The sequence below is a fragment of the Thunnus thynnus genome, chromosome 3 (genome assembly GCF_963924715.1).
Source record: "Thunnus thynnus chromosome 3, fThuThy2.1, whole genome shotgun sequence".
Classification (NCBI taxonomy): Eukaryota; Metazoa; Chordata; class Actinopteri; order Scombriformes; family Scombridae; genus Thunnus; species Thunnus thynnus.
This window is the reverse complement of record NC_089519.1, coordinates 30,989,402-31,100,278: the sequence shown is the minus strand read 5'-3', so window position 1 is coordinate 31,100,278 and position 110,877 is coordinate 30,989,402. Positions and strand designations below refer to the sequence as shown.

The window sequence follows — 110,877 nt, the reverse complement described above, 5'->3', positions numbered from 1 at the left end:
CAAATGAAGGGGAGTCATAGCCCCGAGACCTGGATGGCTTTTCACCAGATAAAGCTCATTGAGCTGCCTGGGGGGAGAATAGCTGCATACTGTAGCTGTATGTGAACTTTTTGTCCTTTCACATACACTGTGTGGATTAATGCATTCATTAAATAGAAATTTGAACATTGACTGACAATCATATGACAATGACAGTTGATAAAACGTTTATTATTATCATAGGTCAGGAGTCAAACTCTGGTCTCCTGTATGAAAATCTGATGCTCTACTTGCCCATCCTCCATCCAGACATCCACACTACTAAATGGACCTTGTGGTGATAATGTTTTCTCAACAACTGTTTCTAAGGTCAAAAATGGACGTGACCCGATTGGCCTGTATTTTAAATACAGCGTTCGCAACTTCTGGTTGAATTGTCTACTTTCTGAGTAGTTTATTATAAGCCTTTTTTGCGGTTGACTTTTACATGAGGACTTGACATGATTTAAGAATTTACCCTACACAGCTGTGATTTATACATCACATTTGTGGGACAAACAAAAGCATATGTGTACTAATTCATTGATTTAAGCTAGAGTGAAGAGCTCCACAAGTACAACTGCTGCTTCCTCCTGCTGAAAGGAGCCTGTTGTGGTGTTTCACTCATTTGATCATAATGCCCCCTGGATGCCTCCATGTGGAGGTAATCAGGTCACGTTCAACTGAGAGGAGACCTGAGGCAGACTCAGAGCATGCTGGAGGGGTTATATATCCCATCTGACCTGGGATGCCCCAGGACGAATAAAAAGATATGATTGTGGAGAAGGGCTTCTGGGTAACCAAGTTTAGCATGTTGGCACAGTGACCCAGAGCTGGATAGGTGATGGAAAATGGATGTGTTTTCATGCCGTGTGCCTGGATGAGCCTTGTGAATTTCCACTGCAGCTACTATTATGCTCGATCTGAAATTTTAAGAAGAAATCAGGACCCTCAACAGAGTACTTCAGGTAGGTAATTTGCTGTGGAACTTTCATTTTACAGGTTACAGAGACACCAGATTCACACAAGATTAAAAGCAAAAATTAGTTTTTCAAGTAATTCAAATCACAGGACACTGTGTAAGAACATCCTGAGCAAAATAGTCTTTTGGAGTTTGACAAATGAGACTCTAGTTTGTTCACGCATAAATTACACTCATATTATCTGCATATACTGTAGCACTTTGGCAGCTCACACATACACCCCTGCATGCAGACTCCGATATACAAAATGTCTTCAGGTATCGACCAGAGAATCAGCTTACTCCTTCCCAGCTCGACACCGCACACTGTGCAGGGAGCTGATAAGAGCTCTGACCTGGGGCGTGTGTTTTAGGAGTCGGCATTTGTTCTTCAGCCCACAGAGAGCATCGGGGCAGATCAGGGCCTGGATCAGAAGAGAAACCTTATCCGTCTCCTCGAGGATTGCCCTGTCAGCTGCCTCCTCTGGCTCAGAAAACCAAACGACTGAATTAGCCTCTGATAGAGAGATAAGCGTTTTTTTTCTGGCTGTACATCTGCCAATGTATGTCCTCCAGAAAACCTTGGCCTTGCTTTCACTGCAGTTTAAAAAGGGATTTTACAGAAATACTGGCAGTGCAATGTTGTACAGTAGATGCAACAGGTCAATCAGTTATGATTTAATCATGGTACACCAATGGCAGGATCAGACTACACAACATTTATGTCTCTTCAGATGGTCACTATGTCAGATACGGTGATGGTCCTGATGCGACCCTGACGGAGAATTTGCTTGCAGCCTTTCAAAAAACTGCATGACATGCTTATATGATTGCAGAGGAAAGGCCAATTTTCTGGGATCAGGAATGTTAACAACCATAGAAAAATTTTGTAGATGTAGTCAGACTCTGCAAGATAAAGTAAAAACATTCTGACATGCAAGTCCTCCTATCTGGGCCTCAGGACACAGAGTCGACTGTCTTCCACTATGACACACTACACGGAAGAAAACAACAATTTCTGTGTTGTTATTTACATTCCTTATGCCACTTGTGAGTTAGATTGTGCCATTTTGTGCAGACAACATGCAGTCTAATGCCTGTATAAGTCAGCATTTCAAGTATCAACACTATCGCCAGACAAGAATGCCACTATTGGACGATTCTGCAAAACTGCACCATTCAGTAACAACATTGAAAATTCCTGCTTTCTACCATATCTGTGCAAAGCAAATGAATTATGGTTAAGATTTGGTGGGGTTAGACAACTAAACACTTATATAAACCACTGCACTATTCGCATATATGAACTCAAAAACTATGACTGGGACCTTGCATTGCAGCCTGGCACCCTAAAGACTTACAAGGTGCCCAGTTACTACAAGAGGGGAGTTGAGAAAGGCTCAATGGGAATTAAAAAAGAACAACAGCACATGGAAACAAATTGTTCTTGTTGTTTATTGGTGTTGTTGGTACCATTTGCAGCAGAATATGTAAATTACTCAACGCAACATAACCACAGAGTTACAGATTCAAGAGAGGCCAGAGATTGCCTCTTACTTTGTAGCCATATGTGTGGACGCTCCATAAATTTCCGCCTCGCTACAAAAAGCATGTACATTACTTCCTGCACTGGCACTGACATTGGTATTAGATGTAAATCATGAAGTGTGTATTAAGCCCTTGTACTGTAGTTTCCTGATGGGCCCTTAGTATCTCAGATTATGGAAATTTACAGAAACCCTGATGTCATCAACAGAAAGTCCTAAGAAGAAGAGAGAACCTGATTGATTGACTGACTTGCTGACTGACTGATTGATTGGTTGGACCTATTTAAATCTAGAGATGCCAACACTGTGTTCCTCAGAAATAAGATATCTACATCTCTAAAACATGGACCAAAAAACTTCAACTTTGCAGCAGTCAAACTGACCGTAAGTAGATGCTAGATTTTGTCGTTAAAAGTGTAAATCATGCTCTGAACAAGTCACTGCCTCTGTCCTCCACTGACCGGCCCGCTCCGTTGGCTCTAGACAAGATTTTTACCTCATTTGCACAGACCTGAATCTGCTTCTCTTGACTCAACTTATGACCTTCACTGCAAGATAAAATAAAGCCAACAGAGCGTGGAGCAGTGTCTGGCAGTGCCACATACCTCCCACTCTCCCTCGTATCTGACTCATCCAGCAGCACTCTGGCAATTCTCTCCTAGGAGCCATTACCCAATTATTAGGTAGTGAAGCTTTTACAGGAGAAACAGAGAAGGGTGAGTGCTAAACAAAGAGACACTAAGATGGAAAATGTGAAAAAGATAGGTACAGTAGTTGGATCCTGAACTATTTAGGGTCTCGTTTTAAAGGATGAAAAGCACCTTAATTACTGTGATTTTATGAAAATTCATTTTCAATCTTAGTTTCTGTTTCTATGATGGATTACATTTCAGTTGTTTCTTCCACTTATAACTGTGTTTTAGATGGACAAAGCCAGACGTATTCAATAGTCAATCATATAGTCATTAGTCATGTAGTAATCTATACTGATAGATAATTAGATTGCATTATGCATATATTATAATACATACATAATGCACTGAAGAGATTCGGAAACTCTAAGCTCAGGTATCACATAGTCTTTATGTATTTTACATAAGAGGTTATAAGGTGTTTTAAACATTGTGATGCTTGAGCTGCCAAGGTTCCACTTTCAGTGCTCTGATCTTTTAACCTCTTATTATGCAACCCCATTTTTCTGCACAAGCCTGAAAATAATGTACCCAAAATAAAAAAGGTTACGGTTCATAACTGTGGTCTCATTTGAAAGGCAACTCTTAAAATTTTACAACCAAAAGGTCAGAATGTGTATAAACGATCCTGAACCAAAGTTACAGAGGCTAAAGTGTCCCACGGGTGGGACAGTGTCGTTTAACAGGTTAAGGCTCTGGATGTGGACTCTGGCGTTACGATCAGCACATGCTATGACTGTTATGTCTGTTATGCTCTTCCTCTGTCGCACTATGACACTGTGATATCAATACACTCTGACTTGAAGTCATTATGGCTTTGAATAACAAGATGGTTAACCAGAGAGCGTGTGCTTTTCCTTGTAAAGTGTCATAATCATACTTATGTGACTGTTGATGCATTATGATGACTTACAGCAACTTTTATAATGTGTTATGTGGGTATACACTGTATAACACATGATACATATGGAATACATAGAAAAAGTTTCCAAATAATGCAATATTTCCACATTTAACAAGTAATTAGCAATATGTCAGCTATAACCTTTTAGTCACACTAGCAGAATGACTTTATTAATAGCGATGTTGTCAGCTGGCAGGTCGCTCCACCACTTTGGTCCAGACAGAAATCTCAACAACTGTTGGATGGATCGCCATGAAATTTGAAGATTAAAAAGTTGAGTTGAGTTTGACATTTGTGGTTTTAAGGAAATCTCTCAACAACTATTGGATGGATTGCCATGAAATTCGGTCCAGACATTTACCAAGAGGATGATTTGTAACAACGTTGATGATCCAAATTTGTCCATTAATCAATGTCTCCATTTAATTTAACTTTAATCATTTTTAACATTCTGCCCTGAACACACACACATATTTTTGCACTTTATTTTCATGCACCCATTTAAATATACAGTGCTTGTGACACTTTCTCTATTTCTACATTTGCTAACTGATTGTAGAGAAAATCCTCGACTTCCATCAAACATGCCAAGAAAACGTCACTCACCTTCAACAGTGTAGCAAAGAAAGTAGCCAAATGACCTCAATGTCTCAGTCTCCATTAGCTAACACACATACGCACTGCAGCAAGTCCACTTCATCTGAAAGGAGTATAACTCTCCAACCCTCAGAAATTATGTTGCTTACTTTGGATCTCTCCCTCAGCAGGCCTTCCTGTCTGCTCTATTTATATAGCGGTGGTAGATTGAGTAGTAACTGTAGATTTTGGAGATTTATATCATATATCTTGGGGTGTTCTGTTTTAAAGAGTTGTAATTTGTGATTTCAAGTGTTTCAAGTTGCGACCTTTGATTTGCCAAACATGCAGCATTTTCATTCAACTTCCAATTTCATTATTTTTTCTTTCCATAAACCTCCCAGCCGCTCATTTGCTCCTACCTGTTTTTCTCCATTATCCCCCCCCCTTCCTCTTTTTTCTCCATCTACACCTCAATCCTGTCTCCCTCTGACAGATGAGTGTGGTCAGAGGTCATGTGGTTGTAATTAGGAGAGCGCTGCCTCGGCACTCTGCCCTGCTTCCTGTTTCTGATGTATGAGAAAACGGGCTTCGGTTCAGTCATCCCTGAAAACAGCTGTTATCCTCGGGGCTCAGCCTTCAAACTCCCCAACCTAAATAAAACTGTCTTTAACCTGTCTTCATAGTCTCATAACATTTATCACAACCTTCCCCACACTACTCCAGGTCCACCCTCCAATTTTCCCTCCACTTGATCACTTACATAACTGCAGAACTAGAGAGACGCTGGAATGCCAGAGGCCTCACAGCAATGATACTGCATTTATCAGCAAGGTATCTACTGAGTTGTAAATCTTGAGATCAGATCCATTATTTTTTTATTTTTTTTACAGAGGAATGTGTTAGTTTTGGATCATTAGACAGGATCATAGTTTATAATCCAGTTTTTCCTTTTTTTGCCATGTCCAATATCTTCTGGTCTGTTTTGAAGTTGCTTTACTTTCCTTTACAGGTGGCTCTTGTTATCCAGGTTTATTCTTTGGGAAATTCTCCAGCCTTCAGTCTTCCTTTCCAGTGAGTCAGGCAGTATAAAGCGGGCTTCACTTCGGTCCTGTGATCAACAAGTCAAGAGAAGAGTATTTATTGATAAGAGGGAACAGGGTCGTCGGTTCAAGTTTTGTGGCTAAGAAGAGACGGTCATAGTTTAGCTTCCAATCTGAATTTTATGCTTCCTTTAAGGAGAAGTTTGACATTTTAGGAAATATGCTTATTTGCTTTCTTGCCAAGAATGAAAAGATTGCTCATATTAAATATGAAACTACCACCAGCAGGCAGTTAGCTTAGCTTAGCAAAAAGACTGGAAACAGGGGGAAACCATAACAAAAACTGCCTACCAGCACCTCTTAAGCTCATTAATACATATTAAATCTGAAGTTGTGGTGTTTCATGGGCTTAAGTGCCAAAAAATTGTCTAGACAACAGTCAGAATAGTCTGAATTGATATTCTTATCTAAGTCTATAGGCAAGAAAGTGAAAAAGCATGTTACAAATTGTCCAACTATTCCTTTAATCTCCACATTTTATGTCATGAACATGTGCAAAATGAATGTGGATTTGATTACTGTGATTTAAGGCCCACTTCTTTTCAACTTTTAGTTGAAGAACTACATTTTTAACAATTTATTTGTTGTAAGTTTTTATTTTATTGCATTGCATTGCATTTTCCCTTGTTGGTAAAAATGGTAATTTCATTATTTTCCAGTTAACAGTACCCATTTAGTCGCCATCAAAATGACATAATACCAAAGCAGTGTAAAAGTATGATGTGTTTAACTATGTGTTTAACCATGAGACCACAGCACAGATGCAGTTGAAGCCTCTGGCATTGCCTACAACCTGTCCAAACACAAAGATCCTTCATCAAAATTGCTCACTGGTGAATGTGGGAGTAAGAGGACACCCAGGAAGAGGTTAGGAAAGACCCTCAAGGTGTTCTGGGAATCATTTTGGGCAGCTGAGAAAGTGATTAACCTGACAGGAAAATAAACATAACACTGCTACAAACATTTCATATAACTTGTAGTATTGTAAAGTTGATCGAAGCCTAATTGGATAATTCATTCTACGTGACCTCAGAGAAGAATATCATTTACCGGTTTAACTAAGGGTTGTGAACAGGGATTGCTTTGCTCAAAGGCATCAAAAGACAAGAAAAGTAAAGAGCACTGGCCCTGCAGTTGTCAGATTTCTAGTATGTTTCTCCAAGGACAGGCAGTTGGCAGGAAACTCATAGTTAAAATAGGATTAATACTGTCATTTTCATTTACAAGACAAGTACTTCTCATTTCTAACAAACAACATGTGCTGAAGTGTAGTGTTTGGGAGAGCTGCGATACCTCTTGCAATAGCTCTTGTTCATGTTAAGTTTGAAAGTTCTTATGTTAAGTTGCTTTGGGTAATAGCATCTGCCAAAATCTGATTTTTACAGATCTGCTTCAGTCACCCAAATTAGTCAAATCAAACTGTAACTTTTGAAGATATCCCGTTGATTTTACTAATCCGGGTGGATGAAGCTTCATAGTAGCCTCAGAAAAACTTTAGAATACATCTTTTCACAAAACGAAGACTGAATTTTGTCATCACATACATCGAAAGAGCATTAGGAAGTTATCTTCTAATGGTCAGTGTGAGCAAGAGGAATGATTACAGCAAGAAAAACCTGTATCAATGCTCATATGGACACCTGACTATTGTTTTAAGATAGACTTGAACCCATCCTTTAATATCTGTGCATCCCTGTGCACAGGCTGAGCGTTGAAATGCTTATGGGAGACAACGACTGTACCAATAATCCTGCTATTCTCTTTGTTAGCCAGTGTTTTACACCCAGCAGGGATAATTGAAAGTGAATTTAGCACTTGCCACTTGTTTATTGTTTAATAGGAACAAGTGAAACAGCCTGAACCTGGCTGGTTGTTTTCAGCAGTCTTGTAAAAGTTGAGTTAATTAGGCTGATCGTCGAAGCTGAGTGTTAAAGTGCACTTGTTATTTTCAATGAGCAACAAAGAGAGCACAAATATGTTGAAAAGATTTGGACATACACTTGTTTTACGATGATTTATTATTATTATTAATTTATTTTTAAAGGTTGATTTTTGTCATGTTTGGTTTCAATTCATTTTGTTCCCTTGATGCATTTTTTTGTCATTGTTTTCCAACACTTTGCACTCTAATGTTGCATTTCATTGTTTTTTAGGTGGAGTGGTTTTTTATCACCTGCACAAATCTGTTGATTCATGTTTGCTCACTTCACTTGTCAAGTTTTTAATGATAAAACTAAGACAAACCTAAACTAGGTCAAGTGAAATGCTGGTTCAACCAGTTCTTATTCAAACTAAGAGCTTGTCTACTGTCCATGCTGGAACAGCCTCCACCAGTCTGGGCTGGCAATTCAGGAAACTCTTCAGATGTCCTGCTTTGTTTCCCAATAGAGCTTTTCAGAACTCCACTCAAGGCTTAAAGTATTTACAACACTGCAGTCTGCTTTTCCTCTAGCAAAACCTCCCTGGGGACGGTATTACAGCTAATGGGAGAGATATGGCCAAACAGATGGAGCTGGCATGCTGCAGACCCATCTCTGTCTCTGACAGTTTGAGCTGGGTTTTTTGTTTGCTAGTTTGTTTGTTTGTTTTACAGAGTTAGCCAATTTTGGGGGTTAAATCTCAAATACCATGTCCTCATAGGACTGAGCGGTTTATTTGTGAGCCAAGTCCTATGTTGCATGGTGTAATTTGTAAAGAATTAGAAGGGTAGAGAAAATTCTCCTGCAGAAATGACAATGTGCAAGTGCTTTGTGGCTAAACAAGTGACCTTTTTGTAAAGGCTCATGATTTTGTGAAATATATGAAAACTTTTAGGTTACAGAACAAACAGAACAAAGACAGATTTGGTTAGCAATGCTTTAAAGGAGGGAATATTGTTAACATATACAAACACACACAAACATATACAGTATAGTCCAGTCCCAACAGCATGAGCGGAAGCACAGATTTAAGCTATAAAGACAGTTATTATACAGCTATTTACATAAACTGCTCTGCAGTTTGGAGTCTCTGTAAGACTACATAATATGAAATCTTTAAATCCTAATGCATCCCTGCATTTTGTCATAAAGCACCTTAAAATTTCATTTTAATATGTTGGGAAATGTTCATGTTTAAAGAGTCAGTTCACCCAAATCACAAAAAAGTGTTATGTTTTCCACCTAAACCTACCTATGCAGATATTTTTGGTGTTTAGAGATTCAACACAGTTTTCATTGAGACTATTTCTTCAGTGGAAAATAGTTCCAATAAAAACTATTGACGGTGCAGATTTTCCAGAGTAACCACATCACGGAAAGAGATTAGCTTTTTTTTTTCAGCACCCCAAACAAAATTTCGTTTCATCTCTATAATTGAGTCCTTTAGTTTAGTAGATTAGGGTGTGTGTAGGAAGAGATTCAAAAGTTGGAATTAACGCTGCACATGAAAAGAAGGGTCTGACTTCTAATTAGCCACCACACACCTCGAAGACATCAGCGACGGTAGAGATGTTGAGGTGTGCAATGTCGAGATAATACAGAGAGAATGAAGTGTTTGATTAAATGTTTTAGACTATGTATCAGTTTAATGTTTTGCCATCAATGTCTTGAACCATAAAACAAAACCTGAACTGAGAAGAGAAGCTCCAGAGAAAAGCAGGCCTATGCCAGAAGAGGCCTTCCTGAAACAGTCACTATTGCTGGGCGTTTGACGGACAGTGAGTGAAACCACTTCCTCCAGGTCAGCGAAACAGGATAAGACAACATCCTTACTCCTACACTCATGTGGGACCAATAGGAACATCCTCACATCAAACTTGAAAACATGCAAGGCCGCGCTCTGAGGTTTTGGGCATGGTTTCAAATTTCCTGCAGTATTTTAATGTTTCGCTGTGTGGCACTATTATATCAAGGTGGTGGGAAAAATTTCAGCAACGCTTCAGCAAATAAAACTGAAACTATCTGCACCATTAGGGGTTAGTGGGAGAATGTGTTTTTGCAATTTAGGGGAACAAACCCTTTAAAGCTAAGTGTTCTTCTGAGAGGCACAAAGGAAACATTTGTTAAAGACAGCAATCTGTCTGAACACATTTTAATCTGACAGAAACTCTATGCACGTTTAGAACCGTCATAGTACAGATATATAAAGTAATTACACAGATTTATGATTCCTGATAAATGATTTAACTTGTGTTTTTACACAAAGTCCCTGAAAGGAGTAATCCAAGAGGGAAAACTAGCACAGCACAGGAGTAGGAAAAATGATTTACTTTGTACAACAGTTTTTTCTAGTGCAAAGGAAGTAATGACATTCTTTCCTAATTATGTGCTGTGCTACCTTTCACTATATTATGGTTCCTTTTGGTTTTAAGATTTTTTAAGGGAAGTCCTCATTTAAGAAAACACAGTATGTTCCTCTCCCGGATGGAATGAATATTTAATAAGCACCAAACTTGTAATGTCATGTATTAGTTCTCCTCTCTTGGCATAAAGCAGTATCCACGGCAAAAAAGACGAAATAATCCGACACAGAGATTTTGCCACTCCACTCATCCCTCATCCCGTCCATTTTCACTGGACGCTAGGTGCCACCAGGTACCCGTTGAAGGTGATGTAAACATCCACGTCATCGCTGTAAACGGCGTTCTCCCTCTCCCTCTTGTAGAGTCGGACCCAGACCTCGTCATTAAGAGCCAGATCCAGCATGACGCTTTGACTCTGCATGATGGATCTCTCGCTGGGCTGAGCGTACAGGATCACCTGCTCCTTATCGTTGTGCATCAGATGGAGGTAGGTCTCCTTAAAGTTCCAGGTATGGATGTTGACGTTGAAGAAGTAGATCCCCGGCACGTAGCAGTAGAACTTGCCCTTGAACATGTTGAAGTGCTCGTGGAGGTTGACGAACACCGTGTCGAACACCAGAGCCTGGTAGTAGTCCACGCTGTGCAGGGACTTGCGACGTCCCACTGAGAAGGAAGAGTGAGGTATCTTGCAGGCGTCTCCTGGGGCTCCTGCCTGGCCTTTGCTGCCTTTAGGGCCCATGGGTCCCCGGTGCCCGTGGGGTCCCTCCAGACCTGGTTTGCCGGGTGTACCTTTATCCCCTTTGTCCCCTTTATCACCTGCAGGGATGAGAGGAAAGCCAGGTTAGCAGCACAGACGGAAACATCCACTTAATCTGGATTTATTTTATTTTATTTAACTTGGGTGTATAAAGGATATTTAAATATTTCAGCACTTAATATGTCTTTTTTTCAAGAATGGTCCAGACTACATGATTGGCCAGAGCGGCTGTAACTTCAAATTTCTAAGAACATGAAGAACACTGCAGATTTACAGAGGTGATCTTGCCATTTAGTCGAGTGCAGCTCTTACAAAGAAAACAGGTCAAAGCCTTTATCCGGGCTTTTAGTGCAGGACAGATCGTTTTGTCACACAATACCATTAAGCTTTTTTCTTTTATGATGGTTTCAAATCCAGAATTGGCAACAACATGCTGCAAGACCTTCACATCTGAAACTCTAAATCCTGCTTATAAATCTAAACTTGTATTTATCTTAATTTTAAGCCTCTCTTGGACTGTAACACAAGATGTTCTAAAAGAAGTTTGTAAGGAGGGTCTGCTGAAAAATGTGAGTTGTATTCAAGTGCTAGAAATTTTAAATGCTGAATCATTTAAATAATCTGTGACCTTTATTGAGCTCAACTGTGGAGCACTAGGAACTGCAATAACAGTGATGTAATTTAATTCTTCTAAAGTCTTCAGGAAAGATTATGTAATGCCAAAATGTGGAGAGAGAAAAAAAAAGAGAGAGAGAGAGAGAGAGAGAGAGAGAGAAAGGATAAAAGGTGAGTTTTGAAAGTTAGAAATCTCCTGGCTGAAAGCACTTGGCTGAAAAACAAAAACAAATCTCATACGGGAGAATTATAGTCTGGTTTCAAAATTATACACTTTAAGCGTCAAAACAGCAATTTCATACAGATGATAAACTCTGAGTTCAACAGATTGGAACACTGTAGCACATGTAATCAAGATAAGCACCACTATTTTCATCCTCATCTCACCATTCAGTGACCCTGCATGCCCCGTGCAGAAGCATCTGCATTCATAATGTCTCTCCGCTTATTTACTCAGGCATTTCCATTCATTTACTTTCTACAGTCTACTTCACATATGCTATACTTTGGACAGAGATAGCTGTTTCCCTCTGCTTCTAGTCTTTATGCTAAGCTAAGATGATCAACTCCCAGCTCTAGCTCCATAGAGTGATATGAATCTTCTCATCTAACACACAGTGAATAACTGTGGTTCCCAAAATGCTGAACTATTCCTTTTTTAGCTCATGTTTACAGTTTATATCCTGCTTCTGTGACATGTGGCAGTTTTCCGCCACAACAACCTAACATCTCCGGATTTTAAAATTATAAGAGACTTGACGGCAAGCTCTAAAAATGATTAATAAGCCTCTCTTACCACTCCTAAGTGAAACATCTCTGTTTAAGTGAATGTTTGGAGTGTTGCTGTTGTTGCCAGTGCTGTGCTATGAAATCCAGTGACAATGCTTACAGGCTTTTATAAACTTCATTATCCATATCACTATGAAGCAGCTGTACAAAAAAGGCCTGGGAGCTAAGCAAACATCCCCTTAATAATAAACAGAAGCAAATAAACTAAGAAGTAAAACAGCCTTTTGAAAGTGTTGTATTAAAAGTAAGACAGTTTTAGTGATTTGCAGTTGAGGCATAACATAACATCTTTAACCCGAATCATCTGGGTAAATTCAAACAGAAGCGACGCAGCCAACAGACTTGACTTCAAAAAGTCTTGCTATGTTGTCTCCGGGATGTTGTTTTACTTAGATCCCTTCAGGCAGGTCCTAATGTGGTCATGAGTTAAACACTTCTTGGTTGGTTAAACCACAGAGGAAGAAGCCACAGCATTGCCCTCGCTGTCTGCTCCACAGCGTGACCAACACTTCCTGCAGACCTGAGGTAAACACCAGTGATCCCTCTCTACAGATCCACAACGATCTGTCCAGCTGTGACCAGTGTCAACAGAAAGAGGACAGTTATAGTAGTTTCCACAAACAACAGCTTAGCACCACCTCTATGCTTGATGACCATATATGGGACTGATGTGTCAACTTTACATTCTGCATTTTCTTTTTTATTTCTTAGTGTTTACAAGAGCAATAACCACCTTCATACAGTGTTAGATACCACTTTGTGATGTCCAATAAATTCCTGGAGCACATTTGAAACAACTAATGCTTATTTTCTGGTTCAGTCCCTTACCATCAACATGCCTCATTTCTTCTAACTGGGCTGGTTATTCACAATATTTTTCAAAATACCCAATATGCCCCATGGCTACACTGCAAATGTACATGTTGAGACAGTGAAAATTGCATATCTATTTCATCCATCATTGATTCCACTCTGCATGAGTGAAACAAAAAAAGGCTAGAGAAAAGCGCTGGCTCTTTGGATTAAAACACGACATTCTGTTTAATTTAAATGTGACATCACGTTGTCTTTATTGGATCTGTTATTTGCATTGAAAGGACAAGACAAATATGCTGTAAAACAACAAAATGGTTCCAGATATGGAAGTTACGTTGCCAATATTTTAGTTGAAGTGTCAAAGTGCTAAAGGTTCTGGACTAAAACATCTCACACTTGTGTACAGATGGACAAAACGGAAAAGCAGGAACACAAGAAACATCTGTCAAGTTTAAATCCAAGATCTGGCGCTATTTTGGATCTCACTTTTTAAAAAGACAAAGCATCATGATGATGATTGAAGCTGTTTGTAAACTCACGTATCACAGTAATATAACCAACAAACTGTTTTGCCAAAAGCCTCTAAAAATATATCAGTCTATTCTGATTATTAAAAAAATGAACAAAATTGTACATACAGCATACAAACTCTACTGGTATACCCTTAAGACTGAATCTACATCTGTGAAACAGCACGGACTCTGGACCAGAAACAGGCAACATCAGCTGTCTGTGATCAACACACTAAAAACAGACATTGCCTCGTCATTGATCAGGAGTCAAAGCAAGTTCAGAGAAAGATTAAGACCATCTTTGAATGTAGACAGAGGTAACCATCACCCCACCATACGTGATACCATTTGGCATCATGTCACTGAAGTTCCACACTCAGATCTTGGGATGACCCCTAAAGGTGCAGACACACCGAATCCGTTGATGGATGTCAAGTCAACGGATCCCATTCATTTTCTATGGAGAGCAGGAGATCTGGCTGTGTATGATGGTGCATGATGGATACTGCACAGCATGTTGACGGACCAACAACTGTATCTGAATTTGCATAGTCACAACTCGACCTCAACTTTATGCAAATGAGGTCCGTCCAGCGGAATGCGGATGGCTCATAAAACTCAGGCCATGCTGATCAATTATGAATCAATATATTACTGCATTGCCTGTTTCTAGCCTCAAATGTTTTCAGAAACATACTTTAACATACTATTTAGCTGTAAAATTATTTGTGATGCAGCCACCATATTGACAATGGCAGAGCAAAAAGCAAACACTGCCAAACTCGCAATACGTCACCCACCACATCACCCACTGGCCACAGAGTTCAGTGGACCGGTGCATCCAGATCCGTCATCGCCGGAGTCTGTGTGTCTGTACCGTAAGCCATGGATAAGATAAGATAAGAGATGATAAGAGAAGGAGTTGACACAACATCTAAAACTTTGACTTCACACTGACATCTTACATGAGCGCCTTTCGAGACCTCCATCATTGCACAGCTGCGATTCAGCAACACTTCTGTTTTATTGCTTCATTTGAATCAACAATGTGGGACAAAATGCAGCCTCAGGGGTTGACAGCTCTCAGAAACAGATCGGTTTTATCCTATTTCTTCTGAAACAAAGACCCTTTTCCTTTGAAGTAATCAAGGACCTTGAAAAAAATAAATAACTGCAATAGTTCCTAGAGTATATTTTGCGTTTGCTTGATCTCTCACTGGCTTCTGAGTGTCAAATAATATCATTTTGACAAACCATGAATTTAATCATTCAATTTTCAGTAAAGGTTTAAACTGAGTTTTGGTGTGCAGGCTCTTAGGGCTGCATACGTCTTGGTCCATATGTGTGTCTACATTGTGTCAATCACCATCATCAACCATCATTTTTTTGATACTGCAGAGTCCAGTTAGTTTATGGCCATGTGGAAAGTTCTACTTCAGCCGCAAAGACTTTTTGGCTTTTGATTTGTGTCCAAGAACTCAAAATTGGACTTTGGTCCCTTCCATGGAAAAGTTCCTGAGTTCTGCAGTAAAGGGCCTTAATTACCTAAAAATATGTGCGTGCATGCATTGTGTTTGCATGCCTGTGTGAGAGAGAGTGAGAGAGAAAAATGAGATTTTTTTCCTTTTCTTGGTTCAGCGGTTGGACTGGTTTGGGGGTTGATCGTGGGTCAGAACAGACCTGGAATGTCCAGCTATCAAAGGACCGGCACATAAAACAACAGAGTGATGACACATTGTTTGGACCACACTTTTCAAGTTGGCCACTAAGACTTCGGTATTAATTATTGTATGTTCTCACGAAACCCTCTCCAGCTGTGATGGCGTGACTCCTGGATATAAAATCCTTGTATTCTTAATCTCTTTCTTTCATCACATTTTTCTATCACTATTTCTCTGTTTCACCAAAGTTTAAACACATACTTGCACATACAAATAAAGTCACACGAACACACACACACACTCAACTAGACACAATTGTTTTCCCAATTGGACTTCCTCACTGATTTACAAAGCAGTAATTCATATAAGCTGTCAAAAACATGACTGTTGGTCTTGGCTCAGAGTGTGTTAATAGGTTTGATACCTGATTGAGTATCAACTTGGATCAACTCTGATCATGAAGTGAGTAAAAATAACCACAGGAAAAAAAATTGTTGTTTCAGGCAAAACCAAAAGTTTGAGAAAAAATCAGATGTTTTACTACAAACCAGCCAGTATTCCTACGCCTGAACATCCAGCTCTGGGTTTGCTGTTGTTTGTGATTATTTGATTTAACACAAATTGATTTAGAAATACACTCCAGCTGAGCATAACATCACCAAATATTTAAGATCATGCACATTTCCAGGTCTATATTTATATTCTGGGGCTCTATTGGAATAACTTTACATGATTTACAGTTTAAAAAACTCCTCATTTATCTTATACTGGTTCTTTATGCAGCCCCTCAGTTAAGCCTCTTTCTGAAACAGGCTATGTTAGCTCCTGTCTCTTTAAGGCGCCCCTCCCAATGAGCCCACTCTGTTTTAATTGGTTAGCTCTCAGAAGCTGCCCCTTGGCTAAACAAACAGTAATAGTAGGATTGTTGCCAGAATTCAATCCAAAATATGTGAGATTACATTGTGGAACAACCTTAGCAACAAAGGCTACCAACGGACGACCGTTTGTGGGCACACACGAACAATCTGATGTCATCACAAGGAGGAAGTAGAGGCAACATTTCAAACGGAGCATTCAGGGCAGGCTGAAGCCCTGACTTTTGACTTGCAGGGAAAATTTTTTAAATACGTTCACCTCAAGTTTTGGACTTTTGACCATATATAACATAGACATCCGACATCATAACAATATAAAAATAACATACAATCACATAAAGCATGATATGTCACCTTTAACATAGAGCCTCAAGATTAGCGGCCACCTTAAGGCTCTTTAAATCCAAGTTTATATTGTAATGTTATTACAAAACAAATTTACAATTGATCACATTACCACTAAGTTATTGATAATAAACTAACAGTAACCACACATGGGTTGGATTGCTAATCCAGCCATTGTCCTGATGCATCATGGTGCTGCCAATGTTGGTGTTCTTTCTGTATTTGGTATTTGGTAGTTTTTACTCATCATATCTTCTTCTTTGGACTGGGTTTGGGTCATTGGATCCCTTTTTTAAAAAATGAATTCATATACGTTGGGTTCAGGAAACCCTTTAGGCCCATTTCGGATCAGATCCAAAAATGTGAACCCTTGAAGACCTCTACATCTACCTCTACTACCCATTTTGCTACTTCCCTTTATGTTGTGTTGATACAGGCGTGTGTATGCAGATGATATTCTTCGACAGATTGCAAACAAATGAATTGAAGGTGAAGGTGGTTTATTTTTTGTACTCAGTTTCCGCTGTATGCATTTAAATAGAAGGGATGTGTTTTCTGGAATTTGCCAAATAAAATGAAAGCTATTCTCCATGACTAGTTAAATTTCTTCACTGCATGGCTTACAAAAATTCAGATGTTGATATGCATTTTCTATGACAGATGCTGTCATAATCTGTAAAAGTTGTTCATACTTGGCAATCTGTTTCCTGTCTGTTGAATAGAGGTTGATTTTTAAAGTGGTTCCAGGTTTTTTCTTTCGGTGGAGTGTCTAATTTCCTTTTCAAAGGAGTCTCGCTTTTATACTTTGTCTCATTCCTACTTAACCATCAACGCATGGTAACACTTCAGCAACACTTTTCCATTATAACATATACAGCTTGATTACTCTTCTGATTTAACAGTAGCCTTGCCAGACACACAACCATCTGGAAAAGAGGAAGCGGTGACACGATTAAGGGAATGTAGCTGGGAGACAGTGACACAAATACTCTAGGATATATTGTTTTTGGTGAATGAACATGCAACCTTTTCAACAAAGACTGTATTTTTTGCTAAATACAGACATATAAACCAATGATAAAGGCTGACTCTCCATATTCTACTGTATTCTGCAAGAAACAAAGGAAGAACGTGGAAACCGAAAACTGACGACTTGCCAAACGGACAGGATGTACAGCTTAACTTAAAGTGGTGCTTCTTAAACTGCACACAGGTTGAAGTGAGCAGTACTCAGTAGCTGACAGAAGCTAATCAAGGCTCTGGTACCTTTGAGGATGGTCATGTTGATGACAGTGCGGACCTCTGGCATCTGGTATTGGGCCGCAGCTGCTGAAGGCTCAGAGTGATCGCAGCAACGTCTGCAGAGTCTGGAAGGAGGTCTGGAGAGGGGGGGGACACAGCAAACCAGGGGGAGGAGCAAAAGCAGCCTCAAACACACTGCCAACATGGCTGTCACAACCTACGAGTGGAATGGAAGAAAAAGTAAGAGGAGTTAAAAAGTTATAGGGGTGAAGTTAAATGTTTGTTCAAATAAAGCAAGGGCAGAATCATGATTTCATTGGCTCTATGTGACTCTAAAATCCATTTTAACACACATTAAATACAAGTTTTAAGTTTCTCCAGAAAAAAGTCATGAAAAAACTGAAACAGTTTGGGCCAATTTAGTTGTTTGGTGGTGTATTTCAAGTTCAATCATAGATGACATGACAGCAATTCAAAATATTTCTATGGTATTTTGACGGTAAAATAATTCTCAAAGGTTGAAAACAGTGACAATAATCCTCTTTTCTGTTGGTTGTTGTTGGTTTTCTCTATAGACTCATTATTTTGTGTGCAACAGGAAAAACATAGAAAGAAAAATCCATTGTAAAAAAAGTAGTAGACATACCAATTTCTCAAATGACAGTTGGCTTAATAGACCATAATGCAATGCAGCCAAGATATATTGCTGTTTGAATAACGAGTGCAGTGGAAGTCATGGAAATGTCTCAGTGAAGTAGTTACCTAGGGATCAATGTGCTCATCTTCACAACAATTATGTGACGTTTTTTGAAAGGTTTCCACAAGAAAAAATAAAAAATGGGATACATCAAACAAGCAAAAGGGGAAAAAGGAAAGAAAATACAACACTTCAATGTCGAGTAACTTTCTGAAAATACAGCATCTTGAAGACAACTTCAATTTTCATATAGGATCCAGAGGTTTTGGATTAAGAAATATAAGCCCTGGAGAAAAAACTGTTGGTTTAAAAGTATGTGGCTCCTCATCAACACACACACACACACACACACACACACACACACACACACACACACACACACACACACACACACACACACATAGACTTGACTTGATATGAAAACATCAGCAGCTTTTGATATTCTCTGCATGAGCTCAGAGCAAGAAACACTTTCACACACACATTTCCAAGGACAACATGTGCTGCTGAACCTGTTACTCTTGGCACACTTCTTCTGTGCAACACGCACACACACTAATTGTGTCTTGTTGTTCCCTCTGAATAAAATTTCTTAAATAACATTGCATATAGAAGTACAAAATATCTTTTTTTTTTACTTTTAATGTAGTCATTTGACTACCTTGAGAGCTTTTAATTGTATTTAGCGATAATGAAACTCGGTCGAGTGAAAATCCATAGCTACAGAAAGCTTTTTAGTCCGTCCTTCTGTGTCACATAGCATAACATTACATAACACAAAACATATGGTGCTCAGTTGATGCTCTGATCCACAGAGCCTTATGGTAAACTGAGTGCACATGTTTCTAGGATGTATAATCCAGGAGGGGGATGGAACTCCCAGCTCTGGATCACACAAGACCATGATGTGGCATTAAACCCAGCTGGTTAAAAAATAATTAAATATGTCTTAGCATTTCTTTAAGCATACTAAATGTATATAATTTGCCATATAAGTCATTACATGTGCAATTTTAATGTATATAATAACTGTATACAGTATTTTGAGCCAAATGCAAACTAAAACTCCACTACAAAACTTTTTATCTCTCCCAAATTGACTGACAGTTCTTTTAATACAATAACAAACAATGGACAACATCCAAATCAAATCATTAAAGCTGCTTCATATGATTTCTTTTGTCCACATGGGGGCAGAGGAACTCCAAGAAGATGACAGACAACAGTTCTCACATATTTCTCTATTTTAAAGTTTTTAAGAATAACATATTAGGGAACAGTTGCCTATTTAAAGATCCTGTTGGCATTACTTCAAATTTCTGGTCACCTGACAAATATAAATCCAGTATTCTTTCCTTTTATCTCTATTCTGGTTTTCACCAACTCCTGAGAAAAATACCGAGGTCTTCAGCTGCCAGATGTTTCACTATGTTTGCCAGCTATTCTCTAACTTTGTGCGTCTGCTGTTTGGTGCTGGGCAGGTAGCGTACAGTGGATTTATCAGAGCTTATTTCCTGAAAAACAGCTGCGGGTTGTTGTGGGAAACAAGGTTGATGAGAGTGGAGTTTGAGGACGACCAAAACACTGAACTAAAACAATCACCAGATAAATTAACAGTCGTGTGACTTGTCGATCCTGTCCTCTCCTTCTTTTTCCATTGCATCTTTCTACTGTCTGTCTTTCTCCGTCTACAGTACATCTCACTTTCCTTCTTTCTATCTCTTCCTGATTTCTCTCTGTCCCCCTCTATATTTTGTCATCCATCTTCATCATAAGCCTCTGAAGTTCACAACCGTAGCAGTAATCCTCTGAAAAGTAAGACGGAGAGGAGAAAACAAAAATATGAGAAAGATGAGAGTGAAAAAATAAAACGAGAAGAGGCGCATGAGAGAGATAACAGAGATATTCCCAGAGGTTTTTTTTTTTTTTTACAGTGATGGGTGAATTTTAACAGGATTTGAGATGATGGATGGAGCATGACTGCGAAAAAAATGAAATGACTGGAACTCTGCCTCAATATTTTTATGTGTCTGATTATAAAATATGATCTGAACAGCTATTATCAGAATACGCTTCACTATCTCAGCCAGTCAGATGTCAGAGAATACATTTCCGAATGTGTAAAACTCTTTTTTTTCAGGTTTGCAATGATAACTCAAATTCCTTTGGTGTCAACATTACAAACCATCAAAATAACAAGAGCTAATAGGACATTGATATCATGTAGGAAGAAGGGTAATATGGCATCTTGTTGTTAAAACAAGGAGAGTTTCTTGCACTGGTGTGGATAAGTATAACATATTTTTATCATTTTGGACAGCTGTCAACAGTATTTGAAACTATAGGGAGGAGATATTGTAAGCTTTAAATCATCAAAACAAAACCTGACTGCTTCTAGTTGCCTCTGTTTTCCCCTGTGGTGGTTCATTTTTACAGTAAATCCTACATCACTTGAATGCAACATATGGGTTTTGATGGGTGCACTGAGGTGAGAGGATGTAAACAGGGATTCACAGATGACTAAACCATGTTGGGAAAGTTAGTTGAAAAAGGTTATCAATTACTTGTCACATATTACTCATTGAAATGTAATTGCATTACTTTATTCATTGCTCAGCAGTAAAAGTAATTACAGTAGTTACTGTTAATAACCCTCCATCAAACTCCCTGTAAGATGCAAACAAGTCGACCCACAAAATGTTTAATTAAGAGATCATTACTGGGATTAGTAACCATGATTTAATTACTGAATTTTAAATTTTAATCCATTACGCTACTTGTTACTGAGAAAAGCTCAACATTGTAAGGTGGAAAAGGTAAACTGCTGTCAGCAAAAATCAGAAACCAATCAACATCAACCACCTTTGTTGAACAAAGTTGTATTACAACAATAATGATGTAGGAGGGAAGACTGCTTCTATATTTCTGGCCCCTGGTGGCCAACAATGGGTGAAATGAAAGAAATTAGATTTTTATTGACTTACGTGTAAATCACATTCCATTGGTGTAGGTTGTGTTTACACTTCATATACTCTATGTATGAAATCTCTTCAACTGCTGCACCTCCATCTGGTGTGTTGGTATGAACATGAGCATTAAATGGCAGAAATGATATGCTTCACTCAACTCCCCATCTGGGACTGCAGTAATATGTAGCATCAGGGTCCTACATCATGGCTTTTTCTGTCTTTTCCTTTTTTTTTTTTCTTTTTTTTGATTCATTGATTGATTGATTGACTTTATTGTCCACCTCGATGGAAATTTGTCTTGGACTGCTCCCAAAGTACAGCAAAATACATACACTATGCATAGCGCTACACACCAGTAAAAACATACAAAATATACAATATACAGTAGTGCAAAATAAGCAGGTAGCAGCAGGTAGGTTATGAGTCATTCTGCCAAATTGGTGCCATTTGCAAATTCTTCATCTTTTTTTAGCACTGTATCTGATAACACACGTCTTGTGTAATGTTTAAATATTCAAAATGTGTAATGGTCAATCTCAGGCCATTTTATTTATTTTTACAAGGTTTCTAAATGACAAATACTTCATATGAGTAACAGGACTGAAAGTAACAGGACTGACTTTTTAGCATAGCATTAGTAAATACATGAAATGTAGTTACATTGCATCAGTGCTAATAGCATGAGGACCCTTAACAACTTCAAGTGGTTTATCAAAACTATATTTAAAAAAAACAACATAACATTGAGAAATAATTTAGGTAACAGGACTGAATGTTGAGAATGACATTTTCAGTCATACTTACAATATGATCAAAAATACAGAAAACAGAGTGAGAGAACTTACTTTTGTTCTTCCCATGGCCTTCAGGAGACTCAAATGATGCTGCTTTCTATTGATCATGTGACTTGTGGAGTGTCCGCAATTTTTAGAGGGGGGAATGTGTCACGGTAACAGGACTGAGGGAAAACCTGGGGATATGACTAAAAATGTGTATTTTAACTCACATATTATGAATTTTCTGATGAGAAAATGTATTTTATGTCTAAATGGGAAATACAATCACAAAATAATTAAAAATAAAAAGATTTCTGAAGGATTCTGATCATTATATTTCATGGTGAAGTGTAGTGTTAGGGAGTGGGGATGGGCTAAAATGTTATTTTTTCAGTGTTCTAGATAGTTTTTATTAAGGTTTTACATTATATACATTCAAATTGCAACTAGGACAATGTACAGGACGCTTTGCTTGATAATATAATGTATTATACAGATACTTTTCATGCATATATACGCATGCTATGTCCTGGAGACAGAAAAGGCACTAATTTGCTGAAATTACCATTATATAAATAACACTGGTTATTAGTTATTGTTAAAAATATAGCATAGGAGTGCAGGGGATTTTTGCAAAACCTGCAAAAAGATTCTGCATATTTATGTTTCATGCCTTGAAGCCATGATCCTCAGAAATATTTTGTGCTGAGGTTTTTTTTCCCCATATCGATGTATACTTCAAAGTGGTGCCACAACATTGATTTCTTGACATCTGTCCACTCAGTTGGACCTGTTCGCAGTGCTTGATTCTAAATAATATGGATGTGCAATAATATAATCCATTAAACTACTGGTTAATATACAGACAGGTAACAAATTAAAAAAAAAAACTGAATGCTTGACCCCTAGAGGGAAGGGTTACTGCAAATCAATACAAAGTTGTTCTGAGTCATCACCTTTATCCTATGATGAAACATTTCTATCCTGATGGGAGTGGTCTCCTCCAGAATGACAATGCCCCAAAGATATTCCCTCATTTGGTGTTTTGATGATGGTGGTGGAGAGCGCTGTCTAACACGTCAGCCCAAAATCTCCCATAGCTGTTCAATTTGGTTGAGATCTGGTGACTGCAAAGGCCATGGCATATGATTCACATCATTTTCATACTCAGCAAACCATTCAGTGACCCCTTGTGTCCTGTGAATTGGGGCAATGTCATTCTGGAGGAGGCCACTCCCATCAGGATAGAAAAGTTTCATCATAGGATAAAAGTGATGACTCAGAACAACTTTGTATTGATTTGCAGTGACCCTTCCCTCTAAGGGGACAAGTGGACCGAAACCATGCCAGCAAAATACCCCCCACCAGATCCCCTCACTGTGGGGGTCTAGCATTCAGATTTGTATTGGTTTTCCTTTAATTTGTCACCTGTCTGTATATACATTGCTGGTACTGTACTTCCCACACCATCATTGTCCATGCACATGCTCTCTGATTAAATGCATTTGCTGGATGCATGGCTGCTTGTGCAAGAAAGAAGAAGAAAAAAAAAGAAAGCTACTGATTTGAATACCAATGAAATAAACAAACATCCTATAAATTGTGCAAGCACAAAAACAGAAAAGCTTAAAACATTTGACACATTTTCATGAGCGGCTTAATAACTTGCAGTTTCAGGAAATTTCCTCATGTATTTGTATGACAGAAACTAAGTTAGTCTAATTAAATCCATTACATCATAGCATGATTTCACCTCCTCTCTCCTCCCCCCCCAGAGACCACTGGGCACCCCCTCAGAGATGTGTGCACAGTTTGCACCCAGTTACACACCACTAATGATCTGAACACACACTGCTGACATTAGCCCAACCACAACACATATGCAACAGCCATAATGAAATCATTTAGGAAGCCACGTCTACAACGCCAGAGCATCAGTTTGGCATGCAACTGCACTCCGGATAAATCACACACACACACACACACACACATACACACGCACGCACACACACACCGCATGCCGCGTGTGAGAACGTGCACGCCGAGGTAACTTCTTAAAAAAAAAAAAAAAACACTGCTGCTGAGTTGGCGACTTGTGAGTAACTTCTTCAATCCTGCACGTCTCTGCACGCACGCAAACGCGCCGCCGGGTATTTGTTCTTCGTCTTCTTTTTTTTTTAAAACTCCGGAGGATTATTTTGCAGAGTCGTGAGACAGACTGTCATAAAGTCGTTGTCACATCATGTCTGAGTGTCTGGTTGCTTTTCTTACCTGGTGAAGTTTCACTACAGCAGAGGAGGAAAAACGGAGTGCTGGTGTCAAGAGTGAGAGGAGGAACTACTGAGGAGCAAGCTCTCTCATTCACTCTCTCTCTCTCTCTCTCTCTCTCTCTCCCATACACACACACTCTCTCCCTCCCTCTCTCTCTCTCTACACACACACACACATACATACACACACACACACACACACACACACAGGACACACACACCTTTACACCCACCTTCCCTCATCAAAGAACATCAAAAGTAAGTCTTTCTCCCTCGTACCCCAATTATGTGCCCTCATCTCCTGTGATCACCTCCTGTTCTCCCCCCCTCCACATACTCCACATCCATCATTCTTACTTACAAGTTTCAAAACAGAGAGCCAAATGTGGCACGAAAGGAACTGTCACCACCCAAATAGGAATGTAGGTCGAGTCTCCCTTTGTCTCTTCTCTGTCTGAATTTTACTTTACAGTGTCCATGACTCAGATCCTGGATAGCAATAATGCCTTTTCCTTTCATTTGTCCTGTGCTTTCCTATTCTGCATGCCAAAAATAACTTCATTATGTCACCTCTTATAAACTCCCACTGTTGTACTTAAATCACGCTGTAGGAGCTTCTTCTCTATCATTAGACCTGTCCTCTTTTCTCCACTCTCAGCTGATTCGTTATCTCTCTGTGGGTGAAAGACTCCGTTGTTATGTCATGATTATTTGATATTGTTGTTATTGTTGTTATACTTCTCTGTGTTTCTCTCTCCTCTCTCCCACTCCTTCTTTCTCTCTTTCAGCCCAACCGGTCAAGTCATATGGCCGCCCACCTAGAATCCGGTCCTGCTCGAGACTTCTTCCCATTAAAGTGGAGTTTTTCCTTGTTGCTGTCGCCAAGTGCTCGCTCATGGGGGGAATGTTGGGTCTCTGTAAATTAAAGAGTACAGTCTAGACCTGCTTTATGTGAAAAGTGCCCTGAGATAACTTCTGTTGTCATTGGCTGCTATATAGATAAAGTTGGCTTTACTAAAGCATAAGAATAATGTGCTTGTAGAGCAATAAAGATACAATTTATCACACCCAGATCACAAAACTTACTTTGGTTTCTCTCACACAGAATTTCTGAATCAAAAGTTTCACTTACTGTAACTTGCAATGAAATACTTGCACTGTATCCATCAGACGTGGACCTCGCATGTGCACAGAGAAAATAATCATTACTTGGTAAAATGCAGTTGCTGTGAAATATAAAACCAGCAGCACAGAGCACACTCAGCATGTACGTTTTTATTGGCGTACTAAAATGAAAACAAAACTTTGATAAAATGACAGCTGTGTTTAACTGATTGATTAACAGGGCCATACAAAGAGGAGGGTCATGAAGCATGCACTTCCTGTAACAAACTGCATGTTTCTGGCCCTTTGGGATTAAACACAGGAAGAGACTGTTTCTCTGCTAGCATTATAGCCTCAACATTACACAATGCATTATACTGGCAAGAAAATAATTATCTTTCCCTTCTTATTGGCATTTCTTTTTCAGCCTAAAAATCACAAATATCTTGAAATGACTCGTAGTATTATCAGAATTCATCAGTGTTTGAAAAGTTTCCCACGAGGGAGAAAGTGGGAAGTGAACTAGTGCTGCCAGAAGAAGCATTTAGCCTGCATGCTCAATTGGTCTACAAAAGCCTCAAAAACTTTTTAGGTGTATGCGCCTACTGAGAAACTTTCACTGGACTGATTGAATTGAAATGAGTTATTGTAATTACAGGTTTCTGACCTGTAAAAAGTGTTTTTTTATCAGCATCCAAGTTGCAAATATGACTTGGAAACTCCGATTTTTCTGAAAGCTCTGATATATCTGACTGGAAGCAAAACAAATATGGATGCCTCACATCAGCTTAAGATCATTATTCAGTATAATTAGACTTAAATGTCGATGGACAGTATTTCTATTCTCACATGACCAATCTCTCCCATCAATCCCGTATAACGTGAACATGGCATATACAAAAAGATTCAGATGAAGGGAATAGCTTCCTCTGACAATCTCTGAGGTTTGCTGAAAGGCAATCTGGGAAATGCAGTAAGAAAACCCACCACCACTGCCATCATAAATATCTCCTGATGATATATTATAGTGTACAGTAAGATCAACTGAGGGGGGAAATTCCGTTTGATAAACAGACTGCTGTGATCTAAGTCAAACTGGAACAAAGTCACTCGCTCCTTTTTAGTGGCCTTGGCCTGGAGCCCACTTGCATTTAGAGCTCTCATTGCTTGAGACCCACATGGAAGGATTACTGTGATGATAAAAACAGTTAATTATACAGCAAGTACACCCTGTGCTGCCTCGTAAAGATCATTTGGTACCAACTGTACTTTTTTCTGACTCGCTGCCTTAGTGAATTTCTGTACTGGGCTCACAGTGTACGAAGAGGGACTGTGCTGTTGACACTGTTGAGATTTCTATTCTAGTCCAGTCTAGAAATGACAGGAAGAAAACAATAACATTTTCTTCACACCAATATATTTTTGGTTAATCTTATCTTAGTGTACGTCTATTCATATTTCATCTCTGCAATTTCCCATGATCTATCTTTACCCTACTTTCACAGCCCTCCCTCTCCTCTGCCTCTGCTATCCATCACCCAGACTTTCCTCCTTTCACTCAGGGTCTTGGCTGTGTTCTGCTTGTTCTGTTTCCTGTCGGCCGGCCTGCTCAACTTGGAGAGCAGTCAGTCAACCAGATGCCACAGGGGTGAAAAGACAAAGTAGAGCAAGCACATGACGAAGAAGAAGAAGAAGAAGGAAATCTCTATGTGTGATGTAGGAGCTGCATGTATTTCTATCCTTGTGAAGACAGAATGTCCTAACAAAGCTTGACAGATGGGGAAAACCTATTTGTCTTACTGTTCCTCACTGCTTTTAAGGATTAATGTAGGAGAAGCTGCCCTGAGGCGCCATAACAATCCAGAGTCCTTGATGGCCTAGAGCCCTTATTTACAATTCCTATAAATTACTTATTATATTAATGCAGCAGAATCAAATAAACTATGATATAAGCCAACGTATTAACTATGCTATTATGAACCCTTTAGATTTAAGGGCCTACATTTGTGCAGCCTTTTTAAAGTGACACTGTATAATTAGAGTTTTGAGCGATATGTATTATTACAGTACGTGCCTAACATACTGATGCAGGGAGGAGCCGGATCGTTTTCCCAAACACAATTTGAGCTGACACAATGGCTTTTTGCTCTGGCTCATATTTCTTTTGACACTGTGAAGCTTTAATAGGTGGGGTTTTGATTCATTAATCATATTTGGCAGTTTGTTTGCTCAGGTTAGTTTATCTAAGGAACTGGCAAATTATGTTTTTTCACTTGGCAAGTCATTTCAGTTTTGGACTTGTCATCATGCTGGATGAAGGATTCATCATCAGGGTACCATGAAGTTCTGTACCAAATTTTGCACCAATCCATCAATTACATGTCAAATTATTTAATAAGTGCCAGGGGTGCTATAAAGTAATCAGATCACCAAAGTCATTAACAGACTAACTTATTTTCTTATATGAAATATAAAACATAATATAATTATCAATTTGACATCAATTTGCAAAATTTCACACAAGCACCGACTGCATGTAAAGCAGTTGTTGGAATGTCAGTTGAATTCCATTGGAAAAGTATTCATCTTTATTTAGACATATTTATTTTGTCTGCTTTGCTGAGCACAGTTCAAAAGTTTAAATTCTTTTTATTTTATGTGCCAGACTGGAAACTTGGGCGCAGAAAGGCATGAAACCTAAAGCATATTCATATTAAGAAAATCTTAAAATCAATCACAATAAATAAATGCATTTAGATACATCAAACCAGCAACGTGAAGTGCAGAAAACCAATCAAAAACACCTGACCATGAGGTGGAGGGTCTTTCTGTCACTGCTGAGCAGATTTGCAGCACTTGGAAATGTGATTTCTGTGCTATTTGTTTTAGCTTGTGGTTGCCCAAACCTGAGATGTGAAGGGAATGACTCAGCTTTTCCCTACAAGAGGTGAATGAGGAGACAATCTGGACTTTGGCAGTACTTCTTTACATATAAACACTCTCTTTGTCGGGGCTGATTCATCTTCATAGTTACATTCACACTTTATAACCACAGTCTTCAGCTGCTGCTCTGAGCAGCTGTACTGCTGTACTTGGGGGCTCTGCAGCATTCACAGCATCAGGGTTTGACAGAGAAAAGAAATTCATTATGGTGGACCATGTATTGACAGACAGTATAATTTAGTACTCTGGGTGATCCTCAGCCCCGCTGGCAAACAGATGATGAATATTTTGAATTTAGATAGATACTTTATTATTTCCATGCAACAGTGTTGGTGGTAATTGTTTGGTGCAGCATGGTAGCTCAGTTCCAGTGCAAAAGAAAGAACAAAACAAGCCAACAGGGACCATAAACCATTACAACAACACACACAAAAAGGAGACACATGAATGTGAGAGTATGTACAGTGAATATATATGATATGTACAGTTCAGTTCTCCAGAATATCAAGTAGCCCAACAGTCAAAAAGAACAATGATTGATGTACCAGTGCACCAACTCTAGTCTGAGTTCAATCCGATGCATACAGAGCATTCAGGTCATTATATGGGATCTTATGGCAAGGGGGGACTAGCAAGAGGTGTTAAGCATTCTGACTGCTGTAGGAAAGAAGCTGTTTTTGAATTAAGTGGTATTGGTTAATATGGACTTGTACCACCTTCCAGAGGGGAGAAGCTGGAAGACGTGGTGGGCTGGGTGGGAGGGGTCGCTGGTTATTTTAGCTGCCCGGTTGAAGGTGTGCTTTATATACAGTGAGTTGACTGGGGGAAGGTCACAACCAATTATGTTGGAGGCTTTAGTGATGATACACTCTTGGTCTGACTGTCTGAACTCCCATGCTGGACAGTAAGAGATGATGTGAGGATGCTCTCTATGATGGCTTTATGGAAGTGGACCAACAGGTGTTTTTTAACATGATACTTATTCAGTTGTCTGAGGAAGTACAGTCGGTGTTACTGATGTAGGTGCCAAGGAATCTGAAGGAGTCTGTCAATGTTATGGGTTGAACCCATGAACCAGGGCTTTGATGTTTGACCTCCTCCTGAAGTCTACAGCTGTTTCCATTGTTTTTGAGGTATTATTGAGGTATTTGAGTAAAGTTGTTGTTCCCGTTGAGTCTCGTCATTGTTACTGATAAGTCCAATGATAGTGGTGTTGTCTGAGTACTTGAATATTTTGACTGAGCTGTGGTGAGATCTAAGATTGCTAGTGTAGATGGAGGGAGGGCGTTGTTAACCTTGACAGATTGAATTTTGTTTCTAAGAAAGTCCAGCATCCAGTAACACAGAGCTGTGTTGATGTTCATGTCTTGAAGCCTGGTGAAGAGTGCGAGAGGATTAATTGTGTTGAAAGCCAAGCTAAAATCTATGAACAGGATGCATACGTAGGTGTTGTTTGATTCCAGGTGTTGCAGAGTGAAGAGAAGAGCCAGGTTTATAGCATCCTCAATGGATCTATTAGCAAGTAATTTTCATCTTCTGTTATTAAAAGAACAAAAGAGGAAACTCTGATGAATGGTTTATGGGGGACAAACAGTCTGCCAGTGCTAGCAGCTCTGTGAGGATGCACTTAGTCACAGTGATGCTTTGAGCTGAATGCTAATGTCATAACGCCAACATGTTCACAATGACAATGTTAAGATGCTGATGTTAAGCAGATGTTAACACTTCATATATACATTTTAGAGTGTTTGCATGCTAACATTTGCTAATAGCACTAAATACAAAGTGAAATGCAGTTCAGGATGATAGGAATGTTATTAGTTTAGGTACTGGACGAAATACAAATTTGACCTTATGATGGTGCTAGATAGTTTTTATAATACTCCTGGGAAGGGCATGAATATCTGTACCAACTTTCACAGCAATCTAATAATTGTGGAGGCATTTCACTCTAAACCACACATGTGAACCTCATGTGGGCACTAAAGGAGAAGTCAGGGGCTCATCAAAGTCAGTATAACTGTACAAAACTTTGAGCCAATTCATATATTGAGATATTTCACAGGTGTGACTAGTGAAGACTTTGACCAGCTGGTAGCACTAGAGGGAGAAGTCAGAGGATCACCAAATTTGTTAGGATATATCCTCTGAGAACCTTGGATATCTATACCAAATTTTAGAGTAATCCATGCGTTGAGATATCTTAGTAAAAGCCAAAAATGTCAACCTCTTGGTGGAGCTACAGGGAAAGTCAAGGGACCACCAAAGTCATTAGGATTCATCCTCTGGGGAATATAAACATCTAAACATCTTGTTGAGATATTTCAGTCTGGATCAAAGTGGTGGACCGACCGTCAGATTGGCAATGCCATAGAACCACGTTGCTACTGTGGCTAAAAAATGAGTTGATGGGGATGAAGAATGGAAGAAAAATGGAAAAAACCTCTAAAAATTCTTAAAGCAAAGAAGGCTTTTCAGCTCTGACAGCGATTCAAAAGTTTCCATACTCTGTGAACTTCAGAGGCTTTATTGTGTGCTATGACTCTATTGAGGATGATTCAAAATGACAAGACACACTAAAAAGAATGAAAAATGAGAACACACTGTTTAATGCATTGCTTAAAAGCAACTCACTGCTGATTGTCAAGGGAAGAGAGGTATCACTTATTCACTCCAGCCCTGATTTAGCTAGCGGGCTGGGGACTCAAACCTGCAATCTTGCAAACTTCAAAGCAGGTATTACATTTTCCAAACAGAAGATTCCTGTTTGGCACGAAATGCTCTTCATTTCATCTAAGTGTGCAGTCATTGGTCTTTACTGCTTTTGGCCTCCATATGTTCTAAGTTAGCATACACTTCCTCCCAGTTCCCCCTCCACTCATGGGCTTCCAGCCATACTGTGTATGTATGCATATTTATCATTAACAGCAGGCCAAGCAGGATCAATGTGCTGCATGACTTGGCTGCAGATGTGACGTCTTTGTTCATCTGATCTGGAGTTTGTTGGGCTTATCGATTCATTACAAAGCAGAGAGGGGAGTAAATCTGAGGGTCTGTCAAGTTGGGATTTGTCACTTCTTGTGGATTGGGAAGTCTACATAATGACATCAGAGTTTCGTCTGGTCAATCGAGTAGATATAATAGATACAACAGATATTCACAATTGTAGCCGGATTATTCATGATGTGCTGCATCAACAAGGACTTAGAGGTGCTATAATCAACATTTTTATATTAATAATAGATAAAATAACTATATATGTATCAGGGATTGCTCGTAGAGATATCATCCAACTCTGCGGTTTCCTACAGCCTTACAGAGCAATTATGTGTCTTTCAGCTCATTGTTTTGGTTTTACAGCCAGCAGCTTTACTGTTTAGCTTCAGTCTCACCGCTCTCATCAGCGTCATCTCCAGCCGCAACAGGCAGCTGTTGTCAGGAGACTGTCCTCCCAAGAAAAATGACAGGATCAGTCATTTATGCAAGTGTCCCAAAACGACATATATTTATTCACAAGTGACAGAGGCCCTCTAGCAGCCGTGTAGTTATGACGGGAGCAAAGGAGGAAATCAGATTATGTTATTATGTAGCGATAAAGTCTGTAGGGAGGAGGTCAGTGTGGATAAATGGGTCAACAAAACATTGGACTTCAATGGAAACTTCAGACTTTAACACAAGAGACCGGTGTTCATTTTCTGTTTCCAGCTGTGAGTCAACACTGTTTTTTAAAACCATGACCACCACCCTTCCCTAACCTTAACCATGTAGTTATTGTTGTAACCATGATGACGGAGGTTGCCTAACCTTGAGGAAATAGTCATATTAACCCAAACCATGATGTTTCTCTAACCTTCTCATTGTCTTCTCCTAAACCTAACCAAGCTGATAGGGACATCAGATCAATGCTTGTGTGTCATACTGAGTGCAAGGACCAATGACGTATTTTGTCGCTTAGTTTGGAGGACTTATTGGTTTTCAGTGAGAAAGCTCTAAAAACCCTTTGGACGCCCCCTGCCCAGCAACAGCACACAGACACTGTTAGTGATTAACTGGTGAACATAATGAAGCATTTAGCATCTCAAGTTCATCTAAAGTTGGTGAAGAGCAAACCAGAGCTAAAGGGAGTGCAGATACTAAACTTACATTCATCAGGTGTCCAGTGACACAACTCCAATAAATTCTAACATCGCTCCATATCTGCTGGATGTATAAATTAGCAACTGATTGCTAACAAGGCAGACATAACTTTATATGGTGATATTTTGTCAGTGTTGTGTTTATAGCTCCTATGTGCTGCTTCCAAATCTTCCATTCATCAGTTTACATTTATTCTGACTTTTAAAACTCTGAATCATAAAATTTAATTGGGTTTTCTTTCATTACTTGTCTTTCGGGACCTCAATTATACTGCTTCAGCTCCTGTACATAAAAAATATAACTATTTTTTAACCCTGTACTGTACTGAAGAAATGAGATGAGAAAAAAAGGTTTAATATGCATCCAGTTTAGTTTTGAAAGATTTGATGCAACAAAATAGTAGGTAATAATAGGTTTAACGTTAATATGAATTGAAATCCACCAATTTTGGTTGATAAAAACCTGTATTTTTCCTTTTATGTCTTGTCTAAATCAGCGGTCAGCTGACGATAGTAAAAATCTTTATGGAGAAATATTATAGAGCAATATAAGCGCGGCTGAATCCGTGTTCCTCCAAGCAACTCCACATGTCAAAAGTATTCCCGATCCATCTGGTACTTTACTGTAAACCTTTATAATAGCGCCTGTCTCTCTGTCACATTGTCTTTTGTTTTGTTTATGTCTCTCTGCTCCTCTTTGTCTCTCGACATCCTTACCAGCTTTTCTTTTTTAATCAAGGAGTCGTATCATCTCCTGGCTCTGCGTGACACCTTTGGAATCTGTGGAAACTCAACATGGAAGAAGATGAGACAGATGGTGGGAGAGACTGGGGGAGTTAACAGTGTTTGTATGTGTGCCTGTGTGGGATGAATGTAATTTAGCAGGAGCCCTGCAGCTGTCTCTCTCTATCTTACTGTATCTTTTTAAAGTTTCTTGTATGTTTGCATGTGTTTGTGTATACGGTATGTGTGTGTGTGTGTGGGTGTATGTGTGGGGGAGAGAGAATATGTGCATGATTGAGAGTAGTAAATTATTTAAAAGCTAAGATCTATGAACTGGAAGGCTTCTTACAGATGAGCAGCACATGTTAGAGTGAAGTTATAGATCTAACACATATATATCCATAGACGCATACAAAAACACACTTCTTTTGTTTTCCACTTAACGTCAGACCGATTCGCTGTAAAATGGTATATCTATGTTTGTGTTACATTTAGTAAAATATAGATTCTTCTCGAGCTTCTAAGCTTGAGCTCTCTATAGAAGTGAACTGAACGGTTTCATGAGCAATGTTTTAATATGACACATAACACATAAAGCCAGAAGATTTAGAGGATCAGTAATGGATAACACCCACCCATCTACAGTACATGCTCTTATTCAGTTTCTTGCTATGCATTTCTTTTTATTCTCTTTCTGTCTCCTCTCTTCTGTTTATATACCTCTCCCTCTATTTCTTTCCTCTCGTCATCTCTTCTGAATGTTCAAAAGCATTTTCGCCGAGCGTAAACCGGCTTCTGCAGAACCATCCAATGTCAAAGTTATGTGTGGTAATAGGGTTGCATAAGGTAAGGCTGCAGCCCTTCGAATTTTCGTGTCTTCCTTTGTCCCTGAAATTGTCCCTTGAACACATAGTTTCATAACCACAGCAGAGCTTCAGTCACTGACCATGAGACTGAATAAGACTGATTTACTGCTCCGGCCCTCAGTGTATACACTGAGTTTTCTCTCTGTGCACTTTTGTTTAGTTTACTCGTCTCTGACTCTGAATTCCAATTTGAGTACTGTCTGTTTATGTCTATTCATCTTCTTTACAGGCTTGCATACATGTAGCTCTCTGCTAGTGTTTCAACAAAACTCATAAACAAATGCATTTGTTTTATAGATTATAAACCAAGAAAAATGGTTTTGGCCAGGATGAAATCTGTCCACCATGACCAGATATGCCAAACCTGCTGATCTCTGTGTACATGTACTGTATAAGTCTGATAGAGCTGCATGAAAACTAACTGTTGCATTTGATCAGAGCATGAAATAAAGACGAAATCTACTTGAAATATTCATGATTTTTTTTTGTTACGCATTTTCTTTGGCCTTCATTCATAATTTGTGAAGGCAGAAATGTGTTCATCATGCTTTAAACAAACCACATACCATTACCTTAGCACTACCCGCATTCCCACCACTACTTCAAGCTTTCTTTGCACCATAACTTGCATATTACATTTATTATGCACACATTATAAACACTTGTGGGTATATAACATTGCATTCTATTCTAATTTAAAATGTTTTAATATTTGTTAATACATTGTGTGTGTAGCGTGGAGGGGGCTGAAACTGAACTTCATTGTACAAGCCTGCATTGTATAAGAGCAATTAAAATAAACCTAGAAGCTTGAACCTTGAAAGTTTTTTCATGAATTGTGGCTCGAAAATAAGTGTATTTACATTCATTTCTGGCTTCCATTTTCTCTCTCACTGGTTTTCCAAGAATATGTGTTGACGTACGTCTGGCCATTTCCTTTGTATTACTATTTTTACACAACAATAGTCTCTATTTCATTTACTGTAACATGCTCTGAGTAAAGGGAAATGTTTTGTTGCACCCCTGTCTCAAATAACTCTGCGTTTACGAGTCAGACACATAAAACTCACTGCTCTGCTAAAACTTTATATCAATTATATCAAGCCAAATTTGGATAGACACAAACTTAAAAGTCTGATACACTGTGCCACAATTTTACCTTTTCACTTTAATTTTAATTAACCCGCAGGAAGGAACGATTACAGCAAGAAAAACATTTGTCAGTTTCCATTTGGGTACCCGACTATTGTTTTTAGGGCAGGCTTGAAAAATAGTGAAACTATTCTTGAAATCAAAGAAATATTTCCTTTAAACAAATTATCTAGTAATGCCTTGTTCACAAAAAGGATGGCTTCAAAGGATAGAAACATTCGCTCTTTTTAAGAACAAAAAAGACTAATGGAACATTAGACAAGTCACTGACGTCTGCATAGATGTGTACAAATCAAAGTGGAAAGATGATGTGACCTGAATAATGATATACCTAGTCAGTCTTTCCTACTTAATCGCATGATGTAACAGTAATAGAAAAAAAGAAGATGCACCCTGAACAATTCTCATTTTTGAAGTATGGTATAAGAAGCACAGAGCGACTACAGGCTAGAGGTAATTTTGGATAGCAGGGTAAACATGAAATCAGTATCGTAACGGACAAGAATAATGGCCGAAAATATGGAAATAAGACATGTTGCAAAACAAAACAGACTTTTTTCTTGTATCTGACTAGTTTGAGATTTCACTGAACACTGCAGCATGTAACACCCTCTTATTCGGTTTCTCTCCATCTCTTTCTCTTTTTTTATTTTCCGCCCACCAATTTTCCTTCTTCCATCTCTTTTTCACTCTAACATCTCTCTCACTCTCTCAATCCAATTTTCTCCTCTTCCTTCCTTCTGTCATCTCCTGTCCCGCTCGCTCCCTCACATCGTTTAGTTCTTTTCATCTGCCGGTCACGCTGTCTATTTGATTGGAGCTCGCCTTTATGGAGTTTTCCCCATCCTGTGGCTTTGGGTCATTTTCTCTGACTGTCTGTTTCATTCCCATGTCCTCCTCCGATATTCCTCATTTCTCATCTTTTTTTTTTTTTTTTTTCTAAGGAGCTTTGATGCCTTTTCCTCTTGCTCACCCTCTTTCTCCTCTTTCTTTCGGATTTTCTTCCTTTTCCTCTTTTTTTTTTTTTTTTGCCTCCCTATCTACTTTCCCCCATTTGCTGTGTTGTCACCTCCTCATCTTAAATGTCTTTTTCCGACTCCTATACTACCCTCTTTCTGCGCTTTGCCTGCACTTATATTCTCTCGTGACCCAATTCCATACTATACTAATACCAAAAATATTTCACTATTATACTCATTTTCATAGTATATTCTTTTAGCATTTATATGCAAAAAAATACCTCCAAACTGTCAAAGTGTGAGTTTCACTACCTTCTGCTAATGTATAATTTGGAAAGTTAAAAACTATTTGATTTTTCAAAGTAAAATTTGTAATTTATTTTTTAAAATGTTTTAAAAAGAAGCCATACTTTATATTATTTGCCTGGCTAGTTGGATGGCTATAGAGATATCAGCTGGTCAGTCCGTCTGTATGTTAGTCGACACTTTGGTCCAGAGTGAAATAACTCAACAACTATTGCCAGGACCAGCACAGCATACTAACTGTGCATGCTAACATGCCAAATGCTAATAGCTAACTGTATGCATGTTAAGGGGCCACTAGTGCAGCTAAGTTTTAAGTCTTATAACAAAAGCCTAACTTTACTTTAAATCAAGCAGCACACAAGTTGAAGCAGCTGCAGTGTCTGTGTTTGACCAATCAGCGATGGTCAGCCCTACACTCTCCACCCCCAAAGTTCCTGTACTTTCGGAAAGTATTATTAACCCCTCTCTCCCTTGGAGGGTAAAACAATCTCCCTGAAATTTCATTTAGACCCTGGTTCCTCCAGTGGAAATGCGGGTAAAGGAACTGAGTTCCTCCAAAGGTTCTTGGTCCCTTGTGGTGGAAACATGGCTTTAGCTATCTCACCATTGTCCACAACATGGTGGTGCCAGAGGTTTTTGGTTGCTGGGTCTAGTTGGGGGCTGTGTCATTCACTGGTGGAGCTATGGAGTTTGTAATGTTTACATGAATAAACAAGGCAAACTTGTAGCATTTGAAAGTTAATTTCATGAATCATTTGCATTTAAACATACTACACACAATAACAGTTACAGCTTTCTCTTTAAGATGATAATAACAATGTTCAGAACTTTAAGAGGCACGTGCAGACAGAAGGCAAGCAGATGTCCGAATACTGTTGTAAACTCAGGAAACTGCCTGAAAAAGTACAGCCAGAATAACAGCTCACATTTAGAAAGGGAAAAAGCAACAAACAAAAAGAAAATGCCAACAGATAGCTACATCTGAAGTGACAGAATATTCTAGTCAGGCGTGTTGCTCCTACCAGCTATCAATAACACTCTGCTTCTGGTTTTGGAGTTTTTTTTGGGGGGGGTGCATCATCAAGGCTGGGTGACAGGGTCCCTCAGGCTGCAGCACCGGAGGAACTACTACCTGTCAATGGTGGTGTCACCCGGCTGTTTTAATGCTTTCTCTCTGCCTGCCTCCACTTTGTCATTTTCACTAGTTTCTGGTTCCTCTGACAAGGTCGTTTCATGATGAAACAACATATTTCCATCACGCTGCCAGCGTACCAAAGCAAACTAAACAGTTTAGTGTTACTTCACCGAATACATGTTGCGTGACGTGAGCAACTAACTGAAGCATGTGATTTCTGTACAGAGGAGGTTGCTATGGTAACTTGAATATAAGAAAAAAGCAGCCAAAAAAGCAAATCAGGCAAGAGTTTATTTGTCAAACATTTAGTAATTTCTTGGTGGGGCCCCATCTAGCCCCAACCCAGCACTGCCTGTGGTCCACAACTGATTTTTGATCATTTCCAGCAGTTTTTCCTTTTTCGTTGTGGATTGGATTGTGAGAAAACAGCATCCTTCCACGCTACACACAAAAAAAAAAAATCTATCAAGCTAATTTAGTGTGCACATACAGACAACTTTCAGTACACTTATTGTAACAGTATCTCTGTTCCAGTATGAATGAACTGTGTATTTAAATGCCCAGTAAGAATTATGTTTTTGTTCATGTTTTACATTGTAGCTCATTATAAGAGTTAATTTTGTTTGGTTGCCATGTCAGTGTGTCTGATTGTGAAGGGATCCATTTCTAAGAATCTTTAACCAGCAAACACTAGTCGACCATTTATTCATCTTTCACTGCATTGTAACTTTTATTGTCCTGTTTAATCTGTCTCATTCAATTTTTGTCTTTCTGTTTATTTACTCTTTTTAAATCCTATCTATATGCGTGCTGCTTGTTGATGCTGCACAAATAAAATCGCCCTGCCTTTAAGTGCTTCAGTTTGGATAGAAAACAACTTGAAAATACTACATTGAATGGAAAATGTCTGTCATGTAAACAACATTTTCTAATTAAGATTCTGAGTCCCGCTCCTCCTCTGCAGCTAACCTCTTCTTGTCAGTGGTAAACTGTGGCAAGCTGCTGTAAGCTGCAGCCCTATTTCAGTACCAAAGGGATTGGACGTGGGTCAGACTCATCACTTTAATGCATTCAACCAGAAAGCCAGAAAATACAGTATAATGAGGTTTCTCTATCTCTGCCTGTCTCCTATTATCTCTCACTCTTTCTCTCTTATCATCATTTCATTGCTTTCGTGTTGCTTCCCTAAATAAAAACAGTATAAAACATGGTTTTTTGTATATCTTTCACGACTGCACACAAACAAATGTACAGTATTCTCTTTCTGGTGACTCACCCATGTGCATGAGATTTTCCACTCACATGTTTTGGTTATGTATTTGATTTCGAGTGCGTGTCTGTGTTTTGCTTTTGCTCAGGGCAAAAACCCACACAAGCACTTCAAGACGCTCAAGTAAAGCATCCATTCCTTCCTGTTTTTTTTTTTTTTTCAGCGAGCCTGCTTTCCTTTTTCACTTTTGATGTGGTACGTATACATTATCATGACACACATGCTATGTTATTAAAGTTGGTACTGCTATGCTCTGGTTTTTCCCCTTTTTGTCCCTTTTTCTTTAAAAAAAAAAAAAAAAAAATCCAAGAAATAGGGATCCAGTTCCAGTCAGTAAGCAGAGAGAACCATGAACACTCCAGCTGGAAAATGAGACACACCTGATCCCCATTAACCTGGACGAATATACGCAAGCTGTGTCCCATTTCAGGGGCTAAGCTACCTCCTTCAGAGTCTCCATTTCAAGGCTGAATGTGTCTTGACAGGGTTGTCCCATCCTAAAGGCTTCTCTAAATTACTGCCTTGTTCAAATTTGGTAGGACACAACTGAAAGAGGTGCAAGTTCTAGGCAGGGGAAATGATTATATGGCCTTAAGTTGAGAACTTACCATTCACAGTGTTAACCTCCATGGTCATGGGTTTTGTGCATGAAATTGGGCCTGGATTTCCCAGTTGTAGCTTGAATATGAGGTCAAGAATTTTAAAGTTCAGAGTTGTCTTGAACTCACTATAAGAACTGTCCAGATGACCAAACATGTTCTTGTTCCACCCATCTTACTGAGGATGCCTTGGGACTGACTGCATCAACCTGCTGCAATCAGGATCTAAGCCAGACTCCCAAATGTCATAGTTTTTATTTTATCACTGTTATTAAGTCAGCAAAATTCAGTTTTGAGACTTTAAGGCAAGAAATTAGAGTGCCTACATGAAAATTTACATTGTGTCTGCATCCATCTGTTCTTTTGTCCCTCCTTCTCCCTGAACATTTCCTGCTGGACCTCTGCATACTCCCAACACCCTCCTCCCACATGCTCCCTCGCTCCCAGTCTAACCACTGCTCCCAAGATAAATCTCAACCACAATGAAAACACACACAGCCTTCAGCTGTTTAACCCATCGTTGCAAAGAGCGAGAGGGAGAGGAGCCCAGGGGAGCAATGGAGAAGGTGGAGAAGGATGAAAAAAATGAAGCGGAGAAGTATTCTTTGAACTATAGAAAAAAGTTACTTGGCTGGCTTTGTCATCATGGCAGCACAACAGGCACCATAGCTGTGAGTCAAAAGCCAGGTTGGTCAACAACAACTTTAAACCATAATGTGACACAAAGGTTACAGCTGGTAAAAGTTTGATTCAAAATTATTGTAAATTAAAAACATTCATCACTTTCTGTCTTACTCTAAATAAACTTCATCTTAGTTTCTGTTTTTTTCACAAAACAGAAACCAAAAGGGATACATTTATATTTTATATTTTTCAGTTTCATGATGACACCCCCTGCTTAGAAAGAGAATTTGTTCCCACACAGCCAATCAATGCACTTTGAAACCATATTTCCATAAAGCAGTTAAAGCAGTCACTGTTCACTCTCACAGGCAGAAAGTCACGCTGGCTAAATGCCTGATAGCATCCTGCTACACAACACAAGAGTCACAGACTTTGAACAACAACTCACATTAGCTTTCCTGCTTAAATCTTCTTCTTCTCTAACTTACAAACATGTCTTATCCTCCACTTCAGCTCCTTGAACAAGCAACCAAACAAACATTCAGCGGGGAAAAGCACACCGTTAACGTCAGTTAGGCTCGATAGCTAATTATCCACTTAGCTGCAGCACATTAAACATCTGTAAACACACGTGGAAATGTCACTTTGGTCTGTTTAGATGCTGTCGTCATTATACCACTACTAACAACACACTGTCTGCCCATGACTTGTAAGCTACAGCGCAAGTTTGTTTACTTTGTCTCTAGTTGAGCTCAGCCTGCTACCTGCTGTCAATCAAACACAGTAATAAAAATTATTTATAATACAATACAATGATTTCATTTGGACCTTTTAACCAGTACGATAAAATACACTTCATATTAACTTGATATTTTGAAAAATAAGGCCGACCAGGTCAGTCCTTGCGTGCTGGTGTTTATCTTTCCATTGCCGTCAAAGGTGACCCATTAGGTTGCTTTTGTTCCATGAATTGAATTGCTTGTGTACAGTATCGATCTTGAACAATGTTTTCATTTGTCAGAACTGACTGAGTTGTTGGATTTTATTAAAAAAAACACCCTAAAAACCAGAATAAGGCAGAATAATATCCCTCCATTGGAGAGTCACAGCTGTCAGCTTTGGAGAGGGCTATTAACCTTCATCAGCCCACAGAAAATTAAGTGTGCAGGCTGTTTTTATCCAATCCATCTGTTGGCAATGTCAGTCTGTCCATGTTTGTCAAACTCTTTTGTCCTGAGTATTAAATCATCGCAAGGATGAATTGCCATGAAATTTGTTTAACACATTCTACCCAGAGAGTGTATCCTAATGCATTGGTGATCCTTTTTTCCAACAGGGCCGGAAAAAAAAACACGGACAGTTTACCAGTCTATTACACGGCTAAATGGATAGACAAAACCATTCACAAACACCTATGGGGAAATTTCCAATTCATGTCCACAGAGCATCAGTTGAGCGTGTTAGTTGAAATTAATTGGGGTTTTGATGGTGGGATGCCTACAGAGCCCCTAAAGTCCCGAAAGGTGATATTTTTCTTAGATCCATATCTTGTGTGAACAAGTTATTGTCTTGTGCAAACAAGATAATGACTTGTTCCCACAAGATAATAACTTGTGCAGACAAGGCAACAAAAAAAACCCCATCACCTTTCAGGACCTTAGGGGCTCCGTAGATAACTAAGTTTAGTATTTGAAAATCTCTGTATTGATAGTGTCAGCAAAAGCTAGGCATTATAAAATTGGCAAAGATGAGATTTATTGCACTGCTGTTGTATTGGATTGTATTAAATTGTTTGTGGGTTCCTGAATAATTGGTAACTGTATGCTGTGTCTTTTCGGTTATGTCTCTGCTGTGTTTCTATTCCTTTGTTTCTAAGAAAATCTTTAAGAAATTAACTTAAATTTTTGTGTGAAGCCACATTTGGCCCAAACACTTCACACCCAGGATCATACTGTTGTAGTTTCTATTTGTTGCTGACAGAGGTCAGTAAAGGTCATAAGTTACTTGTAAAGACAAGATCCCCTGAATAATTTAGCAGTGAATGCAGCCACTTTCTCCCTTGTCTGTGGTCCTTGTCAAGAAAACAGCAGCTTCCCTTCATCCTTCTGTGTTTTTCTTTTAGTTATGATGATAGATACACTGCATCTTAGCCTGCATCCATGGTATGTACTCAGTTGTTCCGTAACAGTGAAAAATTGGTTTGTTGATCCTATTGTGTGCGAGGACACTACTGCAAGGCCAGTATTCATGGTTCAGTGAGTGCAGTGAAGATGTTTTAATCTAGTAGCCCTGAAAACAGCAAGTAAACTACTGAATGTTGATTAAGTGGATTTCATGTTGCTGTGGACAAAGTTATTACCACACACACACTCACAAACACTCACACAAGTTTTGACTATAGCAACAGCATCATTGAGCAGGATTTATTTTGTGGTTTGGCCACGTTTATGAAGATGTATGAGATGTGTTAACGTCTAACAGTATAAGTTTCTGAACATGTCCAAGGTTGCAAGATATAAAAACCTTCACACATGCTCATTTATTGATCCAGTAAAAGTCAGCACTCTGTTCATGCATGCAATATCACAGAGCAAGGGTGAATATTTTGTGTGAATGTTCAATTAAATAGATTATCGGTTGATCTGAATCCCCTGCCGCAACGCAGTGTTTTTGTGTACTTAAACCAGCTGTTCAAAGTTTAATATGGCTGTTTAGTTGTGCAATGTAAAATATGTCTCAGCGAGTGAGACCTACTTGGTCGATTTTTTGAGGTCAGAGAGGCTGTTTGGAGTTGCGGAATACTTTAATACTGTCTAAGGGCGTTTTCATATTTGACCTAGATACTTGAATCTCAACCCATGACTATTTCTTTGGAATAAAGGGTCATTATAATAGGTTTGTTCTTATTCTGAACTGAAGTTAATATTCAGTCATCCCCTTCCTGGCTGCTATGAATCACACAGAATATGGTTACACAAGCACGTTATACAGTTCTCTGGGTCTGAAGTGGACAGCTTGAATTAAATCAAGCATTTTTAGATAGAAGTAAGACCCCTTTTTTCTGGACAGCATCCAAATCCAATGACAGCTTTCATGTTTCACCAAATGTAGCAAAATAGTGGGACTTGTGTTTGGAGAACAAGGGGGTATAGCTCAGTGGTAGAGCATTTGACTGCAGATCAAGAGGTCCCCAGTTCAATTCTGGGTGCCCCCTTCATTAGGGTGTTGTGGTTCAGTCCAAGGCATGAATAGTTCAAAATTGTCCTCAACAAGACATTGAACAATCTGTGTGTTACATTTAATTGCTTAACACAATAGCATCTGCAGTGTTGGTTTACATCAACAGCATTTGCCAGTTTCCAGAAAATTCAAAAGACAAAACAATAATCCTTGTTAACAACTTTTGTCAATTACTGTATACAGTATTCTGCAGTTTAACCTGGAACAGATCACTCCAGGTTATGTCACAGACAGATGTCTGTGGTTGTACATTGAAAGGCAAAAGACAAAATAGCTCATTTGTGAAAATGACTTCACTTACTCAACACATTAGTGAGGCATAAAATTCAAGCAACATCTATAGTTACACACAGTTCAGCGCCTTCGCTTTCTTCCTTTTGGAAAAACAATGACTCATGCAAAAACTGATACCGCTGCTGATCGTGTTGACATCCTTAGATGCTTGTTGAACACAAAGTTTCAGTTAGAGCCAGGTTATGTTAGAAAAGACCTAGTACGTAAGATGTGTTGTCCGACCACGTTGGAAGAGGGGGTAGATGGGATAACAGTTTAAATATGGTGATAACGGTGCACACTTTTCGGCAATCTCTCCTGCAAGGCATTTCTGCTATAGTCTTTAAATAAGAAGTGACAGAAATAGTTACGTAATGAATGAATAAAAACTAAATCTTGCTTAGTTTTGTCCAAGTGGGTGTGAATGTTGGATTGTCACTTTCGGAATGTTGCAGAAATTGTGGGACACAGATCCTCGATACTGACGCCAGAAAGCTGTTGGAAAAGCAACATCATCATCAACTGATACCGTCTGTCAATCCCTATTTGTCTATTTTCCTATTTTATTTCTAGTTGTCAGTGGCCCAGTGGCCTAATGGATAAGGCATCAGCCTCCGGAGCTGGGGATTGTGGGTTCAAGTCCCACCTGGGTCGTCAAGTGGAAATATGTCTTAAGGAATAATTCCACATTTGAAGGAAATGTGGAATTGTAAATTGAATTTGTCACAGTGATTTCCAGTTTCAAATGTAAAATAAATATCCTTTCTGAAGAAAGAACATATCGTTTACACCAAATTCAAGCTGACACCAAAGAGTCACCGGATATCTGTTTATTTCACAAACAGCTGAGTGACCAGAGGAACGTGTCGACAGTCAACAGGGTTGGCCGCAGCTTGTTGTTTTTCCTCATAATCATCTCTGCTTTCCCTTATTTCCTTCCCAATATGAATTTCTTTCAAAAACAAAAGTTCTGCCAGCTTAAAATGGAAGAGAAGTTGTTTCCAGCCATTCAAAAGCTTCCAAGGTTGCCTCTACTTAAAAAAAAAAAAAGATTACAGAAATAAACATCTCAAAAACAATCATTCTGTCCATTTTGGGGATTTTCTGCTTGATTATTGCTTCTTGATTTGTGACTGTAACTGTATCTAGCCATCATAAAACACATACAACTTTGGGGAAATGTGGCTTTTCTATTACATGTGTCATGAATCTCGCATCTTTGTTTGTTCATACAGCCTGTAAATGTAAATATTGTGGTCACTGTCTAGTAAAAATTTGACAAGCAATATACATTATGCTGTCCTGTTGGTTGGAATCAAATCAGCTCCATCTGTCTTCCTAACTGTTGTCATAGTCAAAGCAAAACATAAGAGCAGCAAGATGGCTGATGTCCATAATTTAATCAACATCCCACGCCAAGTCTGCTGGCCTCCTCCTTCTGGCTCTCTCCTCTGCACAAGTTTTGTAACCACTCTTCTACTTTGGGCTGCATTCATTTATAGGCCTTCCTGATAACTATACTGATTGGTTGATCTGTATATATGGATGAATTGCTCAGTTGTCTTAATACATGAGTTCAAAGGAGCTTCAGGACACCTCCTTCACCTCAATCATCATCTCCTGAGCACCGTTACATGCTGTCAATCAATGACCTGAAAAGCCCAAACTCTGCAGTGTCTGAGTGGGAAACAACTCATTATGCAAAAAACTGCAGTTTCCTTTTACCTCCCAGGGAAATAACAATTATGATCTTGCATTGCTTATAATGACACATATTTTAAGACACGCATCATATTTTTAGAGGGTAAACACACACCAGAACCGTGTTTTTGAGACCTCTGGGGATATGTGTGTGATGTTATCTGGAAGGCTCAGAAAGGAAGTTTGGAGGTGTTTTTTTGTGTTTGTTTGTTACAACTTCAGCTCAGTGGCCCAGTTTGGAAGACTTCTCTAAACTAGCACCAACAACTGAAATTGAATCACAGTTAAAAACCACATAAAACAGTTTAATTTTGTCCTGTGGCAATTTCCCGTCTGTCAGCCTCTCCGTATCTGTTTCCTAGTTCTACATTATGTTTTCTTTGGCCTAATGGATCAGGCATTGGCCTCTGCGGCTGGGGATTGTAGGTTCAAGTTCCCCCACTGGGTCATGTGGTATCATATGATATCTGTTGATGACAAAAAGTCACCTTGTGAATAGAAAAATCCCTGTTATGTAACCAAGTGCTATCTTACAATTTATCCATCGCTTTTCAGCTTAATTTCAAATTACTCGAAACAATGTGTGCAATTCTCAAAACCATACTATTATTCATTCTCTCACAACAGTATATGCAGTTTTTGTTGTTTTTTACACAGAAATCGTATACGTACAAATATCCTCAAATACATCGGGCCTTTCTGATGGTTTGTATCACTCAACATGTTCATTGTGTAAATCCTCACATGCAAAATATTACAACTGATATACCTCTTCAAACATAAAATGATTCAAATGTTTCTGTAATCTGGAAATGTCATAAAAAGAATGATAACGGAGTAATTCAATTGCAGTAGTAACATATTTAATCTCAGATTTTACTGCATTGCTTAGTTTGAGTTGGTTGATTGTTGAGGTGGAGCTATTCCTGAACTCTTAGTGGTGTATGTGTAACACGACCAGGTTTCCAGAGCTACTGGCTTTACTATTGCACACTGTATTGCTGGCCGATGTCTTAGATGCTGTAAAGAGTAGCCAGCCAGTCACAATCTCAGCTATAGCTAACATTACAGCCACAGCAATAACCATTTAGCTACACCAATAGCCATTATCCATAGGAATTGTGGAATACTTTGATACTGTTTTAGGGTGTTTTCACACAATCTCAACCCAGGACTGTTTCTTTAGAAGAAGGGGTCATTATGAGAGGTTTTGCTATAATTCATACTGAACACGGTTACACATTCAAACAAGCATGCTGCACAGCTCTCAGGGTCTGAAGCAGACAGCTTAAATCATGTCCAGCCACAGTAGCTCACATTTCACCAAATGTACAAAAATAGTGGGCCTTGTGTTCAGAGAACAAGGGGGTATAGTGCAGTTTTAGAGCATTTGACTGCAAATCAAGAGGTCAGAGTTCAGTTCTGGGTGCCCCCTGCAGTAGGTCAATCTAAGGCTTGAACAGTCTGTGTGGTAAATTGTCCTCGACAAGATGTTGAACAACCTAAGATTTATCCAATCTATGTGTTTTGGAAAAGTTGTGATTGCTTTAGACAATAGCATCTGTAGTTTACATCAACAAAATTCACCAATTGCCATAAAATTCAGAAGACAAAACAACAAGCCAACTAAACAATTTTTCGTCAATTACATTATACTGTGTTTTGCGCTTTTAGTCATAACCACAGCAAAAGGAGTGCTCACTAGTGTTGTGTTCTCAGCCGGTGACTGTGGCTACAGTCAGCGCTCTGCTTCACAGTTTATCAGATGTTGTCAAACGTAGTTTACAAGCACAACTCCTCAGCTATCATTTGCACAACACAGGAGAACCTGAGTTTTTGGACCAGGCAGACATCACAGAGTGTCAACAGGAAAGTATACACAGTATGTGATGTGCTCGGTCAGAGAGGGAGAGAGAGAGAGAGAGAGAGAGAGAGAGAGAGAGAGAGAGAGAGAGAGATGGCCCCCGAGGAGGAGACACAGAGGACAGAGTTTACACGCTGCCTGTGAGGACATTATATCAGAGATATGTGCACATTTAAGGGAAAATGTCACACCGAATGCTGCGGTCAGATAGACAGATTTAAAAAAGGTTGGTTTTTCACGAGGCCAGACCGGAAAGGTGAACATTTATAGTGAGAAAGATGTGAATAGACTCTTGAGACTGGTGTATGTATGTATTCACTCATTTGACATTATTTTACATAAAGAAACTCTGTCATGCTGACACAGTTACTGAGACATTTGATGGAGCACGGATGAAGGGACTTGGTTTATTGGCAGTGACGCACTCGTTGATGAATTTATTGACCTTTGATACATGAGTGAAATGTTTGCTGGACAAATAGATTGTTGTTGGGAACACTCTTGATGTTTTGAGAACTGCATCAGTGTTTCAAATAAAAAAACTGTAATGCACATGAGGGAATTTTGTTCAATGGCGTCCTCTAATGGTGGCCAGAGGCAAGAGCCTGAAAACTTTTTGAACTTCATGACCCAGAAATCCTGATGTCATTAACAAATAACATTGAAAAAAAAAATCCTTTGAAGGTTTAAGAAACATATCTTCTATTTTAGGTGTAAATGTCAGTGAAAATCATGCTTCATAGCAAATGATGAAGGTCATTTATAAGCACTGACCATTACTGTAAAGGCAACTGCCATGATAGATGGTTTCTGTGGCCCCCAGAGGCCAGTTTGAGCACTGTAGTTATGCTTCATAGAGCAGAACTGTCATTATGGTTTACAGCCTAATAAAATACCAATTACACTGAAAATGGGAACTTCCAAATATTGAAATATCCCCCAAGGATTAGGGCTCATTTCCAGAGTGGAAAAAAAGATGTGCGAAAGAGGGGAGAGGTTAATGAGACACAGAGGAGAAGTATGAGGAGAGAGGGAGGAATATTAGAAAGGTATTGGGTGAAAAAGAAGAAGAAGACTATAGATAGATAGATAAATAGACAGATTGGTGTGTTTCTCTGTCTCCTGACGATATTCTTTTTCTGTCATTCACCAGAATCCAATCAGACTTCTGAGGACAAATGCTCTTCGCCCCAATTTTGTTTACAAACCACAGTGACTCATAAGCATCCAGCCACAGGGAGCGAAGGCAAGCTCTGGCACCTGCTCCCAATCCCTTTGAGAATATTGTTGTTGAAAATAAAATCAGCTGAAAAGAAAAAAAAAAAAAAGCCTCTCTTCGGATGCAGTGATTCATAGACCCCGAAAATAACCACTTGCACTGTGAAAAGCAGCTTGTGAGAAAAACATTAAACCTTACACCTGCACACTGTATCGTGTGAATTCAGATGTCAGAGGATTAAGTATTACCTCGGCTGCAGTTCCATGTATATCCAAAAGAGGGAGGTATCAGTCACATAATCATACACTGGCTCTGAGGATGGAAAAGTTGGTCTGCAGTCTGTTCACCACTTTGGTCCAAACTCAAATATCTCAACAATTATTGGATTCCCTGACTACCAGTAGATCAAAGTTTCCATGTATCTTGAAATATGAATTTTGGTGCAGATATCCACAGTGCCCAGATTATGTAACCTGCTGATTTTGGTGATCCCCTGCCCTTTCCACTAGAGCCACCATGAGGCTGACATATGTGGTTTTAAGTGAAAATTCTTAACCATTGAATGGGTTACCATGAAATTAACGTCCCCTCAGGATGAATTGTTAGGATCTTTCAAATACATCATTTCAAAATTATAATTTGTCCAGTACTTTGGTTTACAATGCAGTAGCAAATGTTAGCGTGCTAATATGCTAAACTAAGATGGTAAACACAGTAAACTGCCTGCTGAACATCAGCATGTTAGCATTGTCGTTGTTAGCATGCTCACATTAGCATTTAGCTCACATTGCTGCTAGCATGGCTGTAGAATCGCATTCATTCATGCAAACACACACAGTAAATCAATACTTGCAAACTTGATTACAAAACTGAAATATGTTTTATTACGGGGAACATGTTCAACATGTTGACATGGAGTCAGTCTGTAAGAGGGTACATGATCAAACATCTTTAGAAAGTACTTCCTCTGTACACTATCACTTCTGAAAACTGCTTTTCATTCATACTCATTTCCCCTTGCTGTTGTTGCTATTTTTTGGCGTGACTCATTTTCCTGTGTGCTGGTTGGTTGGTCACACATCTCTTCTGAAATGTGCCACATGAATATTTTTAGCTTTATTTCTTCCTGATTTTAGAATAAAGCCCTCTCAAACTTCACCACTTTGCTTTTTGGCAGTGAAGAAATCTCAAATAATCTGACACTTTTTTTAGCTCATGGGTTTAATGTTTTCATTTTCACCTAGCTTCACCTGATGAGGATATTGATGTAAAAATGATGAAGGTCCCCAATGACTCAGAAGTTGCTGATGATCTGCTTGATCCAGTCGTTGAGCCTGGTGATGCGAGTGTAGACGCCGTAGTAGTCTGGACGCCCGCAGCCTTTGCCCCAGCTCACCACCCCGGCCAGGAACCAGCGACCTGACGGCTCCTGGCAAACCAAGGGACCGCCAGAGTCTCCCTGACAGAGACAGGCAATGTTAAAGGGGCAGGGTGTAAGATTTGAATGGCTCTACAACAAAAAAATGACCATAATAATTAACAGCTCAGCGCTGATGATCAATACCAGTGACTCAACTATGACATCACTCATTGCATGCATGTCCAGCTTTTAAGACCCATTTTATGGCCAATTTATGGGGGCTGGGGGATATTTTCTCAGGGGATTTTCAAGTTGCACCCGACATAGGCCTATCTGTATTTACACTGAGCTGCAGCTAGCAGGGTTTGTTTGGAGGACATGCAATTTTTATTTTTTCATTAAATCAGTTCCACTTCTTTGCCCTCTGGCAGATATAAATCCAAACAGAGAAAGAGAGAGACTAAATATACCATGACCCAATTCATACATACCAAAATTTACATTTCAGTGTATAAAATTATAAAATATTACAGAAACATTACTGGATATAAGAAAACTGTATGCAGTGCCAAATATAAAGACTCTAGAAATCTGCTTTATAACGATGTGGCAAATGTGCTAACAGTTGTCCTTTTGCACATCCGGCAACATTATCATTGATTTGACTACTTTTAAGTCCAATATTCACTCTCTTTTTACCTCTTTTTTACTCTCCATCAACTCCTGAGGAACATATCTGCTAAACGGTCCACTATGTTAACCAACTAGTCGCTAACTTTTTCTGTTCAGTGGGTTTATCAGAGTTTTTTCACTGAAACCAGCTGCCTGCTGCAGCAAAAAACGAGGTTGATGAGACTGATGAAAGTGAACCAAATAGTAAAGTTGTGGGCTGTAAAACCAAAATAAAGGATTTAAAGATGCTAAAGAACTGCAAAGATCCGGGAGGAAATACAAAGTTTCATTTCATCCATAAAAATATTGATTAGAGCAGCTTTAAATTCAAACTGGATCATGTAATTAAGTGGGAATAGTTATGTCTATGTATGTGTTTCTGTGTACCTGACAGGCATCTTTCTCTCCACTGCGATAACCAGCACAAAGCATTCTGGGAGTCACCAGGTGGCCGTAGGTGCGAACACAGGCCTCCTCACTGACGAGGCGAACATCCACCTTCTGTAGCACATTACTGGCACTGCCTGGAAGAGGTCAGCGGGCAAAGGTCAGCCAGTGAAGGCCAAAAAATTAATCCTCTTTTCATCCTTTTCCTGTTTATACACTTGAGACAATGCATAAACTCTCATAATAAATCCAAAAGTCTGCATTAATCTCCCCCTCCTCCTAATAGCGTGTCTGCAGAGAACTGAAACTAAGATTTTCACCGTGGGAGGTGAATTATAGAGGCTGCAGATCACTTTATATGAGCAAACTACAAACCACACAAACCCACAGTGAAATAGGTCACAAACTGCAGTCACACAGAGCCCTCAGCTTCAGCAGAACTCAGCTTGTAAAATCAATCATTAAACGTATTTGTGTTTAACGCTCTACAATAACCAGTCTGAAAATGTCTTACATGGCTGTAGTTGTACTTTTTTATGTGTTCAGTTACTCACCAGCATAAGATCTACTAAATTTTTGATCTTAACAGTGAAAAGAAACCACTTCACTGGAAATATAGTGGTGTAACCGCACTTTAATGTCTAGAAATCTAGCTAAGCTTTTTCTCTCACAAGTTGCAAAACACTGTAAATCTTTGAATTTCTGTGAAACTGTGTGTGAAGATCTCCTGTTCAAACAGGCTGAACCTCCCTCATTTAATTCATCGTGATACCAGAAACCACAACCCACAAACTTCCACCCACATTACTCAAAGATTAAACTGTTTCTTTGTTTAAAACCCTTCTTTAAAACACATTATTTTAGAATTGCATTCTGTTGAGCTGTTTTTTGTTTTTCCTTTGTTTTAGTGCAAATAAGTTTTTGTGTAATATGTTATTTTCCATCTTATTTAATTATTTTTATTCCACTTTGATCTGATATTTTTTGGTTTTATGTCTCCGTGGAGCACTTTGCACATGTTGAAAAGCTCTATATACATCGGGTTATTATTATCTACACTCTATCTGCTCCTAGTTCTTTAATCTAAATGCTACATTGCTCTTTAGTCTTACTACGTGTATGTTTCCTCTACTGTCATGAGAGCATGACCCACTTTCCTTCATGTCACCACAAACACTCACCACATCTCTCTCCTCTCATTTCAAAGTGCCCCAGAAGAATTGGGCTTTCGAAGACCGCGTAAGACATATCAAACCGCTTCCTGTGAGAATACTGCATTGCATAAGGCAGTGGAAAAAGTTTAGTGGTCAGTATCTAACAGAAACTAAACAAATTTACAACAAAACAAAAAAGTGTGCTTGGACGCCTGTCTTTATAAAACAAACCTTCAAGTCTAAAGCACCAAATAAAAGAGCATCATAAAACGGTTCATGCTTATGAAACTACATAGTTTAATTTAAAACTCTCTATGAGTCATGATATTGTGTTATCTTAAACCAAAGAGTTCAATGGAACTTCCTATTGTGCAAGAGGCAGGAAAACTAATTCCTCTAACTTCAGTTCTGAGATATATTTTGTAAGAATGGCAGTTTTGTAACAATGCAAGTGGCTTGCCAATAGTTTGTGGATTTGTTGAATTCATTATTGTGAATGAACTCAACAAACTTGTTTGGAGTAACTGTCCTGGGCACTAACTGTTGCAGTTACTCAAGGGCAATGGGGGAACCAATGTGGGGGGCTGGGACCCGTTCAAGGGGTCCGAAGATAAATCTGAGCAGCTGCAAGATTTCCCATCTGATAGGAAAGAAAAAAGAAAAATTGTTCTGCTTAATATGGTTTCACAAAATAACACAACATGCTTAAAATTACAAAACATGATAGCAATAACTAAATTACCAAATAGCATAGGTTAGGTTAGCATTATTATTCTTTGGGGGGCCTTCCCACAAGTTGTAAATCTGCAACCTTTCATGAGGGGTTGCTTCCTTTTGAGAGGTCACAAGCAAAAAAAAGTTGGGAACCACTGCTATAGTCTGTTTTTACCAGTTAAACCCATCGTCTACCAACCACGCTACTTCCACGACCAACCTTTCACCCTCTGTCCTCTCTCTATATCCCAAACCCATCCCATTTCCCTCTTCCCCTCCTCACCTCCCTCACGGAGCGCCCCCCAGCCGGTGACCCAGCAGAGCAGGCCCGGCTCCAGCTGGTGCGTGGGTGGGGGCAGGCAGGCGGGGCGAGCGTGTCCAGCCAGCAGCATGGAGGCGGGCCGGTCCAGCTTCAGCAGGGCCAGGTCATAGTCGTGGGACTCATCGTCGTAGTATTGGTGAAGGTGGATCCGTTGAACTCGCGCCACTTCTTCAGTGGGGCTGCTGCGGCTGAGCAGGAGTTTTCCCAGATAGACCGTCCACACCGAGGGGGAGTAGAGACTAGAGGAAGAGGAGGAAAGAAAGAGTTGTTATGTATTACAGGGGCAGTAAGTAAGATTTTTTTCTTCTCCCTATAGCACAAGTTAAAATAACATAACTCAATGATTTTATAAGTAGTTTCAGTTGTTGACTGTTGCCAACAAATACTTAAGAGACTATTCCTGTCTTTCAAAACTTACTTTCTACTTGAGAACAAAATCTTCCTCATCCACTAAAATTTCAAAACTCTCTGAAAGCTGCACAAGCTTTTAATCACCATACAAGAAACATTATGAGATTTATCCTTTGCCTGCATTATCCTTTACAGGATGTTGCAGGCAGCCACAGTTTTGGCTGTGATCCAGCCAGCTGATGCTGGCTTTGAAAGATACAAGTGTATATAAATACATACAGTAAATTCTCATGGCTGTGTCAGACATCACAACTGAACCTTGTATAGTAAAGACACAACAGCAGGTCTGAACATAAAGGAAGTTTGGAGGAAACAGAGCTTAGAAAGTGCATAAAAAACATAAAAAGGTGCTAAAATGTTACAGAATGCTTCATCATAAAGTCATCATTCAAGTGCATAAATATCTTTTGCTGAAGATAACTAAAAGCTTTTAATTTTAACTCAACAAAGTGTTTCAGGTTGCTTTTTGTTTTAAAAGCACTTTCTAACACCTCAAACCACACACCACTTCCCCTCCGCTCTCTTCCTGCACTTACCGGTCGTCATAGAAACAGTGGGCGGCAGACACCACCCACTGGTTGGAGATTAGCGCACCCCCACAGATGTGGGTACCTCGCACCTGCAGGCTCGCCTGCCATGGCCACTCCCCCTCTGTGGCATTGGTCCCCCCCACAATACGGCTGGAAAACTGCCTCAGACCGCAGTCTGTGTGCACACAGAAATACAAAGATGTGAACACAGATGTATGTATGGTTTGTGTTGAAAAAAGCTTTGACATGATGTCTTTATAAGAGAGAAAATGCCTGTTTAAGAAAGATACTGTTAAAAATGTGCATTGTGAAATGTCTGTGCATAATACACACACACACACACACACACACACACACACACACACATATATATATATATATATATATATATATATATATTTATATATATATATATTTGGCAAGTTGTTTTCACTCAGTAAGTTTAAATCTTCCCGGTCCCCACAGGACAAAAATACAATCGAAGCTGAATTGTGGTCAAATAAAAATAGAAAAGCTTCTCACCACACTGTTTCTCATCGGAGGCGTCAGGGCAGTCAGAGATGAAGTCACATTCTGGGTTTGGCTTCTTCAGACACGTTCCATCAGCGCACACATAGGTCATATCTGTACAATGCACACCTGGACACACACACACAATTTCACACAAATTAGAATTAAGGGTACTTCATTTTGCAAAAGGCCGTGGAACACTTTGAAATGTTGTGTGAATGTCTGCGTCCATGTGTAGATTTGACTGTGTTACCATCACTACAGTTCATCTCGTCTGTGGCTTCGGGGCAGTCTGGGTGGTCGTCGCACACCTTGTAGTAGTCCACGCACTGACTGTCCTCTGGGCACTGGTACTGTGCCACACACACTTAAAAAACACACACACACACACAAGGTAATGTATCAGCTCACATGTGTGTATATGCAGTAGACTGCAGACAGGCTGTCATATGAACAATGGTGAGTAGTTGGGGAAAGACATTATAACAGAAACACTTTAGCATTAACATGAAGCAACAAAGGTGATATTCTGCTGTGTGTTGATACTCTTCATTCACATTGTTTTAAAGAATATTGGGGTACATAAATGGACAACTGATGCACATGTTGACACATTTGATCATCTTTTATGCAACAGAAATTCTCCATATCATATCATACAACTAATTAGCAAAGCATACAACAAAACTTAAATATTAATATACTAATATACTTTCCAATGTGTTTATATCACATGATAAATGCTTGTACTCCCTATTCAATCTTTGCCCCATCTGCATCATTTGCATTTTATATACTATCTATAAATTATATTACCTTGCTTATTGAACACCACTTACAAAAATTGCACTCCTGCGTCTATATATTTATTTATCTTTTACATTGTTTTTATCTGCACAAATTACATTTTTTTGTGCACAGTTTTGTAAGTTTGGAAATTGTTCTTTTATTGAGCTATTTATCTTGTGAGGTTGTTTTGTACATACTGTAATTATTGTAAATACTTAAACCAGAAGGCACAAGCAGTCATCTGACCGGCATAGGCAGTTTTGTACTAATAATATCATCATTTTGATGAAGTCACAGCAACTTGAATTTCACTTTACATTGCCTTATTACATGTCTATGATCTCTCGGTTGCATGGTGTTGCTACGACACACGAACTTCTATCAAAAAGTCAAACTGATTATAACGTTGTAGCTTGACAAGCTGCCAAATCTCACAAGTTTTCACATTGCCAGATACCGTCTGCCATCCAAGTAGATTCAGAGACAGAAAAGAGAAGAAGGCCCATCAGATCAGATCAACATCACTCTCAGATTTTGAAGTCGGCTTGCTTTCATGAGCAACAAGCTCACAAAGCTCATGTTAGAGATGCTTGAGCAATCCTGCCCTTAGCAGTTTTTATGATACAAAACTGGCAACTTCTTATCTTCAAAAGTGGCATAACATTCAATTCATGTATACATTTTCAGTTTCGACGGGAACTACTGTACAGGATGTGTGAATTCATAAATTAAAAACCAAACATATACCACAGTTCCTCTCATCAAGCCCACTGGGACAGTCCTTGATTCCATCACAGGCAGGAACACACAGGCCGTTCACAGTGCACAGAAACTGACCTGGGCAAGCTATAAAACACACAAACGCATGCAAACACATAAAATCTGTCCTAAAACAGTACGTTTTAATTAGCAATTCTTTTATCCAAATGTACTGCCTTTCTCTCCTGCATTCACAACTTACGATCTGATAGGTTGAAGATACTGTATTGCAGCTGGAGGCCCGGACCTGTGAGTGACACCTCTGATGTCATGACAACAGTGGCTGTCAAAGAGAGCAGGAAGAGACGTTCGCTGTACGGCTGCAGGCCCCTGGTGCCACAGAGTCTGAGGAAAGACAAAAAAGACAGAGATGCTAAAAACAAAAGGAACTCAAAGGGAGTATGGTGAGAGGAGGTCATATGCCTCAGGTCCTATCTGTTTGGCAGCACCTGGGAGTTGCTATGTAATATACTGTATGTTTTGTTATCTTGGTCTATTCTGTACACACAACATCTATTGGGTGGATCCCTCCTCTGTTGCTCTTCCTGAGGTTTGTCTTATACAAATTGAGGGTCTAAGGATTGAGGATGTTGAATTCCTTCACAGATTGTAAAGCAAACCCTGAGCTAAATTTGTGATTTGTGATACTGGGCTATATAAATAAAAATTGACTGGACTTGACTTGAAAGCCAACTATGTTTCCCTGCAGCAAACAATAGACATACACTGCAGATTGTGGTGGAAAACTGCAGGTTGAGGAGTGTTTAAATGACTATAAAGTAACTGCAGGAAAGGTATTTGACTCTCATCTTGTCCAAAAACGCCTTTAAATTAAAGTAAAAAGTGGGAACACATGAAAAGTTATGTTGTTATCTATAGGATATTGAGCTCATATGGGAGACTGTCGCCCCCTGTTGTTCAGTTCAGGAAAATATGATGACATAGAACATTTATACAGTATAATAATTCTGCCCATTTAACACAAGCAGTTTGCATTGGTTTTATCATTTACTGTTTAAATCATGAATGAAAACAACTGAATAGTCTGCACGTCGCGACTTGCATGGAAAACTTTGACATGCACAGAAACTTCATGTCAAATACCAAACCACACACAGGTGACAGTTAAAAATAGATGGACTAATTAGCTGGAAATATGCACAGTTTTACATGATGTCTCTGCACTTATAATGTCTTTTATTGTTATCCCCTATATGTGGTTTGTGTGAGAAGAAGCAGGCTATAGAAAACGTAAGACTCGACCTGAAAAACCTGTGCGTATTAAAAATTTTTATATACGTAAGTTGTGGTGTGCAGACTTTCCAGTTGTTCTCATTTGAAGGTCAAACACCTGTGCACTACATAGATTAAAAGAGAAATCGTCTAGCATGAGTCACACCGCTAATTAGTAATAATTAGTTATTAGGAGAGTTCACATTTATGGTGGTTGATCTAGGCACGTATCCTACCATGTTATAAAAGTCAATTGACAGAAAATTAATCAGCCAGAATTTGTATTGGTTCATTGTTTCAGCTGTTTTATCAACCAAATTTGCCAAATATTCATTGATTCCAGCTTCTTAAATGTGATGATTTGTTGTTTTGTTTCTTTTTTATATCATTCTAAATTGAACATATATGGGTTTTGGACAGTTTTGGTCAGACAAAACAAAAAAATGACGACACTGAGCTCTCAGAACTTATGATGGGCATGTTTATGCGTCTGAGCCAGCAACAGCCGTAGCCAGAGGCATTACGTCCGTCCCATTCTCATGGACACGATATCTCAGGAACACCTTGAGGGATTTTTTTTTTCAAATTTGGCACAGACGTCCACTTGGACTCAAGGATGAACTGATAAGATTTTGGATGTTTTTGTTTTTTGGCCTTAACTGAAGAATTCATGTGCTAATTATGACAATGTTTCACACAAATGATGAAGTGATGACATTTTATATCCAAAAGGTCAAAGGTCAACTTCACTGTGACATCAAAATGTTCTGCAAAAACACTTTTCTGGCCATTATTTGACGCCATAACTCAGAAAATAGAAGGGGAGACTGTGACCATATTTCACATTTTGTCAGATACTGAATTGGTGACACTAATCTTTGACGCCCACCTTGAAACTGTGGTGATTGTATAGATCTTCTCTGCTGCCCGGTTGAAGATGTGTGTGTATCATCCACATTTAGAATTTGTAGCTTCTCTGCAGCAACATATCTGACATATAACATATCTGAAGCTTTGTCTACTGTTATGACTACAACTTTGTGTTCTATCAGAATCAGCTTTATTGGCCAAGCATGTGAACACATACAAGGAAAATACACTTAATACATTGTATTAAATTCCTTCACTACAAATATTAAATGAGTCTGGACAGACACGGATGTAACCTGCAACTTGACTGGTTGGCAGAGGCCTACGACCGCGAGGCGGTATTTCTAGTTCATACTGCAGGTTAATCTGACCATTGAGGCCGAGTCACCCTCGGTTCCTACAGGCCAGCTGGACTCACTGTGGCATGGACTACCTGCGGTTCTGGATGATCCACGCTCCCTGGGTACAGGCCTGGTTGTAGCTGGCTCTGCTTAGCTCATAGCCCTCAAATGCCAGAGACAAGCCCATCCCTACATTGGGCATCTGAACACACACACACACACAAAAATACAAAAACACAATTGCAGACATATAACTCCTATAAAATGTATATAACATTGTGATATGAGATGATTCAGAGCTTCACCCCTCACATACTGTACCCTACATACTACCATATTCTGACCCTCAACAGTATAACATCATTATTAGTCTCTACACCAGATTTCTGAACCACAACACTATTTTTCATTACTCATTAATAAATGGGTGATTCATCATTATTGAAGCTCTGAGAGAGCAGAAAGTGTATTCTTTAGGTTTTTCACTATCTGTTTATGGAGCAAAACATTCACGGTCACACTATAAATAGGAGTAACATAACAGTCATCATGGTTTTAATGAATGTTATTGAATGTGAAGAATGCAACAACATTTTTGAGAGGTGATTTTTAATTTTTTTTTAAATTAAATATTTGTCAAATATCAGCTGCACAATTTTTTAAAAAAAGTTTAAATATGTCCTATTTTTGTATATTCTAGGTCACTTTGGGGAAAGTCATACAATTTCAGGCGAAAAGAATGGTGTTTAGGGGACTTTTTATTCCTCTGCTATGTCAAAATGTGTCAAATTTGACCGGTAAGGGTTAAGAGATGTATGCAATTGAGTGAATGACAGAATAGATTAATGAATAAATGAACAAATCAACGAAAGACATGGGTATCTCACAGTAAAGCTCCAGGTACAGTTGGTGTCAGGGGGGTAGTAGCTGGGAAAGAAGGGTGTCTTCAGCGCCCCCTGGATCCCTGATACTGCCTTCAGCTCTATAGTGTAATTACAGTCTGAAAAAGTGACAGACAGCGAGAGAAAGGTAAATGGACTGTACTTGTATAGCACCTGTCTAGTCTTCCAACCACTCAAAGCGCTTTTACACTATGAATCACATTCACCCACATTCATACAGTGAATGTCTGCAGGAGCTACCATGCAAGGTCCAAACCTGCCCATCAGAGGAAATCTAATCATTCACACACATTCACACACTGATGGCACATCCATCAGGAGCAATTTGGGGTTAAGTATCTTGCCCAAGGACACATTGACATGCAGACTGGTGGAGCTGAGAATCGAACCACCAACCTTCTGATTAATGGATGACCTGCTCTACCTCCTGAGCCACAGCCGAGAAATATTCCAATGCATAATAAAAAGTTAATTCTGAATTCTGTGGCACCTATCATTCTGGGTTCAGATTTCCATCATTGTCTGCAAGTTTTGATACAACCTGGCCAAATCAGGTCCAAACTGGTTATAATTTAGCTAAGTTGGTGATGACTCACTCCACTGTGTTTTTGGACTTTCCCTAGAGGCAGAAATAACATCATTTATAATTCTAGCTAAATGTAAGTGGGTGTGTAGCTGCAGAATAACCACAACTTTGTTTTTTTCCTGTTCTTTGGATATTCTTGTTTCCCAGATTATGTATCTTTTTATAATGATTTTATAAGCCAGTTGAACACTGACAGCAAAGCATATAAATATTAATATTGCACTTATGTCCACAGTGTATATAGGAAGTGCTTGCACAATAGTAGTATAGTGAACCAAACCAGTCAATAGAATGCTGTTATAGCATAGATAACCCACCAAGAACAAACAAACAAATCAAAGGACATAAGAAAAGATCAGCAGCTAAACAGACAAAAAAAAGGAATTAACATTTAATGGTACACTGTGTTTGCAAGAGGAAGTCAAAGAATAGGTCTGTCAAGAACCATCAAAATCACCTAATTTTTACTCAAAAACCACCATGAGGTTGACATTTTTTGATTTTCAGTTAAAAGTCCTCTCAACTAATGGACAGACTGCCATTAAGTCTCTTTCAAGAAGCATTGGGATATTTTGGTGATCCCTTTGTGGTGGTTTCTGCCCTAGAAAACCGATACCCCCTGCTGATGTGGATAAGGCACCGGCAGATGGCTGTTCTCTACTTCTGACCAAGGTATCAAACAGGTTCTCAAAATCGACACACGAGACCATCTCAGCCTGCTTAGGAAACCAAAATTCAGCCTGGTTTCTATAACCACCAGCTGTCATTGAACCACTCTAAACAGGCCTATTTAGTCAGGAACGCCTGACAGCCAAGTCACAATGAAAATGTGTGGGTGCAAATAGGTGTTGGAGGTTTGAAAGTACTCCAAGATGGCCTTTTAACAGGCTACCTCTGGAGGAGGCCCACTCTGTCAGTCGAAGGCACTCGCCTGGTTTTATAGGATGGCTTCAATGCCCTGGCCCTAACGTCTTTTGCTTACCTTAGGTCTACCAGAAGACCTCAGAGATGAGCACAAGTCAGGAGCTTTGTTTGGAGTGTATAAAAATACAAACCAGTTTTATTTAGTTTATACAAAAATGAGTATTACAAAATATAAAAAGTAAAATACAAAAACTTGAATGTAAAAGTTAAAAAGAAGTAAAACCCTCTCTAGGACTTAAAGAAGTCAAAAAAGCCTTAGAAGCAAAAAGACAAAAAGGCCAACTGGCAAAACGACCCCCCGAACACCAACAGAAGCCCCCAAGGCTGTCCTCACCTTCCCTTTTATTTTAAAACATCTGTCTCTTCTTACATTCCAACACCCATATACAGTCATCCGCCAAGGCATCGACAAGTTGCTGACTGATATTTCCTGACAGTACACAAAACAATGACAGTTTGTTTGTCAGTTACAACACAATTCGTGGAACTCTGTTAACTGATATACTATTTACGAATGTGGTGCAACAATTTTCAGGAAACCACGTATTTCCTACGTAACTGTTTGCATATTACATGACAGACCAGTCATGATTCAGCATAAACAGTATACGTCATGTGTCTGTGTACTAATTTTATCAATTTATCATCAATTATAGGTATAGATAGATTTTGTTAGAGGTAGGTTTGAGGGGAGTTTGTCTCCCTTTTTAACACTTTTACCCTAGTGCCATCATCAGATCATACTTTGGTTTATGACCAAATATTTGCAAAATCAGCTGAGACTGATGGTAATGTCACTGAGGCTGAATTGCAGAGCAAATCATTCATATTTCAGTGTACTTGAATTCATCCTGTTCCTTTCAGTCTGTGTATGTAACATTTGTAGTAAAGAAGATCTGAACATTTAGGTGGTCTTACCCCGATGGTCCCAGGCCTGTGCAGACAGAGAAAAGGGGTCCTTGTAGTTGTACAGACCCTGTTTCCAAACCACCGTCATCCACTCGCCTGACGACAGGACGCGGACTACACGTTCATGTCTGCTGCAGCCATAAACACTGGAAGGACAGAGAGAAAGATGGACAGAGGGAGTTGGAGCGAAAGATAATTAGTGAAAGTTAGTGAAAAAATCCAAATCTCAAATTATGCACCGACTTTGGAAGATGTTGACAGACAGTGACCGACCGATATCAGGCGTTCAATAGAGGGTTAATATATATCTGTCTAATTGTATACTTGTTTGCGGATGAAACTCACGAGGTGATGAGGTGAATATCGGTGGGGGTGAGGGAGTCGTACACCACCAGCCTGTCCCTGCACTCTGGCAGCAGCCACTCCATGTGGAGCTCCAGCTGGGAGTTGGGGGCAGCCTGGAGGTGCCACATGCAGGAAGAACGCTGCGTGTCGGGGCCACGGAGAGCCACAGGACCGCTTGATTCCAACTTTTGATAACGGTAACAGTCTTGAAAGAAGAAAACAAAAAAACAAACAAGGTGAGTTAGAACTAAACTGTCTTTGTGTGGGAGTGAATTTGACTAAGATTTGTGTTTCAGTAGTTACTGTAGGAGATGAATGACAACATCAACATTAACAACCCTAATCCTTAACAAATGGTTTTATCTATTATTCAACATTATGAAGTCTTCGGTCAGTATTTCAAAATCATAGATGAATCCATCCCCCGAAAACATAAAAATCTCAATATACCAACTTCAATGATTAGTCAACTACTGCAATGGACTTAACTTTAATAAAATCCTGAATGTTCTTGGTGGAAAAACACCAATAACAGATATTTCAATTTGAAATTAAGCTCTTCTCTAACTGATGACAAAATACTACTATTTTGTCAAGATAAAGGCTTTAAATGTGTCATATTATAGTAAATGATAAGACTGCCTAATGTGGCTTTTTAGTTTTATTTAAATATAAAACTAAAAGCTTAAATAACTTAAATAATTTTATCAGTGTTGGAGTTACATGTGGGAACAACCATGTATAACACTGCAGTTGTTTGCGTGCATAAAATTCATGTGCATGCAAATTAATTTTGTGCTGCATGCTCACAGATCAATCAAAATACATTGAATGAAACCATAATTGCGATTATGAATAAGGAAATGAAAATGCATCATTATACCAAATGAGGCTTTGAGAAGTTCTATAACTTTGGAGTCGGTTTCTGTAGGGAAAAGAACAAAAAGACAGAGGAGAAAATAAAGAAAAAAAATGCACTTATCATCCCTGTGTCTCCTTGTTTCATCTTTACATATACACACAGTCTCTCTCTCTCTGCGCCTCCCCTCCTCTCTTTCTCTCACCACTGATGGACAGCGAGGGGAGGTGAAGGAGGTATCCGTCGAAGCTGGCCGTCTCCTCCGCCTCTGACCCCCAGGACCCTCTCAGGCCCTCTTCCAGGCTCCTGGTGACCTTGCTCAGTGTGACCATTCCAACATGGCTGCTGGGGATGGACAGCGCTATCCAGAAATGAGCCACAACACTCCCCTCCCTGCAGAAACAAAGCACAGAGCAAAATTTGTGGTGGTTAAGAGATATGAAAACATTAAGTTAGAATGTGGCTTGCTCTCTGTTTGTTTTGTTATGGAAATTACAACAATTTTGGCAATCATACATGTGATGACGGGCGTTTAACCCAAAATGCTGTATTAAATAAATAAACCAGCAGTAAGGGAGACGGTGTGCAGAGTTCACGAACCCATCATACATTCAAGTGTGTGTTTGATACTTTTTTTCAGGTATTTTAAGCATTTAGACTATCAAAAGTCAGTGCGGTTCTCCCTCATTCTTATGCATCACTATGAAACTGGAGATAACATTTGCAGAGGTTGTGGAGCAGTACCATACCTGAAACACTCCTCTTCCTTTCATACATCGATAAATGCCTTCCTGCCCCACACACCTCTTCATTCTTATTTTCTGTGCAAGCTGCCCCGGATGTTGATCCTTATGCAGTTTCTATATTAACTTTCGTTCAGCCTCAGAGATAAATGTTTGAAATGATTCATGTAAAAATCATTTGGAAAGCTGTAGGAGGTTCGTACAGTTTGCCCTAATGTATGTTGTTTTGAGCGAGTTCTTGTTTCCCCAGATCTCAATATTGGAGCTGGTGAGTGCAAAGTTAGCATGACCCATAGAGCCACAGTGGCCACATTTATGGAAAATACATCAGGTTGAAATTCACTGGAAATATCCTTTAAATGAAGGTATTAATCCTTCATGTACTGTATATGCCTATGGTCTGTTTGGAGAGAGCTTACAGGTAGTGCAAAACTCACTTTTCAAGTGCACATTTTTGAATTACATAATATTACATACAAATCAGTTCAACCCCATGCTTGAACTTTGGGTGCTTTGAGAGCTAGCACTTATTAAAAGTGAAAAACTCAGAACAACACTAATGCAGGGGGCACCCAGACTTGAACTGAGGACCTCTTGATCTGCAGTCAAATGCTCTACCACTGAGCTATACCCCCTCTTATAAGAGGATTAGCACACTCAAAACATTGACTATAGGCCTGTTGATGAACTGAACGAATGGATGAAAGTAAAAAAAAAGTGTTTCTTGTTCGTCTCTCTCTGGGCAAAAGCATATTCACTTCAAGTGTGTATTTGGATATAACTAATAACCAAAATAATATCAAATTATTTGATGCATTTTGGGGATTAAAAGGCAGCGTGCATCTCCTACATGTATAACACTCTGCACTCACTGCATTACTATTTGCATGAAGGAGTACAAGCACTCACATTTTCAAGTGTCTTGTTGATGCTATTTGGTACCACAAAATGGCTTTTGTTTTCACCCTGCCATTTGACTTTAACTGATGGTCCATATACTGTATATGCCTACGGTCTGTTTGGAGCACCATTACAGTAAGTTGAGATCATTGTATTTGTGTAGACACGAAAATTAAGCCTGCAAGCACAGAGCTAAATATAAAAGCTTATAAAACTCAATTTTCAAGCGCACATTTTTGAATTACATAATACAAATTGGTTCAAAGCCCATGCTTGAATTTTGAGATCAAAGTTGACGCTTATTAAAAGTTAAAAACTGAGAATAATAATCAGAAAGAGATTCATGTAGGGGGCACTCAGATTTGAACTGAGGACCTCTTGAGCTGCAGTCAAATGCTCTACCACTGAGCTATACCCCCTCTTGTAAGAGGATTAGCACACTCAAAATGTTGATTATAGGCACACTGATGAATGAGTGAATGAATGAAAGTGTTTCTTATTTGTCTCCCTGTGAGCAAAAAGCATATTTACTGTTCTGTCAATTCTATCTAGTCAGTATTTTCCCAAATATTTTAGTACTTCTAAGTAAAAAAGTTTGATCCAAGTACCCAAAAGCAAACACAGTGGTGTAGTTGAAGTATCGAGAAAGGCAAGAGCTCCTCATTATCTTCTCTACCTGAAAGACAGAGAAAGAAAATATCACCTTTTTACATGAGTGTGTTGAACCACATCTATATATTGCTAGTTTCCTTTCTGACAGGTAGTTTAACTTCAAAACTACTTAGAAAACCTGCACCTCTGAGCTCCTTTGGGTTGTGAGCCGAGTTATTCAGGTGTACATCAGTATCACAGGAATTAATGGTCCCTGCTCACCATGCTCTGTACTCCCTTGGCCTCTTTCTTGAATGCATGGCTGCTGTGAGAGGACAGATCAGCAGAGAAGTTTCTGTTAAGGATGGACAGGTATGCCGTGTACTGCTGCTGGACCCGAGGCTCCAACACCCAAACCCTGTACTCTGTTTGAGAGAAAGGTGTGAAGATCAATACAGCATGAATAAATATGTAAATACATACAAAAAAAGAGAAAAAAAAATGCTTACCCAGGAAGTACCAGGCTAGACTGGCTCCTGCAACTATGAGGATGATGATGAGGATGATGAGAAAGACCAGGAGACACTTGCAGAAGCGAGTCTTCCTGATGGTTGGAGCCACAGTTTGTGCACCAGCCACTACCTGTGTAGATAAGACACTAACTCACCGTGGCCTACAAGGAATTTATGCCTCAGTCAAGACATTTAAGTTCCTGAACCTGGGCTTTAGTTAAACTAATTTGTGACTTTCTTCATGGCTACAAATATAAAATCTGCAATGTTAAAAACAAAACTGAAAAGTGATTGTACAACAGAGCACACACTGAGCACTGGGATGTTTCCCAGTGGATTATATTTAGCCACTGGGTTGTTAGGTACTTTCCTTTTGTATCCTCAGGGGAAGTCTGTCCTCTCAAAAAACAACATGATCTAAGCAGCCAACATTACATTTAGATTTTAGGAAAATAAAAATAACTTTACATTTAGCAATTGATGAATCAGTTGTATTCTTATCCACATGAGTTATATTCTATGAGTTATATTCTATTCTAGGTTTTTTTCTTCTTATATGCAATTTTAATGACAAATGATGATTCACTGTATCTATTCCTGATTTGTTGCTGCTATACTGAATCTGTAATCATTTACATTTTATATGTGCAAAAAGCAACATGTGGGGACAAAATTAATTTTTCTTTATACTAAGCTTTTCATTACAACCATGATAGTCTTCAACGAACATTGATGATGAATTGTATCTTTGCAGTGATGTGAAAAGGTGGGTGACTTTACCATCCTCTACATGCATGTAAGCAACAACTTATCATGGTCAAAAGTCAAAACCAGAACATATTTTTAAAGCTAAATATTTTTCTGTAAATTTCTCAGTAATAGTTTATATATACCAGAGTTTGTAGTGTAGAATAGTGCAACATGCTAACCTGAAAACGTTTTTATTTGTCCTGGTCTGAGTGGACAGTGCTAGTGTCCCACAGTGATCTAATATTTTCTAGCTTTATTGAGACATGATCATGATTAGAGATACTAATAACTGGTGTAATATATTCAACATGTGCAACTATAATCATATCTATACTACATCTATTGTAGATAGTTCCATCATGAATTAAAAAAACTGAAAATTTAAAATGTTTTACAATTAAAATATGCATACAGTTACTGTAAAGGAGCAAATCTTTGTTTAAGAATTGTATATTTAACCCTATCCTTATGGTGAGACGTTCTGAAATAGACTCAACCAAGGGAGGCTTGTCCACTAAAGGACACACAAGGACAGATTTTAATGTAATATTTTTGAGAAATAAGCTCTGAGTTCTCAGAAAGAGAGTAGTATTTATCCTCTCATCTAAATGTTGAACTATTCCTTTAAATGCAGGAAGCCAGACATCTTTCACTTGTGGCTTTTAGCCTTGAGCTAAAGTTCTTCAGTTTGAATCCAGTCTAGATACAATAACTTTAGGTTTATTGAGGTATGCTTTGTTTTTGTGTCTGGATTAATTTGCCACTCAGTGTGTGAAGGAGTCACGAACCCAAGAACATATGAATGCAACTTCTAAATGTTGTGGAGATTTCTGTCTAAGCCTAAAACCCAACAATCAAGAGCTTCCATTTGCCGACATATAAAGGCCTACAAATGTGGCATTTTGTTAATTAAAAGTCTACTCTAACAACTCCACAGGTTTGACAAATTGATCTGAACATACTGACTGATAAACCTCAGACTACATATATATGTATTTCAGCGTTTGCATTACTGACCCCATTGTTCAGAGAAGCAGGTGTGACACCCTGGTCACATGAAATTGACTTCTTAGACCCGTGTCCGAGCGCCATTGCATCACTCCACATCCTTTGTTCCTTAAGAAACCATCTCACTGTCTATGCAGGCTCGTCGATGTCTGAATTTCCAATTTAACAGCTTTTACTAAGTATCTCTGGTAAGTACATAACCAGACATGTTGCTCCGGCAGACAGAGAATGGCTCCCTCTCTGTTTGTAAGTCCAAAGGTAAAAACATGTCAATCAATATTTCCCAAAGCTCGTTTGGATCTGCCCATTTCTTAGAGATAGGCTGAGGTATATCAATGCTCTGGATGACAGTGGAATAAAACCAAAAAAACATTCACAAAGTCCTAACTGGTAGCTTAATCATAACTGATCACACAGGTTGTAGAGCACAGCAGTGAGTCAGGTAGGTAGGCAGCAAGTATGCTGATGTCAATAATCCTCACCTAGCAACAGTGATGCTCCTAGTTACCTCCCCTTGCACTGGTAAATCTGATGGGAATGAAGCATAGACTATTTACGCACTCAACTCATTCCTCCAGAGCTCATTTCACTTTCCATGCAAACAAGAAACCCCAATGGGCCATAAAGTAAGCACATAGTGAGGAAGTCTGAGGTGCCAGCAGACATTTGTGTAATACCAGGATTGTGTATTTTAGTTTATGAGGCAAGCGAAATATTTGGTAGATTCAATAACTTTTTTCCAAATAGGGGGTTGATAAACATGTTTATATTTTATTTTCATGTCTATCAAAAACACAGTCTCTCTTAAAAAACAACAGATTATATAGGTTACATCAACAAAGTTGCCTCTTTTCAGTATTATGTTCTGAAAAGAATTAACCAAAAAAAAAAAAAAAAATGAATGAAAAGAATATGAAATGTAAAATATGGGAAGATAAAATAAATCTTTATTTTTGTAATGTATTTCATGGAAATTTCATGACTTATTAGAAAACTGCATATATTTTAGATATTACATCAATGTATACAGTATATAAAGAAAAGAAGAGTAACATGGCAAGTGACTTACAAATACAATTGAAAAAAAGGTATATGTCTTAATATAGTTTCCATTGTGCATCATTTTTAATGTAGCTGCCATAGAAATATAAATTATTATCATGCTGAACTGATACTGATGAACTGAGCAACAAACGACAGACAATACTAGTGAATGTATCCTGTGGAGTTTTGACCACTAGTGATGTTCTAGAGTGATATTTGGATGTTTTACAAACACAGGATATATAAAACACACTGACATAAAAGGCAAAGTGGCAATGAAGCAAAAAAAGACGAAAAGAAGAAGGTTAAAAATAAAAGCTTTGGAAATGTTATATGAGGTAGGAAATACATTCAATAGGCTTTCAGGACAAACACAGTCTTTTTAAGTGAGGAATGCTGAATATAAATAAACCTGTTACAATGAAAATTGTTCACAACTCCATTGTAAAAACATAAAATACTCAGTATAAGAATGCATCAAACATTTAAAAAGTCTACTCTCTGAGGCTTTAACTAAAAGAACAAATGACACCAAATAAACAGAAAAATGTTAAATAAATTTTGTTTTTAGGTTCCGTATTATACAGTGTAGGTTTCAGCATCAGATACAATCATTTTATTTCTATTAGCTAATGGTTATACTGGCCACTGACAAGGTTGATATTTGTCAGAAGTCAACATTTCAGTTGAAGGACCAGTGTGTAGAATTTAGTTGCATCTAGCGGTGAGGTTGCAGATTGCAACCAACTGAATACCCCTCCCCTTCCAAGCATGTAGGAGAACCTACGGTGGCCACCAAACTTTTTAGGGCCTGAGCCCCAAAGGAGCGAAGGCCCTATTGTATTTCATGTGTTTGTTTGTTTGTTTCTTTATTATTACGCCACTTGAGCCCTAAATTTGACCCTCTAAACATGCTTGAAAACTCGGCAAATTTGGCACGCACATCAGGTCTGGTGAAAAATTTAATAAAATGTAAAAATTAACCCTCAAAGTGCCAAAATGTGCTCTCTAGCGCCACCTATGTAACTTCAAACTTTAATAGATGGCTTATGACACTGTGCTGAAAAAAAGTTGTTAAAAACTTTGTAATAACTCGAACGGTTTGGATTTTATAAGCCCTGAAAGTTTCAGTGCCACATTACATCAAATGTACCCCTTACAATGTAAAACAATGGGGGAGACATGGACTTTGTGTCAAACAGAGGCTTCTGACATCTAAACTATAAGTCTGACCACTTTCAAACCTGTATCAATGGATTTGCCGGAATATCCTACTAAAATATGATTTTTAATGTAAGATTTGGCCAAAGTAATGGGATTTATGAGGTACTCTAAAATCCTCCTCTCCAACTGCTCCTCGTTATGTCACTCCCTCAGTGCTGTGACACATTTTGCAATACACACTCATTATACAATCACAGGAGGAGCAAGAAAATACTTTAAAACTCACACTCTGATATCTCAAAAACAGTAAAAGATAGAAAAACCATGTAAATTCAAGATTTGTAGGTGAAAGTCTCGTGACAATCAAACTTTGACTAGGTCATGTAGGTTAAAAGTCTTTACGTCTCTAAAAAGGGCCCGTTCAAAGCTGCTTGCAGCTTTAATTAGATTTCTGTCTGTTTTTAGTTCTGTTCCTGTGTCACTGGCATATATCCATCTCCAGAGGGCTCCACTGACCTGGACATTTGAGCAATCCTCCCCAGCATTTGACATGGTTGCTGAGCTGGACTCAAACCTGGCCCAGAGAAGCTAAAAGGCAGTGGTGCAAGAAAGGGCAGGGAGCAGGGTAAAGCACTAGAGAGTGAAGGAGGAAACAGGAAGCTTGTAGATTCAGTGGACTTGTCAATGTCCTCCAAGCTCTCCTCTTGACTCACTTGCTCCTCACCCCCGCTGCTAATGCCTGAATCCAGGCTAAAGAGCTCATTGCTGTCAGTATGCAGCTTCTGAACACGTTCGTAATCGGAACAAATCTGGATGGACCCTTTGCTAAAAATACCTCCACTGCTGATGTTACCAAATAACTTCCGAAAATCTACATCTTTTCTATTCTCTCCTTCCCTCTCCTCCTTGCCTTGTGGCTCCTCATCATGACTATCAGTCACATTGATGCTATCTGCCTCCAGGCTCTCTTGACTGACCTCTTCTCCGCTGCACACACCTGAATCTAGACTCTGGAGCCTGCCGCGTTCAACCTGGAGCTTCTCAACCTTATTATAGTCTAAAATGACTTGCATCATCTCCCTGTTGCTGCTGCCTTTGGAAAGCAACTGCAGGATCTCCATTTCTTTCCCTCTTCCTTCTACATTCCTATCCTGTTCTGTGGTTTTAGCTTCACCTTGACTACCAACAGGCCCATAAGGTGTATCAGCAGGGCAGGGCTCCAGATTCCCTGCAGTGAGCGAGGTGACGGGAGGAGGAGGATCCAGGTGGGAGTAACTGGGGTTGGAGAAGCTGGAATTGGTTGAATCGTGGCTGCTTTCGTTTTTCATCTTCTCTTGCAGTGCCATCTCTGGTCCGTAGGGTGCAACACCATCCACATTGCAGGTTAACTCAACTGAGACGAATTCCACTGGTTTCAAGAAGGATTGAAATTCGTTGGTGAAGTGAGGGCTCAGCCAGCTCTGGAGGATAGAGGGTCAAAAGTTGAGGAGTGAGAGGAGGAATTGGAAAGGTTGAAAATACAGAATAAATGAAATCTGCACTAGACTATGAGTTGATCTTCCATTCTGTAAATAGGCATATACGGAGTGTTTATGGTGTTTTTGTTTTCATCCATCACTCCTACAATGACACAGATGAAACCTTTTGGATCAAGTAATATGTCAGCAGAAAAGTAATATGTCTGTCACTTGACTGATGAGTAATTTTTTCTGTCTGGTTTCAGAGCCTATGTGGGCTGTAAACTTGCTGTTTCATGTCATGTTGTTGTTCTTTCTTTCTTTAAAGCTGCACTAATCAATATTATTATATTGCCAATGGATCAAATGAGTATAGGTTATATGAAAGGGGTTGCTGATAGTGACAAAGCCACAGAAAATGATGATACAACTCTGCAGTTCCTCTCAGCTTTTTCAGCATCTTTCAGCTCATTGTTGTGGTTGGTGGGCCGGCAAATTTAGGGTAGCGAGCAACTGTTGTTGTTGTTTAAAAAAAAAAAAAGCTTTGATTAACCCACTTTAAGCTACCTTCCCAGCACCAAACAGCTGACAGACAAAGTTTGCAACTAGCTGGTGAACAAAGGTAAACATCCAGTATTTAAAGAGACAGATATTTTTTCTGAGCTTGGTGGACACCAAAATAGAGCAAAAAGAAAAGTGAATATTGGACTTAAATACGTATGGTGGCCAGAAACACTACCCCATATACAGAGACTGTCCTTCTAAGAAAAACGACACAATAGGTCATAATGTCAGTCGCCAAAAATGACCTATAGTTATGTTTTACTGACAGATGCCATCTAGCAGCCACAGTAAATATGACTGTGAGAAGAGACGCAGTTCAGGTGATGTCTGTATAAGGTGACATATTTCTATATTTGGAGGTGGCAAGTTGGATGGCTGGTTAGATCCTAACTTGCAAAGAGTGGACTTTTTTGCAGGAGACCGCTGTTCACTTCCTGCTTCCTAACGCAAGTGTCTCATTTCCAATCGCTAGTCGGGACAGTTTTTTAAAAAACATAACTACGATTGTCATGGTGTTTACTGTTGCCATAACAATGAAGGTTTCCTAACTTTAAGTAAGTAGTAACTTTAATACACACCACATTTCAATTGATCATTTTAACCCAAACCATGATCTTTCCCTAAACCTAACCAAGTGGTTTTTGTGCCTAAACCTCACCAAACCTTAATCACAGAATTGTCACATCATAAAACATCATTATATTTTAACAGTGATTTGTCCAATGATGTTGTCCTGGCGATTACTGCTGATAGGGGCACCAGACTAGAAAACGTTCCTATTCTGGAGTGCATGGTCCAACAACCTATGTGGTCGTTTAATTTGGAGGACTTGTTGCATTTACATGCCAAACATGTAGATAGACAATTATCTGCTAACACATTCACCATAAAAATAACATCAATGCTGTGTTTAGAGCTTGTTCTGCTGCCCCAAGTGGCAAAAAGTATTTAGTGCAGCTTTAATATGTTGTGCAATCTTGTAACACTTTTTATGGTGCACAATAAACAGTTTTAGAGGGAAGCAAATACAGTGGAAAGTAATCACAGTTACGGTGATCAACCGCTTATATTGATCGAAAAGCTCAGGACAGAATCATTCCAATACAAACGCTGTTTAAATAATTTGCATATGGTAATCAAGTAGTCTGCTTACAGTGTTCATTTTTGGTCTGTTCATACATGAAAACATGAGGAAAAAATGTGGGTGTCTCACGACCACTGCTTATCTCTCTCTCTCTCTATCTCTTTCTCATGTCTTTTTTAAAATGAGTCAGGAAGACGACATCAAAACCTAACTTTACTTTTAACATTAACAAACGAAATGTCATCCTCTCTTCTTAGTAATGTTTTTGTCCTCCCTCACGGCAAGTTTGCAGCCCTAATCAGTCTGATCACCAGCTGTGGTTGGCCACCACAGCATCACAAGTTGCGTTTCTCCACCCCCACCCCTGCAGCCTAAATGCACAACTCGTCTGCTTCCAGCTGGCTACCTGAGGCTGGTGCTACGTGTGCAGTGAAATCATGATGGGAAAAGAAGGTCTCTCAATGAAAAACGTAGTTTCATTGAAGCTTATGACAAACTGCCAAAAACGATCCTACGAGATGCAGCAGCAAAACAACAAGCCTTTGAAACAGCTGTGCTGTATTCTGAAACAGTCAATAAAATTCAGTATAATACCGAAGCTGCCCGTTTCATTACTTTATATTCATGTAATAAATATACAAATGTCAATTAGATGGTAATCTGCATAAAAAATAAAGAAAAACAAAAAAATTCAGTTATAATAATCATCCACTTATAGTGATCAATTTGACCCAGACAGACATGATCACTATAAGCGGTTTCCACTGTATTGCAAAACTTTAAACAACTGAAAAAAGTCCCCACTGTAAAAAAGAAAGTAAAGTAAATTCTCTGTCCTTAACAAGATGCAACAAACCCTAAGAACAAAAAAGATTTCAACTTACCTGGAAATTTACATCCTGCAGGAAGGATTTTGCTGGGTTCGGTACGGGTGGACCTCTGATCCTCTTTACCATGTAAATCCTAAAAGACAAACCAATATCATGTTAAAACAGAGTTGTCAATATACTGCTCTTGAACACAGAAAGGTAGAATTGAACACAGCTTAGCATCAAAACTGAATATCTTGGAAAACGACTTTGTGGTTTCTTACCAGGTGGTTCTGTCAGTCTTAAAAAGTACGATGGCCAGAAACAAGGTGAATGCTGCTGCACCTATGACAGTCACACCCAAGCCATTCCAGAAAACATCTGACAAAGACAAGTTAGAGCATGTCATGTTAGCCAAGGGCTAAGCATACTGAATTTATCCCAGTGTGAAGAACAAATATGTTTTCATGCAATTCTCCCAATTCTCTCTTTTTCACATTTGATATTTTGAGCATTTAGTCATCTGTATATAGACGTATATAATGTGCTAAATCTGAAGGGTCATAAGATGGTTAAAGGGATAAGAGAAAAACATTTACTTCTTTTCTACAAAATTTTCACTTATTTTGGGCCTTAAAATATCATTCAAATGAAACAATCTGAGAAGGAAAAATCACTCTCATTAAACTGCCCACCAATCATGTCCACACCAAGGTAACAACCTGTGATTATGAGTCATAGGGAAAACATTGCATCATTGTAGGGGGTCACTAGCCAACAAGGTTGTGAACCTCTGATCTAAAGTAATGATGGGCACAGCCTCTCTAAGGGAACAACCCTACTGGCAGACAAGAATGTCAATGTTGGATGATTCTGTAAAACCTTGGATTATGTTCAACGAATAGTATCTGCAACATTGCAACTACAATGTATGGGTAAGGTTTGGGATTTGCCATTGGCTATGGCAAATAAGTTATGGTCATTGTTAGGCAACTAAAACACAGGTAAGGTTACAGTAAATAAAAAGCAAAGGCTAATTGCAGGTCTGTCACAAGACATACACTCTGATATCTTTCTTGTAAGTCTGGTGTACAACAAACCCAACAGCTCCTGACCTCCACACCTTTACTTTCCACCTTATTACATGGAGCACAAGGGGCAAAAATTAAAAATATGTACCATTTCTCTTTGCAGGGTTACAGTTGAACATAGCAGCTGTTGCTTGTCTCTGACTACATTTAAACATTTACATTTACATTTTTTAACTAAACCAATTAGCTTTGTTTAAATGTGGTAACCTTTACCTGGTGGTTGTGGTTTGGGTTTTCCTATGGGTGAAACCCATGATGCAGTGGGGCTCCAGTCACTCCAGGTTGACTCAAGGCCTTCTACAGCGGGTTGCACTCTAACGCGTGCCTCATACGTCTCCCCTTCGATCAGCTCGTCTTCGTCTAGCTCAGCCTCAAAGTCCCAATCATTTTGCTTATCCATTTCGATAGCCTCCTGATAGGGTGAAAACAAATACGTGGATGTTAAATGTTCATTCACACTGATCTCATGGATCATTTCTACAAATCATTCTAAATTTACTCTCAAAATAATCTCTCCAACACTCATCTCTGACAACATAACATTTATGCATTCACATACTGACACAAACACAAAATATATACACACACTCCATGGCTGATCCTCTCGTTTCCACTGCAGTTGGGAAGCGAAAGATCCGAGATGTCCCTTTATAGCATTGGGTGACCAGGAAATGGTGGTAAAGTTGATTTCTGGTTTTTCTGGAGGATTCAGCTTTACTGCAATATCACAAACACACAGAGAATATTTCTGGTCATCATGAATAGCTCACAAGGTAAGGTCACAAAGAGGCGATATACTGTATTATCCATTGTACTCACTGTGACAAGATGGCTGGTAGACCATGTTCAAACCTGGCCCCGCAGGGTTACACCTCAGATTAAAGGACAACACATGGAAGGACAGAAACTGAGAAAATTTTGAAAAAAAAAAAATATTGCTCTTAGAACAAATTGATAAGACAACAATACAAAACAAAATAAGATTGAAATTAGTGTTTTACATTCAGTAGTAAAGGTGATAATCTGCTGGACAGTTGCACTTAAGATGCTCTGATTAAGATCCCCAGCTGATAGCCATATATGTAAATGCTGTTGTGCTAGATGAGAAGATTGATATCACTGTTGTGTCTGCATGGTAAATATTGCCTAAGGCTACAGTCAGCTAGCTTAGCATAAAGACTGGAAACTGGGGGAAACAGCTAGCCTCGTTCTGACCAAATATGGAGAAAAATAAGACTACAAACACTTCTATAGGTCACCAATTAACAGGTTATATTTCATTTGTTTAATCTGTACAAAAACCTAAGTGTGAAAATTTAACAGGGGGGTTATGTTAGACTATTTCTTGGTCAGAGTCTTGTCATGACCAAGAGAAAAATAACCAGCACATAAGTTTTTTTATAAAGATTAAACAAACAAGATATAATGTGTTACACTTTAAAGAGGTGGATTTTGTTACCCTTGGACAGACCCACGCTAGCTGTTTTCTCCTGTTTTCAGTCTTTATGCTAAGCTAAGCTAACTGTTTGCTGGCTGTAGTTCCATATTTAACGGACATGTATGAGACTGGAAAAGAAAGCCAATAAGCAAATTTCCTAAAATGTCGAACTATTCCTTCAATATCCAGCGATTCATTCTTCTCTAAATTGATATGCACCGATATTAGAAATATTTTTAGGAAGGGGGCTACAGTAGTAATAATAATGTTTGGTTACTGAGTTTCTCACTCTGCGATCTCTATTGAAGACCAGGGAGCATTTCTTCAGTGCTGGTGTGGAGACGTCAATGGGCTCCAGGTCACAGGAACTGCTGTATCTATTTCTTAGAGAGAATACATCTAATTTAATTTTGCTGCACTTAAGATCTTATTTGGTTACATATATTTGCTTCTACTGTAAGTACATGACTATCCACTTTTTCCTTTGTAACTGCTGTCCTTACCCCCTTCCAGTAAACACCCTTTCGGCGTGTATTGTGCACATGGTGCCTGCGAGGTCAGACACATCTGTGCTGTTCCACACACAAGTGATGGTATGATTGTAGTCATTGTAGCAGGTGAGATCTGTGAGAAATAATGCAAACAAGAAGCCAAGAGTGTCATCTGAGAACTGTGACAGTATGTGACTTTATCATTTTCAAGAAATGTTTTTTGTTGTTGTTATTTTGTGTTCAATCTTGTGTAACAAAATATTGTGAAATTAAAGACAATTACAATAATAAATCAAGTTATCAAAACGTTACTAACTGTCATGTTGGCGGGGACAGCCCTCCGTTCTGACGGCACAGACCAGATGCAGAGTGAGCAGCAGAGTTTGAGGCAGAAGGGTTTTCTTATTTCTCTCCATTTAGTGGGTCATTAGGGTTCTCAAAGCTGTCAGACTGGGAGATGTGGTGTGATACTTGCTTCAAGGTGTAACTCACTGTTTCCTCCTTCTTCTCATCCTGCACAGATGAAAAGATGCAGCTGCTGACAAGTGGCAGAGGCCTATGGCACATATGATGCTCTACTTTGTGGTATTTGGCAGTTTATTTGTGCATGGGGTCACACACACGCACACACCCAAAAAAACCTGACCACAAACACACAAAAAAACAGTTGTGATATCAACAGGTGATCGAAAAACAGAAATACAAATGTTTCAGATTCTATTCTGGTTCCACTTACACAGTTTGGACAAAACACCTGTTTGACCAGGTTTTTTTTTGCAAAATGTAAAAAATACCCAACCAGCAATAATTTGATACTTTGTAATGAAATTCCCTGTTAACTCAGGTTTTAAAGGTCATGAACAGCCCCATATTTAATTTTATCTCTTCAATTTTTGTGTTTTATCTAATTTATCTTTGTTTTATAAATGTGAAATAAAGAAAACAAACTGATTGATTGATTGATTTAAATTATCCCAATGGGATTTAGCGTCCTGCTCAACAACCGGCCCAGTATCAGTAGCAGTTACCTCTATATTGGATGATTCTGCACGTCATTATTTATGTCAAATGCCAACATTCAACACCAACTGAGGAAGTAGTGTGCCCTTTATGTAGCAAGGCAGAAAGTAAGGGTGTATTGGCATGTACAAGTAAAAGTCAGACACATGGTCTGACTTTTATGCAGGACACTGGAGTTTGTGTCCCATCACAAACCTGCTATTAACAATCAAATCTTTATTAACTGTAACTACAATTCTTTCCTAACCTTAACCAAGAGTTTTAGTCATCTAATCTTAAACATTTTGCCAAAACAATGATCTTTCCCTGCTTTAGCTGCCATGCACAGATATTGTAAGAAGCGAGAATTTTAAAAATGTGGTCAGTGAATGTAATTTGGTGGTTTTGCAGAATTGGCCGATATCTACATTCTTGTCTGGTGATAGAATTACTCTTCCATCTAGATTTTGACACAGGATGCCTTCACAAGACAGGGCCACAGGAGGACCCAGTTTAGTTCATTCATTATATTATTATTTAGGGGTAACTTAAACCTTTATTAAAGATGTAGTGAAACTGGAGCTTCTCGGACCCCTAATTATTTGGGGCAGTTGTAAAGACCACAAGATATGGCTGAAAGCTCTGAAAGCCAGTTTGTCAACTTTTAAGATTATTTTGCTACTGAATATTTACATTTTTTTTAATGTAATTACAAGATTTTTGTTTTTAGGGGGTTATACCATCACTGGAGGGACATAAAGCTGTGTCACCAGCTCTAAGTTCCTTTAAAATGAACATGAATTGTCAAGTTTTGAGGCGAATCTTTCCCCCTTGACATTCTATTTAAGTCCTGCGAAAGTGGAACTTCATTTAAATTTTTCTTTTGAACCACGTCTCACTGTTATGTCACAGTGACATTCAATATTTAAATTCTCTAATTCAAAGTCAGAATCAGGTTTGTCTTCCTGCTCATGCCCAGCTACTGCAGTGTTGTTGACTCGTGCTCGTGCCGATGTTTTAAACCAACATGGATACTTGTTCCTTTAGGGTCTGTGGTGCCAGGAATCAGAATAGTGATAGTGTAAGAGGGATCGTATTGATGATGCAGTATTGGTGTTGGACTTTATTGTGACATCTTGACATCTTTGTAGCTGTTGGTGATTTAATGTCCTATTTCTCAAATAATTCTAGTCAAATAGTAGTCAAATAAACTACTACTAAAAAAGCGTTACTGACAGCAGTACTGCCAGTTGGTACATGAATAGTCCCACTGTTAATAAACCTCCAACAACCTGATTCATTAGATGTGGGTGTTGAGCTCTGCAAACCAAATAATTTATGGTGAAACTGAACAACCTTCAGTAAAACATCTTTGATAATCTGGCTTATATATAGTTCATTCAGTCATCTTACTAACTTTTCATAATACCCCCACATTTAAGCAGAGCAGCTGTTTGCCTGTCAGGTATGACATCCTCTTTTAATCACCTGATGACACTTAGTGATATGTATTCCAATTTTTATAAGTTAGACATCAACAGACCTAATATAGGAAATAAACATAAAAAAAAAAAAACAACTTAATATAGGCTTAGCTTTAGTGTCTTACCTGTTGGTGAAGCTGCACAGGATCTGCTTCAAAGCGCTGGTTTCAGTCCATTTCCATCTTGTGAAAGAGCGTCAGACATAAAGTTTTTCCTCTCAGGAAATGAGAAACCGTCACCTTGCAAAGAGAGAAGATTGTAGATAATGTTTGCTTTCTATAAAGGTCACTACTGAGAAACTTGATCACGAGTCAAGATCAGCTTTTCATGTCTTTTCGGTTTTAATCCGCCCCAACTCCTAACCACCACCCCTACACCTTGCAAGGTGTGAAAACTGAAGTAATTTTCACTTTTTTTTTTGTGGCTTAACACTTCAGAGCAGTTTCTTCCTCTGTCTTCCTTTGACTAATAAAAACTGCTCATTCTAATAGCAATACTTGTGGTGCACCTTTTTCTATTAGTATTAATCTAATACTAAAGCAAAAAATACACTGTCCTAATGCATGTGGATACTAGTTAACTCACCTTGATGCTATAGTTTTTATCCCCCATACAGGTTAATTGTTTATCTTCATTTACCTCCCCACAGCCTGTCATTTTATATCATAAATTTGATATGTCTCTTCTCTTTTTTTGCACATTTGCCCTTTTGTGGCAAACCGTCATTTGATACATATTGAAAAGTGAACCACATTGACATTTAAACTCTGGTGTAAACAGGATGAAAAATAGATGAATGTGTGCATGTTCTTTAAGCCTGTGTTTCAGGTAGAATTTGTGGTATGGTTATCCCACTGTCAGACGACCCAAACACCCACAACCCCACATACAGAAACTAACTTTTACTCTGCACAGCAACAACAACAGTGCAATGTCCTATATTCTTTTTCACACTGTTATACTTTTTTAAACATTTTATATTCATAAAAAATGTCTGTTTAAGCAAGCTTCCCTTTTTTTGCAGTATGTGCAGTATGCACATAACAAACAAAATATATCATGTATTTTTTCATTTCCATGAATAGGGGAAGGAACAGGTTCTTGCTGACTCCCCGGTCAAATGTTTACGTGGTTTAATAAAGGTCAGGGTGTTTTTTCTAAGAACGAAATGTTCCATTATTCTGATAGGTACGCTTCCTGTCAAGCACACCTCCTGTTCGTAAAACAACTTCAATCAGATTTTAGTTCATGACCTCAGAAATGATGATCATTTTACTCATCTTAACCATAAAAGATGTAAAAAGCTGTAGTGGTCGTTCCCACATCTGTGCTTTATAAGAAACAGTTAATGATAGCAGTAATCAGGAAGAACACATACAGTGCTGCTTGAAAGTTTGTGAACCCTTTAGAATTTTCTCTATTTCTGCATAAATATGACCTAAATATAATATGACCCACACATCCTAAAACTAGATAAAGGGAACCTAATTAAACAAATGAGACAAAAACACTAAACTTTTTCATTTATTTATTGAGGAAAATTATCCAATCTTACATATTTGTGTGGGGCAAAAGTATGAATCCTTGCTTTCAGTAACTGGTGTGACCCCCTTTTGCAGCAATAACTTCAACAGATGTTTCCAGTAACTGTTTTATCAGCCCTGCACATTGGCTTGGAGGAATTTTAGCCCTTTCCTTATTACAGAACGGTCTCAACTCGGGGATGTTGGTGGGCTTCTTCGCATGAAATGCCCACTTCAGGTCCTCCCACAGCATGTGCACTTTGACTCGGCCATTTCAAAACATTAACTTTCTTCTGCTCTAACCATTCTTTGGTAGAGTGATCTGTTTGTTTAGGGTCGTTGTCTTGCTGCATGACCCATTTTCTGTTGAGCTTCAGTTCACAGATGGATACCTTGACATTTTCCTGTAGAATTTGCTGGTACAACTCAGAACTTGTAGCTCCATCAATGACTGCAAGCTGTCCTGGTTCAGAGGCAGCAAAGCAGCCCAAACCATGATACTACTACCTTGTTTCACAGATGGGATAAGGTTCTTATGCTGGAATGCAATGTTTGCTCATTGCCAAACATAACGCTTGTCATTCAAGCTCAAAAGTTCAATTTTGGTCTCATCCAATTGTTTTCTTATCCACGTGGTCTTGAGCAAACCATAGACAGCAGCAATGTTCTTTTTGGAGATAAGTGGAAGAGAGAAGTAGTTTTTCCTTGCAACTCTGCCATGCACACCACTGATGTTCAGTGTTCTCTTGATGGTTTGCGCATTGACTGTAGCCACTGCAAGAGAGACCTTTAGTTTCCTAGATGTTACAATGGAGTCGCTTGTGGTCTCCCAGACTATTACACATCTTGATCTTGTTGTGATCTTTGTTGGTCAACCACTCCTGCGGAGGGTAACAGAGGTGTTGGATGTCCTCCATTTGTACATGATCTGCCTGACAGTCGACTGGTGGAGTCCAAACTATTTAGAAATGGTTTGAGTTTGATAGTGAAGAGATTTCTCTTTAAATAAGGCAGTGCCTCCCAGACTCACACTTGAGTAACATTGGGTCATTTTTCTCAATAAATAAACATGTGTAAGGTTTTTGTCTCATTTGGTTATTTAATGTCTCTTTATCTAGTTTTAGGACTTGTATGGAAATCTAATCATGTTTTAAGTCATATTTATGCAGAAGTAGAGATAATTCTAAAGGTTTCACAAACTTTCTAGCAGCACTGTATGTATCACTCACACCTCTACTATTTCTGAATGTCTAAAAAACAAGTTCTCACTCGTTGAAAAAAAGGTGAGAAAAAGGTGGTTGAACTGCAAGATCCTCTTAAAGTCATAGTATGCCATTCTAAGTATCACATTCATACTGCTCTGTGGTTTAAACCTAGTGTAGAATAGTAGTATCAGTGACAAATTTTTGTTGTTTGTAGTTTCTGTAACATACGATTCAGGATATCAAAGCACATATGAAAAGGACTGAGAGATTTGTCAATGGATGCCTGAGAAGGTTATATGGTTTCTGACCTAACAAGATCACAAACCTGAAATTGTACAGAAATAAACATAAGCAAAAACATCATCACTAAAATAAGGCAGAAGCTTCAAATAGAGGCAGATTTCATCCCAAAGATTGCTTTAAGATAGACTCTTCCAGTCAAAAGTAAACCTGGGAGACCAAAAATGACCGGATGTAGAACTATGATAGATGATCTAGCCAAGAGGAACTTAAATGACAGGTCTGTCTTAAATAATCATGTGCCCATATGAACACTGAAACAGGTTTTTTTTTCTTGTTGTAATCATTCCTCCTGCTCATACTGACCATTAGTAGATCCCCTCCAAATGTGTTTACAATGTAAGTGATAGGGTACAAAATCCACAGCCATCATCTTGAGCAGAAAATGTATTTGAAAGTTTATCTGAAGCTAATATGAGGCTTCAGCCATATGAGTTAGTCACAGTTACAGTTACAATTTAAAGCGTATTTTCCCTTTCAGCTGCAGTGGAAGGACAGTAACAAAAAGAGATAATGTGGCTCTAAAAAGACAGTAACTTTGAAAGATATTGACTTCATTTGACTAATTTGGATGACTGAAGCCTCATATTAGCTTCAAGTAAGGAGAGTTGGGGATTTTGTCCCCCATCACTTACATTGTAAGTGCAGTATGAGGGGATCTTTTAATGGCCAGTATGAACAGGAGAAATGATTACAGCAAGAAAATCTTGTGTAGATGTACATTTAGGCACCTGACTGTTGTTTTAGGACAGACTTGAAAAACTGTGAAGCTATCCTTTAACTTGGGGTGAGGCACAACATGTTGCCAAGAACAGTGAGGCTCATTGTCGCCTTAGGTCTCACAAGAGACAAAGTAGATTGCATAACTCCACCTCATTAATAATAAATGTAATGAGATTACACTGATCTGATGACAAAAACGTATCTACAGTCTACTTACATTTGCTTTGTGTTACACCAACCTGATAATTGTAATCCACTACTACTCCTCAGTTTGGGCAACAGGGATTTTACTTTGAATAATCTATACAACTTGAATTATATCTAATACGTAGGTGCATTAACTGTAAAAATAGAAAGATCAAACTACCCTCCACGCTGAGCCCCCTGAACTCTACACACACACACACACACACACACAGACCCCTCCCTGTTCTCTCACCTACCAACATTCACACTCTTATCTCTCCCCCGTTTCTGCACATGACTTTTGCACTATTACCATGTTTATGATGCCATTTGCACATATCTAATACATATACTTCATATATATACTACCTCATATTTAATAATAATAATAATAATAAGTTTGTACATATGTTGATATTTTTATTAGTTTTACTATAAATTTTATTACTATATATTTACTATATTGTGTCCCACTATGTGTATTTACTGTGTTTATTTTATGCCATGTATGTCCCTATGTGCAGAATTGCACAATTTCTCTAAAACAGCTAACGTTAACCCAAGTGCACACAGCAACTCTGGGCTTCAAACCGGCTCCAGTGCAAACCAAAGGGTGACGTCATGCCTCGCTACATCCATCTTTAGCTATATACAGACTATTCTAAAGTGGCAGATCCCTGTTTGAGGACACTTTCTGTGCTCTGATTTTGAATGCTAATTTGCAGGTGGATACGGCTCGTAAGCTCAACATTATTGGACTGACAAGACTGGTTCAGTGTAAAATTAGTAGTGTGCAATCGCTGCTGACTTCTGCATCTGATTCTTCTGCTTTTCAAATCTTTTAAGTCTGACTCAGTATATGACTCATTTCCAATACTAGCCGCAGTTCACTGGTATTTAAGTCAAGTCTTCCTGGCTAAAGTCATTAGATCATGTCTGAAGTCATTAGATAATGACAAAGAGATCAGTCATATGACCTGAAGTAAGAAAGTTCAACTTTATTTAATAACTTGATATTCCAAAATCCCTGCCAATAGAAACTCTGTCCTCAGCTGCTGTACTGTCCACCAACTCTCCCAACTGATGCTCTGAACTTATCCAGCATTTCCCAAATGAACGTGGGAAATTCAAGCGACTCAGTTCAGTCAACCACATCTCACAATGAGCCATTATCAGTGGTTCATTGTGTGTGAGATGTGGCTGGGGAAGCTGTCTGGGGAAGCAGCACTGGTCACAATCACATGAACAAATCAAGATCTTTTTTGAGTCTCTCTTTATCAGCCGCCGTCTGCTCGACAGTCAACCTCCTTCTCACCCCTTTCTTAAAGGACTTTTATTGCTCTGCTTATATCGGTCTTCTTTTGACATTTGGACTTCCCCTAACCTGCTCCAACAGTGAAATGAAACAGCTGACACTCTTCTCTCTCTTTTTTTTTTCTCTTTCGTCTTTCTTCTTTGTTTCACAGAGACACAAGTGCAGAAAAACCCCCACAAACTACACACGTACATAAAACACACACAAACCACTTCCTAACCATCTTATTTTCCCAGCAAGCTACTGTTGTTTCCACTAAGAAAAGAAAATCAAGTCACTTGTATCCACCACATCTGTTCTTTCTTCCTTACACTCTCACATACAGAATTTTCTTCATGATACTAGTGTAAAGACTACTAATGTCACAGCCTCTATGAGATGCCATACAGGCAGGCATGAAACAACCTATCTCAGTCTTGTTAGCATGCTAGCGGAGGTAGCTAGTTTCTCATGTGGTGAGAACATTTCAGTCAACTCCTTTCTTTAGAGTAGAACATGTAGTACAACAGTGTGGGAAATAAAGGCCATTCAGGATGTTCCATTTTTGATGAAATATTATGATTCAGGGTTTATTGTGCACAAGATGTCATTACTCATCCTTTTACAAATGAACCTCTGCTGAAATAAGGGATTGTCCAATGTTTTTGTCACTCAAGCCTTGCTATGGTCAAATACAGCCTGTAGCAGGTTGCAGTGCTTGTATCAATTAGAGTAAATTAACCTTAGTTGTTGTTTTTTGAAACACTTAACCTTGAACAACCCTATTTAGCATTCATAAGCAGTATATAAACATTTAATGAATGGTCGATAACATGCCATAAGCAGATATCAGGGCATTTTTAAGTGTTCATTAATGTACAGTATTTGTCAGCAATTATAACTTCTCTGACGAAGACAGATTTTATATCATTACAAGTGTATTTTACTGTATCATCATTCATTATAATGGTTTATACATCAACCTCCACTAATGGGTGCCAACAAGAGGAGTGCTTATTGCTGACAGATTTATTAATGAACATTTATATCTGCTTACAACTACATTATAGTTTACTATAAACCATGTATTGACTGAACTGATTGTAAATGCCAAACGGGTGAATTAAACTAAAGTGTTACCTTGTTTGGTAGGGGATTTTTGACTCAACTGTCGCAAAATGAGTTGGCTGTGGTTGCTTACAGAAACATATTTTTCCTTTTTTTTTTTTTCAGTGTGTAAACAACTGTGAAGAGGAAGTATGGGTATTACACATTAACTTGTCTTGATGTTGCATCTCTCCTGCTAAAAAAATCAATGAGATAGCCATTGTTGGTTACGGACCATTGTTACTGCCCTTTAATATGGTGCATAATGCTTGATGGTGCCGCACAATCTCAATATTAATAATAGTAATGATTTACTTCAATTGAATATAGAATATACATAACGGACAATTGTAATAAAGTTATAACCGGATGATGGTGGGAGAGAGAGATTAGCATGACCCGCAACAGCATCATGTAGCATGTAGGAGTTAGAAGCATAATCTGAAACAGCAGCACCAGCATGACTGATCAGCAGAGTGTAGAACCGCAGACTTTGGTGATCCCCTGATTTTTTCTTTCCATAAGCACCAGCAGGCCAACATTTTTTTTTTTTTTTTGATGAAATAATGTGATATGTTGTCATGAAACAGAATGGATTACAGTCCTTTTAGTGATATCCTAAACTGTTGTGTAGCGCCATCGTCAGGTCAATACTTTTTGTTTGACATCAGCCTTGTCACTGTAAGCATGTTGCTAGAATATAATTCAAAGTTCAGCCTCGCAGAGCAGCTTGTAGACTTCTGTTTGAATTAGGTGAACAGATGCTTTAATAGGCTAAAAAATAGATGTAAGACTATTGATGTGGCCTTTTTCATACACCATCACTATTACTATTTACTTGGGTCCCTTCTCTCTCTCTCTATCTCTGTCCACCCTCCCACACCTCCCACACACTGTTTGATTTTCCCTCTGTCTCTCACTTCCTCCACTTCCTCTCACCATCCAACACATACACCATTTCTCGCTCTCAAACACTCTTTCTGCCCCCACATATCTATGTTTCTCTTTATATTCTTGCTAACATCTCTGTCTTCTTGTAAGAATACTTAGTGTGTATATATGTCAGGATGTCATGGTTTGTCTGAGGGTATTACAAAGCCTAGTTCCTTACTTTGATACAGACACCATGCAAAGGATTTTCATTATTATTAATTATATTATTCATTATGATAGGGCTAAAATGTTCCACAATAATATATCCGTGTGTAGGGACACTGCTCACTCAATTCAGGACTTCTATTACATATCCAAACACCAAACATTTGCTGTCATTGTCATGTCTCATTAGAAGACCATAAGCAAGTAAATGGACCTTGAATTCAGATTATTTTGTCACACGTCATTGTAATGACTTTTCTTGCTTTGAAATAAAAAATGTTTAAATTCAAGTTTTATCAACCACAACTTGCTGTGTCATTATCATCATCATCATCATCATCATCATCATCATCATCATCATCATTGTCACTCACACACAGATCCAAACTAAAACCATTTCTAATCTGGCCTCAAAGCACCTCCTGAACAAACCAAACTTGACCCTACCATCCTCTCCATCATCATTACTTTTTGTGCATCATTTCCCATTCATTCATTCATTCATTACTCTGAAAAAGAAGTTTGACCTACATCAGAAAATGGCTCTTGATTAAAAAAATGTCTATAAAAACTTACCTGTCCTGTGTTGTTCAGTGGAGGAACCTTCCCCTTTCGTGACTGTTTCTTATAACTAAAATTCAAAATGATTGATCAGTTGTTTCCACGCCTGTAGACTCATTCAGACTGTGCTCTAAAGCGTCGCTTCAAACACAGGAGCTCTTGTCTCAGGATAGTGACGTGAGAGGTTTCCGGGTAAAGAAAAAAAAAGCTTCGTGGCAACTGTGGTTTCCCTTACAATCATGATAAGCATTCATTTTTGAGAACTATGAAACAAGAGGTAGATACCCCTCAGAGTTTCCTCTTTTTCTTACTGGCCAGCTTTTTTCACTTGCCGTTTCCATCATACTGCCGTTCTTCTTCTTGTTCTGTTTTCTCACTTCAGAGTTTCAGTTAGTTGTTGTTTAAAATGTAGTTGTTGTATATATGTATTTAGGTAACAAGTATGGCATAACAGATGTTACTTCATACTGTGTTTGCACATGCGTCATGGCCAAGAAGGCTGCTTTACGCCTTTCCCCCTCTTTGTCTCAATTCCCTGCTGCTGGAGAGAGTGAGAAAAGAATGGTTGTCAGTTATCCCTTCATAGTCCTGGTGCGCCATCCCAGGAGGCGGGCTCGATAGGTGATAGGCACCCTGCCCACGTTAGGCCAACCTCTCCGGGCTTGGATCCTTGGAGAGGGATAGGCTGATGAGGGCTGGACTGCCCACACGGGTCATGTAGACTATCCAGTGAGAGCGGGAGGCAGGGAGGCAAAACTGCACCTCTTGTGCCCAGTTCCTGAATGCACAGCCCCCTTTCGGTGCACTGAACAGCTTTTTGTGTGCTATGGAGAGGGAGCACCAAGCTAGTTGGCTTTGTGAGTGCATTTCCCAAGCTTACCGGCAGACAGGTAAGGACCTCTCCACTGTGGTCTAAGTGCATTCCACATGTGGCGTGGCAGCGTCTACAGCCTTGTTCAGTGGGGTGAGTGTCGAGGACATACGCATCGTGGCTTCCTGGTCTACATCTTGTCTGTTCATAAGGTTCTAACTCTTGGACATGATCCTTTGAAGGTCTGTACTCATAGGTGCACATGTGGTGTGAGTGTCTGTGGTACATCATTATATGCCTGCATTCTCCTTTGATCCAAGATGACTTGGAAAATGGGGTCTGCAGGGTGTTTGCTGTATGACCTATGACCCCTGCAAGGTTGGGCCATGTTTTCACCCAGCTCAGGTCCATTTTAACTGGACTGGGTTGGGCCCCCTACTACTCCACTTAAGTGGCTGGGATTATAAAGTAGTGGGAGGGCCGCAGCAACTAACTTGTAGCCGGTTGGGCTCAGTGAGGCAGGTTGATGACATGTCGTGGCCAGGCGAACATTCAGAGTCCAGTAGAGGGCCGAGCCTGTGTGAGATAGAACAAAGGTTGTGATATTGTAACCCTAGTTCTATAAGCACAGGTGGAGCCTTCAACCTATGGACTCTGCTTCTCCTTCGCTGTTCACTGAAGTGGTTTCAGATAGTGAGCAGCAGTGAGACGCTGCATATATAGTGTGCAAAACACACGTAATTGGTAGGCGCATCCTGACTGGCTGGTTACATACCTGCAAATTTAAGTGAGCGATTGCATGCATATGATAGGAAGAGAGTGTCCAGTAGAGGGCTCCGCCTGTGCTTACAGAACTGAGGTTATAATATCATAACCTTCGTTATTTGACAATATAAAAAGAGGGTTTGACTGTGACAGCAGCTCTCAAACCTCCATCAGGCGGCAAGATGGCTGAGGGGGCATGTACCGCAGGCTATCATCCCACTGCTTCCCACTCTTCTATCCAGACTCTGGCCTCAAATGATGTCACACAAGCAAGGTGGCAGCTCCAAAAAGGAGATATTTTGGCTTCACTTTTGCATGGAAGTGAAGTGAGGCAAGTGAAGACGTGTCATCCATATTTATATACAGCCAGTGGTCTTGTCTCTTTGGGGTTGGTGCTGTCAGAGCTTCTGTGTGAGACGCTTCAGTTGGTAAATGTGTGTTTTTCAGTCTTATTTTGGGACAGCCCTCGGGGCTCCACTGTAAATGCCCCCTGAAGATGTAATGAAATTGTTCACACCAATTCATTTTGAAAGAGCAACGGGCAGTGGGGAAACTCTTAACACTGGACTGCCCAACCAATGGTGTAACTTCACCACTCAGTGAGTGAATCAGTCAGTCAGTGACAGACATCCGGGTTATAGGGCTGGTCAGCGGCCGGTCCAGCGAAAAATGTGTTTTTCTTCTTGTTTCTTGGATGTTTGAGCTTCACTGTGTAGAATGATGTCTAAATGAATGATTAATGTCAGTTTGTTTTCACATTAATCTGCTGAAGGGGGAAAGTGTCTCTGTACTCACCTTTAATCTGAGTTCAAGTGGTGTACCTAAGGCAGGATTTTTGACATCACAACTAGTTTGGAGCCAATTGCGGTCCAGTTCACAACTTACACAGGAGGGGCCTCCCGAATACAAACACTGAGAATGGACCTCTCAATAAAGCAGGAGACATCTTGTGTCCAGCAGTTAAACTTTTGAAATGAAAAACATTTGCATTTGTTTATTCTGGGCTTTTCAACATGAGAGAATGAGGCGTTTCACAGATTTATAATGAGGTGATGGGACTTTTTGTGGAAAAACCATATCAGGAACAATATTGGTCAAGACAGAATATTTTATGTCACGTCAGGAGAGGAACTTTAAAATACCCCAGACACACCCTTCAAACTCAAGGACGCTTAATTTCATGCTTCCATTTCTCCTTACTCAAAGGATACATTAGGATTTTTGAGTCTACTTTAAGGAAATAGTTTGAAATGTTGTGAAATATGTTTTTTTCTTTTTCTTGCTGAGAGTTAGATGAAAAGACCACTCTCATGTTTGTACAGTAAATATTAAGCCGGTTGCCTAGCATAAAGACTGGAAGAAGGGGGACACAGCTGGCCTAGCTGTGTCCAACGGTAACAAGATCTGAAGCATGAGACAGAACATGTCCTTTTCAATACTTAACCAAAGCCATGAGCTTTTCTAACCTTAACCATTGTGGATAAGTAGCCTAAACCTACCATGAAACCCAAACTCCAGTGGCAAAAGTCCAGTACTTTGACCACCTCTCTGTGTGGTATGAGAACATAACAATTCCTGGACTGGAAACAGTCATGATCCACACACTAACTGTGTTTCCTAAATGGCAAACCCATTCAATAGGATACGCATATTTTCTTATATAAGAGCAGGGTGGTTTGAGAGCCTCTGTGTGTAGAATTTGAAATTATTTGACTTTGGTGCTCCCTAGTGGTCAATGACACGGTGTCAGACGACAACAAACACTGCTAATGGTGCCAAACAAAATGTTCAAGTTGCTCTTGCAAAATTAACAGTTACCCTTCACAGCATCAGTCCACAGTAAAAATACCCCCCCCCCCCCCCCCCCCCCCCCCCCAAAAAAAACAAACAAACACTTTTAGCTGTATTAATAATTTGTAATTTGTGTAATAATAAAATGTAATTTAGCTGTTATCCAGACTGACCACCATGAACTGTCATTTATTTAAATAAAGATCACTAAATTAGCTTGTTAAGCTACTGTACACCCATGTTTATAGATAATTTGTTTTCCAGATTTGATTATGTCACACATCATCAGGTAAGCAATTAGCAGCTGGACATTTGTGTTTGTTGTGTATGGAGTAAGCACATCCAAAGTCATTAATTTCTGTGTTTAAATATTCAAATGAAGAAGCACCTCAACCCCATCAAATTCATGCTGGTGCCTAAAAACTCTTAAAGGAAGACAACCACACAAAGACTTTCTCGTTTCATGAACGTCTTGTTTATTCAAACAGCATTGTGCCGAATCAAAGTCCCGTCCTGTTTGGCCAGTGATGAAGGCGAAAGCTGAAACATTGGGCTTTGATTCAGCACAATGTCTGTCTGAATAAAGAAGAAGTTGATGAAACAAGCAAGTCTGTGTGCGATCCTCCTCCTTCAGGTGTTTAAAATATTCCATAACACCCTGATTCATATTCACAGTTGCTTTGATTCAATGTTATTTCTTGATATAAAAACTCAGCAAAGCATTTGTTCATCAGTGAGGAGGACACCAGTGAACACAGCCAGAATAACAAACAGAGGATGGCTTTTTATCTAACCGAATGCCATTTGAATTAAAATGCTTTTTCAAAACAGGGAACAACAATAACACCATGAAGTTTTGTGTCATCTGACTCCATACTACAGTTGTACTCTGTGCTTTAAGTAAAATCTCATCAGGCTTTGCTGCTTTCAATCATTCAAGTCATTAAAGTACACATGTTACTAATTGTCTAACATATCATGTCAATCTTGAAATCAGACTTCACTGGCATAAAAAAAAAAGATTTTTGATATTTTTACAGTTGCTTTAAGAAAATAACATTTTAAGAGTCAACACCAAAACTGGATATATAATATATATATATATAAAACTGGCAGTGCAGTTCCACTGTAGGTCAATCTATCTCTAACACTGTGCCAGTGAAACTCATGTTTACAGCAAGATAGAAGTAGTAGTTTCCTTATCAGATCAACACACTCACCAGTTAGGGCCAGGACGAGACGGCTACTCCCTCAGGCTCGAACAGCAGAGTAGAAGAGCTCGGTTGACTCCTTGTCATGGTACATCAATAAGAGAGAATAAATAGACAATGGTGACCTTAACCTTATATCAACTTGAAACAAAAAGAGGAAGGCGAGGGGTTTCATTTCTTCTTTATTCTAAGCCACATGGTTACCATGTTTGCATTTGGGAACAGCTTTGGAAGTTTTTTAACTTAACTTGACACCTTAGAGTTATTTACTGCAGCATATTTACTCTTATTTACTCTAAGTAATAGAGAGTTGTATGTATGTACCTGTATGAGTACCTATGTGTTAATATGTCAAAAAATGTCCTAGCAAGGTCATCTAGCGGAACGGACTTGGTAGAAATGTAATATAATACTCATAAGTATGTTTTAATTAGTGTATAATCCCTTGAAACTAAGAATCTCTGTATTTTCGTTAGCTTAGAATGAGCCCTTTATATCTACATAAAGAGTGGGTCCTCTTCCACAGAGGCCGCCATGTTGCACCGCCATGTTTCTACAGTAGCCCAGAACGGACAAACCAAACACTGGTTCTAGAGAGGGCCTTTTGTGTTTTTTGTGAGTTTCACGGCCACTGTAGGTTCTCCTACACACGAAGAAAGGGAAGGGGAGGGGTATTCAGTTGGTTGCAATCTGCAACCTCACTAAGAAGAAGCTAAAGTGAATTATGAGAGGTGGAATACTAACATGTTGAGTTACTAATTTGTTATATATAAAAAGTAATATTATTTGTGACCAATGACATTGCCCGGGAGCCATTTAAACATTTTAACCATTTCAAATGGGAGATAAAGAAAGAATGAGCTGTCAAAATAGTCCAAGTTAATTGCTATATGACTATTTGATGGATCAAATGTGTATTTGAAATGTATTCAATGTCTAATATTTAAGAGAAGTCTGTAAAAAGTTGTCATTTAAAAACTACAAAAAATGTTGTTACACATTGGGAACACTTTACTGCATCGATACTCCTAAGGCAGTCTGCATCTGCATCTGCGTCTGTGTCTGCGTGTGTGTGTGCGTGTGTAACTGTCTAATCAGCATTTTGAATTCTGAGCTCAAAGGTTAAAAAAGTGCAACAGTCAAACTCAAAGTGCACTTTTCTACCAGCCTGCTCTCTGGTCAGTTTACTGTCCACTTCACTCGAGGAGTACATGCACATGAGATTTGAAAAACTCTCGGCTCGTTGTGATTGAAAGTGCAGCTCTATTTTATTCCAACATAAGTATTATAGCTGTAAACAAATATTTTCCAGTTTCAAAACTGATTAAACAATCAGGTTTAGTGTTCACATATTGCAGGCTTTGGTCATCTATTCATGTCTATCAATGTTTGGAATGAAAAAAATGTCCCTTATTCATCTATTGTTGTTGAATGTTAAAGGAACATTTTGACATTTTTTCCCACCAAGAATTAGATAAGAAGATTGATAAGACCCTCATGTATGTACACTGAATATGAATAATAAGTCTAGCCAACAGGCTATTAGCTAGCCTCATAGTAGTTGTCGTTTTCACATTTCACGGATTAAACAAACAGGATGTAACCTGTTAATTAGTAAAATGTAGAAGTGCTGGTTGGTGGGTTTGTTAAACTTTGGACAGAGCCAGGCTAAACTAAGCTAACTGGCTGCTGGCTGTAGCTTCATTTAGCAAAAGTGTCTCCTCTAGCTTTCATCAAGGAAGCAAATAAGTGGATTTCCCAGAATGTCAACCTATACCTTTAAACCTTAGCACACTTTCCCTCAAAAACAGGCAATGGACATCATTCTTCTTTCCTTGTCACCAAGTCCCAGTCTGATCCATCAAAAACACCTCCTGTAGGCTACTTTTAAGCCAATCACAAATGTTTCCCTCTTCCTTCAGATATGACATGCTCGGGCGTGGCACGGGTGAACCACTCCGACCACCCGCCGTCATACACTGACACCCCCGGGTGCCCGCATTCGTGGGCTGCCAGTGCCACGTGACACGCGGTCACGGCCGAACCACACGAGACACATATAGGGCGGCTGAGGTCCACCCCGGCCCGGGCGAACAAACCCTGGAGTTCCTCCTTGGGCAGGAAGTGACCTGACTCGGACAGAAAGGAGTGGAAGGGCATGCTGATGGAGCCGGGGATGTGGCCTGGCTCTGTGTCTGTCAATCAGAGAAAGAAAAAAGAGTTCAACGATTAACAATAGTCAATAACTTACAGATTAACAGTCCTGCACCACATAGCATTTTGGAGAAGCTCTTAACGTACAGACACAAAGCCACATTAGCATTCATTTCGAGATGTGTTTGTTCCCACCTGATGAACGTCTTTCACTCTCCTTTTAGCTCTGTTTTGGTCTCCACCAACTTCTGAGGGAAATATCTTGCTCTGTAGCTGCTAAACGCTCCACTTGTCAGCAGTTACACCTTGCATTTGCATTTGGTGCTGGGCAGGTAGCGTACAGTGGTTTAATCAGTGTTTTTGAGCTGAAAGATGTTAAAATGCATCATAGAGCTGAAGGAGAACTGATCGTTCTCTGTGGTTTTGTCACTACGAGCGAGCGCTTTCAGGTGACACAAAGGCGTTTTTTTCCACTGTCAATATAAAATTATTGATTAGTGCAACATTGAGCTAATAACTGTTGTCAGTGTCATCTCAGTTAATTATTTAATTATTTGTGTGCACTGTTCCTCTTTTCTATCCATTTTGTGATTTTTATTTATCGTTAAAAAAACAGAAAAAAGAAGGAAGTGAGAAAAGAAAAATTTTTTTCCTTTTGCAATAATGTTGCAAAAAAATTCAGTCAGCAAAAGTTAAATTTTTTCACTTTTTAAAGTTTAATCAACTCACTGGTGTCATCTCTGATATGCTGACAGGTTACAGCCCCCCCCCCCCCACACACACACACAGGTGTTTTCACCTATAATGCCTGATTAGACCTCTTCTCAGGACTATGTGTAAATAATCTGTGCTTAATTGACATCTTCCTGACTCTCCTGTTTGATTTGTTGCACCGGTTAGGGTGGGACAATTTACACCTTTATCATTCGTATCAGTTCATATAGTTAATACAGACGCCACATAATTCCCAGCATAGCTCCACCTAACTTCTTCCTGACTATATTAATGTTATTAGTGACACTTTTTTTCCTACTACAAGTCAAAATGCCTGCTGTTACAAAAATCTCAGATAGTTGCAGCCAACCCTTAACATGGCCAGTGTATTGGGACTGGTTTGCTTTTTTCCACCATATTTTCTCTCGAGAAGTGTCTCTTAAAGTAGATCATTATCTCACTTCACATATTCTGATTTGGCAACAGACTCGTGGCAAAAACAATCTGCAGCTGTGAGCACTGTATGTATGAGAGGAAGTGAGGGGTCAGAGGATCCCTAGAGAAGAAGTGTTACATCATTCCAGCTGTACCCTACTGTCAACTACTGAACTTTATTTAACCAAAAGAAAAGGGTACTCAACTTTACTCATAAAAGAAAGATAAAGGAAGTGCATAAATGTTGAGCAGAGCATCATTGTGATTATTAAGCAGTTAGCATGTCAGCCGTTGAGGAGGTTGAGCTTGTAATCCCTGAGCTGCAAGAAGAACTTTTTAACATTTAACCAGGCAGACAGAGAATAGTTTACACACTTTGCTTTCCCCACCTTTCTCAAAAAAATCTTATATCAGCAGGACGGCTGTTTCAAAGGTTGGCCAGTGAGATACACTTACTTATTGGGAAAGACAGAACATCTTACATGAGTTGTTAATGTATTACTTTGTCATCTCGGAGAATATACTGTACATGTATACGTATAAATAGAGTGGGTGGGTTTTGGTAAGGTTGCCTTAACACCAGCAGCCATACAAGAACTTTATCTAAGCAAAAAACGGCCTAATACAGTCCGAATGATGACTTATTTGTCGGACACATCTTATCGACTTTCATCGGGATCATTGTCATGATATAATCATATCATACTACTGCATCAGTTTAAGAAATTCTGTTGCCAAAACTAGTTATTAAAAGCAATTAAAAACCAACACTTAGTTATTTATGTTTTTGTTTTACACATGTGAGGAGTTTTTCAGGATGTAATGCAACTGCAGGACAAAGATTATACATCAATTTGTTTATCTTATGTAATTTTACATACATTTGCCATATTATTATAAATACATATAGCTCAATATTAGAGAAAATATTAATAAATATCATTAGAGGTGAAAGGATGAGTTGATTAATTGATTAGTAGATGGACAGAAAATGAAAAGGCAACTATTTTTGATGTCATTTTTTAGTAGCAAAAATGCCAGAATGCCCTACTAATTAACTTTTTCTGTTTTTTGATTTTTGGTCTGACAAAACGAGTCGTTTGAAGATATCGAATTTAAGGAATTTAGAGACTCAAGGAAATTTTGACAAGCATTTTTCACTATTTTGTGATGTTGTAAAATTGTGTGATTTCTTGTGTGATTTCACATTTATAATAATAATAATAATATCTAGCTCAAAGTAAGGTAAATATATAAATATGAATGTTATCTAGAGGTGATAAACAAATCAACAATTCAATTGGCTTCAGTTAGTCTATGACTCTTAACAAGCAGGCTACTTATTTCCCTATTTCTTATGGAAAAGATACAAAAATAAACAGCTCTATTCAAAAATGCTTCATAACCAAGTACAGAGAATTCAGCCAAAATTAGCTCGAGTTGAGAAAAAGGGGGATACTAGTCCCTGTCATCAATCCCTGAACAGCATGTTGTATGAAAACGTCTCTTCTCAATGTTAACAGTCAATTTGCCTGAGGTCAAAGTGCACTGCTGAGACTGTTTTCACCAGTGGAGCTTCACCTGTAAACGGGCACCGTAACAGCACATCATAGACTTTTTCTATGTGCGTTATTGTGTGTGTACAGTATATATATATATGTATGTATGTATGTGTGTGTGTGTGCATGTGTGAGTGTGAGAAGTCTATGGGATAAGATAAGGCACATACTTAAGGTTCCTGGTCACTGTATACAGGCCGTTATCTGTAAAGATCGACAATATATGAATTCTAGTCTATTCAGTCTACCTGCTACTGTCCTTCTGCAGTGTGTGTGTGTGTGTGTGTGTGTGTGTGTGTGTGTGTGGGTGAGAGAGAGAGAGAGAGAGAGAGAGAGAGAGTGAGTACATGGTTGACTGGAGATAAAATCCAGGGTTATGCGAGCATGACCTTCCTGCTTGCTCTTCCTCTATGTTTGAGTTGTTCAGTCATTTAGGCCCATGAAGCCTGCTCACTGCCTGTGTTTGTCTAGAGTCAACTATGTGAAACGCCTCCATACAAGAAAGTCATGCATGGACTCATTGGACCGTCATGGTTTTTCCACTGTATGCCTGTGACACGCTGAGCCCATACTGTCACAGAATGACATGTTTTTCTTTAGATTTTTTTATGGGGTCCGATTGTTCCATTTATTTGTTTGTCCATCAGTCTTCCACATGTGTGTTATATCAGACACCACTGAATGAATCTGACTCAAAATTTAAATCATGCGACTTAATATTCTCTTTTCATTCTCGGAATGAATTGCAATAACCAGTTTTGTCGCCTATTCTGCAAATTCATGTTTGAATAAATAGTCCAAAGTGTCCAAATGATGACTCCTTCGTGGGAGACGTCTTGTTTGGTGTCACAGCTGGGTGACAAATCTATTTTATCAGCTTTCACTGTGATGATATAATTATCTCTTGTTACTTTATCTTTTTAATAGATTCTGTAAAGCAAATAGCAATTAAAAACGAACAAAATGTGTTATTTAAGTTTTTGTTGTACACATGTTAGGGGTTTTGTGTGACGTAATGCAACAATAAGACGATTGATCAATTTGATTATCTTATGAGATTTAACACACATTTGTAATATTATGATATCAGATACAGTATAGCTCAGTGTTACAGAATATATTTGTATAGATATCATCAGAGGGGAAAGTTGATGAGCAGAAGACAGCTGCTATTTTCATAATCAATCACTTTTTTTCTAGCAAAAAATGCCAAACATCCCCTAATTAGAGTTTGTCAGCTGTGCGGATGTGCTGCTTATCTTTGTCTTATGTGACAGCGAACTGAATATATTTCTGTTTTTTGAATGTTGGACAAAACGAGCCATTTGATGACATCAATTTTGAGGAATTTAGACAGTTTAGAAAATTTTGACAAGCTGATGTTAGACAAAATGATTAATCAAAAAAAATAACTTCAGTTGTAGTCTTAAATGTCATGATATCGATTTAAACCATTTTCCAGGTTGGCAAACTCTTACAATCATGTTTGTCAAAGGACAAACATGATTTACTGATCAACAGTGTCAGGAACTCAGCTGCTGTAGTGTTTGTGTGGAACAAAAAGCCATCAGACTAATGTGTCTGTTGATTTTTCCATTGTCTAATGACGGAGACTCATCAGCATATCTGCTCTCATATCACTTCTCTTGACTGGCTCAGTGAATGTATGCAGGCCTGTGACTGAACATTGAGGCTTAAACCAACCTAATAGATTGATGCAATTATTCTACTTTGGCCAACCGCTAAATAACTAGAGTGTGTTTTCTATAGGTACACACAGGCAAGTAAATATTATAAAATATGTGGCATAAAAACTACTGTATCTTCCATATAATTACAATTTACATAATCATCTCTCTAAATAGATTTACCATGTAGCTGGTTATTACAGGAAACTCAGTGGAAACTTGGTCCTCAGTATGACAACCAAGGTACTTTTTGGAAATTTCAACTCAGCATGTTTTTGCTCAAATCATCACATAACCACATAACTAAATGGGCTGATTTGGTTGCGATCCTCAATATTTTGACGGTGTTAAAGTGCCAAACCTGCATGAATCAAACCTCAAACCTTGACAGATTTCAGTGTCACACTCTCTTCCCCAACACTGATGGAAAAAAAGACCTACTCTTCATCATCCTCAGGGCCTTTGTACATCAAGGTCCCCACACTGAGGGCCCCATCCGCTAATACAGTGAGCAAATATTTATGTTTAAGCCTTTTATCATTATGAAGTCCGGACAAAAAACATTTTTGTTGCACACTGACCTTTTCTGTTTAGAGACAGTTACACAGAAGAAAATGTCCATTGACTAGAGAAGACTCACACTGCCTGACCTTTAACTTAAAAAAATAAAATTATTTCTTTGGTTCTTAGACTTCTATCTTTTTTTTTTTTTTTACTTGATTAAGTTCTAAGGATGGAAACACCATTTTTCTAATTACCTTAAATACCATTTCCTAAAGCATACAGTAAATGATAAAGTAGAACCAGCAGGATTAAAAGTATTTTCTGTGCCAACCAAAAGATTTTCATAGACAGATTTTGAAGATGGGATGACTCGCACCACTTTTACGTAATTAGGAATGTCTTATAGTCTAATTGATCACCAAATAGGTGCACACCCTTACAGTCGTTTATAGCTGCAACACTGGGGCTTTCAATTTAGTTATTATTGTTTAATTAACTCCAGGCTGCAAGACACTTGTATCATTATAAGGCAGTGGTTCTCAAAGTGGGGCCCAGGGACCCCCAGGGGTTGTTGGACAGGTAAGTATTGACAGAATTTTTATTGACTATTTTGGTCATGGGTTTCATACTTTCTGTAATAAAGAAAAACTTTTATCAGATGGGAGACCTTGGGACAAAATCTTAACAAATTGGGGTCTAATTTGTGTCAGTTTAGGGGTCCTTGACGTGAAAAAGTTTGAGAACCATTGTCCTAAGGACTTGCAGACTACTCACTGTCTCTGGGTTCAGGGTCCAGTCCTCTGAACCTGCCTGCTGGTCTGGCATCCACCACCTGGAACTTCTTGGTGTACAAATTATCCAGGATATCCTGATAAGTCTTGATCCAGGACCGGTTTACGGAAGCCTTGAACTCAGTCGACGTGGGTCTGACGTATTGGTCACTTACCGGTCGCTCCTCCATCTCCCAGTTTCTGAGCCCCCCGTTGAGCAACGAGACCGAGCTGTGCCCGAACACCCGGAACATCCACCATACACGGGGCGCCGAGAACGCACCGAAGTCGCTGGTGTCGTACACAACGACGTGCGTGTCGCTCTCTATTCCCAAATTCCCGACATAGTCTGCAAAAAATTTCTCTGACGGCAACATGTGGTCCAGAGGAGAGGTTTTATCACAACACTGGTCTATGTCAAAGAAAGCTGCGCCCGTGATGTGTCTCTTCTTGAACTCACTCTTGGCGCTGCGCCGTAGTTTGGGCAAATACCACGAAGTGTCCAAGATGCGCATTTTCCCCTGGACCTTCATTGCCTCCGCAAGCCATTTAGAGGTGACCAGAGCTCTTGCTTGAAGCGTCATGATCAGCTCTAAAGAGGTAGACAGGCTTCAAAACTTTACTGTAGTTTAACTGTATCGACTTAATCCTGTGCCAAAGGTTGAGAGTAGTCGAGAGAGCAAAGACATCAATCGTGGAGAGAGACACCGCACAACAAACAACACGCCCCCAGCTCAGCATGCAACAGCTGGAAGTGACTGGAGGCGGTGACATAGTTGGACAGTATTGTGATTACTTTGTAACGAGAAACTGTAATAACAATAATAATAATAACAACAATAATAATAATAATAATAAGTATTTATAGGCTATAGCACAAGACAACCGTTACAAAGTGTTACATAAGGCAATAAAAACAAGATAAATTAAGAAAAAAATAAAACAATTAAATAGAAAAAGTAGGCTATTCACAGTAACAATCACATTCAGAATACACTATTAGGACTTAGTGTAATTATTACTAGTATAACACCTCTCTGGACAATTTAATTCTCGTCATGACTTTAGTATATGCCTCTGTCGACCTATGTAGCCTTTGGCTAATTTTGACGGCTCATAAAACACTTTTTCTGCCCTATATGCTAAAACTGCTGATAATTTGCACACCTCTTAATACTGCATTTTTTTACTTTTCATTTTCACTAAACATTTTCTGGTGTAGAGGTTGTTATTTATATATATATATGGAGGCAATGAAATCTACACTAGTGTCATCCCATTCTGTTTCTGTCTTTTTGCAGGACACGTTAGTACCAATTTACAGCTCTCACTAATTTAATATAATAATAATACTAATGATAATAATAATACTAACAATACTATTACTACTACTACTTCTACTAATAATGATGATGATGATGATGATGATGATGATAGTAGTAGTAGTTGTAGTTACAATACACAGCAGTAGCCAAGTGACCCTTTTTGTTTGCATCAAACGTGATGTTGCCAGGTAGGAACTTTGGATATGTACACATTGTAATAAACTGAAAACATGTACTGATAGATTGCAACAGGTATCTTCTAATTAATCACCTAAAAGTAACATGACAGAGAGAATGTATTTTTGTTTGTTTTTTTCCAGTTCCTAATGGATGGCGGTAACGCGCTGATAATCGGGTTTACCAATGAAAAAGAAGAGCTAGGAACTTTGCACGTCCTCGAGTTTGTTTTTCCAGTCGGCTGCTTTTAATTGGTGCTCACGGAGAGCTCACCGGATGTTGATGGATTCACATGTGTTAAAGTGAAGGCACATTCTTATCGATGTAGCGTGTAGATTATTTAACAAAACATCGAAATATAAACCAGGATGTCGGCGTCGTTGATCAGGAGAGGACTGGAGCTGCTGAGCGATGATATTAAAAGTAAGTTTAGCCTTTTAGCTCGCTAGTCGGCTAACGTTAGCATTGGACATCAGTACAACGCTTCAGTTTGCTAATAACAGTGATAACTTTACTGCTCTTAAAGGCAGCAGTTATTATTTTCCATCATGACCCATTATGTCATTTTAAAAATACACATTACTGACACTAGGAAGCCCAATTATTAGTGATAAGAAACAGAAAAAAGCAAACTGTTATATGACGTTGAAACCACCATAAAATAGTTGTACTGTGTAACTGCAATGGCAAATACAGAGTTTCAGTGCATTTGGTAATCAATGGACACATCATTCTCATCTGATTTTTCTCCCCTTGTCCTGTACATCCTGCCAGATGTGAGTAAAGTGAAGAAGAAGCAGCAGCAGACACCCAGCTCGGCCACCGTGATGGAGCTTGTGAGCACGAAGCGTCAGGGAGTCACCAAGCAGGTTAAAAGGCTGCAGGGTCGTCTGGGTCCCGGCAAGAGCAAAGCTACTGTCAAAGACAAGAGGATCAAGTCTGCCGTGGGTCAGTCCGCCTGTTGTCCTGCACAGTATCAGAGCCACAACCATCATTCAGGAGAAAACACACTCTAAATTAGAAGTCACATATGTTAATTGGGTGATTTTGTGAAGCTCAGTTTGAATCATTTTTAAAGGATGGGTTCACAATTTTTCAAGCCTGTCTTAAAGCAACAGTCAAGTCACCAAATGAACGTTAAAATAGTTTTTTCTTGCCATAATCATTCCTCCTGTCTATACTGACCATTAGAAGATCCCTTCATAATGAACTTTTTATGTAAAGTAAAATTCACAAGACTCCCTCTGTGCAAAAATGTATTTAAAAGTTCATCTTAAGCTAATATGAAGCTTCAGCTGTCCAAATTAGTCAGATCAAGTAGATACCATTCAATGTTAGTGCCAAAGTTCCTCTTTTTGTTACTATTCTTCCACAGCAGCTCAACAGGGAAACACTGTTCGAAGAAACACACACAAGAAGGAATTTGATGCTAAAAAGACTGTAAATGTGGCAGATATCCATTTAATATGACTAACTCAGACTGCTGAAGCCTCATATAAGCTTCAGATAAACGTTAAATGCATTTTTGCATAAAATGACTGTGTGGACGCACTGTGGATTTTGTCCCCCATCACTTACATTGAAAGCACATTTGAAGGATCTTTTAATATCCAGTATGAACAGGAGGAATGATTACAGCCAGGAAAACCTCTTTCACTGTTCATATGGACACCTGACTGTTGTTTTAAGACAGACTTGGAAAAACTGTGAACTTGTCCTTTTAAGTGTAGGCATATGTGAATACCAGTAGATGGCTGCAGTAGAAGCTTTTTTCTAACTTTGAGAATGCACACACAGATGCAGACCATCAGCTATGCAACATGTTTAAACATCCAATAAAAAGTGAACAAACTTTCAGCAGCAGACTGGAATAACAACCAAATCTGCAATTTAAATAACTCTTCTGTCACAATCAGAATCTTTCTTATGTGTTGCAATAAATGAGCACAGGAAAACATTGCCTTACTTAACATACAATTTAAAACTTGATAGTGATAGTTAACATGATTGAAGTAGCAGTGGCCCTCTGGTGTTTATTTTTATATTACAATCTTCCTTTGCTTCTTTGGTGTTAATTATAGAGGAGTTCAGGAAGAAGCAGGGGAAGAGCCAGATGAGTGCTAACCTGAAGTACTTCATGGAAACCAGCTGCAAAGCAACAGATTCTGACAGCATGAAGGTAAGAGAGGCTCCAGATCCACTCAGCTGCTGTCAGTCACCTTTTTCATTATGTTCAACTATAATACTTTGCCATTAAAGTAGTGTCATTTTATATCAGGTTATTAAATAGAACAAATAAGGACAGATCTCACCAGTTCTTAAATAAATTTGATTTTTGTACTTTACGGATCTTTAAAATGCTTGTCTGTTAGTTAAAAGTCTTAAATTACAGAGACACAATAAATCATTTGTGATCCATATTTGTATCATTTGGATTTTCTTCATATTTTTGTACAGAATGTAAAAACAAAGATATGTATTTTTTTATGTTTGAGGTGGTTTGTTGACACTCTTGATTGATTAATAATAAATTAACAGATATAGATTCAGTGAAGGATCCGATGTTTTGTGCAGTTTGTTGTCTTGAACATCCTACAGGGCCTCATTGCTTGTTTCTCTCTACCGTCTACATATTCACTTGAGTTCGTCCTTTACAGTATTGATTTTCTCTCTCTGTCTCAAATCAGATCCAGAACCACAATACAGGGAGACAGTCCAGGAACCGCCCCGACAGACCCGCCAAGAAGACCAAGGAGCCGCAGTCCCTGTTCACAGAGGAAGAGTTCCAGCAGTTCCAGAAGGAATACTTTGGCAGGACTGTAGAGGAGAAGAAATAAAGGTCACCCTAAATAAAAAGACACTGCAGTCTCAGAAGGAAACACCGGGGCTGCTCTTTGTGGATCTGATGAGTGAAAGTGGATTTCTGGACCAGACCATGTTCATTTGGCTCAACAGTGGAACATGAAACTTTGAGGAGAAACGACAAGCTGAATCTGTACCAGTGTTATGACTGCATACACATATCGTCACATTCAAGGAACCAGAGTTTTTGTTTTGTGCCTGACTCATAACAGGATCACATGCAGATGTTGGATTTTTAACATCATTCCAAAACGTGTACGACAGACTGACTCATAACAGTTGTCAGTTAAATGCAACCAGTAGTCATTTTATGAGTTATGCAAATGTAAGTTACGGACCCTCATATTGTAATGAAACCTTTCATATGCGTCATATATGTCACCTCTTTTCAGTCACTTTGTTTTCACAAGTTGCAGATTGAAAATTTGTCAAGACAAATTGTGATTGAATATGTTGAACCTCTCCCGTCACAATTCCAAACAGTCCACTCACTAGTAGAACGTTATTGAATTAACACTTTTTATTATTATTTAGCTTTATGGTTGAGCGGAAATTAAAACATATTTTTGTTTTCAATATCAAGAGTCACAAGTTTACTTTGTTATTCATGTTTTCATTTAGGTTGTAATAAAAATACATGAACATGCAAAAAGCTTTTCACAATGCATGACTTTGTATGAGTTCAGCCGTGATCTATGCTCATTAGACTCTTTACAGAAACGTTAACTGTTAAATCAACTCGTATGAATATTCAGTTCTGTGTATGAAGACAAAGAAGTTTTAGGGTGTCATTAAAATTCTTAAGTTACTCCTCCCTGCTGTTTGGCGTTGCAGTAATGCAAAGTTGCATAATGCAGCTTTAACAATTTAGACGATAGTGAATGATCACCATATTATCATGTACGGATGAGAACTTGCATATTTGCTGTGTAGCTGCCAGTTTTATCTGTAGCACAGTCAATATTTTTCATTCCTCAAGCAGGATATCCTTTAACAGGTGTGTAAGTGTATGAACACTTCAGATATCAATCATTTTCAAGTTTAACCGGTTGATATTCAGTGATCATCATTCAGTCCTTGATAGTGAAAGTCAGCGTGAGTGCAGCAAAGGAGAGCGATCGCAGAGCCACTCAAACACAGCAGGAACAGTTGCACAATGTCAAAGGTAAGAAATAAGATAACTGGAGATTGACTTTGTTTTTTTAGAGTATATACAAGTATTTAACCACGTTATTGTTTACACAAATATAGCTGAGCAGATTCATTTTCATCAATGCAGATTTAAAGCTTAATTTCTTCCAAATCACAAATAGTATTTTCATATTTCTGCTTCATCAGATCCAATACAGTGAAGGTGAATTTAATCAGTGATGCTTTATGAACTGGTATTTAAAAATTGAACTGAGCTTTTTTTTTTCCAAGAGACAGAGACTTCTGTAAATAAATAAATGTTACTGTTGAGTTGTTCAAATATAATTCTGAGATGCTTTGATCACAACAAACAAATAGATATTTATGTCCATGACGGCAGAAGTTTTAAGTATGGTTTTATCAAAATCACGGCGCATAAAACCAGAATGATCTGCATGGTTAGATACCACTAGAGATAGGTGAGAAATCTTTTAACTTCATCTCTCTGAGTTCCAGAGCATCAAATGTCTAATTAGTTTATAAAAGTAACAGACGTTGACATGTTGCCTTTTTCTCAGTTGGTGTCACAGACGTCTTTTGCATATTTTTGTGGTGAAATTTGTCATTTCAATTATATTTGCAAAACAAACTTTAGAGCCTAAATGAAACTATTCATTGTCTCATAGATATATTAATGGAGCAACAAGCCAATGATACTGTTGACACACTGTTGTAACCTGTAGACATACCTGCACTCTTACACACATGAAAATGAAACCATCTTCCTGGTCAAGGGACATGATTCATGCATGGAAATGTTTCTCTTACATGAAGGGTTGCTAATGTTTGGCTATTGTTAAGACTAGTTGAACTACATAAACAGGAATGGTTCCTAGACTTGTAACGGCATTCTGATGACACTGCAACAAATTGTAGCTCAGCCTAAACGTATATACTGTAGAAAAGAGGCCCAGTTAAGCGGTATTTGCTCTTTGCTTGGGCGAGGGTCAAAGACGGTGCATTAGGTCAGAGAAATCTCGAATATTACTCGTAGCTATTTGCAAGACTAGTGGAGCTAGAGAAGCGGGGATGGCAGCTGGACTACTGAGTGAGTGATGGCATTCAAATTAAACTGCCTATCAAGCCAGTGGGGCTAGCCACCACCAACCAACTTCTCATTATTGCAAATAACACTTAATCAGTCTGTTTCTTTTTTACTTAAATTAAGTCAACTGTACACTGTTATGAGCTTAAATATCGATTGTAACTGCTTTTATTGTTTGAACAAATGGATTAAATGATTTACATTTGTACTTGGCCCTTTGCACATCATCATCACATTATTTTAGCTCATGTCCAGTTTGCCAAAGTAGAGAATTTAACAACAATCAAGATTCTTGTTTAGAGCGAAAGTAAAAGTGCCAACTAAGATGTAATCGATCTCGTTTGGCGTGTTTTAAGGGAACAATGAACAGTTCAGTTGTCTTGAATTAAACCTCAACAGACCGTTTCTACGTTGATAAATCGTAGAAATGGGTCATCAGATTAGGAATGCAGATTAACAATGTTTTGTCTTGACCATATTTACACTTTACTTACAGTGAATTGGATAAGAATCTACATGGTCATTACATTGAAACTTTTTTCCTGATGTGAATTCTTCTGCAGGGATAGGTAGATCACTGCACTGATAGAATTAGGTCGTGGTTCAGTTAGGACCATGTTTAATTAGATACTGTATTAAGTGATTCATTCATTTGTGGTAAAGTTGTAAAATACAGTTTTATAATTGGATAAAGGTCAGTTAAATGAATAATTCAGAAAATTCAAATTCTCACAAAAATATTGGACATAAATTCTCTCCTACACGTTTCTAATTAATTCCTGCGATTAGCTAAACTTGCAATATGTTACAGAATGTTTCATCAGATACTCCGAGCAGCTTTAATGTTTAAATGTATGCAAGCGGTTCAATTACGCTTCCTCTCTTTCTGTAGCCAAAGCCTCCAGTTCCTCAGCCAAGGAGACAGTTTTCCCATCCAGACAATACAGCGGATGACAAGCCACCAAATAAGTGGAATGTTAGAACGAGTTCAGAAGGAAGCGACACTGGAAATGTCAGACTGGGAACAGTAAAGGTGATGTTGTTTTATGTTTTATTTCAAATATGATGTGGAACAAAATCTACTCATATAGCAAAAGAAGTTAAAGTTAATCCAATACTTCCAAGCTTCTTTTTGGAATTAAGAAGAGAATTATTGTTTTCTCATTAAAGTATAAGAATTAACACTATTATACAAACCAATAAAAATCACCAAACTCAAATCACACAAAGGAATATTTCATCAAAAAATAAAGATCCTGTATTTAGATTTAGTAAAAGATGACAACATGTAGGTAGAACAGCATCAATTCACAGGGAAACCAGCTGATTCCTTAAATGTCTGGTTGAACGAGATTCTATAGATTTGTACAATATGTATAAAAAAAAGTCCTGAAAAATTCTGAAGGTAGCAGATACTAAATGTGTCGTGTCAGAGGATGACAAAGAGAACTGATACAAATGAAAATAAACCATCAGACTACCTCTGTGGTTAAAATCACCACCATGTGAGATTGTAAAAACACTCAGATCTAACTTGTTATTTGTACATTCACTGAATAGATTATCCCTTATTTTCTCAGATGTTGGCCAAACAATTCGCTAATGATGCCTGTAAAGCACACCCTCCTCTGATGTCAGCCAAGCCTCGGAAGGAAAAGTCTGACGACGAAAATGAAAATGAAATCCTGGTAATTACAACCATGAAAAGCATTTTACTATAACAAAAACAAGGGAAGCGATCGTAGTGTTTGAGCTCAGCTGTAAATAACCTCTCATTTTCCACCAGGATGTCAACTCTCTGAAGGTTTGGTGGGAAGAAGTGATACGTGAGTGAGAAAACTAGCTTGAAAAGATTTCTGTTTGAGGTTCTTAATGTGTTTGCTGAACTACAGTTTTATTGATTTACAGCCTGGAGTTGTCTCTGCAAGGATCACAGTCTGAGGGGTGAGAGAGAAACAAAGTAAGAAAATAGTAGAGTTTATTTCCTAATCAACTGTGTGCTGGTGCTTCAAATTATTAGACAGATAATGTCAAACGTTTAGACCTGAAAGGCCATTTTACTAGCACACCACAACCATAAAAGATATTGGTGAAGCTTGATGGACGATACATCTTGTTACTGACGTTTCTTAAGGATGTGTACATCATTAAATCGATGAACTTTAATAATCTGATCAAATATTCTCATAACACTGTACATTCAAGGATCATCAAAGTCAAAGCTCAACAGCTCTGTAATGCTATCAAGTATTACATGAACCTGCTGTCTGAAAATAGCGGCACCCTGAAGAAGTACATTGACGATCTGCTCTGCATTGCTGACAACTTAGACAAGGTAACAAAACATGATGATTTAAATCCAAATGTAAGACATTTACAGATGAGTTTGCTGACATATGTGAGTTCTGTCATCATCATAACCTGCTCTGGATATGATCATCGCCTGTCTAATCAAATCAATTCCCTTTAATCTTAAGTTTTCTAAAGGGACAAAGATTGCTGGCATAACAGGAGGAGCGACATCTGTAGCGGGAGGAGTGGCAGCAGCTGCCGGAGTGATACTATCTCCGCTCACTCTGGGCGCCTCGCTGGCCCTGACTGTAGTTGGGGTGGGCGTTGCTGCTGCTGGCGGCGTCACTGGTGCATCAGCTGCCATCGCCCACAAGGTGACCAGATATGAAAGAAACTCTATTGATTTGAAGTATGTCTTTGTTTGTGCCTTGTGTGGATGCAGCGTTTATGAATCTGGAAGGTGGGGTTTTCTTTTCTGGGTTTTTTTTCTTGGATATCTTCTTTCTTTACTCTTTTTTTTACATTGCTCTTTCTGTATTTTATTTATTGTATTCTGATGTACATGTTACTTGTTGCTATAGTGATGTCAGTGTAAAGCACATTGAATTTTCCTGTAATGAAAGGCAGTATATACATTGAACTGCCTTGCCCTAAGTTGCATAGCAACAAAATGTAACGGTACCAAGATTCGACGGATCTTTCTGAGCTGACAAGATACTTTCCTTCAGGTGCAGCAAATGAATGAATAAAAATCTTAATTTAGTGTCCCTTGAAGGTTTTTAAATGTTAAGTATTTCAGAAAAATATATCTAAAACCTTCCTTCATAAAAAAAGGAGAAAACTCTGGCACCCAAAAGTAGTAGTATCACAAAAACACACAGTAGCAAACAGCAATACACAGGTTGAACAGGCTCAAAGCTACAAATAGACTGCACCCGTTTCCATAAGAAATGTGTAGTGACATCAGAAGCATTAAAAAGATACTATAATCATATCAAAAAAAAATTCTTCACAAAGTGGCTTTAACCTGTATTCCTTGGTTGTACTATTCTGGATTTAAATCTTTAAAGTTGTTTAACAGCCAATAAAATCTGTTCTTCCAGGTGAACACCACACAGGACAAAAAAAAAATCAACAAGACCCTCGGGGACTATAAAGAACTTATGGAGAAAATTCAGGCCTGCTTGAAATTCATCAACGAGGGTATGGGGCAGCTAAAGAAGCACGATCTGTCCATTATGGGTGAATCCAGGATTGATTCGGTGAGGGTAGTGAGAGAGCTGGTTGCTACGGGAGGGGAGAGTGCCAGGGTCATAGAGGTGAACAGTAAGGCGTCTGGGCTGATACAAGGCTTCGGCCTCTGTATGGATTTCTATTTCACCCAAGGAAAGGATGGCCAGAAGCTGAAGAAGGGCCTTGAGTCAAAGTTCGCGAAGAAAATCCGCACGCTAGCAGAAGAGCTGAATAATGGATTGGAGGAACACATGGAGATCAAGAACTCGTTCAGTGAGCATTTTCCAGAGCAGTGAAAGGTTTTTATCTGCTGAACCTTCTCCTACCTGATTTTACCACATACTTTTATATTTACACATCTATATATGTAGGTTATGGTATTATACTTGATATTTTTGAGTTAAATAAATGGGGAACAAACTCAAACAAAACTTCCCAGTCCCAAGTGATTTGAGGGATTACAGGTCTATACATCTATATGCTGATCAGTCAAGGTTGAAAACATGTAGGCTTCAGGATTAAAGAGCTGATTCTCTGCTAATTTTTTTTTTTCCTTTTTGGAAAAAGCATACGACATGGCTTACAGTATGTTGCACCTTCAGGATGTGCTGCTTCAGACTGACCCTGAGGCTGGTCTTGAAGTTGAACTAGCCTGTCTATAATATTGTATATAATTTGGGGGTTTGTGTTCTCTTTTTCATGTTCCTATATCTTATATCCTTTTTTTTGGAGTCTTCTTCCTTTGGAGCTGAATTTATTTTTAAAGTTTTTAATGCATTATGTAAAAGCACCTTGGATCGGCTTTGTGTACGAAACGTCCAATACAAATAAACCTTTCCTGGTCTTACCTCTCTGTTTTTAATTATTTGGTGTCCTTAGTTACTTTTATGTTCTCGCTGAGCTGCGTTTTGAATTGAAGTATTTAACCTAAATAAAGTGTTTTCAGTCCACACACTAGCCTAAATGTTCTACTCATCATCTGTACTATCATTCAATTCAATGGGTGGTAAACTTGTAGATATATAAATTTTCAAGATGTGCATTTAACCACTAGGGGGCAGTCCAGCCGAAGCCTTGTGAACTCAAGTCAAGTTCATGAAGTTTAACCACCAGCTGCAATGAATTC

General features: G+C 38.8%; 6 protein-coding genes and 4 non-coding genes across 15 annotated transcripts; 4 read left to right on the top strand and 6 right to left on the bottom strand.

Annotated features, from left to right (window-relative positions):
• Positions 1-6,214: 6,214 nt before the first annotated feature.
• Positions 6,215-24,540, bottom strand: c1qtnf6b (C1q and TNF related 6b). Its single transcript, XM_067585385.1, has 3 exons — positions 24,409-24,540; positions 17,720-17,912; positions 6,215-10,899 (listed from the first exon to the last, which is right to left on the bottom strand). Exons 2-3 carry the CDS (start codon positions 17,898-17,900, stop codon positions 10,352-10,354), a joined length of 729 nt encoding a protein of 242 aa, XP_067441486.1. The 5' UTR covers positions 17,901-17,912; positions 24,409-24,540; the 3' UTR covers positions 6,215-10,351.
• An 18,826-nt stretch (positions 24,541-43,366) lies between these two features.
• Positions 43,367-43,438, top strand: trnac-gca (transfer RNA cysteine (anticodon GCA)). The gene has a single exon. It is a non-coding gene; the product is annotated as a tRNA-Cys (tRNA).
• Positions 43,439-44,318: 880 nt separating this feature from the next.
• Positions 44,319-44,391, top strand: trnar-ccg (transfer RNA arginine (anticodon CCG)). Its single transcript has one exon. It is a non-coding gene; the product is annotated as a tRNA-Arg (tRNA).
• A 4,991-nt stretch (positions 44,392-49,382) lies between these two features.
• On the bottom strand, positions 49,383-67,856 carry LOC137180133 (transmembrane protease serine 6). Of its 3 annotated transcripts, XM_067585382.1 has the most exons (18): positions 67,612-67,856; positions 65,842-65,974; positions 65,615-65,757; positions 65,350-65,417; positions 63,304-63,491; positions 63,123-63,164; positions 62,240-62,444; positions 61,904-62,040; positions 59,461-59,573; positions 58,666-58,775; positions 56,332-56,474; positions 56,118-56,216; positions 54,835-54,948; positions 54,594-54,710; positions 54,078-54,246; positions 53,092-53,369; positions 50,941-51,077; positions 49,383-49,980 (listed from the first exon to the last, which is right to left on the bottom strand). In XM_067585382.1, exons 1-18 carry the CDS (start codon positions 67,699-67,701, stop codon positions 49,816-49,818), a joined length of 2,451 nt encoding a protein of 816 aa, XP_067441483.1. In that variant the 5' UTR covers positions 67,702-67,856; the 3' UTR covers positions 49,383-49,815. The 3 variants fall into 3 exon arrangements, with proteins under 3 accessions (XP_067441483.1, XP_067441484.1, XP_067441485.1); XM_067585383.1 differs by lacking the exon at positions 63,123-63,164; XM_067585384.1 differs by lacking the exons at positions 65,350-65,417; positions 65,842-65,974; positions 67,612-67,856 and having other exon boundaries at positions 65,615-65,740.
• trnac-gca (transfer RNA cysteine (anticodon GCA)) lies at positions 64,405-64,476 on the bottom strand. The gene has a single exon. It is a non-coding gene; the product is annotated as a tRNA-Cys (tRNA).
• Positions 65,089-65,160, bottom strand: trnac-gca (transfer RNA cysteine (anticodon GCA)). Its single transcript has one exon. It is a non-coding gene; the product is annotated as a tRNA-Cys (tRNA).
• A 490-nt stretch (positions 67,857-68,346) lies between the features above and the next one.
• Positions 68,347-91,938, bottom strand: LOC137180125 (uncharacterized). 4 transcript variants are annotated; one of them, XM_067585367.1, is made up of 11 exons: positions 91,812-91,938; positions 79,353-79,466; positions 77,061-77,257; positions 76,757-76,877; positions 76,531-76,636; positions 75,635-75,722; positions 75,402-75,532; positions 75,029-75,227; positions 74,009-74,105; positions 73,800-73,878; positions 68,347-71,270 (listed from the first exon to the last, which is right to left on the bottom strand). In XM_067585367.1, exons 3-11 carry the CDS (start codon positions 77,158-77,160, stop codon positions 70,272-70,274), a joined length of 1,920 nt encoding a protein of 639 aa, XP_067441468.1. In that variant the 5' UTR covers positions 77,161-77,257; positions 79,353-79,466; positions 91,812-91,938; the 3' UTR covers positions 68,347-70,271. The 4 variants fall into 4 exon arrangements, with proteins under 4 accessions (XP_067441468.1, XP_067441471.1, XP_067441470.1 ...); XM_067585370.1 differs by having other exon boundaries at positions 76,543-76,636; XM_067585369.1 differs by having other exon boundaries at positions 76,531-76,630.
• Positions 91,939-93,051: 1,113 nt separating this feature from the next.
• On the bottom strand, positions 93,052-100,354 carry LOC137180130 (3-mercaptopyruvate sulfurtransferase-like). The gene is made up of 2 exons (XM_067585374.1): positions 99,631-100,354; positions 93,052-93,997 (listed from the first exon to the last, which is right to left on the bottom strand). Exons 1-2 carry the CDS (start codon positions 100,208-100,210, stop codon positions 93,699-93,701), a joined length of 879 nt encoding a protein of 292 aa, XP_067441475.1. The 5' UTR covers positions 100,211-100,354; the 3' UTR covers positions 93,052-93,698.
• Positions 100,355-101,370: 1,016 nt separating this feature from the next.
• On the top strand, positions 101,371-105,404 carry rps19bp1 (ribosomal protein S19 binding protein 1). Its single transcript, XM_067585381.1, has 4 exons — positions 101,371-101,551; positions 101,903-102,076; positions 103,210-103,307; positions 103,816-105,404. The coding sequence occupies exons 1-4, from the start codon at positions 101,497-101,499 to the stop codon at positions 103,963-103,965; spliced, it is 477 nt and encodes a 158-aa protein (XP_067441482.1). The 5' UTR covers positions 101,371-101,496; the 3' UTR covers positions 103,966-105,404.
• Positions 105,405-107,073: 1,669 nt separating this feature from the next.
• On the top strand, positions 107,074-110,558 carry LOC137180597 (apolipoprotein L3-like). The gene is made up of 6 exons (XM_067585973.1): positions 107,074-107,259; positions 107,807-108,052; positions 108,135-108,186; positions 108,432-108,561; positions 108,704-108,892; positions 109,622-110,558. The coding sequence occupies exons 4-6, from the start codon at positions 108,481-108,483 to the stop codon at positions 110,045-110,047; spliced, it is 696 nt and encodes a 231-aa protein (XP_067442074.1). The 5' UTR covers positions 107,074-107,259; positions 107,807-108,052; positions 108,135-108,186; positions 108,432-108,480; the 3' UTR covers positions 110,048-110,558.
• The last annotated feature ends 319 nt before the right edge of the window (positions 110,559-110,877 follow it).

Bases quoted from the DNA above. Each gene is read 5' to 3' on its own strand.
- LOC137180133 (XM_067585382.1), bottom strand. From the start codon at position 67,701: ATGTGGAGTGATGCAATGGCGCTCGGACACGGGTCTAAGAAGTCAATT. The intron at 65,418-65,614 runs GTGAGCAGGGAC...TCTGTCTTTCAG, and splicing joins CCAAGGGAGTACAGAGCATG to GTAGAGAAGATAATGAGGAG. The intron at 54,711-54,834 runs GTAACACAGTCA...GTGTGTGTCCAG, and splicing joins CGAGATGAACTGTAGTGATG to GTGTGCATTGTACAGATATG.
- LOC137180125 (XM_067585367.1), bottom strand. From the start codon at position 77,160: ATGGAGAGAAATAAGAAAACCCTTCTGCCTCAAACTCTGCTGCTCACT. The intron at 76,878-77,060 runs GTTAGTAACGTT...TATTTCTCACAG, and splicing joins CTGTCCCCGCCAACATGACA to ATCTCACCTGCTACAATGAC. The intron at 73,879-74,008 runs GTAAGAAACCAC...TTTGTCTTTTAG, and splicing joins AAGACTGACAGAACCACCTG to GATTTACATGGTAAAGAGGA.
- LOC137180130 (XM_067585374.1), bottom strand. From the start codon at position 100,210: ATGACGCTTCAAGCAAGAGCTCTGGTCACCTCTAAATGGCTTGCGGAG. The intron at 93,998-99,630 runs GTGAGTAGTCTG...TCTGATTGACAG, and splicing joins GGACCCTGAACCCAGAGACA to ACACAGAGCCAGGCCACATC.
- c1qtnf6b (XM_067585385.1), bottom strand. From the start codon at position 17,900: ATGTTGGCAGTGTGTTTGAGGCTGCTTTTGCTCCTCCCCCTGGTTTGC. The intron at 10,900-17,719 runs GTACCAGAGCCT...TCATCCCTGCAG, and splicing joins CAACATGACCATCCTCAAAG to GTGATAAAGGGGACAAAGGG.
- rps19bp1 (XM_067585381.1), top strand. From the start codon at position 101,497: ATGTCGGCGTCGTTGATCAGGAGAGGACTGGAGCTGCTGAGCGATGAT. The intron at 101,552-101,902 runs GTAAGTTTAGCC...ACATCCTGCCAG, and splicing joins GCTGAGCGATGATATTAAAA to ATGTGAGTAAAGTGAAGAAG. The intron at 103,308-103,815 runs GTAAGAGAGGCT...GTCTCAAATCAG, and splicing joins CAGATTCTGACAGCATGAAG to ATCCAGAACCACAATACAGG.
- LOC137180597 (XM_067585973.1), top strand. From the start codon at position 108,481: ATGAACCTGCTGTCTGAAAATAGCGGCACCCTGAAGAAGTACATTGAC. The intron at 108,562-108,703 runs GTAACAAAACAT...TTTAATCTTAAG, and splicing joins TTGCTGACAACTTAGACAAG to TTTTCTAAAGGGACAAAGAT. The intron at 108,893-109,621 runs GTGACCAGATAT...CTGTTCTTCCAG, and splicing joins CAGCTGCCATCGCCCACAAG to GTGAACACCACACAGGACAA.